The sequence below is a fragment of the Lathyrus oleraceus genome, chromosome 1 (genome assembly GCF_024323335.1).
Source record: "Lathyrus oleraceus cultivar Zhongwan6 chromosome 1, CAAS_Psat_ZW6_1.0, whole genome shotgun sequence".
NCBI lineage: Eukaryota > Viridiplantae > Streptophyta > Magnoliopsida > Fabales > Fabaceae > Lathyrus > Lathyrus oleraceus.
Genome location: NC_066579.1, coordinates 131,257,405 through 131,401,583, shown reverse-complemented (window position 1 = coordinate 131,401,583; position 144,179 = coordinate 131,257,405). Strand labels below are relative to the sequence as shown.

The 144,179-nt window shown below is 39.1% G+C and overlaps 4 protein-coding genes across 4 annotated transcripts; 3 read left to right on the top strand and 1 right to left on the bottom strand.

The window, feature by feature from the left end:
- The first annotated feature begins 3,491 nt into the window (after nt 1-3,491).
- Nucleotides 3,492-4,231, top strand: LOC127115524 (uncharacterized). Its single transcript, XM_051047052.1, has 3 exons — nt 3,492-3,712; nt 3,819-3,927; nt 4,084-4,231. Exons 1-3 carry the CDS (start codon nt 3,501-3,503, stop codon nt 4,096-4,098), a joined length of 336 nt encoding a protein of 111 aa, XP_050903009.1. The 5' UTR covers nt 3,492-3,500; the 3' UTR covers nt 4,099-4,231.
- A 20,809-nt stretch (nt 4,232-25,040) lies between these two features.
- LOC127095581 (uncharacterized) lies at nt 25,041-120,101 on the top strand. Its single transcript, XM_051034254.1, has 5 exons — nt 25,041-27,393; nt 27,475-27,621; nt 27,781-28,291; nt 28,562-29,202; nt 120,007-120,101. Exons 1-5 carry the CDS (start codon nt 25,041-25,043, stop codon nt 120,099-120,101), a joined length of 3,747 nt encoding a protein of 1,248 aa, XP_050890211.1.
- Nucleotides 119,537-124,157, top strand: LOC127121994 (RNA-binding KH domain-containing protein RCF3). The gene is made up of 8 exons (XM_051052416.1): nt 119,537-119,676; nt 120,050-120,682; nt 121,346-121,771; nt 121,979-122,236; nt 122,350-122,616; nt 122,741-122,805; nt 123,562-123,630; nt 123,814-124,157. The coding sequence occupies exons 2-7, from the start codon at nt 120,101-120,103 to the stop codon at nt 123,608-123,610; spliced, it is 1,647 nt and encodes a 548-aa protein (XP_050908373.1). The 5' UTR covers nt 119,537-119,676; nt 120,050-120,100; the 3' UTR covers nt 123,611-123,630; nt 123,814-124,157.
- A 10,875-nt stretch (nt 124,158-135,032) lies between these two features.
- LOC127115523 (uncharacterized) lies at nt 135,033-135,534 on the bottom strand. The gene has a single exon (XM_051047051.1). The coding sequence runs from the start codon at nt 135,378-135,380 to the stop codon at nt 135,219-135,221; it is 162 nt and encodes a 53-aa protein (XP_050903008.1). The 5' UTR covers nt 135,381-135,534; the 3' UTR covers nt 135,033-135,218.
- Nucleotides 135,535-144,179: the final 8,645 nt, after the last annotated feature.

Below are 144,179 nucleotides of genomic sequence, written 5' to 3'. Positions count from 1 at the left end.
AATTCTCACCGCCAGGTGGTCCACGAAATGGTCAATATTTGGGAAGAGGACTATCCCATATATCAACACGGCTAACACAGCATAGAAGGATTCCCAATCTCCTTCTTTTTCCACCTTCTTGGCCTGATCTTCCAAGAACTTCCTAGAAAAACCACTGAAAGATCCTTTCACATCCCAATTGTCCACGACTTCGGCAACTTTCAGACCCAAAGCTGAAGCTATTCTCTTGGGGGGAATATCTTCATCGAGCTTAGGAAATGGGTTATGGTCCTTCAAGTTCCGGCCTACGATCCTCTCAACCTCCTCCAAGGTAGGAGCCAACTGGAAGTCAGAAAACGTGAAACAACGTAGAGGTGGATCATAGAACTGAGCAATAGTCACTGCGGTCATCATGTCCATCTTCTCATTCAGGATGTCCAAAATTCTTCCATAGTTTTGTACGAAGCTGTTGAGTTTGAGTGGTGTTATTTTGGCACTCAACTTCTGCAGGCTGGTAAGGTCCACGTTCTTGTATTTGAACTGAAAAGTGACTCTTCTCTCAGGATTCATCTTGCTAACAAGTCTTGGACTCCTGAAATAATGCGAAACAACTAAGAGTTTTGCTTTTTATGCATATGCAATGAATGAATGGATGCAATGCCTTTTTCTTTTTTTTTTGGATAGGTTCAACGGTTCGAGGTATGGATAAATTTGATTGCTTTCCAAAACGGGGTTCTCACCGGGTATGATCTAGGGCTTTGTTACAAAGGATCCCCAGAGTCATTGATTCACAAGACTGTTTGACGCTTACGGGAAATACTCCCCGGTCGTCAACTCCATCAAGGGAATCTATTCTGGGTGAGGTTCTCGTACCGACTCTTACGAAGTATACACCTCGCGAGTCCGTACTACGCAACCATCGACTGGGTTCTAGACAGGGTACTCAGAGTCATGGATTCGAAAGACTGTTTGACGCTTACGGAAAATACTTTCCGGTCATCAACTCCATCTAGGGAATCTATTCTGAGCGAGGTTCTCGTATCGATTCTTACGAAGCATACACCTCGGGAATCCATACTACGCAACCATCATTTCTAGTTGGCCAAAGGTTTAATGTTCTAAAAGGTCCTTAGAGTCATGGACCCCTTTGAAACATCGGCGCTTACGAGGTATACACCTCGGGCGACAATATTTGCAAAAGGATCTACTCTAAGTGAGGTTCTCGTACCGACTCTTACGAAGTATACACCTCGGGAGTCTGTACTACTCAACCATCGTCCTATCTTATGTTTTTTCACTCTAGACTCGGGTGTAGAGTCTTTCCCACATAGTTTGCAATCAAATACCCAAGTACCAACAATCGCAATAGAACCAATATACAACATATATCAATATAACAATAAAGATATTAAAAGCAATAAATAAGGGAAAAGCCATAAAATTAAACAAACAAAGGCACACAAACGTCCTGACTAGGCTTGACTCGCTTAGGGATTTGGATTTCCCCAGCAGAGTCGCCATCTGTCGCACCTCGAAAAATGGGGATACGACTTTAAAGCGAAGCGCGATCGCACGCTCGCAATGACGGACTGAACAGAGTCGCCACCGAACTTTATTTATTCCTAAAAAGGAAAGGGGAAATATCGATAAAACCTGAGACAAATGAAAGGATAAGATATGGTCATCGCAACCAATATCAGGGTTCGGGAGTCGATTACGCAAGGGGAAGGTATTAGCACCCCTCACGTCGGTTGTACTCAACGGGAACCATTAGGTCAGTTGTGTGCGTTAATGTTAGTTAAAATATTAGGCTTTTCAAATTATTAGGTGGGAATGAAAGAATAGAAGATAGGAAAATGTTTTTGGATTTTGACTGGGAAAGGGTTTGAAGAAACCGCATTGACAGTTTTAGAAGATGGCGAGAGTTAAGATTGGCGAGGCATACGTCTCAAATCTTAACCTCAGGAGTGCATGGTATACACCATGTTCCATTTCCACCTTTATTGAAAAAGTGTTAAATAAGATTTAGGTATCTTAGATTTGATTGAGAAAGGGTTTGACGAAACCGCATTGACAATTTTAGGCGATGGCGAGAGTTAAGATTGGCGAGGCATACGTCTCAAATCTTAACCTCAGGAGTGCATGGTATACACCATGTTCCATTTCCACCTTTATTGAAAAAGTGTTTAAGTAAGAATTAGGTGTTTTGAGTTTTGTTGTGAAAATGACTTGACCTAGATCAAGTATTGATGGACGTTTTAAGAGAAATTTGAATGAGTGTTTGAGGAAAACAAAGTGGATAAATTTGGATGATGGCGAGAGCTAGGATTGGCGAGATATACATCTCGAATCCTAGTCTCAGGAGTGCGTGGTATACACCACGTTCCACTTCCATCTTTATTGAAAAGGTCTTAATTATGAATTAATATTTTTGTGAGTTTTTGATTATGAAAAATGGCTTGACGTTGGATCAAGCATTTGATGAAGTTTTTTGAAATGGGATGGAATAGAAAGGAGAAATGAATTGGTTTGTTTATTGAGAAAATACTCGACGTTGGATCGAGTCATATTTTTTATATTTTTGAAATTGTTGATTTTTATTTTTGTGTTAGTATTAACTAAACAACCAAGCAATAAAGAAATAAAATAGTACAAAATTATTACACATCGGGGGAGTGGGGTACATTTTGTCAAATGGGGATTCAAAATCATGAAATAATTAAATCGGGCCCAAACAACAAATAATGCATGAGTGTAAGTGCAAGAAAACCGGCTCATTGTAAGAAAGCCCAAGAGTAAGCTATGTGAGGTTGATGGCGATGCTTAAAAAAGCAATCGACTTACAAGGGTGTGGAAAATGGGCTCGATATTAAATCGAGAAAATATGATTTTTATAAGTTAAAAAAATGGTTTCGAATGCATGATGCAATTAAAAGAAAAAACAAGTCTATATTATTAAACAATAATAAAAAAAAGAAATATAAATAATAAAGCATAAATATGAAAGAAAATATTAAAAGAAAGAAAAACTACACCTAGGAGTATCGAACCCACTAAACTAAAGATCTAGAAGCCACTCCCCTCCACCAGACCACTTACTAACTAACTGATATTTTAATCCTAACTTAAATATGTAAACTAAGATAAACTAAAAAAAGAATTAAAATAAAAAACTAATTAAAACTAACATGAAAGAAATTTGTTGCACTTCCAAATAAATGGTGGAGGAACCAAAAAACAAAACCCAGCCGCCTGGCTGTTGGGTTTTCAAACGAGAGATTTAATGAGTGAGAACCAACACAGCATACTAACAGACCCTATCAATGAAAAGGTTTTGGAAAACTAAATAATATTAAGTTTTAACTGCTTTGGATTCTTTTTAAAAAAAGACAACATAATCAGAAAATGTGAGAGAATACCTAGTCAAAAACTAAAAGCGTATTCATCTTCCTCACAAAGAAACTCTCTCTCCCTCACTCGTACTCGTCACCTCTCCATCTCTCTCAACCTAAAATTTTCGCATGCTCGCAATCGCTTGCAATGCTAACCTCACTCACCCATCGCTACCCATCGCTCTTCTCTCGTCTCCCTCTCTCAACCTAAACACAGAAAAAAGATTTCCGGTAGAGAAACGAATAGGACGTTTTACCTTTGGTGGTGATGGTGAGCTTAAACCTCTTCACTCCGCTAGGTTCCTCCTGCAGTCAACAAAATCAAGCTCCGCTTCCAAAAGGTTGGTTTTTTGTTTGGCCGGTTTTAGGGTTTTTTCGCTTTGCAATTTTCGCCGTTAATTTTTTCGTCCTCCGATTGATTTCTCTTTCTCTCCTTTTATGCTCCAGATTAGGGTTTTCGGATGTGGCCTCTAGAGCTCAAAGAAGAAAATTTCCAGAAGTCTTTTTGATGCTCAGAAGTGCTTTTATCTTGTTTCACGCTACACTTCCGGAAACGGTACCTTGAACTCAAACTTTCTCTTAGATTTTTGTCTCTTCCCTGATTTGGGAATTTTTTGGAATTTAACTCTTTGCTGTTAATCTTTGTTACTGCAGTGAAAAGGTTGCAATGGTGAAAACGTGATTTGGTTTAATTAATAATTTTTTTTTGCAGGTTATGGTTGGTTGATTTGTGGTTTCGTCCAATGCATCAATATCCATTGATTCTAAAATATTCTGATTTTGATGATTGTGTGTCGCACTGGGAAGTTGGGACTGCCAAAATGTTGACTGTTGAATAGCTGTGGAATCGCTTGCACGAGTATTGCTTTTCTTAACCTTCTTCAACTTCCTCAAGAAATACCAGAATTTGGATTTGGCACGAACTTCATTGGTTGCCCAAAGCTTCATGCGGTAAATCTTCGGGTGCTCATCGGTTTCCGTTGGAAGACCCCTTCCGACGACCCGGTACTGGTGAAACTTTGCCTTAACCATTTTTACGATGAGCAGCGGTTCCGATTGCGACTCGCCGCCGATTCAATTTTTGTTGTTTTGTGAATTATTGTTTGTTGCAGGTGAACAAATGGTGTTATTGCAGAAGTTGGTATGCTGTTTTCCACCATTTATTTTGTTAATTTTCTCTTCTATTTCCAAGTCAAACTCAGGCTCATGACTCTGAAACTCGGTTTTATAGCGGAACTCAGGATGTAGATCCGCCCAATTGGTGCTGTAACTGGCAGGAGTTTTATCTTAATGAACAAAAGCAACTGTTGTTGCTGTTGCTATTGTTATTATGTCTTGCACTTTCAAAACTCTTATGCGCATTTTTTTGGATCTTTTTGCAGATGCAGGTTTTAATGCTTCCATTTGATACCTAGTGGGATTCCGGCTAGGTGTACATTACTCGGAACAGGGTAATTTGCAATATCCCAAAGGATAGAAACTGAGCCATCTAAAGAGCTACGGTGTTGCTAGCTTAAAAGACACTGAATTATGCTTGCATTTGATTCAGTAATATTTTATCCCTCCTGCTCCAAGGAGTCCCCTGACCTGTCGGTGTAAATCTGCTACATTGTTGACGAAACCTTTGCTCAATTCCAATCACCATGACTACAACAGTTTTGGAGTGAACCTCACAAACTTTGTGCCTTTCGAGAGCTTTCGTTCTTCTTGATGGTAATGTGTCCCTTTCTTTTGTAGTCTTCGCAATCTTTTTATTCCAGCCTTTTTTATGCACATTTTCGGACCTTTTGCAGACGTGGACACGATCACAGCAGCAGCAGTTAATTCTAACAAAAATGCATCAGCTATATTGCTTAAGAGGGAGCCTTGATTCGGAAGCTGGTATAACGGGATTTGCAAGTGAGAGGTGACCAAACAATCATCCACAGTAGCCTTTGAACTTAACACAGTACTCAAATCTAGTATGCAGTTTATATTTTCTTCAGGAAAGTCGAATGATCTTATCACAACTTCGGTATTAACACGATATTCTATTTTGCTTCTAGGCTCAAAAGGGGCGGTCGGACGGACTTGAAGCCAAAGTAACAACAATCATGCCTCGTAGTTCACATCATGCCGATATTTACTTACGGTAGACTTCTTCTTTGCCCATGCCAATCCAATGCATCGAAACTTGGTAAATTTGGGTAAATTTATGCAGAAACTCATTGTGTTTTGATGTTGCAGGAGGACATACTGAGTTTGGTTTGTGAGCATAAAGGTTGGAAGCACCTGCTGGCATGTCCTTTTGCTATGAGAAGTATCACCATCATATATACCAATATTTAAGTCGGCATCAAATTCTTTTGTCACGTGTAACAAAGACCTTAGTTGATCTTGAGCTAATGCCTTTTGTTGGAAATATGTACAATGCACACGAGGATGAATTCTTAAGCAACTCTTCTAGAACAAGCAGGTCGTAGCAAACAGATTTGCCACTTGACGTAATTGTAGCCACAACAACATTGTTTCATCAAAATTTTCTCTACCAACCGCAGCATCTCTCTCTGCAGTATTTTTGCAAGCTGTTTCTGTAATCATAATAGTAATAATAATCTTCACATTCCATCATTATCCATTGGAAGGTCCATCAATTTTTCTCCTTTTAGTATTTGGACTATGTCATGTAGCATAAAAGCTAGTGTAGGATTGGGACCTTTTTGTAAGAACAACATGTAATGTCACATTTTAGTATCAATGCTTATTCTCATGGATAAATACTAGCAATGTATTGATATGGAAATGGAATTGTTTGTCCTTTGGAAGATGACTTTGTAATTCATGATAATGTTGTAATGCCATTCTGATTTTGAAATGTACTATGGATATAAAATGGATTTTTTGGATTTTGATTATAAAAATGGATGTGGATTTCTTTGTAATAATCCAATATTAGTTTGAATATCAATTTAATTACTAATAACAAATCAGCAAAAAACCGAATTAAAAACAAATTAATCTATAATTCATTTAAAATTACTTGGATATCAACTCTAACATTCATTTGGAAATAAAAATCGATTAGAGTTTTAATCATTAGTAAAAATAAACAATTAAGATTAAATTGACAATTGGAATTAAACTTAATTTGAAATTAAAATCAAATTAAAAATAAAAAAGTCAAGATATTAAAATCCGTTTTATACTGATGAATGTATGCAAATGCAAAAATAAAAGAAAAAATGGAAAAATTTCAGGATCAAAATCGGGGTATGACAAATACAAAAAATAAAAAGTAAAAGAAAAGCCCGCTGAGTCGAAACTTGAAAACAAGTGACTTAGGCAAAAAAAATTAGGGCATCCCGGTGGAGTGCAAATTCAAAAAAAATAAGTCCAGGAAAAATAAGGGAAAGCAAAACATAAAAATAGAGGAATCAAAAATAAAATTCCTCAGCAACAACAAATTTATGTGGTGGCAAACAAAAGCAAAAGGTGGGTGACTGTCACTCCAAAAAACCTCGTTGGTTCCATAACCATCACTGTCACCATTCAAAATCCTTTTTGAAAAGTGAACGCTTGTGTCGAATTAACTAAACGTAGGGCTGGAGAACATCAAGGAGAATAATTGGGTTAGAATAGGTTTTGAGCCAAAATCCTTTTCTTTCTGAAACTGTGAACCAAACCATGTTACAACCCTTAGAATACCTAATTGAAGCAAGGTTTATTTCTAAAGCATACTGCGGTAAGATCATGTCATAGCTGACTCCTAAAGATTTGCTAATCATTTGTATTGGTACAAATATAGCATTCTAACTAGTAATTTATTCACTATATGTCATAATCTTAGTGAACATACTTGAATTTCAAAACTGACATGAGCATGAAATTACAATCATCATTTTCAAAATGAGCATTTTTACTTGTGAACAAGCATTTGACATCAAGAAAGCTTACACAATTGGAAGATTGATCAAACCAAGGGGCAAAACACCTGAACACTCCTTTGAGTATAAGGGCAAGCCGCTTCAAGATTCAGTCAATCTGGATCAATCACGTCAAGATTCGACAAATCTCTCTGAGATCAGCCATGCAGGGGCAAAATTACTTCAAGGCTCATCTAGGGAAGACCACCTTAAGAGCACGAGAAGTCAACCACTCCAGGAGACAATTAAATCAGGGGGATATAATTTCAAGATATTGGGGAAAGTCATATTGAGATCTTTGGATGATAAGGTTGTTACATAACTTGTGACCGGGGCAATTCAGACAGATACTCAATAGACTGGGGTAGAGATAGGCTACGGAGGTACAAGCCCTCTCCATGTTTCTAATCAATCACAGAGGTGTAACAACAACTGTTGAGCCTGAAGTAGGTTTCAAAGAATCACGTCTTTATGACTTTTATCCTAGCCTTAAAGCTCCCACCTCTCACTACAGGATCATCTGATTAACCATTGCATAAATCATCATCATGCATTAATCACGTCGATTCACTCACATATATCATTCATATAGCATATCATGAAGCCTTGTCAACAAACCATAAAAGCCAAAGCCTAGTATTCATTGGCACTTCCAAACCCCAAATTTGCTTGGTACCTTTTAAAGCCTAGTCTTGTTTGGCACCTCTACTAAAACCCAACCTGTTTTGCATCTTTTAAAGCCCAGATTGCTAGGTATCCTTGTTTCCAACCTCCATAGTTGATAATCTTTTTGTTTCTAACCTCCATGGTTGATGGCTTTTGTTTCCAACCTCTATGGTTGATGGTTTTTGTTTCTAACCTCCATGATTGTTGATCCTTTTTCCAACTGTCATGGTTGATGACCCATTTGTTTCCAACCTTTGTGATGATGATTTATTTCCAACAATTTGACATCTCTGTCAGAAAGGATTCAATTGAAACCTTTAGCTGCAAGGGCATTCGAAACTTTCTTGTTTAACTTATGGGTTCCTCAATTCAATTCACTACTATACCAGAGCCAAAGTCTATCTCTAACCACATTGCTACATAGCATACATGGCTTCATGCCTCATGAAAAAATCAATCATACGTTGCATATATCATTTCAGTCAATCCCTAGTAGACAAACCTATAAAAAAGTTTACCTGCCATTCCATATTCCCCATTACACTTACCCTCCTCGCATTAAGATCATTCTCAACAGGATTTTTTTTGGACATTTCTGTATTTAATCCTCTTCCACCTTGAATACCCGAAAAGATATTGCAATTTGCACACTCAGGTACAAGATGATTAAATATGGGCAGCTATCATACCCCAAAATTTGCTCTCCCCTTTTCACTTTTCATCTAACCTTTGGCTTGAGATTCATCTGCCCACATTCATACCAAATACACGTGTATCACTCATTCATGCTAGCACTTTCAAATAATCATCGTAAATTCAAATTTTGTGATTATTTATACCTAACAAAATCTAGGGTTTGCTTGAGGATCAAGTCCTAGGGAATGTGGAAAGCCCATAATATGGAATCAAGGGATGAAACCCTAATTCTTGTTGCTTGGCACCTTGATTCATGAAGATTGTAATTATGGTATTCACCTATGCACAAAAACCTAATTCTTGATCTTTGATACTCATGGATCATGTCGTTTTCCTCTTGAGTTGGGGTTTGATTAAGAAAACCTAATCTTGGGGACCATGTGATTGGGATTTGATCTATTTGTGCATAACCGGTTTGGACAACTTACTCATGTAAGGATTTTGAAACCTATGAAAAGAATATTTATACCCATTTGATAAATATTATGGTTATTTGAGTATATCTTTATTTTTTATCTTTAAAAAGCTTGCTTATAAATAAATATTATCAAAGACTGATGCTGATCAAAAGTAGCCTCATCAAAAACTGAAATAGTCCCTGATGACATGTAACTTTTGAAAAATATCAAACTCTAAGACTCTGTAAAGGAATAAGAAATCTCAAACAGCACTTAAGTGAAAAATCTTTTTGACATCTGTCTCACTTAAAAACTCACGGGTTTGAAAATTTATCATGCATGCTTTGTAGTTGTACATACAGAATTTGTGGAGTAATGATACGTATCTCTTCAAATCGTTTGCAACCTCTCCTTTGTCAAATCATGTCCTTTTATTCTTGGAACTCATAACTCTCTTTAGTTGCTTGTTGTTCTTTGTAAAAGATCTTTAGCTTTTGCCTTTTCAAAAGATTTTTTTTTATTTTTTTTCTTTTATCCTTTGGTTATTATCTCTTGGATTTTGTTGGTCTTTTTCTATTTAAAATGGCATTCTTCTTCTCATTTTGTATCTCATCTCAAAAACTCTTATGTCTGAGTTTTTCAAAACTTTCCTTCTTAATCCTTTGTCTCAACCTGAGATGACTTCTAGATCTAACCTTGGCCTGAGAAACCAACTGATTATCATCAATGAAAGGGTTGTCAACCTTGAAGATATGAGTGTCTCAGGAAATGGTCTTCAAAGTTATGTTTCTAAACAAGTTTGGGATGGTTATTTCAAAATAATCTTTGGTTATATATGCTCAAGTTTGATCGAAGAATTTTGGATTAAGGCTTCTGATGATAAGCTTTCCACCCTCTCTAGAGTTTCTGATGTACATTTCATCATCACCTTAGCCACTTCTGCTTATGCAACTGAGTGTAAAGTTGATGGAGTTACTTTAGATGTTCATGTTTCGAAACAAATTCACTGTACTCTTAAGGATATCTCTGATCTATCGAAGATATCTAATCTTTGTTCTCGAAAAAGGGTAGTTTGGAATCATCTTCTGATGTCAAACCACTTGAGAACTTAGATTTAATGGAATCTGATGAAATATATCTCATGCTTCTTCTCAATGCAGATATTGAAGATTTTTCCTCTTCATGTTTTAAATGTGAATGAAATTTCATTCAATATCTGGGGAAAGAAGTCGATAGCTGACATCAGGATAATGCAAATTCTTCTAAATGTCCAGCTTTAGGATCTGCCTTCTGTTTAACTTTGGCACGCAACGTGTCCTTAAGTTTCTCTTTTGTGTTTTCCTTTTCTTTCTGGTTGGATTATTTATATGTAATATTTATGATATTATTCTGGATTTTGGTTTTTATGACTTTTAAAGCATCTCCAATCAATGAATGTATATTGTAACACACTATATCAAAAGAATTCATGTATGTCATTCCTTTGTAATTTTATTTTGCTTATGACTTATATGTTATGATTCTTAGTTTAATTTGATGTATTATTTCTTAGCCTCTGATTGTATAACCAAAGCAATTTCCATGGTTAATTGGATGTATCAAATGAACCGAACAAAAATGAAATTTCAAGTTAAAAGTGTTGTGTTTTTCCTTCTGAATTATGAACTTCTTAATCATTTTACATTTAAGGAAATAATTATGATTAAAAGGATGGTATGCAGAAATTGAAAAGGGAGAAGAACTTATTGTATTAAAGGAATGATTACAAAAAAGATGTTTATAACATTAATCCTAATCATTCCTATATTTCCAAGCGTGGAAAAAGTTTCCCCGATCTAAATCTAATTCGTCTTGTTCATCTGAATCGAAATGAATCACTTCTCTTAATCTTCTTCTTCTCCTGGAGTTCTTCTTCTTCTGTGGCTTCAGTGCTTGAGGAAGAAAGGTTGAAGGAATTTCTTCAGAAGGTATGACCTACTGATCATAAGTTGCCTCATAGACTATAGGAGCCTTTAAAACAATAGGAGTGGTAGATTCCTCGTAAGTTGCATTCATCTTGAACCAGATGTATATTGAGTGAATGTAGATGTGTGGTTTGTCTTGAACAAGTTGTGTGCTTTTATAACCAAAATTTTGAAAGATCAAACACTATGTGTGATTCAGTTTCTGATCTTCGAAATTCTCAAAGTCAATCACTAATTAAGCATGTCATACTAGATCATAATTACTTCTTGAAAACTGAAACAATAGTGATTTACCATAAGAAGTAAAGAATTTATTTGGTTAACTATATTTTCATTCAATTTCTTAAAAAGCCTTTAGATTTGTTTCGAATTGTCTTCTTCTTTTGAAACGTTTTTTATTTGTTTCAAAAATTTCAGTGTTTTAAACTCTTTCAAAATTCTGTGCATTTATAATATTTTAAATTTCATTTTATTTTTCTCATTTTATTGTTTTTCTCTTTCTTTTTAAATATTTTTGATAATGACAAGAGGGGAGAAAATGCATGAAGTATTTAAGAAGAGATTGAAGCATCAGAACCTGAACAAAGTAGTTCCTGCCAAAACAACTTCTGAGTTATAAGCTCTAAGTTATTTATATTTTTAAGTAACTTATCTTACTGGGCTTAAATAATTAATTTAATTCTCAAAGACATGACTTAGGGAAAGCTTATAAACCTTACCTTAATGAACTGCTAGACTAAAGAATGAGCTTACAAACTTCACCCTAAGGTTTGTCAAAATCAGGGGGAGCTTACAAACCTCAGACCTTGATGTTAGAATTTGTTTATTATAACTATAAGATTCAATTAACATATATAAGGAGTTAAGGGGAGCTTACAAACCTCATCTTAATGAACTATCTAACTTAGGGGGAGCTTAAAAACCTCCCCTTAATAGACTATCTAACTTAGGGGGAGCTTACAAACCTCAAACTATGATATTAGACTGTGTTAATTAAATCATCAACCATTTTTCTTAAATACATTTGTTTATCATCATCAAAGAGGCGGAGGTTGTTGGAACAATATTTGTTCATATCCTTAAAAGGTTTTGATGATAACAAAGTATTTAAAGAACAATAGGGTCTACTAATAGTTATTTAAATGTGCAGCATAAAAAGACATTAACCTTGATATAAATCAAGTTAATCACTTAGAAAAATCATTAAAGACAAGCAAAATTGTTCTGAATCTGAAGGATCAAAATCAAGCTTCCAGACTCTGAAGAATCAACTCGAGTCTTTCAAATGATCAACCTAAGATTGCTTGAAATTCAAAGATCAACAAGGTTCTAAAGATTGGAGTCGTTTGAGGCAAGCAGACTATGTCATAAGGAATGACTCTACAACTTCTTAACAAGCTTCATCAATAATTCTGAAGATCCTGCTTCAAAGGAATTTTGCCTATATCAAGTCGACAACTCTAAAAGTGTTCATCCAGATTAGTTTTGATCAAGACTCTGATAAAGCCAAGATTCAGAACCTGCAAACTCGAGACTCAGAAGTCTCATTCCAACCAGGTTCTGAAGACATAATTTAACATCTGGTCATGCTTTAACTAATTCTATAAAAAGCCTCTAAATCAGGAAGTTAAGTATTAAGATAATAATGACTAAAATCAAGCTTCAACAAACGTCTACAAGAAGTCTCCAGTCATAAGTTATCTAAAGAAGATCATGTAACAGCGGTACACTACTTTATGTCTAATCAACCAAAAAGTAAAATTACCAGGATCTTATCTCTCCAACTGTTCTGAACTATACTCTGTGAAATTCTAGTTATCAGACTTTCGATGTCACACGGGTTGTTATGACATCCAATTCTGCACAGACAAGAATTATGCAGAACTTAAAAGTAAGTGCAGTAAATAACACAAGTAATTGTTTACCCAGTTCAGTCCAACATGACCTACGTCTGGGGGCTACCAAGCCAGGGAGGAAATCCACTATTAGTAGTATTAATTCAGACCTTAAACCAATTGTTTAACCCTATCACTTAATACCTACCCAATGCAATTTCAGTCTTACACTAAGATCAGAGTTCCTACTCACTCCCCCTCAATCACCGCAGTGATTACTACCTTTAATCAATATTAAAGACAATTATGAAGTCACACTTCAAACAACTCTTGATTGTGCTTAACAACTTTAATCAAGACACACAGCACTCACGCTTAAAAGCTTAGAGTGACACAACACTTACAACTCAATGAACACCCTATACCAATGCAATCATCTATGTGATAATAGCTTGGCTTACAAGATATGTCTAATACAAGACACACAAAAATACAGCAGTGAAGTATGATGAACACACTAAATCTTCACGCCTCAAAATCCCCAGTTCTGAATGAAGGAATGACTTCCTTTTATATTGCAGCACTTGGGCCTTGTACTTGTATTCTCCTGAATTTAAGGTCACGCGAGTTCCCCTAAATTCCACATCTAGGTTACTAACAAATAGGCTATTTGTTAGGTTCATTAAATGTAGCTTGGTTGTTGGTTTCCTAGATTTTCTCTCAGCTGTTGAATCCCTGAAGAATAGCCTGAGAAAAATGCTGAAACAGAAAAACTAAACAACCTACAATTTAGCATATGCTGTCAGGAATGAATGTCACAACATTCAGCTTGACATCAAGGACCATATGCTAAGTCTGTTTTTCCTGAAAATAGACTGTACAAATCTGCTGACTTGTACAAGACCAATTTGTCCATTCTACAGTAACAGCTCACATTAATAAATGTCAAGGCATCCAATTTGACATTTACACAATTAGCCTTATGTCAGGTATGTTTTCCTCCTGAAGAATAAACTGAGATACATACTGAAGTGTAGCAAAAACACTCTGCCTATTGTTTAGTATATGCTGTCAATGATGAATGTCATAACATCCAGTTTGACATTCAGACAGTAGGCCTTATGCCAGGTCTGGTATTTCCTTGATGACCAGACTGAAAATAAATATTGAGTTCTAACAGAACACAACCTGTTCTATTCCTCAGTATCTGCTAACAGGGATGAATGTCATAACATCCAGTTTGACATTCAATAAATCCTGTATTAGCTAATCCTGCAGTATACTACTCAAGTATGTAATGACATCAGCCAAGACATCAGAGTACAGCTAGATATTCTAACATACAATGCAGTCAAATAAACACCTCCACAGCATGTCATGGCATCAGTCAAGACATTAGAATCCAGCTAGTGTTTTACCATACAATGCATCTAATTAAACACCTACAAACTCCCCCTTTGGCAAATTTTTGGCTAAAACACTTTGGTCTCACAATAGAGTCCATAGCAGCGGAAAACACACATCTAGCAGGAAATTAACCTAGCTAATACACTTAGAGTAGCAGCACACTCACACAAATGGAAGTTAAATAAAAACTTCTAATTGCAGCACACATCAGCACACATACAGAAGTTAAATAAAAACTTCTAATTACAGCACACATACACTTACTCACTCTCATAGAAGTGGAACATCAGCTGCATAGTAGGGGATCTTGAATCTGTCATGAATATTTGTTTTAACAAAACAATCTGTTGTCCTGGGGTATCACCTGTTACTCCCCCTTTTTGTCAAAAATGTTGCCAAAGCAACACTTCAAATTACAGATCCACATAAAATAAACAGAATTACACACAAATGATAGAATTACATACTTGGTTTTACTTCACAGTTTCAACCAAGTCAACACCCACTTAATCTTGCTTCACAGCTTTGATCAAGTAGTCACACACTCTTGCTTTACAGTAGGTACCACCATATCAGATGCCATGAATTTGTGTCTAACATCCAGAACCACTCCTGCATGAACATTGTCCTTGAACTCCTGCAGGTGCATAGGCTGCCTCAAGTTAGGAAATCTCCTTAACCTCTTGTTGCCACACTTGTTGCGAGTGACAAAGCTATGATCTGTTGACCAATCAGAGCACACTTCCAATTGTTTAATAGGCAGAGATATTAAACAATACATCCCAAACATCATTGGTTGCTATAAGTCCTCAGAAAGGCATATTCCCAGTTTGCCCCTTAAATTTTCAAACTGAGTAGCATCCAGAGCCTTTGTAAATATGTTAGCCAGTTGTAGTTAAGTGGCTACATGTTCCAAGGTAATCACTTTGTCTTCCACCAGATCTCTGATGAAGTGATGTCTAATGTCAATATGTTTGGTCCTGCTGTGTTGGATGGGATTCTTGGAAATATTGATGGCACTGAGATTATCACAGAACAATGTCATGACATTTTGAGAGACATTGTACTCAGTAAGCATCTGTTTCATCCACACCAGTTGGGAACAACTGCTTCCAGCCGCTATGTATTCAGCCTCTGCAGTGGACAGAGATACACAGTTCTGCTTCTTGTTGAACCATGATATGAGATTATTTCCCAAGAAGAAACATCCTCCTGATGTGCTTTTTCTGTCATCAGCACTCCCATCCCAATCAGCATCACAATACCCAGATAGGACAGGCTCAGAGCCCTGAGAGTACAGCATACCATAGTCACAAGTCCCATTGATATACTTGAGAATCCTCTTGACTTGATTCAAGTGGCTCACTTTGGGCTCTGCTTGGTATCTAGCACACACTCCAACTGCATAGGAAATATCAGGTCTACTTGTAGTTAGGTATAGTAAACTGCCTATCATGCTTCTATACAAGCATTGATCAACACTGGGACCTCCATCATCTTTGGTTAACTTTAAATGAGTAGGTGCAGGAGTTCTCTTGTGCCTAGCATTATCCATACCAAACTTCTTAACTATGTTTTTGGCAAACTTTCTTTGGGAGAGAAACATAGAATCCTCCATTTGGTTGACTTGCATTCCAAGAAAATAAGTCAGTTCCCCAACCAGACTCATTTCAAACTCAGATTGCATCTGGTGAACAAAATGTTTCACCATTTGCTCTGACATTCCACCAAAAACAATATCATCCACATAGATTTGGGCAATCATGATTTTGCCATCTGTATCCTTCACAAATAAGGTCTTATCTATCCCACCCTTTCTGTACCCATGAGAGGTCAGAAATTCAGTCAACCTTTCATACTAAGCTCTAGGTGCTTGCTTCAACCCATACAAGGCTTTCCTCAACTTGTACACATGTTTAGGTTGGTTAGGATCACAGAACCCTTTAGGTTGTTCCACATAGACTTCTTCATTTAAGTAGCCATTTAAAAATGCACTCTTCACATCCATTTGGAACAATTTGAATTTCAGAATGCAGGCTACACCTAACTGCAATCTGATTGACTCAAGTCTAGCAACGGGTGCAAACGTCTCATCAAAATCAACCCCTTCAACTTGAGTATATCCTTGAGCCACTAGTCTTGCTTTATTCCTAGTGATTACTCCTTTCTCATCAGACTTGTTCTTGTAAATCCACTTGGTACCAATGATGTTAGTCCCTTTAGGTCGTGGAACTAGCTCCCATACTTCATTCCTTTTAAACTGCTCCAGTTCATCTTGCATGGAATTGATCCAATATTCATCAGTCAGGGCTTCTTTCACATTTTTTGGTTCAACCTTGGATACAAAACAGGAATTTGAGCTAATTTCCCGTGATCTGGTAGTCACACCACTATTGGGATCCCCTATGATAAGATCCTTAGGATGGTCTTTCTGAATTCTGATAGATAGCATTTTGGTGGGTGCATCTACCTCACATTCAGGAGGGGTCTCCTGTACTTCTTCAGACTTGACTGGTATGTCTGTTGAAGTATCAAGAATGTTCCAACATCCTCTATGACATCGATTCCTTCCTCTTTATCATCCACAATAATATTTATGGATTCCATCAGGACATTGGTCCTGTAGTTGAACACTCTGTAAGCTCTGCTGTTAGTTGAGTATCCTAGGAATATACCCTCATCATTTTTGGGATCCATTTTCCTTCTCTGCTCACGATCTGTGAGAATGTAACATTTACTTCCAAAGATATGAAAGTACTTCACAGTGGGCTTTCTGCCTTTCCATATTTCATACAGAGTGGAGGAGGTTCCTTTTCTCAAGGTGACTCTATTGTGAACATAGCAAGCTGTATTCATAGCTTCAGCCCAAAAGTGCATAGGGAGCTTCTTTGCATGAATCATAGCTCTGGCAGATTCTTGAATAGTTCTGTTTTTCCTTTCAACTATCCCATTCTGCTGAGGAGTTATAGGGGAGGAGAACTCATGACTTATTCCTTCAGACGAGCAAAACTCATCAAACTTGGAATTTTTGAACTCCGTACCATGATCACTCCTAATTCGGACAACACAACTGTCCTTTTCCCTTTGAAGTCTGATGCACAGTTCTTTGAAGACATCAAATGCATCTGACTTTTCTCTGATGAAGCTTATCCAAGTGTATCTGGAATGGTCATCAACCACCACATATGCATACCTCTTTCCACCCAGACTTTCAACCTGCATAGGTCCCATTAAGTCCATGTGCAACAGTTCCAGAATTCTGGAAGTTGTAGGATGTCCCAGCTTAGGGTGTGACATCTTGGTTTGCTTGCCAACCTGGCATTCTCCACAGACTCTTCCTTCATCAATAAGCAGCTTTGGGATTCCTCTAACTGCTTCCTTGGATATGATCTTTTTCATTCCCCTTAAGTGGAGATGACCAAGGCGTCTATGCCACAGCTTCACCTCCTGTTCTTCCTTGGCTGAGGAGCACGTTGTGGAAAAGTTTGAGAGCTTAGGTTCCCACAGATAACAGTTATCTTTGGATCTGTGTTAGATACCCAAAAGTGCTTATTTAAGCTATCAAATATGGGTATCTTTCACTCCATTTCCTTGCTAAAGTGTTCGAAACCACCTTTGTTTTAGATGAATTGCAATACAATGATAAACGATCTTGGTACCTTTGATTTGTGTGTTATTGTGCAGGAATAGGGCATGAAATAATAGAAAATGGAGCCACAAGAAAGTTGGCAAAGGGACCAAAAAGGGATGCATTCATCAGCTTGCTCGCTAGGCGAGGGATGTGGCGAAGAGCTCGCTAGGCAAGCACCCAGCGAAGAGCTCCAGTATTTTATAGTAGCAAACATCAGCAAACTCGCTAGGTGAGCAGCCAGCGAAGGGTGTAGCGAACACGTCCAGACTTGGCCAAAAGCGCAGCCAACACTCACTCGCTAGGAGAGCCATTAGCGAGCTCCCAGCGAGCAATTACAGTAGCAAAACCTCCTAAGCTCGCTGGAGCGAAGGGTGAAGCGTGGGCTTTGCCTAGCGAAGGTTTTGTTCGCCTAGCGAACATGCCAATCTGGCAGAGGTTATTTCTTTGGGCGCAGGTGCCTCAGGTGCCTCATTTTGGGGCTCGCTAGGCGAGCCATTCTGCTCGCCTAGCGAGCATGACAGCTCAGTAGCAGCTCTATAAGTAGCAAGGGCTACTTTTTGGAGCCATACTTTTACACCTCCATACTTTTGTACTTTTTAGATATTTTTCCAGCATTGCTCTAGAGATACTTTGTGACCTAGAAATCATTTATCTTCATCTCTTAACAATCTTTCACAAAAAGAAGGTGGATTCCCATCCAATCTCGATTATTCGACTCGGATGTTGATCAACCTTCTTCCGAAACTTGTTGACCAAGCTACCATGAAAATGAGTAGCTAAGTTCTTCATTTTTCAAGGTTAGATGTAGATGATCATTAGCTTTGTGTGTAAATGGGATGATCTTCATTTGTAAACTCTTTAATGGTGAATATATGGTGAAAACTTTGTTCTTATTGAAAACTCTTTGTGTTGGTTTATGATCGAGAGATGTTTACCAACTCTTTACCTAGGTTTTCATCCAATCTTGTTTGTTAGCTAGAGATAGTAATGAATGATTTTATTCACCATAAGGTTGAACCAAAAAGTTGTCATTTTGATAGATTGTGTTAGAGATAAACAATGGATTAAAATGGGAAAACTCACAATGTGTGTTAGAGATAAACACATTGGGAGGACTTTGTGAAATAGTTTATCATCTAAAGGAGTTTATAAGTTTTGTTGATCGAACATATATGTCATACCCCGAAATTCACCCTACTCCGATACAACTTTCATCTGATTCATGGCCCTACTGCACATGCATGTTTTCATTATCTCCTCATCATAATTATATTAACTTTCATAACCAAATACATATTGCATGGGATCAAGGCATGATTTAAAAAAAAAAAAAAAAAAAAAAAAAAAAAAAAAGAGGAAAAGGGGGGAAACCGGATTTTGCCTCCCACACTCCAAAAAAAAGAGTTTTTTTTGCACAAAGGGTATTTGGTTCCCCCCATTTTCCCACTAACTTTCCCTATAAATAGATGCACCATTTCCCTTCATTTTTCATGCTTTCTAGCCCCCAAAATTGATGAAAAAATATCATTCAACCCCTCTTCTCCAAACCTAAATCAAAACCCAAAAAAATTTTCTCTCCCAAAAGTCACCACTACCAACTTTTTTCCATTTCACATTTTTTTTCCTCAAAGTTTTTCACTCTCTAACACTCATAACCCAACCCTTTTACTAAGCTTTCACCACAAATATTTTTATCCCAAACCCCTTACTTCACATTCAAGCTCAACACCATTTCTACCTAGCTTTTTTTCACATTTTGTGGGTAATGATTTTAACTTAAACTTTTTAACTTTTAGTTTCTTTTTTTATTAAAAATGATTGCTTGTTCTTGGTTGGTCTTTTGAGATGGTTTAGATTAAAGCTTGCAAAAAAGATTGACTTTGGTTTACTCACCCTTTTTAAAGATTTTTTACTCTTACTATCCTTTTTCACCTTTTTGTGGTTGCTTTGTGTATGTTATCATTTTCTTTTATTATGGACTTGTTGTTGTGTTTGTTTGGTTGATGAGGTCTATTAGATCTTGACAATGGTTGTTTAGAGTTGATTAAATCTTCAATGTTTCAAACCTATCTATGGTTGATCAATAGATCATTCATGATACTTTGAGGCATTGATAGATTGCCTCTATTTTAACCATATTTGGGTCATTTGATGCATAGATGAAACCATGTCTTTACATTAACTTGCTAATCCATTTGCTTATTGTTACTAACTACTAATTATTAACTCCTAACATTTATATTATTGCACTTTATTTTTTTGCAATTTATTTTATTGTTTACTTTATTTCAAGTATTTTATGTTTATGTTTATTGTTATCTAACTATATCATTTACATTATGCTAATTTATTTACTACCTTATTATCTTGTTAAATAAAAGAGGAATAAAAATAAAAGAAAGAGAACAAATCACTTTTTTTTATTTATTTTTTTATACTAATAAATGGACTTAAGGTTGCATAACTTTCTTTGTTACAAATCTATTGTTAGTTGATTTTTTTTCATCTTCAATACTTTGCATCAATGATAAGCTATCCCTTAATGTATCATATTTTAAGTCTTTTTGGTCTAAAAAAAAATAATCAAAAAAATATATTCATTTTTGTACATGTTACTAACCACTAATTATACTTCATTAATTTTGTTCATCATTAACCTTTGTTATTGACTTATATTTGTTTTATATCATTTATACTCACTAACCGTTACTATTGTGATATTGTTTCTTTTTTTTGTAATTTACTTTTATGTCATTACATTGTAATTTACATTAAAGTACTCATCATCATCATCATTGTACAAATTCATCATGCATGTTTATTTACTTGTTATTTATTTTATTATCATCAAACATTAAAAACAACAAAAACATGATAAAATGATAAGACAAAAATATTCATTCCACTCTTAATCAACTTGGACTTAGAGGATTTCATTTTAGGACCCTTGCTTGGAGGTCTTTCCCTTATCTTTGTGATACTTTTGTAAATGTTGGATTTTATTTGTAACTTACATTCATGTTGTAAGAATGGCATCATGGCACCACCTTAGAGGGACATGTTTGTAAGACCATTATCCTTTGTTTAGCTTAGGTCACTTTTGCACACAAAAGGCTTTCTCTTGGGCTACCTTACAATGAGACTTTTTAATTTCTTGTTGGTTACTTTGCATTCATGTTGCATAAGCCAAATTTCATAATCAAAATAAAATAAACCCTTGATTCAACGTCAAGTGGCATTTTCTTAGCCAAATTCAAAAATACTTAATAATTACGATTATTATTGTGCGCCATGAGCCTTAAGTGGTGGAGAATGAGTGAGAATGGAGCATTCCTACCCTTACTCTGATTATTTTGGACGCAAGACGCTTGACTTGTTGTCTAGAATAATCACCTCCGTCCATAGACTTTAGTACAATATAATCACAAACATTCTTTCATAAAACCCTTATTCAAGGTAAAAACAATATAACTCATCAAACTCTTTTTTTGTGCCTTAGGGCATCATTCCAAAAACCCTTTTCTCAAAGGTAAAATCAACCAACACACAAATATTTTCTACTCCGAACTACGGAGCTCTGATTCCTCATCCTCGAATGAGTGATACGTAGGCACAAGGGCCACAATCCTTGGCGAGCATTATAATAACAAAAAAACACCCCCCTTCTTTTCACATATTCTTTTTAAAACAATAATAGATAAATCCCATGTATGTAAAACAACCCAAATGGTTCCCATGGAGTACCATGGGCGTAAGGGGTGCTAACACCTTCCCCTTACGCAACCGACTTCCGAACCCAAATCTCGGTTGCGAGACCGATTCCTTATTCTCCTTTTAGCGCTTCCCGTGCGCGTCTCTTTTCCGAGGGTTTTATCGACTATTTCCCCTCTCCTCTCCGATAGAGGTGAACTAAATAAAATTCGGTGGCGACTCTTCTGACTTTGCCTCTCTTTGGCATCTCTTTAGTCTCGGTTTCGTTATCATGAAATCCCGGTAGCGACAGCTGGCGACTCTGCTGGGGACCAAAAAATCCCTAAGCAAGTCTAGCCTAGTTTGGGTTGTTTCCTCTTTTACGTACGTGGAGATTTATCTGTTATCTATTTTCCTGTATACATTGCTTTCTTTGCTAAGTCGTGCATATTTTGTTTGTTTACCTGTTGGTCCGAAACTCTGACTCTGTGACGAAGAATTTTTGGAAGCAATAATGATTGCAAAGAAAAAACCTTGTGTGAAGGACTCCCCACCCGAGTCTGAGAGTTTGCTTGAGATAGAAGAGGTTGAGTAGTATTGATCCGCGAGGTTCCTTCCTCGTTAGGGTCGTATGAGAACCTCACTTAGTGGTAGATTCTCTTAAGGGGATTGATGACCGTCGTGCTTTCGACGTAAGCATCTTTTCTTTTACTAGAGTCAATGACCCTAAGACCCCTTTTAGAACCTTTAAAAACTATGGCTAGCCTAGACCGATGGTCGCGTAGTATAGGCCACCGAGGTGCCTTCCTCGTAAGGGTCGATACGAAGATCTCACTTAGATTAGATGACTTTGATGGAGCAGTCGCCTGGCAAGTAAATTGACATAAGCGGCTGACAGTCAAGGAAGTCCATGACTCTAGGGGCAGTGTCTTAAACCCAATTTTCCAAAAGCCTTAGATCACACAAAGCGAGAACCTTGGTTTACTAAGCAGTCATTATTAACTCCATGCTTCGTCACGATGGTCCAAAACCACGAACCCATGCCTAAAAACCTGTGGAAATAATAAACCAATCATTCATTCATACATTCATCATCAAAATAATAAGCAAAGATCTTAAAATCTTTCGTTTGTTCAAACGCAGAATTACAAGACTATTTTCCGACACAATCATGGATACTTCAACAAAGAAAAGCACGTCTTCTTTCCGCTTCAAAAGTCCCGACATCAGGTCATTAAAGGTCCTTGGTTCAAAGGTCATAGCTCTCAAAGACAACAAGTTTAGAGCCAATTTTGGGAACATCGTAGATCTTCTAACCGAGAAGGTTGACTATTGTGTTATCACTACAATGTCCCAATACTATGACGTTCCTTTAAGATGCTTCACTTTCCCCGACTTCCAAATCTCTCCAACCTTGGAAGACCTCGAGAGACTCCTTAATCGACCAATCAAGAAATACAACCCCTTCCCGAAATTGGAAAAAGGATTATGTTTGACCGAGCTCTCACTCATCTTGGGTATCGACACCAACAAGTTAGTGGACAATTGGGGCGTTAAAGGATCCCTCAAAGGTTTAACTCAAAAGTTCCTAGAAGCCCATGCTTAGGAAATGATTAAAGAAGGAAGACCCGACTTTTGCAGTGCAACTTTGGCACTTTTGATTCATGGAATTGTCCTCTTCCCAAATCTGGACAAGTTCGTGGATCAATTAGCAGTTGAAGTCTTTTTAACAAAAAATCCGGTGCCTTTTTTACTTGCCGATTTCTACCATGCCTTACATACAAGACATGAGAAGAAAAGAGGCACCTTCCTTTGTTGCGCTCCTATGCTACATCTTTGGATGAGGGCCCGCATGCCTCAAAGTGGACCCTTCGCCGAAAACAAATTGACATGGCCGCAAAGGTTCGCATCTCTCTCTGCCAACTCAATCCTATGGTACAAGAGGGAATGGGATATAAAGGATGTCATCGCAAGATGTGGAGAGTTCTCTAACGTACCCTTGATAGGAACACAAGGTTGCATCAACTACAACCCTGCTATACTCAAGAGACAACTAGGGTACGCCATGACAAGTCCCCCCGAGGAAAGAGATTTCATTCCATTTGTCATCAATACTGTGGATCCGCTTGATTCGAACGTGAAAAGAGTGAGAAAAGCTTGGACAAGCATAGTCCGTATTAGCCATGAATGGGGTAAGAAAAATATCCTAGCCAAGGAACCCTACTATGTGTGGGTAAAAGAGAGGGCTAGGGTGGTTAAAATGTCGTTTCTGTTTGATCCTTCTTCATTCCCTTTGATGCCTGAGCCCGAGCCTATCCTACAAGAGGACATGGACAAACTTACCAGCCAAATCAAAGAGCTCGAGTTGGAAAACACTCAACTACGAGTCGAACTCAATCGCGCCAAGGAACGTAACCACGTCTTGGAGGATAAGGGTAAGCAAGTCTGCGAAAAATTTGAGGATAGCAAGAAAAGGCTCCGATTAGCCGAGGGACAAAGAGTTTGGGTTGGTGGAGCTTTACAAGGAGCTAATTCTGAGCTAGATTTCCGCAACGAGGAGTTGGATCGAGCATCCCGAATCATCAAGGACCTTGAAAATACTGTCGAGAGGTCTAATGCCATGAAGAAAGAAGCAAGGGAAGATTACGAGGCCCAGATTCTCGAACTAAGGACCACTCTAAAAGAGCATAAGGATTTGCTAGCCAAGGAGCAACTAGAGAAAGAAAAGATTCATCGAAGCTTCATGCGTGAGCAGTTCAACCTTGGACGAGCTTGCGAGCAAATCAAGAACTTGAAGAGGGGAATCTATGACCAAGCCTATGTAGAATTGCAAAACAACTGCAGACATTGGGAAGAGCGTTGCTATGAATTCGAAGCTGCCATTGTTCAAAGGGACGAAATCATCCATAATCTCCAAGTCCTTTACGAAGAATGGAGGGACAAGTACACCAACATGACCGTGTTAACCAACTATGCCCTTCAAGACTTTCCTGACAAGTTGAAAGAGGCAGATCTGATCATGTGCCCAGATAATACCCCTAAAGAGGTCTACCACTTCGTCAAGTTCTGCAAAAGAACAATGGCCGAACTCATCACCGACATTGAGGCTCTCCGCAAGTCTCAAGGGGTCACTTTTAGGGTGGATATCTAGTTGGTTTATTTACTTCCATTACTTGTATTTTGCAACTTCTATGTATTGTTGTCTATTTTCCCTTCAAAGGATGAATGAAAGTTGCGATTTTTCTCTATTGTGTTTTCCAATTTCATGATTGTGAACGAGAATCGTCAAGTAGTTGTTGCAATGAATAAACATGAATAACTAAAAAGAGCTTTGCTTTAACAAGAAAAATCCGTGCATCATATGCATCTTTCAAAACACAAAAACATAAAAAACTCATCCATCCACCCTTTTTTTCCTTCCAGAACCACTCTCCAAAGCTGACTTTTCGGTACGATACACGAGGACGTCGACAAGCTGTCATGGAGCAACTTCAAGAGAACCAAGTTGTCCTTCAAGAAGAAGTATCCCAAATGCGGTCCCAAATGCGGCAATTGATGGAGACTATTCAAGCAGTCGCAAGAGGTCAGGAGATTATGGAAAAAATGCAAGAAGAAATGAACCAACGTGCCAGTACTACCAATCCTCCTACTCCTCGAACGGTCGAGAATCCGACTCCAGTTCCTCAACTTGATCCTCCAATCAACATTAATGCACCCGGCGGTGTTCCAAACGATAATCCTCGTCCTCATGCTCTTGAGACAGACGACCAACTTGATGCATTCTTCATCCCAAGGGACGCTTCTCAAGATGACGCCTTCGGTTCTGCAACCAACAAGGTGGAAAGGAAGGTAAAGGCTATCGAGGAAAAGCTCAAGGCAATGGGGAGCACCGACATTTTAGGCCTCGATGCGGCAGAAATGTGCTTAGTACCTGGGGTCATCATTCCGGCCAAGTTCAAAGTTCCGGACTTTGAAAAATATAAGGGAAATAGCGACTCTAGGACACACATTAGGGCATACTGCCGAAAGATGGCTGCCTATTCCAGCGATGATCAACTTCTAATGCATTTTTTCCAGGATTTCCTCAGTGGGGCATCTTTGGATTGGTACATGCAACTCGAGGGCAACCATATTCACACCTGGAGGGAAATGGCTGAGGCATTCCTCAAGCACTATCAGTACAACACTGATATGGCACCTAATCGCACGCAGTTGCAAAATTTGACTCAGAGGTCTGAGGAGTCCTTCAAAGAGTATGCCCAGCGGTGGAGGGAATTAGCTGCTAGGGTACAACCCCCATTGCTAGAAAGAGAACTGGTAGACATGTTTATGGGAAACTTGCAAGGTCCATACCTTGATAGAATGGTAGGGAGCACCTCTTCAGGCTTTTCCGACCTGGTCTTAGCCGGTGAAAGGATAGAAAATATGATTAAAATGGGAAAGATCCAGAACTCTGCCAGTACTTCTAGTGCATCAAAGAAACCTTTTGTTCCCTATGGTAAAAAACGAGAAGGCGAGACCAATGTTGCCTCCATCATTCGAACAAGAAATCCCACTTATCCACAAGTGGCTGCCATAGCTCCCGTCCAACCAAGTCAACAACAACCATTGGCAATTCCTGTTCAAACTCAACAACAACAACGGTATCAACAACAACCGCAACATCAGCAGCCACAATATCAACAACAACAAAGGATGCGAAGGCCCGAGAGAAGATTTGACCCAGTTCCCATGCCTTATAGCCACATTCTACCATATTTATTGAGGGGATCACTTGTGCAACTAAGAGAGTTAGGACCCCCTCCAGCGGTTCTTCCTCCCGGTTATGATGCAAATGCCCGCTGTGAATTTCATTCTGGCGCTCCCGGGCATTCGATCGAGAATTGTAAAGCATTAAAATACAAGGTTCAAGATCTTATTGACTCTAAGGCAATCACGTTCGCCCCCAAGAGGCCGAATGTGAATAATAACCCGATGCCCCCTCACAATAATGCATCGGTGAATATGATGGAAGCTGACAATGGAAGGAAATTGATGGCCTGTGTGGACGAGTTAAAAACACCACTCATCGAGATCAAGAATGATTTAATGAAGAATAATGTATTTCCCATCTGTGGTAATTCCTGTGAACACTGTCTGATTAACCCGCAACAATGTGGAACATTGAAGTCTGTCATACAACAATTAATGAACCAAGGGATCTTGGTGGTAGACTGTCCGTCCACAAAGGAAGATGTGTCTACCCTCGAGATACCATACGATGAAGTCCCTCCTCTGCAAATTCCATATGACTTCTCTCAGTTAACTCTATCGACAAATCCTGTTACTCCAATCGTAATAACAGTTCCCACACCATTCCCATATGTTGACACCAAGGCAGTCCCATGGATGTATGACACCTCAGTCTACATTCAGGGTCAGATGGTGCAAGAAGAACCGTTGAAGTCTAGTGACCCAATGATCAATATCAATGGCACTAGCGGAGTCACGAGAAGTGGAAGGATATTTGCACCGACACCCACTCCAATTGGAACTATCAATCCTTCAACTTCAGACAAAGGCAAACAAATTGATGGCGCTCAGCAAAGACAAGACCCCACACCTTCAGGTGAAGTAGACGAGTTCTTACGCATCATCAAGAAGAGCGATTATCGAGTAATTGATCAACTTAACCAGACACCCTCGAAGATCTCAATGTTGTCTCTATTGATGTGCTCGGAGGCCCATAGGGAGGCTTTGGTAAAGTTTCTGAGGACAGATCATGTACCACAAGAGATATCTGTTTGTCAGTTTGAAGGAGTAGTTAACAATATCGCTACTAGCTTAAGCTTAGGTTTCAGTGATGAAGAGCTTCCCGCCGAGGGGAGGAATCATAACAAGGCTCTCCATATTTCCATTGAGTGTGTGGACACAGTCCTATCAAGAGTTTTGGTAGACACTGGGTCTTCCCTCAATGTGATGCCTAAGAGTTCCTTTGCTAAACTAACTATTGAAGGACTCGTAATGAAGCCGAGTGAGCTTATAGTAAGAGCATTTGATGGGACTAGAAGGACTGTAATCGGTGAGGTGAATTTGCCTATGAAGATTGGTCCCCATATTTTCCTTATCACTTTCTTCGTAATGGATATCTATCCAGCCTACAGTTGTCTGCTTGGGAGGCCTTGGATCCATTCAGCTGGTGCAGTCACTTCAACACTCCACCAAAAATTGAAATTCTTAGCTGATGATAAGCTAGTTGTTGTCGAGGGTGAGGAGGACATTATGGTAAGTCACCTCGCATCTTTCCGATACGTTGAAGGAGAAGGGGAGATAAGAGAAGTCCCATTCCAATCATTCGAAGTTATCAATGTTGAAATGGTTTGCCCAGCAAGGGATGAATCAAAAGATGTCGAATCTCCCATGGCATCTCTTAAAGACGCCCTGACAATTATAAAGGATGGACACCCCCAAGGATGGGGAAGATTGCTTGAACTCCCTGCCAACAAGGACCGCACCGGTTTGGGATACAACTCCCAAAATTTGAAGAAGCCCGCGCCGATAGCTACAAGGGGATCAGTGCTCCCGCTGTCCGACAACTTCTCAAGTGTTGGTTACCTGGATGACAATCGTATTTGTGCCGTGGAAGAAGAAGAAGAAGAAGAAGATGATGGCTTGATCTTCACAAAGACTGATGGAAATGGTGCCACCAAATGGACCGAGTTTGAAATACCTAAAGTGACCTTGATTAAAATGTAATTCCCAATGTTGTTTTCCTTCCTTTTTTATCAAAAGAACCCATGTCAAGCCCAAGGCATGAGGGAATCATTTGTAGGGCCTCATCAAATTTCCTTATTAATCATTAATGAAAAAGGATTCATGTTCACAGTCAATTTTGAGATCCCTGCCTTTCATTTATTTATTTCACTTTTTTTTGTGGCATTTTTCTTTTTTTCTTAAAAAAAAATCTTTTCAAATCATCCTTTCTTTCATACCAATAAAAGCGTGAACCTTAAATCATGCAGATCATCCTCGACAACCACCAATGACAATTCTGCTACAGTCTCATACAGCTTTGACAACCCGATTAATCAAGCTGATGAAGAGTGTGAGGAAGAGGCCGAACTCCCAGAAGAATTGGCAAGGCTTCTCAAGCGAGAGGAAAAAGTCATTCAGCCGCACGAAGAATCAGTGGAAGTGATTAACCTTAGGACAGATGAGGAAGCGAAAGAAGTCCGAGTCGGCTCTGCTCTACAAGACGAGGTGAAGACAAAATTGATTGAGCTCTTGAAGGAATACAAAGATGTGTTTGCATGGTCATACCAAGATATGCCCGGCCTCGATACTGACATTGTGGTCCATCATCTATCCCTTAAAGAAGAATGTTCTCCAGTAAAGCAAAAACTACGAAGAACCCGTCCCGACATGGCTATGAAAATCAAGGAGGAGGTACAAAAGCAGCTCAACGCCGGCTTCCTAGCGGTCTCCAATTATCCTCAATGGATAGCTAACATTGTGCCTGTACCTAAGAAGGATGGCAAAGTAAGGATGTGCATAGATTACAGAAATCTAAATAGAGCAAGTCCCAAAGATGACTTTCCACTTCCACACATTGACGTGCTAGTAGATAATACCGCCCAGTTCTCTGTTTTCTCTTTTATGGATGGTTTCTCCGGTTATAATCAGATCCGCATGGCTCAAGAAGATATGGAGAAAACCACTTTCATAACACCATGGGGCACCTTCTGCTACAAGGTGATGCCTTTTGGATTGAAGAACGCCGACGCCACATACCAACGAGCCATGGTCACTCTCTTTCACGATATGATTCATAAAGAGATTGAGGTCTACGTCGACGACATGATAGCCAAGTCTCAAACCGAAGAAGAACACCTTGTCAATCTAGAAAAGCTGTTTGAGAGGCTGAGGAAGTTCAAATTGAGGCTTAATCCCAACAAATGCACATTTGGAGTAAGATCCGGAAAATTGTTAGGTTTTATCGTCAGTCAACGTGGCATAGAAGTAGATCCCGAGAAAGTAAAAGCCATACAAGCTATGCCTGCACCCAAAACCGAGAAGGAAGTCCGAGGATTCCTAGGTAGATTGAACTACATTGCTAGGTTCATATCTCACCTCACTGCCACTTGTGATCCAATCTTCAAACTTCTTCGAAAGGATCAAGCCATCATTTGGAACGATGACTGCCAAGACGCATTTGAGAAAATAAAGGAATATTTGCAAGAGCCTCCCGTGTTGATGCCTCTTGTACCTGGTAGACCATTAATCATGTATCTCACCGTTCTTGAAGGATCAATGGGTTGTGTCCTCGGCCAACATGACGAGACTGGTAGAAAAGAGCATGTAATATACTATTTGAGCAAGAAGTTCACTTATTGCGAGAATAGGTATTCGATGCTTGAAAAGACTTGTTGCGCACTAGCATGGGCTGCCAAACGTTTAAGACAATACATGCTCACTCATACGACATTGTTGATCTCTAAGATGGATCCTGTCAAATACATCTTCGAGAAGCCGACTCTAACTGGTAGAGTAGCCCGATGGCAAATGGCTCTGACCGAGTACGATATCCAACATGTCACTCAAAAGGCCATCAAAGGGAGTGTATTGTCTGATTATCTTGCACAACAACCCTTGGAGGACTATCAGTCTATGCGTTTCGAATTCCCCGACGAGGATATCATGTTGATTAGGGATTGCAACATCCCCGGTCCCGAGGAAGGACCCGAGCCTGGATCCCGATGGACCATGGTTTTTGATGGAGCTTCTAACGCTCATGGTAATGGCATTGGGGCAGTAATCACTTCTCCAACTAATTTCCACCTCCCCTTCACTGCCCGATTATGTTTTGAATGTACAAACAATATGGCCGAATACGAGGCTTGTATCTTTGGTATTGAAGCTGCTATCGATCTTAGAATCAAAATCCTGGAAGTTTATGGGGACTCAGCCTTGGTAATCAGCCAAGTCAAAGGAGATTGGGATACTAGAGACCATAAGCTCATTCCTTACAAAGAGCATGTCTTGAAACTAGTCCCCTATTTCGATGAAATTACATTCCACCATATCCCTCGAGAAGAGAATCAGCTAGCTGACGCTTTGGCGACTTTGGCATCCATGTTTAAAGTTAAGTGGAAGAACGAAGCGCCATCCTTTCACCTGAACTACTTGGACGAACCTGCTTACTGTCTGGCAGCGGAAGACGAAGCTGACGGTCATCCTTGGTTCCATGACATCATGAAATTCTTAGAGAACCAAGAGTATCCTGCGGACGCGTCTATCACCGACAAGAAGTATCTTCGAAAACTGTCATCCAAATTTTTCTTAAGTGGAGGGGTATTATACAAGAGAAATTATGATTCTGTTTTGCTTAGATGTGTGAACAAGCAAGAAGCAAACTAGATTATAATGGAAATTCATGAAGGATCCTTTGGGACGCATGCCAGTGGGAGTACTATGGTGAAGAAAATCTTAAGGGCCGGATATTACTGGATGACTATGGAGATTGACTGTCATTGCCACGTCCAAACCTGCCATAAGTGCCAGATCTATGCTGATAAGATCCATGTGTCGCCAACGCCTCTCAACGTCCTAACATCACCTTGGCCTTTCGCCATGTGGGGCATTGACGTGATCGGACGCATAGAGCCAACTGCCTCGAACGGACACCGCTTCATCCTTGTAGCCATTGACTATTTCACAAAGTGGGTAGAAGCAGCCTCGTACGCCAACGTTACCAGACAAGTGGTGGCCCGATTCCTCAGGAAAGAAATCATCTGCCGTTATGGGGTCCCCAACAAGATCATTACTGATAATAGATCTAACCTCAATAATAAAATGATGAAAGAGCTATGCCAAAATTTCAGGATCGACCACCACAACTCGTCGCCTTATAGGCCTAAGATGAATGGCGTTGTTGAGGCAGCTAACAAAAATATCAAGAAGATCGTGCAAAAGATGGTGGAAACCTACAAAGATTGGCACGAAATGCTCCCATTCGCATTACACGGCTATCGTACTTCCGTACGCACTTCCACTAGGGCAACACCCTTCTCCCTTGTGTACGGCATGGATGTGGTCTTACCAGTCGAAGTAGAGATTCCTTCCTTAAGGATTTTGACAGATGTTAAGCTTGATGAGTCTGAGTGGGTACAAGCTCGATTTGACCAACTAAATCTCATTGATGAGAAGCGCTTAGCAGCCATCTGCCATGGCCAACTTTATCAAAAGCGCATCAAGAGGGCACATGACAAAAAGGTTTTCCCCCGCAGCCTAAAAGTTGGAGACCTCGTATTGAAGAAGATTCTTCCAATCCATACTGACCCAAGGGGAAAATGGACGCCAAACTATGAAGGTCTGTATGTTGTAAGAAAGGTCTTCTCCGGAGGAGCCTTGATCCTCGCAACTATGGATGGTGAAGATGTTCCATCCCCGATGAATGCGGATGCAGTCAAAAAATACTATGCTTAAAAAAATATATATATAGCCCGATATGTTGAAAACCCGAAAGGGCAACTTATGCAAAAATGGGTATCCCGGTAGACTGAAAACCCGAAAGGGCGGTCTAGGCAAAAATTAGGGATTTAATAGGAGCAAGAGGCTGCATCCCGTAAGGAATCCTTCTTCATTCCTTGGCAGGTCAATTATGTGGGTCCCAAGCAAGCCAATCCTATCACCCTCCTTCAAAAAAAGCAAGATCAAAGGACGACCAAAGGCATGAAGACTACAGCAGAGTTAGAATCTGGTGGAAACTCGAGATGTTTCATTGCCATTACAATTATCATTTTCTTTTCGCAATCACCTCTTTTAGGAATTGCTTTCCTTTGTACAAAAATTCCCTATTTATGGAATCACTTGTCAATAAAAATCAAGTTCCCTCACATATGTTCCATATTTTTACTTTTCCTACTTTGTCTGCGAAATATGACCTTTCTCTAAATAAAATTACATGGGAAATTTTCGATTAAAAGACCTTTTTTCAAAAAAAAACTATAAGGAAGACAATATCGAATTATATTCTTTCTAGAATTTTGCTAAAGGTAGTCAAAACACATTTCCAACTCAAGGGTGCCACATAGTTCTTTGGACTAAGCCGATCATTTCTCCCCCCAATGGGAATTCTCAAACATTACATTCAGCGTCTGCTTAGACGTCGAACTTCAATTTCTCGAGTATCGGAAAGTCAGTACGATTCACCCAATCACCCTTTTTAAGCCCAATCACCATCGGCATTCCCTAAACACACTCCTCCGCAAAGCCCAAACATGCTTGGCATAACTTGCAGACCATGCATTTCATATATTCCCCATGAAAGCCCAAACATGCATTGGCATACATAACATCACATCATGAGTATCTCCTTAACTTACTCAAATTAACTCGTCAAAGTTCGGAATTTCCCAACCGTTGTTAGGAATTTTCCCCAATAAACTCTTTTCCGTCAATCCTTTGACGAAGACAAATTACCCTTCCGTCAACCCTTGGACGATGACAAACTCTTTTCCGTCAACCCTTTGACGAAGACAAATTACTCTTTTCCGTCAACCATTTAACGAAGACAAATTACCTTTCCGTCAACCCTTTGACGAAGACAAATTACTCTTTTCCGTCAACCCTTTGACGAAGACAAATTACTCTTTTCCGTCAACCCTTTGACGAAGACGAATTACCTTTCCGTCAACCCTTTGACGAAGACAAATTACCTTTCCGTCAACCCTTTGACGATGACAAAAATTTTCCATCAGCCCTCTGATGACGACATTTTACAACAGTTTCTTTCTGTCAACCCTTTGACGAAGACAAATTACTCTTTTCCGTCAACCCTTTGACGAAGACAAATTACCTTTCCGTCAACCCTTTGACGAAGACAAATTACCTTTCCGTCAACCCTTTGACGATGACAAAAAATTTCCATCAGCCCTCTGATGACGACATTTTACAACAGTTTCTTTCCGTCAACCCTTTGACGAAGACAAATTACCTTCCTGTCAACCCTTTGACAATGACAAACTCTTTTCCGTCAACCTTTTGACGAAGACAAATTACCTTTCCATCAACCCTTTAATGATGACACCCTTTTCCATCAACCATTTGATGATGATCCCTCATTGGAAACAAAAATCCCTATAAAAATCCAAATACCCAGTTGCAGTCCCACATGCATTGCATGCATCACTTCATGCATGATTTTTCCCTCCGAAACGAAAAGTTATTTGGCACAATCTATAGACCGTGCATTTGCATACCCCAGCAGCCCGAGCATACTTCGGTATTCTGCATACACCATAACATACATTGCATATCATACACATCATGACATAACCATCATACATCTGACCCATGTCCTCCCCACATGATACCATAAACTATCCTCAACAGATGATTTCATATCAAATTTATTTTCCACCACATGAACAATCTTCACAAATACCCATCACTTCATATCACATTCATTTCATTGCCAGCAGGTTGAATTTCTAGATATTTTTATTTATTTAATCCTCTCTTAACTTGGATGTGTGGAAGCCGTTGCTATCTAAACATTCAGGTTCGAGAAGATTAAATAGGGGCAGCTGTCATACCCCGAAATTCACCCTACTCCGATACAACTTTCATCTGATCCATGGCCCTACTGCACATGCATGCTTTCATTATCTCCTCATCATAATTATATTAACTTTCATAACCAAATACATATTGCATGGGATCAAGGCATGATTTAAAAAAAAAATTAAAAAAATAAATAAATAAATAAATAAATAAATAAAAAAAAAAAAGAGGAAAAGGGGGGAAACCGGATTTTGCCTCCCACACTCCAAAAAAAAGAGCTTTTTTTTGCACAAAGGGTATTTGGTTCCCCCCATTTTCCCACTAACTTTCCCTATAAATAGATGCACCATTTCCCTTCATTTTTCATACTTTCTAGCCCCCAAAATTGATGAAAAAATATCATTCAACCCCTCTTCTCCAAACCTAAATCAAAACCCAAAAAAAATTTCTCTCCCAAAAGTCACCACTACCAACTTTTTTCCATTTCACATTTTTTTTCCTCAAAGTTTTTCACTCTCTAACACTCATAACCCAACCCTTTTACTAAGCTTTCACCACAAATATTTTTATCCCAAACCCCTTACTTCACATTCAAGCTCAACACTATTTCTACCTAGTTTTTTTTTCACATTTTGTGGATAATGATTTTAACTTAAACTTTTTAACTTTTAGTTTCTTTTTTTATTAAAAATGATTGCTTGTTCTTGGTTGGTCTTTTGAGATGGTTTAGATTAAAGCTTGCAAAAAAGATTGACTTTGGTTTACTCACCCTTTTTAAAGATTTTTTACTCTTACTATCCTTTTTCACCTTTTTGTGGTTGCTTTGTGTATGTTATCATTTTCTTTTATTATGGACTTGTTGTTGTGTTTGTTTGGTTGATGAGGTGTATTAGATCTTGACCATGGTTGTTTAGAGTTGATTAAATCTTCAATGTTTCAAACCTATCTATGGTTGATCAATAGATCATTCATGATACTTTGAGGCATTGATAGATTGCCTCTATTTTAACCATATTTGGGTCATTTGATGCATAGATGAAACCATGTCTTTACATTAACTTGCTAATCCATTTGCTTATTGTTACTAACTACTAATTATTAACTCCTAACATTTATATTATTGCACTTTATTTTTTTGCAATTTATTTTATTGTTCACTTTATTTCAAGTATTTTATGTTTATGTTTATTGTTATCTAACTATATCATTTACATTATGCTAATTTATTTACTACCTTATTATCTTGTTAAATAAAAGAGGAATAAAGATAAAAGAAAGAGAAAAAATCACTTTTTTTTATTTATTTTTTTATACTAATAAATGGACTTAAGGTTGCATAACTTTCTTTGTTACAAATCTATTGTTAGTTGATTTTTTTTCATCTTCAATACTTTGCATCAATGATAAGCTATCCCTTAATGTATCATATTTTAAGTCTTTTTGGTCTAAAAAAAAATAATCAAAAAAATATATTCATTTTTGTACATGTTACTAACCACTAATTATACTTCATTAATTTTGTTCATCATTAACCTTTGTTATTGACTTATATTTGTTTTATATCATTTATACTCACTAACCGTTACTATTGTGATATTGTTTCTTTTTTTTGTAATTTACTTTTATGTCATTACATTGTAATTTACATTAAAGTACTCATCATCATCATCATTGTACAAATTCATCATGCATGTTTATTTACTTGTTATTTATTTTATTATCATCAAACATTAAAAACAACAAAAACATGATAAAATGATAAGACAAAAATATTCATTCCACTCTTAATCAACTTGGACTTAGAGGATTTCATTTTAGGACCCTTGCTTGGAGGTCTTTCCCTTATCTTTGTGATACTTTTGTAAATGTTGGATTTTATTTGTAACTTACATTCATGTTGTAAGAATGGCATCATGGCACCACCTTAGAGGGACATGTTTGTAAGACCATTATCCTTTGTTTAGCTTAGGTCACTTTTGCACACAAAAGGCTTTCTCTTTGGCTACCTTACAATGAGACTTTTTAATTTCTTGTTGGTTACTTTGCATTCATGTTGCATAAGCCAAATTTCATAATCAAAATAAAATAAACCCTTGATTCAACGTCAAGTGGCATTTTCTTAGCCAAATTCAAAAATACTTAATAATTACGATTATTATTGTGCGCCATGAGCCTTAAGTGGTGGAGAATGAGTGAGAATGGAGCATTCCTACCCTTACTCTGATTATTTTGGACGCAAGACGCTTGACTTGTTATCTAGAATAATCACCTCCGCCCATAGACTTTAGTACAATATAATCACAAACATTCTTTCATAAAACCCTTATTCAAGGTAAAAACAATATAACTCATCAAACTCTTTTTTTGTGCCTTAGGGCATCATTCCAAAAACCCTTTTCTCAAAGGTAAAATCAACCAACACACAAATATTTTCTACTCCGAACTACGGAGCTCTGATTCCTCATCCCCGAATGAGTGATACGTAGGCACAAGGGCCACAATCCTTGGCGAGCATTATAATAACAAAAAAACACCCCCCTTCTTTTCACACATTCTTTTTAAAACAATAATAGATAAATCCCATGTATGTAAAACAACCCAAATGGTTCCCATGGAGTACCATGGGCGTAAGGGGTGCTAACACCTTCCCCTTACGCAACCGACTTCCGAACCCAAATCTCGGTTGCGAGACCGATTCCTTATTCTCCTTTTAGTGCTTCCCGTGCGCGTCTCTTTTCCGAGGGTTTTATCGACTATTTCCCCTCTCCTCTCCGATAGAGGTGAACTAAATAAAATTCGGTGGCGACTCTTCTGACTTTGCCTCTCTTTGGCATCTCTTTAGTCTCGGTTTCGTTATCGTGAAATCCCGGTAGCGACAATATACATGCAAAGTGATCGTCGAACCCTAACTTTGGCAATATTTCTCAAATATTAAAACCAAATCTTTTACCGCATTTTATTACACTTTTATGCAAGATACCGTGACTAAACCCAAAAACCCCCTTGTTACTACGAGTTAAGAATTAAAACAACTGTCGAAAGGCGGCGATATCTCACAATCCCTGTGGAGACGATAACAAAAACCCGACACTTAAAATTACACTCAGCAAAATGGCGCCGTTGCCGGGGATTGTGAATTGATATTGCGAGCATCGCAATAGTTGCTTAATTTTTAGCTTTCGAATTTTTGACTTGTGCTTGTAATTTGTTTGGTTTAGTGTGCAGCTTTCGTTTTAAGCGAGGGCAGATTCCTGTGGACGAACTTCTTTTTGATCCCGAGATCGAAAGAACCGCAAGGAGGCTGAATAGCAAAACGATACGAAGGAGGCAACAGGCTAGACAACGACAAGAACAAGGAAAAAGTTCTTCTACCACACATCCACCACCGTTCATACCTATCATGGAACCACCACCACCGCCCATTTCCACTCCATGTGTAAACAGTCCAAGGAATACTGCTCAGTTTGCCAACCACACGGGAAGGCAAGCCGAGATGAAAATGGGAACTCTTAATTTACTATATGGAAGTCCATTCACCGGAATGGACCATGAAGATCCCTTTGCTTTTCTCACCAAATTTTATGAGATAGCATTGGCGGGCAGAGTTGATCAAGCTCAAGAGCTCCCGTTGTTCAAAAGATTATTTCCCCACGCTTTGCTCGGCAAAGCAAAAGATTGGTACTTAGATCAAACACCAGCCGTCATGACAGACTGGAACGTGTTGGAAGAGAAGTTCATCGAAAGATTTTTCTCCCACAACCGATTCATGGAATCCAAGACGGCCATCTCAGTGTTTTCACAAGGAACCAATGAATCATTAAATGAGGCGTGGGAAAGATTCAAATCCATGCTTCGGAAGTGTAAAGGGCATGGATTTGATGAATTGACTCAAATCTATATTTTCAAAAATGGACTTCAACCAAATGGCAAGACTTTGTTGGATGCTACCTCGGGTGGTTCTTTATTGTCTAAAAGCGCCGAAGAAGCTACAAATATCATAAATCGAATGGCTCTAAATGATCTTCAAAGTCAAAGTAGAGGCAACTCTTTGAAGAAGCCGGGAGTGCTTGAACTTGGGACGAACGATGCCATTCTTGCCCAAAACAAACTGATTTCACAACAAGTGGAACTCTTAACGCAGCAAATAAAAGAGTTGAGAGAACCTTCAAAAGCTAAACAAATAGCTTGTTGTGAGCTTTGCAAAGGTGAGCATGACACCGAATTTTGTCCACCTCCCGGGTTCGAAGAAGTAAACTACATGGCGAACCAACGAGACTACCAACCGAGACAACAACAACAACAACAACAACCTTATCAACCACATCCTCAAAATCAACAACAACAACACTTCCAAGGGAATCAAGGGTTCCAACCTAGGAGTAACTATTACCATAACCAAGGTTATGGGGGTGGTTCTTCTAGCCGTCAAAACCCTCCCCAAAATCCTTATCAACCTCAACAACCGCCGGTCATAACTTTAAAATTAGAAGAGACATTGACACAATTTATGCAAATGCCAATGGCTAATCAAAAGAGCAACGATGCGGCAATTAAAAATCTCGAGACTCAAGTTGGACAACTTGCTAAGCAACTAGCGGAACAACAACCCGGTCCTTCTTTTTCGGCGAACACGCAAACAAATCCTAAGGAGCATTGTAAAGCGATCACGACAAGAAGTGGGAGGGAGTTGATTAGTGAGAATAAAAAAAGAGATGAGAGTGAACAAAGAGAGGAAAAAGAAAAAAATGAGGAGGAAATATTGGAGGATAATATTGATGGTGAAGTGGGGGAGTGGAGTGAGGAGGAAGTTGAAAAGAACGAAAAGAATGGTGAAGTTGAAAAGAAAGAAAGTGTGGAAATTGAGAAAAATAAAAGTGATGAAGTAATGGTGGAGGAAGTGAAAAAGAAAAGAGAAAGAAGTTCTAGAGTTGCTAAAGGAAAGGAGGTAGTGAGCGCTACTCCAATTCAAAACCTTCCTTATCCACATGCTCCATCCAAAAGGGAGAATGAACGGCATTACGCCCGGTTCATGGATATTTTTAAACAACTGCAAATCAACATTCCGTTTGCCGAAGCCTTGGAGCAAATACCCAAGTATGCCAAATTCATGAAGGACATACTTACAAAAAAGCGGAGGTATACGGAACCGGAGACCATTGTCCTAGATGCGAGCTGTAGTGCAATTATTCAAAGGACGCTTCCGAAGAAAGAGGTTGATCTGGGACGAGTTACTTTGCCGGTTAAAATTGGTGATATCTATGTCGGAAAAGGACTAATCGATTTGGGGTCAAGCATTAATCTTATACCATTGTCTATTGTAAAGAGGCTTGGCAACATTGAAATTAAGTCCATCCGGATGACGTTGCAATTGGCCGATAAGTCGACTACCCATCCTCATGGCGTAGCCCAAAATGTTTTGGTCAAAGTCGACAAATTCTTTTTCCCGGTCGATTTTATTGTTATTGATATGGAAGACGATGATGATGCTCTGCTCATTCTGGGCCGACCGTTCATGAAAATCGCGCGCATGATGATAGACATTGATGACGGTTTGATGAAGGTGAGAGTCCAAAATGAAGAAGTTACATTCGATCTATTCGAAGCAATGAAGCATTCAAAAGATAGAAGTGATAGCTTTCGCATCGATGTGATCGAAGAGGCAATTTTGGAGGTTTCTAAGCATATTCATGAGATATCTCCTATGGAGTTAGCTCTTGACGACTCATTTGAAGTTTTCACAACTGAAGAAGAGAAAGCTCTTGATGAATGCTTAAGGGAACTTGATGGTTTAAACGAACTACAACCGTGGGAAGTTGAGGAGGAAGACTTGAAGAAGGAGGTTAATGACGAAAAAGCGCCTATTGAATTGAAAATGTTACCTTCTACTTTGAAGTATGTATTCCTAGATGAGACCGAAGCAAAGCCGGTCATCATAAGCAACCTTTTGTCAAATGATGAAGAAGCCCGTTTGATCAATGTGCTAAAAAAAATCAAGAAGCCATGGGTTGGACTATTTCCGATCTAAAAGGAATTAGTCCTTCCTATTGCATGCACAAGATCTTAATGGAAGAGGATTTTAAGCCGGTAGCTCAACCACAACGCCGCTTAAATCCTACTATGAAGGAGGTTGTTAGAAAGGAAGTTGTCAAGTTGTTGGATGCGGGAATGATTTACCCGATTTCGGATAGTCCATGGGTTAGTCCTGTGCATGTGGTTCCGAAGAAAGGTGGAATTACCGTGATCCGAAATGACAAGGATGAGTTGATCCCTACTAAAGTTGCAACGGGGTGGCGAATGTGCATTGATTATAGGCGGTTGAATACCGCAACTCGAAAAGATCATTTTCCACTCCCGTTCATGGATCAAATGCTCGAAAGACTCTCGGGGCAACAATACTATTGTTTCTTGGATGGCTATTCCGGGTATAACCAAATTGCGGTTGACCCGGCCGATCATGAAAAGACGGCTTTCACATGTCCGTTTGGAGTTTTCGCATACCGAAAAATGCCCTTTGGGTTGTGCAATGCACCGGCGACTTTCCAAAGATGTGTGCAAGCCATTTTTGCCGATCTTATTGAGAAAACAATAAAAGTCTTCATGGATGACTTCTCGGTATTTGGTGGTTCCTTTAGTCTATGCTTGGCAAACTTGAAAATGGTGCTTGAAAGATGTGTGAAGACCAATCTTGTGCTTAATTGGGAGAAGTGTCACTTCATGGTGACCGAGGGGATAGTGTTTGGCCATAAAGTCTCTTCAAGAGGGCTTGAAGTTGATCGTGCTAAGGTTGAAATGATTGAAAAGTTACCTCCTCCGGTGAATGTGAAGGGAATCCGAAGCTTTTTGGGGCACGTCGGGTTCTATCGGCGCTTTATCAAAGACTTCTCAAAGGTAGCTAAGCCTTTAAGTAATTTGCTAGCTAAGGACCAGGTATTTCTCTTAACCGATGAATGTTTGCAAGCTTTTGAAACTTTGAAAAAAAAATTGGTTACCGCTCCGATTATAGTCGCTCCAAATTGGAATTTAAATTTTAAGCTAATGTGTGATGCGAGCGACTATGCAATCGGAGCGGTATTAGGCCAAAGAAAAGAGAAAAAATTTCATGCGATACATTACGCAAGTAAAGTTCTTAATGAGGCTCAAATTAACTATGCCACCACTGAAAAAGAATTACTTGCGATAGTGTATGCGCTTGAAAAGTTTAGGTCTTATCTTATAGGGTCTAAAGTCGTAGTGTATACCGACCACTCGGCGATTAAATATTTGCTCACCAAACCGGATTCGAAGCAAAGGCTCATCCGTTGGATCCTCTTGTTACAAGAATTTGATGTTGAAATCAAAGACAAGAAAGGATCGGAAAATTTGGTGGCGGGTCATTTATCTCGCTTAGTTAATGTGGAGGTTACCGATTCAGAGAAGGAAATCCGGGAAGAGTTTCCTGATGAAAAACTTTTCAAAATTCAAGTTAGGTCGTGGTTTGCAGACTTTGCGAACCACAAGGCTAGTGGTTTTGTGCCTCCCGACCTAACTTCGAACCAAAAAAGGAAGTTTCTTTCGGATGCCAAGTATTACGTATGGGATGACCCGTACTTGTTTAAGTTGGGTAGTGATAACCTTTTAAGGAGATGCGTTACTGGCGATGAAGCGCAGAGCATCCTTTGGCATTGTCACAACTCGCCTTACGGCGGACACTACAATGGGGTGAGAACGGCCACTAAAATCCTTCAGTCAGGATTTTATTGGCCCACTATTTTCAAAGACGCACATACCCATGCGCAAAGTTGTGATAGTTGCCAGAGAAGTGGTGGGATTGGTAAGAGAGACGAGATGCCTCTCCAAAACATCCAAGAGGTCGAAGTATTTGATTGTTGAGGCATCGATTTTGTAGGACCATTCCCACCCTCTTATGGTAACGAGTATATGCTTGTCGCAGTTGATTACGTTTCTAAGTGGGTTGAGGCGATTGCCCCACCTCGGGCGGATGCGAAAACGGTAATAAATTTTTTGAAGAAAAACATATTTTCCCGTTTCGGAACCCCCCGAGTGTTGATAAGTGACGGAGGGTCACACTTTTGTAATGCACCGTTGGAAAGCATTTTAAAACATTACGGTGTATCACACAGAGTGGCAACTCCGTATCACCCACAGGCTAATGGGCAAGCCGAGGTCTCTAATCGTGAGATTAAGAGAATTCTCGAAAAAACTGTGTCAAATTCGAAAAAAGAGTGGTCACAAAAATTGGATGAAGCGTTATGGGCATACCGTACCGCCTTTAAAGCTCCAATTGGGCTCACTCCTTTTCAATTGGTGTTTGGTAAAACTTGCCATTTGCCGGTCGAATTGGAGCACAAAGCCTTGTGGGCTCTGAAATTTTTAAATTTTGAAAAGGATTTGGCCGGTGAGAAAAGGAAGGTGCAACTGCTTGAGTTGGAAGAGATGCGCAATGCCGCATATCACTCAAGTTGGTTGTACAAAGAGAAGGTAAAAAAATATCATGACAAAAAGCTTCGAAAGAAAGAATTTGTGCCCGGACAGTTGGTCCTATTGTTCAATTCCAGGTTGAAGTTATTCCCCGGAAAGTTAAAATCAAAATGGTCCGGGCCATTTCGGGTCAAAGAAGTGAAGGAGTACGGAGCTATTGTCATTGAGGACATGGAAAAGAAGGAGAGTTGGACCGTTAATGGCCAACGTTTGAAGGTTTATCTCGGCGGTCATGTGGATCGCGAGAGCTGTGCTATTTCTTTGGATGCTCCTCTGTGAGCATCGCACCGTCGAGCTTATCCAACGTTAAACAAACGCTTATTGGGAGGCACCCCAACATTATAAGTATTTACAGTTTTTCTGTGGTGTCGTATTGGGATTCCAATTGTTAAAACCTTGCTGAATGTACCAGGAATGTTGTTGTTGAAAAGGCAAATGCTGTCATGCTCGCTAGATGCTCGCTAAGCGAAGCAGTAGCGAGCGGATTCGCTAGCTGCTCGCTAGGCGAAGCAGCAGCGAGCGCTGCGTGGCAGCACTCATTTAATTATCAGCAGGCCACTCTTTTGGGCCCAAATGCAACTTTTTTTTTATAACTCTGAACTGAAGCACTAACACAACTCTCACAAACACTCTCTCACTTTTCATCTCACTCACAAACAACTCTCACAAACACTCTCTCACTTTTCATCTCACTCACAAACAACTCTCACAAACACTCAAACCCTAAACTGAAGCATTGCAAACCTCACTGCACTTCAAATTCAATCAATCTCTTTCACTAAGGTTTGCCCTAACTCCATTTCTTTATGTTTTAACTTTGTAAATTTCTGATGCATATGAATTTAGGGTGAATTTGGGGGAATGGGTGTATTAGGTTTTGCATGTGGGTGTAGATTTGCATGTACATTATAACGATGCTTTTCTTGATAGATCATTTTGTTCTGAAATAGATACCATGAGAACTTGGGTTTTGCCAAAATTTCACTGTAAACATTGCAGAACCCAAAAACCCGTAAGATTCGCTAGCAACTCGCTAGGCGAATCAGTGGCGAGCTTTCGCTGCCACTTCGCTAGGCGAACCTGTAGTGAAGCTTCGCTAGGTTCTCGCTAGGCGAAGCAGCAGCGACCATAACAGTAGTTGGAATTCTGGTTTTGCTTTCTAATTTGTTTTGTGTTTGTGTTGTTTCCTCTCTATGTCTGTGCAGATGGAATCCAGATCCGGAGCTTCGAAAAAGAGAAAGGGCGGGAACACTTCTCGTCCCGTACCAATACAATTCGACACCGACAAATTTGTCGGGCCAAAGCAAGCAGCAAGATATGTTGCTTTGGAAAAGCGAAAGATTTTGCCGGAAAAGAGATTTTTAATCAACCCTGAAGGCACGAACCGAACATTCGTCGGGTTGATTAACAGCAAAAAGTAGGATCGGTTAATATCCCCCCTGGAGCATTATGATATCGCAACAGTGCATGAGTTCTACGCGAACGCACTGCCGAACGACGACGAGCCATTCACATGGACGTCTAGAGTGTCCGGCCATCCTGTTGCGTTCGATCGGGATGCAATTAACCGTGTCCTGGGTGAACCGCTCCATCTGGGAGCCGAGGAGAGAGACACCTACCACCAAGATTTAAGGCTTCACCGGGATACTTATGTGATTTCTGCTGCCCTGCTTTTGAAAGGGAAATCAGTTGAGCTGAACCCATCTGGGGTTCCCATGAGATACCATAGGGAGGACATGATTCCCTTGGCTCAACTGATTCTTTTGTTGGTTCTGACAAACATCAAGCCCAAGTCTCATACTTCTACCATGCCGATCCCAGTGGCACACTTGGTACACAGCATCCTCACGAACATCCAGATTGATGTGGCGGGGATTATTGCTTTGGAGCTGAAGTCTGTGATTGAAAGCGGGCTAAAGTCGGGGGCCCGAGTGAATTGTCCCCTGGCTTTCCCTTGCCTAATCATGGCTTTGTGCCAGCAAGCGAGGGTGAGGCTACCCTCTAAGGGTCAAGTAAGGATCCCGCCGGCCATTGATGACCGATACGTGGCCAAGTATTGCAAACCGAAGAATGTAAGAAGTAGTTCAGCTGCTGAGGTTACCAGGGCTTCTGATGGTCCTGGTACTTCTACTCTAGGATCCGATCCTTTCCAGCAGGCTGTCTGCAACTACAACTGGGACTGGATGGCGGTAACTCAGCGCGCCATGCTCGATATGCACGATTCTATGCAGCTGCTACAGTTGCAGATACGCGACCTCTCCGGTGAGCATTCTATGATGACACGTGAGCAGTTTCTGCAGCACGCTAGCTGGCCTGTGGACAGGCCTGTGTTTGGAGAAGGGGCGGGTGCTGGTGCTTCTTCTGGTGCTGCTAATGATGCTGAAGATGATGATGATGATGATGATGATGATGATGATGATGATGAGGCTACCGATTATGAAGCCGGTACTGATGAGGGTTATGAGTCCGTGGAGGGCTAAGTTATTTTATTTTTCATATTATGTTTATTTCTATTGTATTTTCAGATTTGTGTATTTTGATGTTAGTTATGTACTTTTGGGGTGTTTTGTCCCCCATGAACAATTTTAAATTTTGAAGTAATATTATTTATGTTTTAAATTTCATTTGTTTTAATAAATTTTTGGTTGGTTGAGTGTCAAACCTTCTAGATTGGTTGCTCCTCAAAGAAGTATCCAATGAAGGTGCATCCGAGCTTGGATGGCAATGATAAAAATAAACAAGTGAATAATGCTAAGGTACATGGTTACCTCCGGCTAGAATTTTAGAACGCATTAAGAACTTTACTCTATTTTGTAATTGAATATTGTCTTTTTGCAACATAATTGAATGAATGTTTCATCGAGGACTTAAAACCACAAATTGTGAGGAAACCTCCATTGTACACTTAAATGTTGGATTCTAATAAGCTTTGTTGATTCATTTGATTCATGCTTTGTCTTTTATTATTGTGAATATGTGGAAGCAATTAGAAATGATCAAGGCACTTGTTTTCTATCGAGCACAACCAGTTCCAAATACAACTCACCTGTGAGCAGAGAGAGTATTCGTCAACCCCTTTGAGCTTAAACAGTTGAATCTCAGCTTGAAATAAAGCGAGATTTCAAAAATCTTTTTTCTTGAAACCCGAAAATTTTTTATAATTGTTCTTTTGCCGTAAAAAGTCAAGAGCATTCACTTAGGGTGAGTAAGAAATAAGTTGGGGAGAACGAAAATGAGAATCGGTAAGTGCCACAACTCTTGAAAAATCAAGCAAGCATAAGAAAAAAAAAATATATAATATATAAAAGAGAAACATCTGTTTTGTAAATATGATGTGAAAGAAAAAAAAATATATAGAGAAAATGAAAATGAATGCTTGCTTGAAAGAAAAATAGTGAAAAACAAAAATTGAGTTGTGAAATAAGAGTTGTGAAGGTTTCAAATGAGAAACAAATGGAACGAAGTTGAGATGTGTGAATAATGTACAGTGAATGTCTCTTTTGCATCGGCAATTTCGTTTTCAATGGCCTTAGAAATGACTCTTGTTTGTTAACCTAACCAAGATTCAACCGAAAAGTCCTTAGTGATCTTCGTGCTTCCACATTACCATTTATAATTGTTAGACATTGTATGAATTGAATTGATTTCTTCATTGTTTGTTGGAGAGTGAGATTATTCCCGCGGTTGCAAACGCGTAATTTCTTCAATCCTTATTCGAATAGGAGAGATAGGATGATTCATTCAAGATAATATTGTTGTGGATAGATACATATTTCGCATTGCTACTAAGTTTTAGTTCTTGTGTATTATTTTAATCTAATCGTTGGAAATTTGTATCTGCTGATTCGCTTGTGTTTGAGCCGTTTTATCCGATTTCGGAGAAACCTTTTTCTTAATGCAAATCCTCTTGTCCTTCAAGAGGCATACTTTGCTTGAGGACAAGCAAGAATCTAGTTGGGGAGAGTTGTTAGATACCCAAAAGTGCTTATTTAAGCTATCAAATATGGGTATCTTTCACTTCATTTCCTTGCTAAAGTGTTTGAAACCACCTTTGTTTTAGATGAATTGCAATACAATGATAAACGATCTTGGTACCTTTGATTTGTGTGTTATTGTGCAGGAATAGGGCATGAAATAATAAAAAATGAAGCCACAAGAAAGTTGGCAAAGGGACCAAAAAGGGATGCATTCATCAACTTGCTCGCTAGGCGAGGGTTGTGGCGAAGAGCTTGCTAGGCGAGCACCCAGCGAGAGCCCAGCGAAGAGCTCCAGTATTTTACAGTAGCAAACATCAGCAAACTCGCTAGGCGAGCAGCCAGCGAAGGGTGTAGCGAACACGTCCAGACTTGGCCAAAAGCGCAGCCAGCACTCACTCGCTAGGCGAGCCATTAGCGAGCTCCCAGCGAGCAATTACAGTAGCAAAACCTCCTAAGCTCGCTGGAGCGAAGGGTGAAGCGTGGGCTTCGCCTAGCGAAGGTTTTGTTCGCCTAGCGAACATGCCAATCTGGCAGAGGTTATTTCTTTGGGCGCATGTGCCTCAGGTGCCTCATTTTGGGGCTCGCTAGGCGAGCCATTCTGCTCGCCTAGCGAGCATGACAGCTCAGTAGCAGCTCTATAAGTAGCAAGGGCTACTTTTTGGAGCCATACTTTTACACCTCCATACTTTTGTACTTTTTAGATATTTTTCCAGCATTGCTCTAGAGATACTTTGTGACCTAGAAATCATTTCTCTTCATCTCTTAACAATCTTTCACAAAAAGAAGGTGGATTCCCATCCAATCTCGATTATTCGACTCGGATGTTGATCAACCTTCTTCCGAAACTTGTTGACCAAGCTACCATGAAAATGAGTAGCTAAGTTCTTCATTTTGTCAAGGTTAGATGTAGATGATCATTAGCTTTGTGTGTAAATGGGATGATCTTCATTTGTAAACTCTTTAATGGTGAATATATGGTGAAAACTTTGTTCTTATTGAAAACTCTTTGTGTTTGTTTATGATCGAGAGATGTTTACCAACTCTTTACCTAGGTTTTCATCCAATCTTGTTTGTTAGCTAGAGATAGTAATGAATGATTTTGTTCACCATAAGGTTGAACCAAAAAGTTGTCATTTTGATAGATTGTGTTAGAGATAAACAATGGATTAAAATGGGAAAACTCACAATGTGTGTTAGAGATAAACACATTGGGAGGACTTTGTGAAATAGTTTATCATCTAAAGGAGTTTATAAGTTTTGTTGATCGAACATATATGTCATACCCCGAAGTGTCCATAGCCTTCGCATCCATGACATTGGACTCCCTTGCCTTGGTTGAACTTTTCTTCAGAAGTTGATCTTTTCCTGATGTCAGACGAGGTGTTCTTGACATTTGGTCTACCTCTTTGATCAATCTTCTTCACGAACTTGTTGAACTGTCTCCCAAGCATGGCTATGGCTTCTGATATGCTTTCATCACTTCCAGTATATCCTGCTTCTGACTCCTCTTCAGTATTTGATACAAAAGCTACGCTTTTGTTCTTCTTTTCAACATTCTCACACATGCCCATTTCAAAGGTTTGGAGAGAACCAATGAGCTCATCCACCTTCATGATGCAGATATCTTGAGCCTCTTCTATTGCAGTGACCTTCATGGCAAATCTCTTAGGTAATGACCTGAGAATCTTTCTTACAAGTTTCTCTTCAGCCATTTTCTCACCTAAGCCATCAAAGGTGTTTGCAATCTCAAGAATATTCATGTGAAAGTCATGAATAATCTCATCCTCTTTCATTCCCAGATTTTCAAACTTGGTGGTCAGCATCTGAAGTTTGGACATCTTCACCTTGGAGGTACCTTCATGAGTTATCTTGAGGGTATCCCAAACTTCCTTAGCCAGCTCACAATAGTGCACTAGTTTGAAGATGTTCTTACTGATTCCATTGAATAATGCATTCAAGGCCTTAGAATTTCCAAGGGCTAATGCCTCTTGCTCCTTGTCCCACTCTTCTTCAAGAATCTGCACACTGCCTCCATCTTCACCTGTCTTCGTTGGATGTTCCCATCCTTTGTTGATAGCTCTCCAGACTTTGCTATCTAGAGACCTTAAGAAGGCTATCATACGAGGCTTCCAGTCATCATAGTTAGAACCATCCAGCATGGGTGGTCTATTTGAGTGTCCTATATCCTTGTCCATGGTACTAGAAAGTAACTTCCCTAGATCTCACCCAGAAATTAATAGGCAGGGTGCCTGCTCTGATGCCAATTGAAATTCTAGTTATCAGACTTTCGATGTCACACGGGTTGTTATGACATCCAATTCTGCACAGACAAGAATTATGTAGAACTTAAAAGTAAGTGCAGTAAATAACACAAGTAATTGTTTACCCAGTTCAGTCCAACATGACCTACGTATGGGGGCTACCAAGCCAGGGAGGAAATCCACTATTAGTAGTATTAATTCAGACCTTAAACCAACTGTTTAACCCTATCACTTAATACCTACCCAATGCAATTTCAATCTTACACTAAGATCAGAGTTCCTACTCACTCCCCCTCAATCACCGCAGTGATTACTACCTTTAGTCAATATTAAAGACAATTATGAAGTCACACTTCAAACAACTCTTGATTGTGCTTAACAGCTTTAATCAAGATACACAGCACTCACGCTTAAAAGCTTAGAGTGACACAATACTTACAACTCAATGAACACCCTATACCAATGCAATCATCTATGTGATAATAGCTTGGCTTACAAGATATGTCTAATACAAGACACACAAAAATACAACAGTGAAGTATGATGAACACACTAAATCTTCACGCCTCAAAATCCCCAGTTCTGAATGAAGGAATGACTTCCTTTTATATTGCAGCACTTGGGCCTTGTACTTGTATTCTCCTGAATTTAAGGTCACGCGAGTTCCCCTAAATTCCACATCTAGGTTACTAACAAATAGGTTATTTGTTAGGTTCATTAAATGTAGCTTGGTTGTTGGTTTCCTGGATTTTCTCTCAGCTGTTGAATCCCTGAAGAATAGCCTGAGAAAAATGCTGAAACAGAAAAACTAAACAACCTACAATTTAGCATATGCTGTCAGGAATGAATGTCACAACATTCAGCTTGACATCAAGGACCATATGCTAAGTCTGTTTTTCCTGAAAACAGACTGTACAAATCTGTTGAACTGTACAGGACCAATTTGTCCATTCTACAGTAACAGCTCACATTAATAAATGTCAAGGCATCCAATTTGACATTTACACAATTAGCCTTATGTCAGGTCTGTTTTCCTCCTGAAGAACAGACTAAGATACATACTGAAGTGTAGCAAAAACACTCTGCCTATTGTTCAGTATATGCTGTCAATGATGAATGTCATAACATCCAGTTTGACATTCAGACAGTAGGCCTTATGCCAGGTCTGGTATTTCCTTGATGACCAGACTGAAAATAAATATTGAGTTCTAACAGAACACAACCTGTTCTATTCCTCAGTATTTGCTGACAGGGATGAATGTCATAACATCCAGTTTGACATTCAATAAATCATGTATTAGCTAATCCTGCAGTATACTACTCAAGTATGTAATGACATCAGCCAAGACATCAGAGTACAGCTAGATATTCTAACATACAATGCAGTCAAACAAACACCTCCACAGCATGTCATGACATCAGTCAAGACATTAGAATCCAGCTAGTGTTTTACCATACAATGCAGCCAATTAAACACCTACACTCTGCTCCTCTCAATGTCTTTTTTTCTAGCTAGGTTTATAGTTCACTTTATGTACTATAGCTAAAGACCTTCAACGGCTACTTATACCATGGGTAGTTTCAATCTTGAACGGATTTATTCTCAACATCTATATAAGAAGAAGATTAAATACATTCAAAATTCATGGAAATTATAGAATGAACTGGGGTTGAAGAATACATGATTGTTTTGACAAAGTTGTGATACTAGTTCACAAAATGGGGTGAGAGAGACCGTGTTACACAGAAAACACAGGTAAAAGAAACACAAACAAAAAGGGAAATGTAACCAGAAGGGTTAAGTGTGTGAGAGTAGAGTGAAACATATTCACATATAACTTGAAGAAAGAATATGTGAATATGATCAAGAAAATCAACATAACAGAAAGGCACAACAAAGAAGAAAATCCGTGCAAGAAGAAAATCCGTGCAAGAAGAAAATAAGATTGGAAACTTCATTCATCTACACTTAGGAGCAATCAACTTGTATTCTACTCAAGAGTGTAAAACCTCTGTGTATCTGCTTAACCAAGAAGCACACATATAAACGCAAGGTTAATACCAAACTCTTTTGTTAAGAGAATCTAAAGACTCTAGCATTTATTCTCATAGTAAGTCTCTTTCTGATGATTGAACAAGCAAAGTCTCTTGCTGAGTGGTTCAGAAAAGAAGCATTGAAGTAAGGCTTTAAGCAGGATGCCTCTTTCTGTTTAGATTGAGCATTAAAGTATCATGCTTGAGGGCAGAGAAATAAGTCTCTTTCAGGGTCTGATTGAGCAATAAGTCTCTTTCCATGGGATTGAGCAGGAAGTCCTAAACAGCTTGTTCAGGTAATGAATTCTCTTGCTTAAGGGCTTGAGTAGAAGTCTCTTTCTAGTTTAATTGAGCAAAATGTAATCTATTAATAATAGTGAAAAATTATTGTGTTGAAATGGGACTGGACTATAAGACCCCAATTTTGACCCTAAGATCCCTCATGTCATCTCATCATATGCATTAGCATTGGGATCATACCTTGGCATCCTCCTTGCCCCTTTTTCATTGGGTTTGTTTTGGGAGAGATCACCAAGAACCATGTGATTGTATCATACTTTTTATTTTGTCCTTTACTAAGCAAAATACCAAAAATATGTCTTTGTATTTGTCTAACTCTCTTATAGGTATGGCGTGATCACCATTGGTCTATCAAGTTCACATCTAGGGTTTAAGACCCTTATTGCTAAAAGCTCAACCAATAAATGATCCACAATGGTTCTAGGCATCATATATGAGTCTCATTGATCTCTACATGTTATTTTGATCAAGCATTCTTCAAGAGTTGGGAGTTGATTTGCCTTGGAAACCCTAGTTCATCTAGGTATCTTAAGTAACTTCTTTAACAAGCTTCTTCACCAATTGATCAAATATTTCAAGGGAAACTTAAAATTTCATCATATTATGCATATATAATCTCCCATGAGTCTAAAAAGTCAAGAGAATTGCAAGTTAGCAAGTTGGTTGATGGTGGTTGGCCAGATGAATTCATCTGATCAAAACTAGGTCTCCCTAGACCCTATCTCCTACAATTATAATAATATGAAAATGATTCCAAGATAAAAGTTACTCTAAATTACATTCCAAACAACTTTAATGTTGAGGTCTAGATCTAGTTTTGCTTGTAAAGTTATTTTTTATGTTGAAAGATTATAGGTCATTTTGTCTAAACCCTAATTTGAAAGTCAACTTCCCAAGGCCATAACTTTCTCAACTTTTATGATATGAGATATTTCCAATTTTCATAATAAAATTAAAGGTGTATACTTCAACTTTGATGTTTGGAGTAAGATCTAAATCAAGTTTTATGAGTATGTGATATGAGGATACATTATAGGTCATTTTGGACCAATACCATTGAACAAGTGATTTTCCTCAACTTCAAAAATGCATAACTCATTCATACCAAATCTAAATAAGGTCAAATTGGTGACCATTTTTAAGGTTTTTGAAAGGTATACAACTTTGATGAAAACATTTTTCTCATTTGGATCTCACATGAAAAGTTAGCCAAGGTGGAATAATTGAACATATGGGTTGACACTTAGAAAATATTTTGACATGTTGAAATTTCCAAACTTCCACCTCAAACATCACCATGATACAAGCTCCAAATGGAAAAGTGTTCAACATAAGATTTGTTCCTCTTGGTCTAACCTTTCCAGAGTCCAAATGCATTTATTTTGGACAAAGTTTAAGGGGTCTGCTCATGGCTTGAACAGGGTTGTATCAGTTGGCAAGAATCATGTTTCAAACATCAATACATCTTTGCCTTTGGACCTAATTTAGTTGCTTCATGGGCCTGTACATGCCCATGTAAGCGTGCACTTCACATTGCCAATTTTGGAAGCATTTTCAAGTGTACAAATATCACTTACATTTTGCTATAAATAGCAGCATCAGTTTGAAGGACTTTGGGCACCAGCTTTGCCTCCAACCATTGAAACTCTCACAATTCAAAGGAAAACCTAATAAATTTCACTTAAAATTTGAGTTTGAATCTCACTATTTTGAGATTCAAGAACTCCAGGATCTAAAGCCTTGTACCATTCCTAATCTACTTTTGCAAGTTGCATAAGCAAGATCAAGCACGAATTGAAGCAAAATAGATCCAGTTTTGCACAACATTAAAGGTATTTTTTCCAGATTTTTCTTTTCTTTGATTCTCCCTCAATTCTCTTGGATCCTTGGTTTTCTGAAGTCCTACCAATGTAAGTAAGAAGATTGAGTTGCTTTGAGGTCAAATCGAAGCAACTCAGTTCATACACCTCAAAATTCAACTTCATGTATCTCTTAATATACTTGGAGTTAGGTTAAATTGAGATGATATTCGTGATCTACGCCATTTTTTCTTTAAGATCATGTCCTCTTTTTTCGAGTATGTGATGATGATGAAGGAACCAGTCCGACCAGGGTCATCGGAGAAGATGATCGGCACTTTGCTCTGGGATGCGTTGGATGTGTCCTGAACCATTGGATCAATTCAAATCGTTTTAATCGTGAACGTTGCTTTTGAATACCAGACGTGTGGCGCGCTGACTCAAGCGCAACATGGAACGCGCGTTTTCCACCACTTGATCTTCCACCTCAATTAATGAGGGAGATCAAGTGGTCCACATTTTTCTGATTTAATTAATTTTCATTTTATTCCTTTTATTTTCATTAATTCATATTAAATTTAATATTGATCCAAAAAATATGAGAGTTTCACCAAAAATCTTTAAATAAAATCCTCTTTTATTTTCTGAATTAAATCTAATTGTTGTCGCATTCGCAAAAAACAACCGGCGGAAAAAGACACAGAGCCACCACCGTGCGTTATTTATCCCAAAGGAGGGAAAGGAAACGCTCAAAGTAAACCTGAAAGGGAAAGGAATGGTCTTACGACCAGAGATTGCAAGGATCGGGAGTCGGTTACGCGAAGGGAAGGTATTAGCACCCCTACGCATTCGTCGTACTCGACGGGATCCACGCTTAAAAGAATAATATAAGATTGCTAATAAAACTGCTCAAAACACTACACAAGCTGGAATGAAACACAGATGAAAGACGGAAGAAGGGGACTCGGTAGGATGTCGCATCCTGGGCCTACGTAGTTTGTCAGACACAAACATCAGAGTCGACGTAGTTCGGGGGAATGGGACACGTGCTCGCTAGGACATCGCATCCTATGCATACGTATCTTCTCTAACCAGAGTAAGAATCAGAGCACTCGTAGCTCGGCTAACGCACGCCGAAACAAAACGCTAAACAGAGACGCTGAGACGTCAGAGCAAACACACAACTGGAAACAGACTGCCAATAAATGGGCTTACATCCAACTCCAAACAAGCAAACGCAAACTGGAAACCGAATGCCAATCGCTGGACTTACATCAGACTCCAAACAAACAACAAACGCAAACGAGGAAACGGAATGCCAATCGCTGGGCTTACATCCGACTCCGAACAAAGAAGCACGAACAGGAAACCGAATGCCAATGGCTGGACTTACATCAGACTCCAAACAAACGCACACGAAAAGAAGCAGGGTCTCGATTGCAACTAGGGCAAGAGAAAGGGAAGGTCTCAATCGCAACGAGGGCGAGAGAAAAGGATCAAAGTTAGTTGTCAGTCAAACTCGACAAGACATCGAATCTCGTGCCTACGTATCTCATCTGGACATGAGAATTAGAGTTGCCGTAGTTCGGCTAAACTATTTCTATTTGTTTTGTGTTTTTTAGATGGATGACGTCACTACGCAATCTACCGGATGCTCGGCCTTGGGAGACTTACTCACCTGAAGTAGAAGGAGTCAACATGTCCTTAAGAGGGGATAAAGTTGGTTTGCGTTTTAGGAAGGCTCGCGCAAGAAAGGAAGTCCTAGACGAAGGAATCGTGCTACCTTAATTGACATGCAAGCGAGACTATGCGAAGTCTAGCAATCCTATGGGGATACAATCACACCACACACAAACACATACATCATGAAGTAAACACACCAACAAGGGGGCTCAAACATCAAGGGTGAGGCTTCAGTCAAGGGGTCATATCAACCTCGACAAACAAGCCGGCACTAGAGGGGTATCTAAGGGCTCTTAACCACTGACATTGACCGTCAGGGTGAGCAGATGAAAAGGTAATGAGGGTAAGACCTCATAGCTCTTAACCCGGACCTGGGTGAGCTTCAATCAATGAAAAATGGGGATCCAGAATGTGGGACCCTACTCCACTTGACTGACTCTATATACAAGATCTTGGGTGTTTAATCAAAATGCATCAGCACGTAGTGCGAGCATAATGAACGACTCGACGATTAACAAGGGATTGATTGCTAATCCCTTCTATCTGTCAATTGCCTCTTCACTTAGGAGGACTTGAAGTACATGGCACAAATATAAACAATCATAGTCATTGCCTCTTAAGGAGGACTTCAGCCAAATGCCTGCCAAACAGAAACGACAGGGCTTCCAGACTACATGGAGTTAGAGAGGTTACCTAAGTGGTATGCCAACCACAAGCAAAGCAAAGTTCAAGTAATGAACTAAAGTGGCTAAGGTACTTGTATGAAAAGCTAAACAATCAGTATTATGTTCAGAAAAACAACCAACAGATAACAACAGTCAGACATTCCCAATATGTACAACATGTAAGCCACAAAAGGCAAACACTCAAGTGATTCACTACCAAGGGACCTACAAAATAATCAAAGGTTAGCAAACAAAAGCAAAATAGCAAAGCTCAAATGATGAGGCAACATCAACCATGGGGCTAAATGCTTGAACCTGAAATACAAAGCTCAAATTGTGAGTACAAACCACTAGCACCAAGGCTAGGTGTAGCACCTCAAATTTGCACCTATCATTGTACATACATTTTCATATTTGGTCATAACATAACATGGTCCACTGCATAACATTGCATTGTCCCCTTTGCCTCAAGTGCAAGTCATCAGAAGAATTAGGTCAAACTGGTCAGGAGATCAGTCAATCAAGCAAGCAAGTGCAATTCTCATTGAGCCAAGGCCCTAGGGTTGGTCCAACTTGTTCACATGACCTAGGGGTCCTTTTGGAGTGTTTTGGTCAAGGATTGGATGTTCAGAAGTCATCAGTCATGGCTCAGTTCACCAGAAACCCTAAAAAGTCAACTGTTGGTCAACTGTCCATTTAATTAGTGATTTGATGGTGGAAATTGGTTTGAGAGGTCTCATTCATGTCCATATAGTCTTCATATAACATGTCAAACATCATCATGGAAGAATTTGAAGTCAGACAAGAAGTTTCCAAAAATAGAAAGTTGACCTGTAATTGGAATTTGCCAAAAATGGAAAGTCTTGATCCTCAAACTTACATCATGATACAAGCTTCAAATGAATTTTTGCCCAACATGAAAGTTGAAGATCTTGTTCTCCCATTTCCAAAAAGTCCAAGAACACTCAATTCCCATGTATGGTTGGCAAGATATGATCAATTCAATCTCAAAAATTTTTGAACTTCAAAAGGCCATATCTCTCAAACCATTTGGCCAAATTGGGTGGGGTTTTTTGCTACAAGTCACATTTGATCCCCTCTTTCCAAATATGCAACCATCATTCACCAAAACATCATAGATCAAAATGACATTTTTGAACTTACATGAATTAATTTCAAGTGAGGTTGAAATTTGACTTTTTAAAATAACCATTTTTAATCATTTTGGCCAATTGAGAATGACTAGAAATCATATTTTGGACATGTTCAAGGCCCATTTTCGCAGCTACAGCTCATGCACCATGCCACTTGAGTGAAATTAGCAAAAGGACACTTTTTACCAACTCCAATTCCACTTTTTCATTAACCTTGATTAGTACCATTAAACAGAGTATATATACATCATTTTCTCTCTGAAAGAAACCCTAGCAGCCACAGAAAGAACAGAAAAAACTCACTCTCTCAAAATCTCATCTCTTGCCATTTTCAAAATCTGTCAACAATTGTCAAAGAACTCAACATTGCCTTGCTTAATACAACATCTAACCACCATCTTGAGCTTGTTTCCACCTTCATTTCACAACTGGAAGGCCATTTCCACGACTGTTTTTGCTAAGCTCCATCAATGGCAGTTCAAGGTTAAAGCCATTTCAAGCTATCTCGAGCCAAGCCAACTTCATCATTCAACTTTGGGGAGCTGGAGGAGCATTTGTTTCACTTCAACTTGGCCAAACAACAACTGTATTGCAACTGCCTTTCCAAATTGGTAAATTTTCGACCTCCTTGTTTCATCAAATTATCACATGCTTTAGAGAGGTCTCTTCATGTTGAGCTTCATGATAGTCTTGCTTTTGAAAATGATTGAGTATTTGTGAAGTAATCTGGATTTTAAATTTGATGTTGCATATTGTTTGTGCTCGATTCATGATTTGTGGTGTGTTTTAATGAAAATGAATGATGGATTCATGTTGCTCGTTGTTTGCTGATCATTTTTGTATAGCCAATTGTAATTTCTGGAAAAAAAAATTATTTGAGTCGATTGGAAGGGATGAAGATAGCTTGCTGCGTTTTGAAACCCTAGGTTGTTCTTGAATTTCCCAGATTTTCTTTCATTCACGTTGCATGGCCACTGTAGCCCATACTGGCCAATAGAAACATTTCCAGCCTTGGCCCTAAACGACCGTGTTTCAATTAGTGACGCTGGGAATTACAAAATTGCCACTGGCGTGGCATGTGACATATTGAAATATGTTGTTTTTTCATTTTCATTTCACTTTTGATCACAAACTTTGAAAAATCATAACTCTTTTGTTTTTAGTCCAATTTCCATGGGATTTTTTGCATTCTTTTCATCATGATCTCTACTTAATTGTCATATTTTTTCCAGATTTTTGTGATGAATGGATTTTATTTGGCATATTGGTTTGTAACATGTATCCCCATTTTGCACATTCCACCAAATCATTTGTGAAATAGTCATGCTTTATCCTTTGACCTTGAAACTTTTTGTGCACAAACTAGACACATCCATGGTGATTTTGGTATAAGGTTCATGAATTTATCTTATCTGGATTGTGAGTTGTGATTTTCTGAATTAGGGTGTGACAATTTGTGTCACACCATTGATGTCCAACTTCATGATCTTCATTACCATGCTTCTTGAACTCAAATTGGTTTGAATTTTTGCATGAATGTACTCTTGGATGTCTAGTTTACATGTGAATTTTCTTGGAATTATTTGTGGCATTTCCTAATTGTTTGGGATTTTCTCTCCTGTTTGGTCATATGTTGACCTTTTGTGACACATGTTCCCATTTCGTTTGTGAAATTCTCATACTTTATTGGATGGACATGAAATTTGATATGTGACTAATAGACATCTTAAGGTTTATCATGGTGTTAGTCCCATTCATTTATCATTTGCTATCACTGATTTATGATTTATTCAAGTTGGTACATGTTTGGTTGACTTCTTTGAGCATGTCTAAAATTGCCTTGCCTTTCTGATTTTCATTGACCACCTTCTACTTGTCCAAATGAGTTGAAATTTAACATGCTTACCATGTTGTGGGTTGTGATTGATCATGATTTATTTGATGATTTTTGGAATTGTTTATGATTGGTTTTGAACTGAGTCTTGCTGTTGACTTCTATGAGCTTCCACATGCCATGCTTTGACCTATTTTGTTTGTGAAATGATAATGATGAATGATGTGAATGTGAAACCACTTGGGTTTGCTTCTTGATTGATTTGTCTTGACTTTGGGCACTTGTCCCTTGCTGTTTTAAACTTTTTGTCTCCTTTTGACCCTAGGCTTGTCCTAGTGGTCTTGTTACTCATATTTAAGCTTGTTTTTTCAGGTTAAGTAACAAATGCTTCAAAGAGATCAATACAAGTTGATTAAGTTTGATTGTTTATCATGAACTAACTTGTGTGTTTTGTAGGTTGCTTGGCTCACATGCCTTGAGTTTTGTGCATTGCACATTTATCTGCTTGTGTTGACTGTTGACTCTTGTTTCATTTTGATTTAACTTTGACTTGTGTACTAATGTTGTCTGACTGGTTTCAGGTATCTTTAGTTGCTTTTAGTTCCTTGTGAACTTTGCTTTGCTTTGCTTGAGTAGCAATTTGCATTGAGGTATATTTCCTTACTCCATGTAGTCTGGAAGACCTGGCCGGTTACTTGGCCAGGCACCTGTCTGAAGTCCTCCTTAAGAGGCAATGTTTGTGACTGTTTACATTTGTCCTTGTATAGAGTCAAAGACCTCCTAAGTGAAGAGGCAATTGGCAGACACAAGGGATGTGCAATCCATCCCCTGCTATTCTGTGTGTCATCTGCTTTGCTCACACCACTGTGTTGATGCATTGCAGATACAAACCCAAGATCTTGTACAGTTGTATAGTTGAGTCAGTTTCAAATGTGTAGAAGGGTTCCTACTTTCTGAACCCACACATTCTTGTCTTAAGCTCTCCCAGGCCAGGGATAAGAGCTGTGAAGTCCTATCTTCACTCACTTTTCATCTGCTTCACCTTAGCCCCTCAATGGCAAGGTTAAGAGCTAACACTACCCAGTTCCAGTGGTTTGTTTGTTGAGGTTGATATGACCCCTCGACTAAAACCTGACCTTGTTTGAGCCCATTGCTTGCATATAGTGTGTGCTACTTGTGCTTGTGTGTTTGCTTTAGCTTGCTTCCTGTGCAAGTTAGGTTTAGTTTGACTTGCTTCCTGTGCAAGTTAGGTGTGGCTTGCTTCCTGTGCAAGTCATGATTAGGATAGGCTTGCTTCCTGTGCAAGTTAGCTAGAAACCTTAACTTAGGGATGATTTTGCATGATAACATCTAGGCTCGAGTCGTAGTCTCCCTAGTTGTGTCTCCCTCTGTTATCTGGTTAGGCTAATCCTTTATCCCTCCGTAGGGGAACTACGTCGCCCTGATCCTCATACCAGATGAGGTACGTAGGCAGGAGATGAGCTGATCTCTCCGGGCGCCTGTGTCTTTGTTTTGTCTTGTTGTGTGCTTGGAAGCTGATGTAAGTCCATCGAGTGGCATTTGGGTTCCAGTGTGGGTTTGTTGGTTCGGATGCTGATGTAAGTCCAGTGATTGGCATTCAGGCTCCACGTTTGCCTCTTTGTGTGTGTTGGTTCGGATGCTGATGTAAGTCCAGTGATTGGCATTCAGGCTCCACGTTTGCCTCTTTGTGTGTGTTTTGGTTCGGATGCTGATGTAAGTCCAGTGATTGGCATACAGGCTCCACGTTTGCCTTTGCCAGTGTTTGTTTGTGTGTGTGTCAGCCGAGCTACGAATGCTCTGATTCTTCTCTCGTCCGAGGAGATACGTATGCATAGGATGCGATATCCTAGCGAGCATGTGTCGTTTCCCCAGTCCGAACTACTTTGACTCTGATGTCTATGCCTGATAGACTAAGTAGGCCCAGGATGCGATATTCTGCCGAGTCAGTCTCTTTTGTTTTCTTGTGTCTCTTTCATCCAGTTGTGTGTGTGTGAGCAGTGTTTTTAGCAACCATTTTTCCTTCCTTTTGTGCGTGGATCCCGTCGAGTACGACGGATGCGTAGGGGTGCTAATACCTTCCCTTCGCATAACCGACTCCCGAACTCATTCTCTTTGGTCGCGAGACCATGTTCTTTCCAGGTTTACTCTGAGCGTTTCCTTTCCCTCTTTTGGGATAAATAACGCACGGTGGCGGCTCTGTTGTTCTTGTTTTCCCGCCGGTTTTTCGCGTAATGCGACAGCTGGCGACTCTGCTGGGGACATAGAGAAGTTGACCTCTTGCTGGTCCATCTTCCCTAAGCGAGTCTCTCCTAGCGCTCTCTAGGATAGGGTTTGGTTGCTATTGGCTGTTATTTATTGCATTCATTTGTATATATATGCATTTATCGTTTGCATTTATTGTTTGCATTAATGTTTGCATTCATTCATTATTTACCTGGCTGGCTGGTTGTCTGTTTCTCTCTGTTGGGGTGGGAGTTACATGAGGTAAAAGGCCCAATACCCAGGCCATGAGTGAAATCTAGGATGCTTAGGAATAGAGTGATTCATGGGAAGCGGGTGGTATTGCGCCACTTAGCGGAACATTGATATCACGAGCAGTTCAGACCCTGGTGGGATATTATCGTTACATACTTCGGGTGTGTATATGATGATATTCTGCGAAAGGTTATTTATGCTGCGTTTCTCTCGACCTTACCCTGGCCTAGATGACACCCGTGAGTGGGGAGGGAATGATCATTATTACAGGTACAGTTGGTGACTTGTTGGTGACTTGTTGGTGACTTGTGATCCTGTTGGTGACTATTGGTTCAGAAGTTTGGGGTCTCAGATGACTTTGGGTTTCAGATGAATTTGTGGTTCCGAGTTCAAGCCGAAGCTTTGATCCTGTGTTCCGAGAGACACAGCCAACCAGTCTTGTCTGCATCATTTGCATCATAACATGTTTATTTTCAAAAAAATACGCAATAAAAAAAAAAGAGAAGAAAAAAAGAAAAAAGAAAAAAAAAACTAATCCCTGCATGCATATCATTTCTCAGGTACATTCCAGAGCTTGTTCACTAATAGAGATGGCAACAGTCCCAGGGTTGAAGCGGAAGACTTGTTCCTACAGCTTTCACCGTGAACCTTTGACGTCTCTGATTGAGTTGACTAACCTTATGACCAGTGGTAACCAGAAGGGGTTTGTTGACCAGTATGGAGATATTCTGACACTGTTGAAGATGGTAGTCGATCCGGTGCCGTTGCAGACTCTTCTACAGTTCTACGACCCAGAGCTTCATTGTTTCACCTTTCAAGATTATCAGTTGGCGCCTACTCTTGAGGAGTACTCCATTCTGCTGAGTGTCCCGGTCCGGTATCAGGTTCCTTTCTTGGATGTGCCCAAGGAGGTTGATTTCGGAGTTGTTGCCAGAGCTCTCCATTTGGGTATCAAGGAAGTCAGTGATAGTTGGAAGTCCAGTGGGGATGTTGTAGGATTGCCTTTGAAGTTTCTGTTGAGGGTAGCTAGAGAAGAAGCAGAGAAGGGAAGTTGGGAAGCCTTTCATGCTCAGTTGGCCGTCATGATCTATGGGATCGTCCTGTTTCCGAGTATGCCCAATTTTGTTGACTATGCTGCAGTCAGTATGTTCATTGGAGGAAATCCAGTTCCTACTCTGTTAGCTGACACTTACTATGCTGTTCACAGTAGGCATGGTAAGGGTGGGGCTATCAGGTGTTGTCTCCCGCTTTTGCTCAGATGGTTCTTGTCTCTCCTGCCAGTCAGTGGACCTTTTGTGGATGCTCAGAGCACGCATAAGTGGACTCAGAGGGTTATGTCTCTTACTTCCTATGATATCAGATGGCAATCTTACCGGATGGATGTGCGTAACGTCATTATGAGCTGTGGAGGATTCCGTAATGTGTCACTCGTAGGGACTAGGGGTTGCATCAATTACAACCCGGTTCTTTCTCTTCGCCAGTTGGGGTTTGTGATGAAGGGAAGACCACTTGAGGCTGAGGTAGCTGAAAGTGTGTATTTTGAGAAGCAGAGTGACCCGGATAGATTGGAGCAGATAGGAAGAGCTTGGAAGTCTATTGGTATGAAGGATGGATCTGTCTTAGGGAAGAAGTTTGTCGTTGCTATGCCCGATTACACTGATTGGGTCAAGGAGAGAGTAGAAACTTTGTTGTTACCCTACGATAGGATAGAGCCATTGCAGGAGCAACCACCTTTGATCCTTGCTGAGAGTGTGCCTGCGGAGCACTACAAGCAAGCCCTGATGGAGAATCGCCGTTTGAGAGGGAAGGAGCAAGATACCCAGATGGAGCTGTACAAAGCCAAAGCTGATAGTTTGAACTTGGCTCATCAACTCAGAGGAGTGCGAGAAGAAGATGCTAGCAGACTGAGAAGCAAGAAGAGATCCTACGAGGAGATGGAGAGCATGTTAGATGCAGAACACCGGGAGTGCTTGAGGTTGCAGAGAGTTGAGGCCAGCTATCAGAAGAAGATCAGAGACTTGGAGAAGCAACTCAGAGATAAAGACATCCAGTTGAAGAAGGAAGTAGACTTGAGACAGGCATCAGAGAACCACCTTGGAGGAGAAGTGGTAGAGCTTAGACGACAACTGAAGGAGAAGATCACTCTTTTGCCAGAATGTTCAGAATGTGACCTGTTGATAGACCAGTGTCAGTACTTGAAGACTCTCATTCCGGGAGGCCGTTTGTCTTAGCTTGTATCTTTGATATGTATGTTGAGAATCACCTCCAGGCTTGTTGGATGGGATTCATTGTTGTACTCCGATTGTTTGGATTTTCTTTATCGACTTTGTTGTATGATCTTGTTACTCATATAGATGAGGTTGTTGGTTTCACCTTGTACTCATCACTCTTGTGTATGTTGTTTCTGTGCTTCTGTATTGTTCTTGCTGCAGGTTGCCATCTTTTGAGGATGACTCAGGCTCTTTGAATGCCTGAGAAATGAACATATCATGTGCATCATACGCATCATTAGCATCATACTCATATCATTTTGCATAACAGGTGTACTTGGTCGTGACTTCTCACTCTGGTTCCTGTTTTAGGCAGGATAGCTGATCAACGTCCGCACCGCTACTCAACAAGACTGAATCAACAGAGAGGTATGGATCAAGTTCAAGCTGAGTTGGCTGAGATGAAGGCTAACATGGCCCAGTTTATGAATATGATGCAAGGGGTTGCACAAGGTCAAGAAGAACTTCGAGCCATGGTTCAGAGACAAGAGGCTGCAATTCCACCGGTCAACCATGCTCCGCCAGAGGGAGGCCCGGTCAATGATAATAATGTTGCTGCTGCTGTACCCATCAACAACTATGCTGTAGGTGATGAGTTGGGGGGTATTCGAATCAACGGTCAACCTATTGCTCCAGATGCCGTTAATGCCAGAGCGGTCCGTGCCCCGGCCCGTAATCCTGCTCCGATTGTTGACAGACAAGAGGATATGTTCACTTTGCTCAGTGAAGACGAAGACGTTCTGGGAAGGGTTGATGAGAGGGATCGTAAAGTTGATGCCCTTGCTGAGAAGATCCGGGCTATGGAATGTCAAAATTCTCTCGGTTTTGATGTTACCAATATGGGGTTGGTGGAAGGTTTGAGAATCCCTTACAAGTTCAAAGCACCGTCCTTCGATAAATACAACGGTACTTCTTGCCCTCGCACCCATGTGCAGGCTTATTATCGAAAAATCTCTGCGTATACAGATGATGAAAAGATGTGGATGTATTTTTTCCAAGATAGTCTATCTGGGGCTTCTTTAGACTGGTACATGGAATTAAAGAGAGATTCGATCCGATGCTGGAGGGATCTGGGTGAGGCCTTCTTGAGGCAATATAAACATAACATGGACATGGCGCCTAGCCGGACTCAGCTGCAGAGTCTATGTCAGAAATCCGGAGAGAGCTTCAAGGAGTACGCCCAGAGGTGGCGTGAACTGGCTGCTAGAGTTCAACCTCCTATGCTGGAGAGGGAGTTGACAGACATGTTTATCGGTACTCTTCAGGGTGTGTTTATGGACCGGATGGGGAGCTGCCCATTCGGTAGTTTTTCTGATGTTGTCATTTGTGGAGAGAGGACTGAGAGCTTGATTAAAACTGGGAAGATCCAAGATGCTGGTTCCTTTTCTTCTAAGAAGCCATTTGCTGGGGCACCTCGTCGAAGAGAGGGTGAAACTAATGTTGTTCAACATCGCGGAGATCAGAACAGAAGTCAATACCGTCAGGTTGCTGCAGTGACCATTCCGGCACCTCAACCTCGTCAACAACAACAACAAAGAGTTCAACAACCGCAACAACAACAACAGCAACGTCCGTATCAGCCCAGACAAAGGATGTCTGATCGACGTTTTGATTCGCTACCCATGTCGTACGCCGAACTGCTGCCCGAACTACTCAGGTTGGGGTTGGTTGAGTTGCGTACAATGGCTCCGCCTACAGTATTGCCTCCTGGGTACGACGCCAACGTCCGTTGTGACTTTCACTCTGGGGCACCAGGACATCATACTGAGAAGTGTCGGGCTCTCCAGCACAAGGTCCAAGATTTGATCGATGCCAAGGCGATCAACTTCGCTCCAGTGCCTAACGTCGTAAACAACCCTATGCCTCAGCATGGTGGGCATAGAGTGAACAATATTGAGGGGAAAGAAGCTGAAGATCTGGTTGTTAATGTTGATGATGTTCAGACTTCTCTGCTAGTCGTGAAGGGCCGTCTGCTGAATGGGGGTGTCTACTCGGGCTGTGATGAGGATTGTTTGGGCTGTGCAGAATCTGAGAATGGTTGCGACCAGTTAAGGGCCGGTATCCAGGGTATGATGGATGAGGGTTGTTTGCAATTCGGAAGGGCTGTAAAAGATCGTGGGACGGTGTCAACTATCACCATTTACTTTAAACCGTCTGAAGGACGTGGACAAAGGGTCGTTAGTGCACCTGCAACAAATGGTACCCCAGTTACCATTTCCGTGCCTGTAACCATCAGTGCTCCAACTACTATCGTGGCGTCTGGAAGAAGGGCTGTTGAGAATAGTAGAGCCGTGCCGTGGAAGTATGATAATGCTTATCGCAGTAACAGAAGGGCTGAAAGTCAGACGAGACCAGTGAATCAAACTCCAGTGACAATTGGTTTACCGAATAGAGTTCCTGCAACTGTTGGTCCGGCTGTGGATAATGTAGGGGGTCCAGGAGGTTTTACCAGAAGCGGTCGTCTGTTCGTACCGCAGCCTTTGAGGGACAATAATGCTGAGGCTCTCGCCAAAGCAAAGGGTAAGCAAGCTGTGGTTGAGGAAGAACTTGTCCAGAAGGAAGCGCCCGAGGGGTCATTTGAGAAGGACGTGGAGGAGTTTATGAAGATAATCAAGAAGAGTGACTACAAGATTGTAGATCAGTTGAATCAAACTCCGTCCAAGATTTCTATACTTTCACTGTTGTTGTGCTCTGAGGCACACCGTAATGCCTTGCTGAAGATGTTGAATCTGGCTTACGTGCCTCAGGAGATTTCTGTCAATCAACTGGAGGGTGTGATGGCCAATGTGAGCACCAGGCATGGTGTAGGATTCACCAACCTGGACTTAACGCCTGAAGGGCGAAACCATAACAAAGCCTTGCACATCACCATGGAGTGCAAGGGGGCAGTGTTGTCTCACGTATTGGTAGACACCGGGTCGTCGCTGAATGTGTTGCCTAAGCAGATTCTGAAGAAGATTGATGTGGAAGGGTTTGTGCTTACTCCCAGTGACCTGATTGTTCGTGCTTTCGACGGCTCCAAACGTTCTGTGTGTGGGGAAGTTACCTTGCCTGTGAAGATAGGTCCTGAGGTATTCGATATCATCTTCTATGTTATGGACATCCAGCCCGCCTATAGTTGTTTATTGGGGCGTCCATGGATTCATGCAGCAGGGGGAGTCTCGTCGACTCTCCATCAAAAGCTCAAGTATGTCTGGAACGGTCAGATTGTGACCATGTGCGGTGAAGAAGAGATTCTGGTGAGTCATCTATCCTCGTTCAAATATGTTGAGGTGGATGGCGAGATCCACGAAACCTTATGCCAGGCGTTTGAGACTGTGGCTCTTGAGAAAGTGGCGTACGCTGAGCAGAGGAAGCCGGGTGTTTCAATTACTTCTTACAAGCAGGCTAAGGAGGTTGTTGATTCTGGCAAAGCTGAGGGCTGGGGCAAGATGGTGGACTTGCCTGTCAAAGAAGACAAATTTGGCGTTGGTTATGAGCCTCTCCGAGCAGAGCAGAATGGTCAAGCGGGTCCGAGTACCTTTACCAGCGCTGGGCTGATGAATCATGGCGACGTCTTTGCAACCGGTAGTGAAGACTGTGACAGTGATTGTGATTTGGACAACTGGGTTCGCCCGTGTGCACCAGGGGAGTCTGTCAACAACTGGACGGCTGAAGAAGTGGTTCAAGTTACTCTTCTGACAGAGTAATTTTCTGTTGTTTTTTCATTTTGCATGAAAATCCTACGATCTGCCCAAGGCGTAGTGATTCATTGTAGGGCCTCATCATGTTTTAATGATTATCATTAATGAAGGACATTTTTGCAATCAAACTTTGTGATCCCTGTCTTTCTATTTTTTGTTTTCATCTTTTTTCAAAAACAATAAAAATGGCAATGTTTTTGTTTTTTGTGACTTTATTGAACTCTTTTTCTAAAACAAAGCATTAAACATGCAGAAGCGATCTTATGGCATTCACTATGAACAGTTCTGTTATGGCTCAGTATGATTTCGACAATCCCATCTACCAAGCTGAAGAGGAGAGTGAGGAAGACTGTGAACTCCCTGCAGAATTGGTCAGACTGCTGAGGCAGGAGGAAAGGGTCATCCAACCTCATCAGGAGGAGTTGGAGGTTGTTAATTTGGGTACTGAGGACGCCAAAAAAGAAATCAAGATTGGGGCTGCTTTAGAGGACTCTGTCAAGAGGAGGCTGATTGAGATGCTGAGAGCATATGTGGAGATATTTGCCTGGTCATATCAAGATATGCCTGGGTTGGATACAAACATTGTGGTGCATCGATTACCTCTTAGAGAAGGATGTCCTTCGGTCAAGCAGAAGCTTCGTAGAACGAGTCCTGATATGGCAACTAAGATCAAGGAAGAGGTTCAGAAGCAGTGGGATGCGGGTTTTTTGGCTATTACAAGTTATCCCCCATGGGTGGCCAACATCGTTCCTGTGCCAAAGAAGGATGGCAAAGTCAGAATGTGTGTCGATTACCGGGATTTGAATAGAGCGAGTCCGAAAGATGATTTCCCATTACCTCACATTGATGTATTGGTTGATAATACGGCTCAATCCTCGGTATTCTCTTTCATGGATGGTTTCTCTGGATATAATCAGATCAAGATGGCGCCAGAGGACATGGAAAAGACGACATTCATTACACCTTGGGGCACGTTCTGCTATAAGGTGATGCCATTTGGGCTAAAGAATGCTGGTGCTACCTATCAGAGGGCAATGACGACTCTTTTTCATGACATGATGCACAAAGAAATTGAAGTGTACGTAGATGATATGATTGCGAAGTCGCAGACAGAAGAGGAGCACCTGGTTAATTTGCAGAAGCTGTTTGACCGGTTGAGAAAGTTCAAGCTGAGGTTGAATCCGAACAAGTGTACGTTTGGGGTGAGATCAGGGAAGCTTTTAGGCTTCATTGTCAGTGAGAAAGGGATTGAGGTTGATCCAGCAAAAGTCAAAGCTATTCAAGAGATGCCTGAACCGAAAACGGAGAAGCAAGTCCGTGGGTTTTTAGGGAGATTGAACTACATTGCAAGGTTCATATCTCACCTAACTGCCACGTGTGAACCAATTTTCAAATTGCTAAGAAAGAATCAAGCAATCAGGTGGAATGATGACTGTCAGAAAGCTTTTGACAAGATAAAGGAGTATTTACAGAAACCTCCAATCCTTATACCTCCAGTTCCAGGGAGACCTCTGATAATGTACCTGTCAGTGACTGAGAACTCGATGGGGTGTGTATTGGGACAGCATGACGAGTCTGGTCGAAAAGAGCATGCCATATACTACCTTAGCAAAAAGTTTACCGACTGTGAAACAAGATATTCACTGCTCGAGAAAACTTGTTGTGCTTTGGCCTGGGCTGCTCGCCGACTGAGGCAGTATATGTTGAACCATACTACCTTGTTGATTTCTAAGATGGATCCAGTGAAGTACATCTTTGAGAAACCGGCTCTCACCGGACGCGTTGCTCGTTGGCAGATGATTCTAACAGAATATGATATTCAGTACACGTCACAAAAGGCCATCAAAGGTAGTGTTCTGTCAGACTACCTCGCCGAGCAACCGATTGAAGATTATCAGCCTATGATGTTTGAATTCCCTGATGAAGACATCATGTATCTTAAGATGAAAGATTGCGAAGAGCCTCTTGTTGAGGAAGGACCGGATCCGGATGACAAATGGACACTGATGTTTGATGGGGCTGTGAATATGAACGGTAACGGTGTGGGTGCAGTATTGATTAATCCCAAAGGTGCTCATATACCTTTTTCTGCCAGATTGACGTTTGACGTCACCAACAACGAAGCTGAGTATGAGGCTTGTATCATGGGGATAGAAGAAGCCATTGATTTGAGGATCAAAACTCTTGATATATTTGGAGATTCAGCTCTAGTGATCAATCAAGTCAACGGAGATTGGAATACGAACCAACCGCATTTGATTCCGTATAGAGATTACACCAGAAGAATACTGACGTTCTTCAAGAAGGTGAAGTTGTATCATGTCCCCCGGGATGAGAATCAAATGGCTGATGCCTTGGCTACTTTGTCGTCTATGATCAAAGTTCATTGGTGGAATCATGTGCCACATGTTGCGGTGAATCGACTCGAGAGGCCTGCGTATGTGTTTGCAGCCGAGTCTGTTGTGATTGATGAGAAGCCGTGGTATTATGACATCAAGAACTTCCTCAAGACTCAGGAGTATCCTGAAGGTGCGTCGAAGAATGACAAGAAAACCCTGAGAAGGCTAGCTGGAAGCTTCTATTTAAATCAGGATGATGTGTTGTATAAGAGAAACTTTGACATGGTCTTGCTCAGATGCGTGGACAGACCCGAGGCAGACATGTTAATGCAAGAAGTTCATGAAGGTTCCTTCGGTACTCATGCCGGCGGACATGCAATGGCTAAGAAATTGTTGAGAGCGGGTTATTACTGGATGACTATGGAATCCGATTGTTTCAAGTATGCTCGGAAGTGCCATAAGTGTCAAATTTATGCTGATAAGGTGCATGTACCACCAAGCCCTCTGAATGTCATGAATTCGCCTTGGCCGTTTGCCATGTGGGGCATTGATATGATTGGGAAGATTGAGCCTACTGCTTCGAATGGACATCGCTTCATTTTGGTTGCGATTGACTATTTCACCAAATGGGTGGAAGCAGCTTCCTATGCTAACGTTACCAAACAAGTGGTTACCCGGTTCATCAAGAAAGAAATCATATGTCGTTATGGAGTTCCTGAGAGAATCATCACTGACAATGGTCCGAATCTCAATAACAAGATGATGAAGGAGCTGTGTAAAGATTTCAAGATTGAACATCACAATTCTTCTCCTTACAGACCGAAGATGAATGGTGCTGTAGAAGCGGCGAACAAGAATATCAAGAAGATTGTGCAGAAGATGGTCGTTACGTACAAGGATTGGCATGAGATGCTGCCTTTCGCTTTGCATGGGTACCGTACCTCAGTACGTACGTCGACCGGGGCAACCCCTTACTCCCTTGTGTATGGTATGGAAGTTGTCCTACCTGTTGAAGTGGAGATTCCTTCTCTGAGAGTTTTATTGGATGTCAAGCTGGACGAAGCCGAGTGGATTCGAACAAGGTTTAACGAGTTGAGCCTTATCGAAGAGAGACGGCTAGCAGCTGTATGCCATGGACAGTTGTATCAGCGAAGGATGAAGCGAGCCTTTGATCAGAAAGTGCGTCCTCGAAGCTATCAGATCGGTGATCTAGTTTTGAAGAGGATCCTCCCTCCCGGTGCAGATAACAGGGGCAAGTGGACTCCTAATTATGAAGGTCCATATGTTGTGAAAAAGGTATTCTCCGGTGGAGCCTTGATGCTTACAACTATGGATGGTGAAGACTTTCCGTCTCCTGTTAACTCAGATGTAGTCAAAAAATACTTCGCATAAATTGACCCGCTGGACAAAAAGAAAAAAAAGTCCAGGCAAAAACGGGCATCCCGGCGAACCAAAAAACAGAAAGGAAAGGTTCGGGCAAAAATTAGGGATAAAATGAAAAGAATTTGTACACCCGGTAAGTCGAAAACCCGCAAGGGCGGCTTAGGCAAAAATGGGTATCCCGGTGGATTGAAAACCCGAAAGGGCGATCCAGCCAAAAGAGGGATTAAAGCGAAGACTACAGTCTGAGTTGTCTGTACTTCATCGAGCTTTGTCGTCTGCCATCTCGAGAGATGTGATCCGTCCAGTCATTCTTCTCAGAAAGCAAGGAGTTGGGAGGAAAACTGATGATCTGTGAGTTATAACAGAATTGGGAAATAGTGGATGCCGTGTTCACATTGCCATTAGGATAGATTTTTCTTTTTGTGCGCAATTACCTCTTTCTAGGAATTGCCTCCCAATGTATTCGCCTTTTCAGGCACATTTTCAATCAATAAAAGTCGTTATTCAGATAAATGGCTCTTTTGTTTTTATTTTTACTGTTTTGTTTGCAAAAATGTCCGAATTTTTGATAAGCATTGCATATAAGAACATGAAGGCTACACAATAACGTGCAAAAAGATAAAACATTTGAAAATCATTTTGAATGTTGAGGACACTTGAGCGTATCTTGTCCATGTATCCCCTGGGGGCATTTTGTTGTGCTGTTTTTCAGGTTGGCATCTGTGAGGACGTTTCCTCAGCAGCATATTTTCCCCAAGCAAGTTTGGAAGCTATCAGAGCTATGTTCCCCTGCGGAGACGTTTGTGGATAGTGCCTTCTATTCCCCAACAGATCTAAGGATTGCCTATCCCCAGCAGGCCTGTATTTGCCGATTTCCTCCCCGAGTGAGGCAGGTTCATTGAAATTTATCTCCAACATTTATCCTATCTGTGGACTGAAGGATATCCCCAGCGGAGTTTACCTTTCCCCAGCAGCAGTGTTATTCTCCAACATGAGTGAGAAGTCGTTGCTCTCCCTGCAGAGTCTCCCCGCAGAGTTGGAGTACCCGATCAGTTTTGGCTCCCCAGCCGGAGTTTTTCATCATTTTTGCATTTTTGCATTTTAGTGACCATTGCATCCTCAAACTGCGTAGCATTCCCATTCAATATGGAGCATTACGCCATAGAAAAATTCAAACATATGCATTCATGTGTTAACCTCACCAGACCGTATCCCCGGCAGAGGCGGATCATTTCATTCAACATCAGCACAGCAAGTCTGCAACAGTTGCTCTTGACAGCATTCAGGATTGATATCCCCACAGAAGTTTATTTCCTCACCCGTTGGCGACAGAGAGTTTGTTTCTCCCCAGTGAGACCCCCAGCAAGTGGTCAACCTTGCCTTGACATATCTAAGATGTCGTTCTTGTGATACCGGTAAGTGTCATGCCAGCACCCGCGTGTGTTTCTTTGTTTGGTGTCGGTAAACACCATTGTTTCGGTGTCTGTAAACATCGGGTATTCTCCCCAGTCATCGGTAAATGTCTGGTCATCATTTTTGGTGTCGGTAAACACCATTGTTTCGGTGTCTGTAAACATCGGGTTTTCTCCCTAGTCATCGGTAAATGTCTGGTCATTTTTTGATGTCGGTAAACATCATCTTTCGATGTCGGTAAACATCGAGTCTTTTCTGCAGTCATCGGTAAATGTCTGATAATCCCCAGCTAGAGATCCCCAGTAGAGTCATCGGTAAATGTCCTATCTGGTTTCCAGTTGCAAATATTTGTTTTTTCCCTTAGTGAAGTGTTCCTCAGTCATCGGTAAATGTCTGGTCGTTTTTGGATGTCGGTAAACATCATCTTTCGATGTCGGTAAACGTCGAGTCTCATCCCAGTCATCGGTAAATGTCTGGTCATGCTTTGTTTCCTTGTTGATAAAATCAAGATCCCCAGAAGTCGTCGGTAAACGTCTTGTCTGATTACACCACAAAGATTTTGTTCCTCCCCAAGTGGAGACGCCATCGGTAAATGGCCCTGTATGCTTCGATATCGGTAAATATTGAATGCCCAGTTTTATCCGCCATCGGTAAATGGCCCCGTTTTCTTCGATATCGGTAAATATCGGATTCCCAGTTGCAGTAGCCATCGGTAAATGGTCGAGTTGAAGTTGATATCGGTAAATGTCAAGTTTCTTTGCAGCAGCCATCGGTAAATGGTCTTGCTGAAGTTGATATCGGTAAATATCAAGTTACCAGTTTTCTAACCATCAGTAAATGGTTTCGCTTTTCTGAAGTTGTCAATGGCAGGCGTCATCGGTAAATGACGTGGTTCTTCCTGTATCATATCCGGCAGAGTGCAAATTTCTACGGTTCTTGGTATTCAATCCCTGTTTACCCTGAAAGTCTGACAGCCGTTGCTATCATCCGTTCGGGTTCCCAACTGATTGAATAGGGGCAGCTGTAGCACCTCAAATTTGCACCTATCATTGTACATACATTTTCATATTTGGTCATAACATAACATGGTCCACTGCATAACATTGCATTGTCCCCTTTGCCTCAAGTGCAAGTCATCAGAAGAATTAGGTCAAACTGGTCAGGAGATCAGTCAATCAAGCAAGCAAGTGCAATTCTCATTGAGCCAAGGCCCTAGGGTTGGTCCAACTTGTTCACATGACCTAGGGGTCCTTTTGGAGTGTTTTGGTCAAGGATTGGATGTTCAGAAGTCATCAGTCATGGCTCAGTTCACCAGAAACCCTAAAAAGTCAACTGTTGGTCAACTGTCCATTTAATTAGTGATTTGATGGTGGAAATTGGTTTGAGAGGTCTCATTCATGTCCATATAGTCTTCATATAACATGTCAAACATCATCATGGAAGAATTTGAAGTCAGACAAGAAGTTTCCAAAAATAGAAAGTTGACCTGTAATTGGAATTTGCCAAAAATGGAAAGTCTTGATCCTCAAACTTACATCATGATACAAGCTTCAAATGAATTTTTGCCCAACATGAAAGTTGAAGATCTTGTTCTCTCCATTTCCAAAAAGTCCAAGAACACTCAATTCCCATGTATGGTTGGCAAGATATGATCAATTCAATCTCAAAAATTTTTGAACTTCAAAAGGCCATATCTCTCAAACCATTTGGCCAAATTGGGTGGGGTTTTTTTGCTACAAGTCACATTTGATCCCCTCTTTCCAAATATGCAACCATCATTCACCAAAACATCATAGATCAAAATGACATTTTTGAACTTACATGAATTAATTTCAAGTGAGGTTGAAATTTGACTTTTTAAAATAACCATTTTTAATCATTTTGGCCAATTGAGAATGACTAGAAATCATATTTTGGACATGTTCAAGGCCCATTTTCGCAGCTACAGCTCATGCACCATGCCACTTGAGTGAAATTAGCAAAAGGACACTTTTTACCAACTCCAATTCCACTTTTTCATTAACCTTGATTAGTACCATTAAACAGAGTATATATACATCATTTTCTCTCTGAAAGAAACCCTAGCAGCCACAGAAAGAACAAAAAAACTCACTCTCTCAAAATCTCATCTCTTGCCATTTTCAAAATCTGTCAACAATTGTCAAAGAACTCAACATTGCCTTGCTTAATACAACATCTAACCACCATCTTGAGCTTGTTTCCACCTTCATTTCACAACTGGAAGGCCATTTCCACGACTGTTTTTGCTAAGCTCCATCAATGGCAGTTCAAGGTTAAAGCCATTTCAAGCTATCTCGAGCCAAGCCAACTTCATCATTCAACTTTGGGAGCTGGAGGAGCATTTGTTTCACTTCAACTTGGCCAAACAACAACTGTATTGCAACTGCCTTTCCAAATTGGTAAATTTTCGACCTCCTTGTTTCATCAAATTATCACATGCTTTAGAGAGGTCTCTTCATGCTGAGCTTCATGATAGTCTTGCTTTTGAAAATGATTGAGTATTTGTGAAGTAATCTGGATTTTAAATTTGATGTTGCATATTGTTTGTGCTCGATTCATGATTTGTGGTGTGTTTTAATGAAAATGAATGATGGATTCATGTTGCTCGTTGTTTGCTGATCATTTTTGTATACCCAATTGTAATTTCTGGAAAAAAAATTATTTGAGTCGATTGGAAGGGATGAAGATAGCTTGCTGCGTTTTGAAACCCTAGGTTGTTCTTGAATTTCCCAGATTTTCTTTCATTCACGTTGCATGGCCACTGTAGCCCATACTGGCCAATAGAAACATTTCCAGCCTTGGCCCTAAACGACCGTGTTTCAATTAGTGACCCTGGGAATTACAAAATTGCCACTGGCGTGGCATGTGACATATTGAAATATGTGTTTTTTCATTTTAATTTCACTTTTGATCACAAACTTTGAAAAATCATAACTCTTTTGTTTTTAGTCCAATTTCCATGGGATTTTTTGCATTCTTTTCATCATGATCTCTACTTAATTGTCATATTTTTTCCAGATTTTTGTGATGAATGGATTTTATTTGGCATATTGGTTTGTAACATGTATCCCCATTTTGCACATTCCACCAAATCATTTGTGAAATAGTCATGCTTTATCCTTTGACCTTGAAACTTTTTGTGCACAAACTAGACACATCCATGGTGATTTTGGTATAAGGTTCATGAATTTATCTTATCTGGATTGTGAGTTGTGATTTTCTGAATTAGGGTGTGACAATTTGTGTCACACCATTGATGTCCAACTTCATGATCTTCATTACCATGCTTCTTGAACTCAAATTGGTTTGAATTTTTGCATGAATGTACTCTTGGATGTCTAGTTTACATGTGAATTTTCTTGGAATTATTTGTGGCATTTCCTAATTGTTTGGGATTTTCTCTCCTGTTTGGTCATATGTTGACCTTTTGTGACACATGTTCCCATTTCGTTTGTGAAATTCTCATACTTTATTGGATGGACATGAAATTTGATATGTGACTAATAGACATCTTAAGGTTTATCATGGTGTTAGTCCCATTCATTTATCATTTGCTATCACTGATTTATGATTTATTCAAGTTGGTACATGTTTGGTTGACTTCTTTGAGCATGTCTAAAATTGCCTTGCCTTTCTGATTTTCATTGACCACCTTCTACTTGTCCAAATGAGTTGAAATTTAACATGCTTACCATGCTGTGGGTTGTGATTGATCATGATTTATTTGATGATTTTTGGAATTGTTTATGATTGGTTTTGAATTGAGTCTTGCTGTTGACTTCTATGAGCTTCCACATGCCATGCTTTGACCTATTTTGTTTGTGAAATGATAATGATGAATGATGTGAATGTGAAACCACTTGGGTTTGCTTCTTGATTGATTTGTCTTGACTTTGGGCACTTGTCCCTTGCTGTTTTAAACTTTTTGTCTCCTTTTGACCCTAGGCTTGTCCTAGTGGTCTTGTTACTCATATTAAGCTTGTTTTTTCAGGTTAAGTAACAAATGCTTCAAAGAGATCAATACAAGTTGATTAAGTTTGATTGTTTATCATGAACTAACTTGTGTGTTTTGTAGGTTGCTTGGCTCACATGCCTTGAGTTTTGTGCATTGCACATTTATCTGCTTGTGTTGACTGTTGACTCTTGTTTCATTTTGATTTAACTTTGACTTGTGTACTAATGTTGTCTGACTGGTTTCAGGTATCTTTAGTTGCTTTTAGTTCCTTGTGAACTTTGCTTTGCTTTGCTTGAGTAGCAATTTGCATTGAGGTATATTTCCTTACTCCATGTAGTCTGGAAGACCTGGCCGGTTACTTGGCCAGGCACCTGTCTGAAGTCCTCCTTAAGAGGCAATGTTTGTGACTGTTTACATTTGTCCTTGTATAGAGTCAAAGACCTCCTAAGTGAAGAGGCAATTGGCAGACACAAGGGATGTGCAATCCATCCCCTGCTATTCTGTGTGTCATCTGCTTTGCTCACACCACTGTGTTGATGCATTGCAGATACAAACCCAAGATCTTGTACAGTTGTATAGTTGAGTCAGTTTCAAATGTGTAGAAGGGTTCCTACTTTCTGAACCCACACATTCTTGTCTTAAGCTCTCCCAGGCCAGGGATAAGAGCTGTGAAGTCCTATCTTCACTCACTTTTCATCTACTTCACCTTAGCCCCTCAATGGCAAGGTTAAGAGCTAACACTACCCAGTTCCAGTGGTTTGTTTGTTGAGGTTGATATGACCCCTCGACTAAAACCTGACCTTGTTTGAGCCCATTGCTTGCATATAGTGTGTGCTACTTGTGCTTGTGTGTTTGCTTTAGCTTGCTTCCTGTGCAAGTTAGGTTTAGTTTGACTTGCTTCCTGTGCAAGTTAGGTGTGGGTTGCTTCCTGTGCAAGTCATGATTAGGATAGGCTTGCTTCCTGTGCAAGTTAGCTAGAAACCTTAACTTAGGGATGATTTTGCATGATAACATCTAGGCTCGAGTCGTAGTCTCCCTAGTTGTGTCTCCCTCTGTTATCTGGTTAGGCTAATCCTTTATCCCTCCGTAGGGGAACTACGTCGCCCTGATCCTCATACCAGATGAGGTACGTAGGCAGGAGATGAGCTGATCTCTCCGGGCGCCTGTGTCTTTGTTTTGTCTTGTTGTGTGCTTGGAAGCTGATGTAAGTCCATCGAGTGGCATTTGGGTTCCAGTGTGGGTTTGTTGGTTCGGATGCTGATGTAAGTCCAGTGATTGGCATTCAGGCTCCACGTTTGCCTCTTTGTGTGTGTTGGTTCGGATGCTGATGTAAGTCCAGTGATTGGCATTCAGGCTCCACGTTTGCCTCTTTGTGTGTGTTTTGGTTCGGATGCTGATGTAAGTCCAGTGATTGGCATACAGGCTCCACGTTTGCCTTTGCCAGTGTTTGTTTGTGTGTGTGTCAGCCGAGCTACGAATGCTCTGATTCTTCTCTCGTCCGAGGAGATACGTATGCATAGGATGCGATATCCTAGCGAGCATGTGTCGTTTCCCTAGTCCGAACTACTTTGACTCTGATGTCTATGCCTGATAGACTAAGTAGGCCCAGGATGCGATATTCTGCCGAGTCAGTCTCTTTTGTTTTCTTGTGTCTCTTTCAGCCAGTTGTGTGTGTGTGAGCAGTGTTTTTAGCAACCATTTTTCCTTCCTTTTGTGCGTGGATCCCGTCGAGTACGACGGATGCGTAGGGGTGCTAATACCTTCCCTTCGCATAACCGACTCCCGAACTCATTCTCTTTGGTCGCGAGACCATGTTCTTTCCAGGTTTACTCTGAGCGTTTCCTTTCCCTCTTTTGGGATAAATAACGCACGGTGGCGGCTCTGTTGTTCTTGTTTTCCCGCCGGTTTTTCGCGTAATGCGACACTAGGGTCAAAGGCAAAGCGAAAAGTCAAAACAGCAACCAATATTCAACATGAAGCATATTTAATCAATCATGAACATGTCATAAAAAGGACCAAGTCAAAACCATTAAGCAAAGTCATTACATGAGCAAGACATGGCAAAGGCAATTACAAAGCACACAATTGGTCATCAAGAATGAAAATTCCATATTAAAACATAAATGAATCAAACAATCCTGGAAATTTTTATGTAAGCTCAACATGTCAAACACAATCATCATGCCAAAAATTGGAAACAGAAAAGCTCAATTGACCTAGAAATGAAAATGCACAAGTATGACATCAAATTGTGTGACACACATTGTCACACCATACAATCATGTGTCTAAAACAGAGATGAAAAATGATAAAAATACACAACCAAGCCTCAAACATTATGCAACATGTTGGGAATCACCATACCAAATTTCAAATCAATTGGCCAATGTATGAGCATTTCACAATAGAATGAATGAAGCATGTCACATTTGCATACATGTCCAAAGAAGCCAACACAATTAAAATCCCAGAAGTGGTAAAATCATGAAATCACACCACAAAAATACTAGACATCTCAAGGATCATGTAGAAAAAAATTGGAATTAATTGGATTAGTTTTCAATTTTTTATGGATTTTAGAAGTTGGATGAAATAAAATGGAAAAAATGGAAAACATTGAAAATAATATGAAATGAATAATGGAATTGGAAGACAGCATCAGGCAGATTCGAACCAGGGACATGAGGCTCAAGGAGCGCCTCTCAAAATAACGTCGTTTTATTAATGAGGATTTAAAATGAAAAATGAAGGAGCGCTTCAGGGAGGGATCGAACACAGTATGCATGGGATAATAGCGTCCAAACAATGTTATGGAAGACCTGAACCAGAGGAAACCCTAAGCTATGCAGGCGCGGCGAGGTATGGTGGTTTCCACCGTCTTCTTCATGAAGACGGTGGTACTACAGTAATCATCATCAATTTTTTTCCAGATCCATGCAAATTTCATACCAAACGAAAGCTCATCATATGTACATTACGAATCCAGCATCATCTTAGTCTAAAACATCATATACATTGCAAATCGAACAAAAACTTTTTTGACATTCAAACTTTAATTTCACATAACTCGGTCAATTCTCCACCAAATTCAAAAGTATGCATATCAGCGTGATCAGCATTCAAGGATCTACCTAAACATGTACATAAAAAGAAGAATTAAGAGGATCAAATTCTAACCTTCTTGAAGAGCAATCAATGGCAGCAGTGGATCCAAGCTTCTACAATGTCCAGATTCACTCCTGAGATGATGACTTGAAGTTTGATGCAATAATTGAGGCTTGGCACGACCTAGATCTAGCTCAAATGGCAATTTCCATCTTCATGTTCTTGAGCTTGCACCCCTTGATTCTGGCTCGAATTCTTCAATCAAGAGCTTGATCTATACTCAATGATGATCAGAGAACAATAATATGCAATAAAATCAATGGCTTATGTGAAGAAAATTGAAGTTTCAATTTGGAGAAAATTTGGAGGGAAAAGAAAATTTGGATCTAGAATCTTCAAAAACTGAAAAATTCTGTTATGATTAGCCTTTTATACCATGTCTTAATCACATTGCTAATGATGCTTAGGCTTGGCTAATGAAAGATTAGTGAGAAATAAGGTGTTATTCACAATAGGAAAATTCACCCTATGCATGGCCATTATGAATGTGAACAGTAGCATGCATGGTGTATTCTCACTTAAAATGATCTCATGAACATGATGGAATGGCTAGAAAACTCATATGATCAACCAAATTTAAATTCATGATTTTCCCTCCAAAAATCACATGCATGGCCAAATGATCATGTGATTAAATTTCATACATTTCAATGAGGGTTTTGGAAAATATAGGTCATGACATGCAATTTACAAAAAGAGGCACTCAATTTGGAGTTTTAGATCAAAAGTTATGGCTCTTGGAAGTTCCATGCACACTTGGTGATCATTTACTCATATCTCCTCAACCATTCATCAGATGCTCATAATCTTGGACTTTTTGGAAATGGGAGAGAAAGATCTTCAATGTTCATGTTGGACAAAATTTCATTTGAATCTTCTTTAATGTTGGAAAGTCAAGTTGAACTTGGTCCAAAAACTTGCCATTTTTGGAAACTTGAAATTACAGGTCACTTTCCATTTTGGGAAACTTTTGATCTGGCTTCAAAATCTTCAAGGTAGATGTTTGACATGATGAATAAACCTCTTTTGGACATGAATGAAGTGTCTCAAACCATTTCATCACCTCCTAGCCCTCAGTTGACTTTCAGTTGACTTTTATGGCCCCCAGATGACCTGGACATGTACTGATGACTTTTGAGCCTCTAGCACTTGGTACAATAGCTTCAAAATGAACCTTGATTCATACAAGCTTTCTAGAACAATCATATGGCCTACATCTCAAGGAAAACTTGGTCTCTTGCACTGATGAATCCTCTTGATGCCAATTCTTGTTGATATGATGCAATGCACTATGTAATGTTAATGACCTAAAAAATGAAAATGTACGCATGAATGGGGGGTGCAAATTTGAGGTGCTACACCTGCCCCTATTCAATCAACTGGGAACCTGAACGGATGAGAGAAACGGCTGTCAGATCTTCAAGGTAAACAGGGATTGAATACCAAAGAACCGTAGAATTTGCACTCTGCGGGGGATGAACTTCAAAACAGTCGACTTGATATACACTGATATCAAGGAAAGCTGGGCCATTTACCGATGGCGGCTGGTGGAACAGTCGACTTGATATACACTGATATCAAGGAAAGTGGGCCATTTACCGATGGCGGCTGGTGGAACAGTCGACTTGATATACACTGATATCAAGGAAAGCGGGCCATTTACCGATGGCGGTTGGTGGAACAGTCGACTTGATATACACTGATATCAAGGAAAGCGGGCCATTTACCGATGGCGGCTGGTGGAACAGTCGACTTGATATACACTGATATCAAGGAAAACGAGGCCATTTACCGATGGCGGCTTCGACTGGGGAGGAAGAATATGTTTACAACTGGAACCAGACAAGACGTTTACCGACGACTCTATTGGGGATTTTGATATTTATCAAAGAAAGGATACATAACCAGACATTTACCGATGACTGGAAAAAACTCGACGTTTACCGACATCGAAAGACGATGTTTACCGACACCAAAGAAGAACGACCAGACATTTACCGATGACTGGGAAGAAAAGATATACAAACAGACGTCAACGGACGAATGGGAAAAACTCGACGTTTACCGACATCGAAAGATGATGTTTACCGACACCAACGAAAGGATGACCAGACATTTACCGATGAATGGAAAAAGATACAACCAGACGTCAACGGACGAATGGGAAAAACTCGACGTTTACCGACATCGAAAGATGATGTTTACCGACACCAACGAAAGGATGACCAGACATTTATCGATGACTGGAAAAAGATACAACCAGACGTCAACGGACAAATGGGAAAAACTCGACGTTTATCGATATCGAAAGATGATGTTTACCGACACCAACGAAAGGATGACCAGACATTTACCGATGACTGGAAAAAGATACACAACCAGACGTCAATGGACGAATGGGAAAAACTCGACGTTTACCGACATTGAAAGATGATGTTTACCGACATCAAAAAGGACGACTAGACATTTACCGATGACTGGGAAGGAACTCGACCAGACATCAACGGATGAAAGGGAGAAAGAAACCACGACCAGACGCCAACGGACGAATGGGAAGAGAAACCACGACCAGACGCCAACAGACGAATGGGAAGGAACTCGACCAGACATCAACGGATGAATGGGAGAAAGAAACCACCACCATACGCCAACGGACGAATGGGAAGCAAGCTCGATGTTACGGACATCGAAAGATGATGTCTACAGACACCAAAAAACAGGACCCACACGGGGATCAACACGACACCCACTGGTATCACAAGGATGACATCTACATATGTCAAGACAAGGCCAGACACTTGTCGGGGACTACTCTGGGGGAGTCAAGCTTTCCTTTCACTGACGAGTGAGGAAATAAACCTCACTGGGGCTTATCCATCCTGAACGCTGCCAAGAGCAACCGTTGCATATGCGCCATACGGATGTTGAAAAATGATCCACCTCTGCTGGGGAACTGATCCAAGCTTGCAAGATGCAAAGGGAGGAAAACTCCGGCTGGGAAAGCAAGCGACCACGTTGCTGAGCACATTATTCTGATTCGATCTTCCAACGCTGTGGGGAAGACTGCTGGGGATGCTTGCTGATCGGACATTCTCAGAACGACAAAGAAACCAACTCAACTAGGGAGTCAACTGTTGGGAAAACACCAACCTCTCTACCTTGCTGGGGAACCCAATTCTGAAATTGACCCAATGTCGCGATGCTAAACTCTTCCGATAAACCCATTCTCGGATGGTAACCACGGCTTAGGGCCAGTCTATGCTTGTAATGCTGATGCATGAGGGTTTTTTTTCAGCGTAATGCTCTCTAACCATGGAAACGCTACGCAATTAACGATGCAATATGCTATGCTTTTCTACATGATGAATGTATAAAAAAATGTCCCCCTCCGGGGACAACACTGGGGAGCTCAAGGAACTCTGTTGAGGAACGCAATGTCATTCCAATCTCCACTCTGCTGGGGAACAGCGCTGCTGCTGGGGAATTCAATATCATTCCAATCTCCACCCTGCTGGGGAATAGCACTGCTGCTGGGGAAAGGATAATCCTTGCTGGGGAAGACCTCCGCTGAACCTGATTCGCTTGGGGATATCGCTGGGGAATCACTACCAACGCACACCTCTGCTGGGGAAACAACAACCTTCAGGCTAGCTGGGGAAGAAAATTCTCCACCCTGCTGGGGGAAACCATACTCAGGCCTGGCCGCTGAGGAACAAACTCTCTCAACCCTGCTAAGGGAAATGACCAACCCTGTTGGGGATTACAGCACTTCAGACCTGGCTGCTGAGGAATAAACTACCCACTAACGCCTTCGTTGGGGGAATAGCCACCTTCAGACTCGTAGAGGAACTTGCTGGGGAAATACTCTTCTCGACCCTGCTGGGGAAGATAACCAATCTCAGGCCTGATTGCCGAGGAAACCCCGCTCTCGAGTCCGCTGGGGAAATAACACTCTCAAACCCGCTAGGGAGATACGGCCTATTTGACATGGAACGCCCGTCGATTCGCCGAACACTGGCATTCACCATCCAACCACAGTGTCAACTTTCCACTTTTGAGAGTTCCCAGATCCGACCTTTTCTGATTCATCACCTTGTATTCTCGGCTTTGCTTTACCCTGAGACGATCGATATCCTCAGATTCGGGGCCAACTCTCTAATCTTCAGACTTTGAAGAGTCTTCTTGATTACCCTACAGGATCGTCGTCGCAATTCTTTCACCGTCTTTTCAATCTCTTGCCCCTGATCGGACTCTGCGGGGATCTCTTGTTAAAGCGCTTTACATCGCAACCTGCAAGTGAGTGAAAATATCTAACAGCACCTACAAAATAGATCGTCAGATAAAAACGTGCCCCAGGCGTGCCAAGACTTCAACACCTAGGTCACTCAAACTTCCGAATAAGATTTCCAGATTTCAATCTTATAAGCATGCATCGGAATGGACCCCTATGTTTCAAAATGCAAGTATTCTTTATCAAAATAAACGGATGTTTTTGCAATCAAAGCGGTTATGAAAACAAAAACAAAATTACTTGACTGAATGTGCATTTATTGACTGAAAAAGGTGGCTCGTAACAGAGCACACAGGAAGCAATTCCTGAAAAGAGGTAATTGTGCACAAAAGGAAAAATCCATCCTAATGGCAATGTGAAACCGTGACCTCATCGAGTTCCAACTCGGTTACACCCCATATGTCCTCAAGACTTTCCGCACTTTCTGCCTTCTGAACAAGACGCTGTCGACCGATCTTTGCCAGGGATTATCCAGGTGTCATAACCAAAGTACAAATGATCATGCTGGACGCAGTTGTTCGTTTCATTCCCTCTTTTGCCTGAATCGCCTTTTCAGGTTTTCAATCCACCGGGATACCCTTTTTTTCCCAAGCCGCCCTTGTGGGGTTTTCGACTTGCCGGGTGTACAATTTTTCTTTTTATCCCTAATTTTTGCCCGAACCTTTTCATTTTTTTTTCTGGTTCGCCGGGATGCCCTTTTTTGCCTGGACTCTTTTATTCTTCTCGTCCAGCGGGTCTCTTTTTACGAAGTATCTTTTAACTGCGTCCGCATTTACAGGGGATGGAAAATCCTCGTCATCCATGGTCGTCAACAACAAGGCTCTACCAGAGAAAACCTTCTTGACCACGAATGGGCGTTCATAACTGTGTGTCCACTTGCCCCTGCGATAGTTCTGAGGAGGAAGGATCCTTTTCAACACCACCTCTCCTACGTGGTACGCACGAGGTCACACTTTTCGGTCAACAACATGCTTCATCCGCTGCTGGTATAACTGTCCCATGTCGAATGGTTACCAGCCTTTTTTTTCTCAATTAGGCCCAACTCTTCATACCGAATCTCTATCCACTCAGCCTCTTTCACTCTCACATCCCTCAAGACTCTCCACGATGGGATCTGGACCTCAATAGGTAATACCACTTCTATCCCATACACGAGCGAGAATGGCGTTGCCCCAGTAGACGTACGCACCGAAGATCGATACCACAGGATACAAGCTTCATACTCAGCCACCATTGTTGGTGCATTCAAATGTTATCCGGGCAACAAAAGGAATGTGGGATCCCTTCGGCATAACCAAAACAGCACCAACTCCACCACCATTCACGTAACCGGCCCCATCAGACATTAGAATCCGTTCGGATTCAGTGTCAGGCCCCTCCTCCGGGATTGGTTCCTCACAATCTTTCAATTTGAGAACCAGGATGTCCTCAACTCCTCATCAGGGAACTCAAACTTCATCGGTTGATGATCCTCAATGGGTTGCTGGGCGAGGTACTCAGACAATACACTCCCCTTGATTGTCTTCTGAGAGGTATACTGTATATCAAAATCAGTCAAAATTCTTTTACCATCTCGCAACCCGTCCGATTAATGCTGGCTTCTCAAACATATACTGGATCGGATCCATCTTGGAAATCCACAAAGTGGTATGAACCAGCATATACTGTCTCAGTCGGCAAACAACCTATGCCAAAGTACAACAAGTTTTCTCGAGCAGTGAATATATTGTTTCACAGTCGGTAAACTTTTGCTAAGGCAAATTGCATGCTCTTTTCGACCAGACTCGTCATGCTGCCCTAGTACACACCTCATAGACCCCTCGAGGACTGTCAAGTACAAAATCACTGGTTGTCCCTCCACAGGGAGGCATCAGAATCAGAGGCTCCTACGAATATTCTTCTATTTTTCAATGCCCCTTGGCAATCATTATCCACCTGATCGTTTGATCTTTTTTTCCAAGACGTGGCTGTTAGATGAGATATGAACCGTGAAATGCAGTTCAATATACCTAAGAGACCATGAACCTCTCTTTCTGTTCTCGGTTCAGGCATTTCTTGTATTGCTTTTTTCCCTTTTTTTTGTTTTTTGTTTTTTTTAGCAGGATCGACCTCGATTCCTCTTTCGCTCACAATAAGCCCCAGCAACTTACCGACCGCACTACGAACGTGCACTTACTTGGATTCAACCTTAGTTCGAACTGTCTCAACCGGTCGAACAACTTGCCCCGGTCTACCGGATGCCCCACTTCTGTTTGGGACTTTGCTATCATGTCATCAACATAGCATTCAATTTCATGATGAATCATATCATGAAACAAAGTCACCGCAACTCTTTGATACGTGGCACCAGCATCCCTGGGACCAAATAGCATCACCTTATAACCAAAAGTGCCCCTTGGTGTGATGAACATTGTTTTCTCCATGTCATCTGGCGACATTCGATTTGATTATAGCCAGCAAGGCCATCCATGAAGGAAAACACCGAAACTGAGTTGTATTATCAACCAATACGTCAACGTGAAGTACCGGGAATTCATCTTTCGGACTAGCTCTGCTCCAATCTCGGTAGTCCACACACGTTCTCACCTTTTCATCCTTTTTCAGCATCGGCTTCTGCTTCACTGGAGGACAGTCTTCTCTCAATGGTAACTTGTGCACGACGATATCGGTATCCAACCCTGGCATATCTTGATAAGACCAGGCGAAGATATCGACATACTTTTTCAACAGTGCTACCACTCTGTTCTTTGACACTCGCCTCCAAGGCGGCTCCAACTTTCACTTTTTGACCTCCTCGGTGCCTGGATTAACAATCTTGACCTGTTCCTCACGCGGTTGAATCACCTTCTCCTCTTGTTTCAACAACCTGGCTAATCTTCTAGCAGATCACAATCTTCTTCGCCTTCTTCTTCGGCATGATAGATCGGATTGTCGAAGTCATACAGGGTGTAACAGAATTGTTATCAATGAGATCAGGAGAATGATTGCATCTACATGAATACTGATTCATGCATTGCTTTTGAGGTCGGAACGAGACAAATCAAAAGGAAGAAAAATGAAAATAAACATTGCCATTTTTTTTATTTTTTAAACTGCGAAAATAAATGAAAAACAGGGAACACCGCTTTTACTACAAAAACATCCATTTATTAATGATGCAAAATGTTGCAAAATGAAACACATGAGGTGGCCCTTACAATGGACCAATACGTTTCAGGCAAAACGTATGGCTTTCATGCAAACAGAATTGAAAAACAGAAATATTACTCTTCATGATGAGTGACAGTGATGATCTTTGAGGCCTTCCAGTTCCCTGGTACGCACGATTTTATCCACGAGTCAAGCTCGCAATCACTGTCAATCTCTTCACCCACCGCGCAGGCGTGACCTGGATCCAGCATTCCAGCACTGATGAACGGGAACGGTTGACGACGTCCTCTATTTTTCCCAGACGAGTCTTGGCCTTCCTGATAGCCAACCCCGAACCTATCAGCTTTTACCATAATGTCTACTATTCTTCCCCAGCCTTGGGCGTCTCCGTTCTTCACCACTTCCATGGCCTGTTTGTAAGAAGAAATGGACAGCTTCTTTTCTTTCTCAGCAAGAATGGCATTCTCCACCTTGACGGTTTCAACTGCCTGACATGGTGTTTCACATATTACACCGTCCATTCCCACCTCCGTCATTCTCTGAATTGTTTCCCTCACCATTACACACCCATTTGTGGCGACAGCCGCACAACAATTATCACCACCAGGGAAAGTTCCACTCTTCATCAGATGCCTCTGGACCATAGACATTGGAGTTTTTAGCTGATCCGCATCCGTCTCCTCCATTTTTCTCTTGTCCTTTGACATCACGTTTACTCCCATAGGACCATGCATTGGCACGGGGTTAGCATTAACATCCGGTATCGGTGCAAAATTGATGGCTTCAGAATCCACCAAATCTTGGACGACATGCTTAAAAGCTCTACAACCCTCAATGTTATGTCCGGGTGCCCCAGAATGGAACTCGCACCTGGCGTTCTCATCGTAATTTGCAGGCCTCCGATGTAATTCTACAGGAACCAATATCCTCGGCTGAACTAACCCAAGATCCCTCAACCTCTTAAACAGAAGGGTATAAGTCACGGGTGGCTTATCAAACTGACGATCCGTCGTCCCCTTCTTCACTGGGCACCCAGTTTTCTGTGCTCTCTGTTGAGGTGGCTGCTATTGCTGTTGTACAGATGAACTACCAGCAGGGATCGTCACTGCAGCAGCATAAGGGTGGTAACGATCCTTACCATGTTCCTTTCTGGCATGCACCTTACTTGATTCAACCTCCTTCTTGTGCTGACTATTGCGAGAGGGCTTCTTTACTCCAGGCGACGGAGCGTTTCCCTGAATTTTCTCCATTCCCAACCGGCTTTCAATCCTCCCTAACCTCTCAGCAATTGCTTTTTGCCCCAAGGCGAGCCCTTGCACGACATTGAACAACTCCCTCATCATCTCTTTCAATTCGAGAATGTCGGCGCTGGGTAGATCCATCAGTCTGGGTTGTTCAGTCTGATAGGATCTCTGAGTGGAGGAATGATTCGGTGTGCGCGAGCAGTGATTCTTCTGTCAACCCAACATGTTAGATACTGACACCTACAAAATAGAAAATAGGTTAATATGACTCACACATGCATGCAATGTCTATCCGTATGACGAAGATTCTGTCCTTTGACTCTGGCTTCATCGAGACGGATAATAATTTGACAATAACATTCTGACATCAGGATGTCTCTCAACCAGAATCTCAATCAAAAATGGACCCTGAGTACGGATAGACATGGGTTGGATGCAGATGAATGCGAAATGGGAATGATGCAAATGCATGAAGGCAAGTCATTGTGCATCCTCCAAGCCATCTGAGGATCAACTGTACTGGACCGGTCTCTGAACTGATTACAATCATCTGAGGGACCGAGTAACCATAAATCCAACTTGGGGAGTTCCGAAATAAACGGAACCGAGGGATATATCATTATCATCACAGGAAATCCACTGAATGGATGACAACAAGATTCTCTAAACAGGTCCATCCGAATTCAACCCGGGGATCCAAAATAAGCGAAACCCACTGATAAGTACCACAGACAGAATTCCGGCGTCTCAGAGATAACTATCCACAAATCCATCTGAACCATAGTCACCATCAGTACCTGCAAATGATTCACTCCCGCCCCACTCACGGGTGTCATCTAGGCCAGGGTAAGGTCAAGAGAAACGCAGGATAAACAACCCTTTCAAGAATATCATCATATACACACCAGATGTATGCAACGATAATACCCCATCAGGATCTGAACTGCTCGTGATATCATGTTCCGCTAAGTGGCGCCATACCACCCGCTTCCCATTAATCACTCTACTCCTAGGTGTCCTAGAGTTCTCTCATAGCCTGGGTATTGGGCCTTTTACCTCTTGTGACTCCCAACCAACAGAGAAACAGATACACAGCCAGCACAATGATAATATGATGCATGCAAACGTATATGCACATATATATACAATCACAGCATAATAATGAATGCAATAAATAAAGCAGTAAAAGCAACCACAATTATCCTAAAGAGCGCTAGGATTGACTCGCTTAGGGAAGATGGACCAGCAAGAGGTCAACTTCCGTATCTCCCCAGCAGAGTCGCCAGCTGTCGCATTCGCGAAAAACAACCGACGGGAAAAGACACAGAGCCGCCACCGTGCGTTATTTATCCCAAAGGAGGGAAAGGAAACGCTCGAAGTAAACCTGAAAGGGAAAGGAATGGTCTTACGACCAGATATTGCAAGGATCGGGAGTCGGTTACGCGAAGGGAAGGTATTAGCACCCCTACGCATCTGTCGTACTCTACGGGATCCATGCTCAAAAGAATAGAATAAGGTTGCTAATAAAACTGCTCAAAACACTGCACAAGCTGGAATGAAACACAGATGAAAGACGGAAGAAGGGGACTCGGCAGGATGTCGCATCCTGGGCCTACGTAGTTTGTCAAACACAAACATCAGAGTCGACGTAGTTCGAGGGAACGGGACACGTGCTCGCTAGGACATCGCATCCTATGCATACGTATCTTCTCTAACCAGAGTAAGAATCAGAGCACTCGTAGCTCGGTTAACACACGCCGAAACAAAACGCTAAACGGAGACGCTGAGACGTCAGAGCAAACACACAACTGGAAACAGACTGCCAATAAATGGGCTTACATCCAACTCCAAACAAGCAAACGCAAACTGGAAACTGAATGCCAATCGCTGGACTTACATCAGACTCCAAACAAACAAACGCAAATGAGGAAACGGAATGCCAATCGCTGGGCTTACATCCGACTCCGAACAAAGAAGCACGAACAGGAAACCGAATGTCAATGGCTGGACTTACATCAGACTTCAAACAAACGCACACGAAAAGAAGCAGGGTCTCGATTGCAACTAGGGCAAGAGAAAGGGAAGGTCTCAATCGCAACGAGGGCGAGAGAAAAGGATCAAAGTTAGTTGTCAGTCAAACTCGACAATACATCGCATCTCGTGCCTACGTATCTCATCTGGACATGAGAATCAGAGTTGTCGTAGTTCGGCTAAACTATTTCTATTTGTTTTGTGTTTTTTAGATGGATGACGTCACTACACAATCTACCGGATGCTCGACCTTGGGAGACTTACTCACCTGAAGTAGAAGGAGTCAACATGTCCTTAAGAGGGGATAAAGTTGGTTTGCGTTTTAGGAAGGCTCACGCAAGAAAGGAAGTCCTAGACGAAGGAACCGTGCTACCTTAATTGACATGCAAGCGAGACTATGCGAAGTCTAGCAATCCTATGGGGATACAATCACACCACACACAAACACATACAACATGAAGTAAACACACCAACAAGGGGCTCAAACATCAAGGGTGAGGCTTTGGTCAAGGGGTCATATCAACCTCGACAAACAAGCCGGCACTGGAGGGGTATCTGAGGGCTCTTAACCACTAACATTGACCGTCAGGGTGAGCAGATGAAAAGGTAATGAGGGTAAGACCTCATAGCTCTTAACCCGGACTTGGGTGAGCTTCAATCAATGAAAACGTGGGGATCCAGAATGTGGGACCCTACTCCACTTGACTGACTCTATATACAAGATCTTGGGTGTTTATTCAAAATGCATCAGCACATAGTGCGAGCATAATGAACGACTCGACGATTAACAGGGGATTGATTGCTAATCCCTTCTATCTGTCAATTGCCTCTTCACTTAGGAGGACTTGAAGTACATGGCACAAATATAAACAATCACAGTCATTGCCTCTTAAGGAGGACTTCAGCCAAATGCCTGCCAAACAGAAACGACAGGGCTTCCAGACTACATGGAGTTAGAGAGGTTACCTAAGTGGTATGTCAACCACAAGCAAAGCAAAGTTCAAGTAATGAACTAAAGCGGCTAAGGTACTTGTATGAAAAGCTAAACAATCAGTATTATGTTCAGACAAACAACCAACAGATAACAACAGTCAGACATTCCCAATATGTACAACATGTAAGCCACAAAAGGCAAACACTCAAGTGATTCACTACCAAGGGACCTACAAAATAATCAAAGGTTAGCAAACAAAATCAAAATAGCAAAGCTCAAATGATGAGGCAACATCAACCATGGGGCTAAATGCTTGAACCTGAAATACAAAGCTCAAATTGTGAGTACAAACCACTAGCACCAAGGCTAGGATCAAAGGCAAAGCGAAAAGTCAAAACAGCAACCAATATTCAACATGAAGCATATTTAATCAATCATGAACATGTCCTAAAAAGGACCAAGTCAAAACCATTAAGCAAAGTCATTACATGAGCAAGACATGGCAAAGGCAATTACAAAGCACACAATTGGTCATCAAGAATGAAAATTCCATATTAAAACATAAATGAATCAAACAATCCTGGAAATTTTTATGTAAGCTCAACATGTCAAACACAATCATCATGCCAAAAATTGGAAACAGAAAAGCTCAATTGACCTAGAAATGAAAATGCACAAGTATGTCATCAAATTGTGTGACACACATTGTCACACCATACAATCATGTGTCTAAAACAGAGATGAAAAATGATAAAAATACACAACCAAACCTCAAACATCATGCAACATGTTGGGAATCACCATACCAAATTTCAAATCAATTGGCCAATGTATGAGCATTTCACAATAGAATGAATGAAGCATGTCACATTTGCATACATGTCCAAAGAAGCCAACACAATTAAAATCCCAAAAGAGGTAAAATCATGAAATCATACCACAAAAATAGTAGACATCTCAAGGATCATGTAGAAAAAAAATTGGAAATAATTGGATTAGTTTTCAATTTTTTATGGATTTTAGAAGTTGGATGAAATAAAATGGAAAAAATGGAAAACATTGAAAATAATATGAAATGAATAATGGAATTGGAAGACGGCATCAGGCCGATTCGAACCAGGGACATGAGGCTCAAGGAGCGCCTCTCGAAACGACGTTGTTTTACTAATGAGGATTTAAAATAAAAATGAAGGAGCGCTTCAGGGAGGGATCGAACACAGTATGCATGGGATAATAGCGTCCAAACAGTGTTATGGAAGACCTGAACCAGAGGAAACCCTAAGCTATGCAGGCGCGGCGAGGTATGGTGGTTTCCACCGTCTTCTTCATGAAGACGGTGGTGCTACAGTAATCATCATCAAATTTTTTTCCAGATCCATGCAAATTTCATACCAAACGAAAGCTCATCATATGTACATTACGAATCCAGCATCATCTTAGTCTAAAACATCATATACATTGCAAATCGAACAAAAACTTTTTTGACATTCAAACTTTAATTTCACATAACTCGGTCAATTCTCCACCAAATTCAAAAGTATGCATATCAGCGTGATCAGCATTCAAGGATCTACCTAAACATGTACATAAAAAGAAGAATTAAGAGGATCAAATTCTAACCTTCTTGAAGAGCAATCAATGGCAGCAGTGGATCCAAGCTTCTACAATGTCCAGATTCACTCCTGAGATGATGACTTGAAGTTTGATGCAATAATTGAGGCTTGGCACGACCTAGATCTAGCTCAAATGGCAATTTCCATCTTCATGTTCTTGAGCTTGCACCCCTTGATTCTGGCTCGAATTCTTCAATCAAGAGCTTGATCTATACTCAATGATGATCAGAGAACAACAATATGCAATAAAATCAATGGCTTATGTGAAGAAAATTGAAGTTTCAATTTGGAGAAAATTTGGAGGGAAAAGAAAATTTGGATCTAGAATCTTCAAAAACTGAAAAATTCTGTTATGATTAGCCTTTTATACCATGTCTTAATCACATTGCTAATGATGCTTAGGCTTGGCTAATGAAAGATTAGTGAGAAATAAGGTGTTATGCACAATAGGAAAATTCACCCTATGCATGGCCATTATGAATGTGAACAGTAGCATGCATGGTGTATTCTCACTTAAAATGATCTCATGAACATGATGGAATGGCTAGAAAACTCATATGATCAACCAAATTTAAATTCATGATTTTCCCTCCAAAAATCACATGCATGGCCAAATGATCATGTGATTAAATTTCATGCAATGCAATGAGGGTTTTGGAAAATATAGGTCATGACATGCAATTTGCAAAAAGAGGCACTCAATTTGGAGTTTTAGATCAAAAGTTATGGCTCTTGGAAGTTCCATGCACACTTGGTGATCATTTACTCATATCTCCTTAACCATTCATCAGATGCTCATGATCTTGGACTTTTTAGAAATGGGAGAGAAAGATCTTCAACGTTCATGTTGGACAAAATTTCATTTGAAGCTTCTTTGATGTTGGAAAGTCAAGTTGAACTTGGTCCAAAAACTTGCCATTTTTGGAAACTTGAAATTACAGGTCACTTTCCATTTTGGGAAACTTTTGATCTGTCTTCAAAATCTTCAAGGTAGATGTTTGACATGATGAATAAACCTCTTTTGGACATGAATGAAGTGTCTCAAACCATTTCATCACCTCCTAGCCCTCAATTGACTTTCAGTTGACTTTTATGGGGCCTAGATGACCTGGACATGTACTGATGACTTTTGAGCCTCTAGCACTTGGTACAATAGCTTCAAAATGAACCTTGATTCATACAAGATTTCTAGAACAATCATGTGGCCTACATCTCAAGGAAAACTTGGTCTCTTGCACTGATGAATCCTCTTGATGCCAATTCTTGTTGATATGATGCAATGCACTATGTAATGTTAATGACCTAAAAAATAAAAATGTACGCATGAATGGAGGGTGCAAATTTGAGGTGCTACAATTGTTGGATCATTATTAATATTTTTCATGATTTAATTGATTTTGTGAATATTTTTAATTGTTTAAAAATGCTTTTAGGTTTCCAAAAAATCTGAAAAAAATTCTCCAATATCCTTTGATCTTGCTTGACCTATGATAAATCTCATGGTCATTTCTTTGTTGTTTTGATGAGGTTTTAGGAATTTGACAAACCATATTTAATTTAATGCATTTATTTTATTGTTTTTAATTGATTAAATGCCAAATAAATTGTGTAGAGCTATTTTAATTGACTTTGTGAGTTTAACTTGTGTTGTTGCGCCTTGGTCAAGGTTAATTTGACTTTGTTAGGTTAAGATCATTGGATTTAGGGGATTGATGGAATGTACATTCCATCTCCCAAAATGAATGAATGATCTTAACTTGGTAAAAGTTCTCCTTTGTCCAATTTGTGTTTGATCCATACCCCCCCTCTTCATCTTATTCCCATTCTTTATGCATTCATGTCATGGACCGATAATGTCTCTGTATCATAAGGCTAGTTGATTGCAAAATCAACATAAGTATGGATGAGATTAGGTCCCCCACTTTGCATATTCTTTTTGTGTGTGGTATGTTTCATGAGCATAGTTCATCATACTATGTCTCTAACATGCATTAACACCAAAATTCTATTGCCCGGCCTCAGATAGTGGTGACTTCTACATAAGTCCAATTACGATTGCTTAACATAGCGCTAAATTTGTGACACAAAAAGGCATAGCATTCTAGTTTGTGAGATTGTAAGTCTCCCCTCTTTCATGGTATTGTGTGGAAACTTGGCCTTTTTTCCTTCCTTTGGAAGATGTCTTGGTTCAAGGATCCATGCTTGTGATAAGTGGGTTGAGTGTTCTCCAAAGAATGACTAAAACAAAAGCAAAGCAAAAGCAATATTAACTTCTAATTCATTAACAACTAACATTTAATTTCAAGTCATTTAATTTTAATACACTTTAATATTTAAGCCTTGTTCATTTGCCATTATTCATACCATTCAAGTTGTTTATGTTAATGTCATTTTCACTTTGTCCCCTTGGATCATATTTTGCAAAATTGTGATTGTGTATATTGTGATTTGTTTGTGTGGTCTTTTGACCTTAATGTACATAATAAGAAAAAAAACCCTAAAAAAATATGTTGTATGAACTGTTGGTTTGATCTGAGACTATTGGACTTAGAATTTAGGCAATACTCCCTATGCAAAAGGACTTGGCCAATGCCAACTTTCATGAGGTCAAATGCTTGTGAATTGAAACTTCATCTGATACATCATTGAAGATCCATTTGAGCTCATATGCAACATGATCATTGTGAAGCTGTTATTTTGAACCTGTGACTTATGCCATCTTGGAAGTCATCTGATACATGGGAAATTTTGAAGAAGATCATGGAGCTGCTAAGCTTGGATGTGGCTATCTTTATTTGATGCCTTGCTCTTCAACTTGCTATTTGTACATTGATTTTTGTGTGATTCTAAAGTCCAAGGGAAATTTGGGTTGCTATATGACATTCTTGTCTATTGGATTGCAGTTCATTAGTCAGATCTTTTTAACTCTCAACTTTTAATTTTGTGCTTAGGATTAGTCTCTTCATCTCCTCCCCACTTCTTTAATTTCAAAATCTCTCCCCCCTTTCAAAAAAAATCTTTGCTTGTGCTTGTTTTCTAAACTTAGACCATTTTTGCAAATTAGAAACTTTGGCCTTATGTCATTGCATTTTTAAACTCCTTTTCTTAATCAAATTTGTAAATAAACTTAACTATACCTGACTTAAAATTTCAAAAGCCAAAAGAACTAACACTCATTCAAACCATTTTAGGCCCTTGTGCCTTTCAAACTTAAATTTTGTTAAAAGCAATGTATCCACTTTGAAATTAATACCACAAACTACGAGGTTTTGATCCCTCATTTTTATGTTGGTACATAGGCACAAGTTTGAAGGTCTTGTCAAACACAAAAGTATAATTAATGAATTCTTTTCTCATCCCCCCATTTTATTTTATTGCAAACATCATTTTATACAAAAACACATATGCACACAAGAAAGTGCTCCCTAGGAGTATCTAGGACACTTTGGATGCTAACACCTTCCCTCTGTGTAACCAACCCCCCTTACCTGTAATCTCTGACATTTTATTAGTTTTGATTTGAAAACTTATTATTTTTGCGTTTTGTTCGTACTTTTCCCTTTTCCCTTGGAAACAATAAAAGCACGGTGACGACTCTGGTTTAATTGACGTTTAGCTTATTCATAGCCTGATGGTCATGAATTTACCGCTATAGAAATTAAGTGGCAACTCTGTTGGGGACTAGTCTCCAGTGGGCTTAGCCTACTTTTTGTGTGTATATAATTATATATATTTGATGTATGTATATTTGTTTGTATGATATAATCTGCTTGGTATGCTTGGTGATCTCTGAGTGGTGAGATAAGTTCTAACCCGAACTTGAGTGCAATTAAGATAAGAGGATGGTATAGTCATGTTCGACTTGTGTGGAGTAGTCCTTAACAAGTTGGCTTGAGACCCATCCACTCAGTGCAGACCCTCTTGGAGTTAGGAATGTCACACAAGTATTTGGGGTCCGAGAAACTAAGGACCGTAGAACATTTAACCCCTCTTGGCCTATTTAGGACGTAGTGCGAAAACTGTTCAAGTGTAGACTTGATCACAATTGTTACGCGATACTACACTCATACGAATTTCTCTTGAGAATATTATGGATTCATGAGTTAGTCATCCTAACCTATAATATCCGATAGATGGAATTAAGACTCTGGAAACTTTTTAGAACATGATCTATAAGTTTTTATCCTTAGTTCACTCCTTTAGGATGGTTCTTACCCATACTCCATGCTCGTGACTCACAATAAACCCTTGATTCTTGGTTGATCCAATCAAGTTTTGTCAATATCAATGGAACTTAGGTGTTGATAAGGTGTAAACCATAATCCACCAAAATGGATGATTGATATTGACAATGACTTGATTCATCCCTTGACCTTTATTTGTTTACCTTGTGTGTGATCCCTTATTTGTGATTGTTGCATTCATGCATTCATGCGCATCATGACATTCATCACACGAAAAATAATTCCAAGGAACTGAGGTGTTATTTGCAAATATTTTCAGACCATGGATTATGGACGAAGGAACACTAAGAAGTACAGTTTCAGATGTCCCGACTTGAAATAGTTAAGGAAGCTAAAATCTTTTGTATTAGATCCCTTGGACTTCAAACAACGTCATAGGAAGCTTCTGTCTATGTTGTCTGCTGATGTAGTTGAAGGACTTCTAAGTGTGTTGGTTCAGTTCTATGACCCTCTCTACCGTTGCTTCACTTTTCCGGATTATCAGTTTGTGCCTACATTGGAGGAGTATGCCCGTCTCTTGGGAATACCTGTTTCTAACAAAGTGCCCTTTAGTGGATTGGAAGAGATTCCCAAATCTCATATTATAGCTGAAGCTCTTCACTTGAAGAAGTCTGAGATAGAGGCTCATTGGGTGAAGAAAGGAGGATTATTTGGTTTGACTTCTGATTTCCTTATCAAGGAAGCTACTGCCTTTGCTCAAGCCGGTAGTGTAGATGCTTTCGAAGCCATCTTTGTGTTGCCCGTCTATGGTTTGGCTTTGTTCCCTAACATTGACGGTTTTGGCGATGTTAACGCCATTAGAATCTTCTTGATTGGGAATCTTGTGCCTACTCTGTTAGGATATATGTATTTCTCTTTGCATCTAAGGAATTCTAAGGGTGGTGGAACGATTGTATGATGTGTTCCTTTTCTGTACAAGTGGATTATTTTGCACTTGCCTCAGACGCCTACTTTTGTGGAGAACAAACAATGTCTAAGGTGGTCTTAGAGACTTATGTCTCTCACTAATGATGATATAGTTTGGTATGATTCTTCATTGGGTAACTTGGAAATTATTGACAGTTGTGGTGAGTTCTCTAATGTGCCTCTCATTGGTACACAAGGAGGAATCAACTACAACCCTGCTTTGGCTCGTCATCAACTTGGGTTCCCCTCGAGAGACAAACCTAATAACACTTTGTTAGAAGGTCTTTTCTATCAAGAGGATAAAGATCCCCAATGTTTGAAGCAGAAGATTATGCATGCTTGGCATAATATGCATAAGAAAGGAAGATTTGAGCTTGGTCCGCGCAATTGTGTAGCTTTGGAAGCTTACACTCTTTGGGTAAAGAAGAGAGCTTTGGAGTTGAATATGCCTTATGCTTGTGAGAGACCTATGTCTATGGTTGTTGCTAAGCCATTAACTCTCCCTAACCAATATGTAGAGGAGTTGGAAGACGCACTCGCCAAGATAAAGCAAGAGAAGGATATGTGGGAAGAGCTTTTCCATGCTTTGAGCAGAAAGCATGAAGAGTTACAGCTTGAGTCTAAGGAAAAAGATGCACTTATTGAGCTACTTGAAGACCGAGTGACAAAGAGACAGAGAGAGTTGGAGGTTTCATCTTCCTCTAGTATGCCTCATCATTCCGTTGCTTGGAAGAATATTGTTGATCAGCTTGTCCTCGAGAAGACTCAGATGAAGGCTTCTTTTGAGACCGAGATCTGACGTATTCGAAGGAAGTACGCTCTTGTCGCCAGATCTTCTGATGTTATTGTTAGGGATCCTTAGGATGACTAGTCTCCTTCTCTCTTGTATTTTGTATTTTTGGTTTCTGAAATTGTACTCAGTGTAATCCTTCCAATTATATAAATAAAAGAGATTTTATGGTCATATCAAATTGTTGTAATTATTGATATATATATATATATATATATATATATATATATATATATATATATATATATATATATATATATATATATATATATATATATATATATATATATATATATATATATATATATATATATATATATATATATATATATATATATATATATATATATATATATATATATATATATATGCAAATAAAATAGTAAGTTCCTTGAAAATAAAAACAATCAAGCATTGCATTTCATGCATCGTTTGCATAAGTAGGTTTCTCTTTCGCCAGATGTCTCATTGGTGTTTCTTTTGTGCTTCAGCCAAGATGACTCATTGATACAATACCCGTGCCAATCATCTGAAGATTATGGAGCATCTTGAACAAGAGAACAGAGACCTGAAGGATGAGATTGCTCGTCTGATTTCCATGATGGAGTCATTCCTAGCTGCTCAGATCCAGTCTTCTCAAACACCCACAACTTCTCCTCCTCAGAGGACTGTCATTTCTGAGGTGGCTACCTCTACCATTCCTGCAACTGCTACTCATTTTGCACCCAACATGCTTTCCGAATTCCCGTGGGAAATGTCGCCGAACTTTGTGCCTACCTTTGCTTCTATGCCGGCATCTAGCCCGGTCATGCATGTGTCGCCACCTGTTGTGCATACCCTGCCTCGTGTAGAAGACACCATCTATCATTCTGAGCCACCTGAGGGACCTAATGTGTATGAAAAGATGGATGAGATGAAAGACCAATTCCTTGAGCTACGTAAGGAATTGAAAACTTTGAGGGGAAAAGACTTGTTCGGGAAGCGTGTTGCGGAACTGTGTTTGGTTCCAAATGTGAAGATTCCGGTGAAATTCAAGTGCCTGACTTTGAAAAATACAAAGGGAATACCTGTCCTCTCAGTCATTTGGTGATGTACGCTAGAAAGATGTCTACTCAAACTGATAATTATCAGTTGTTGATCCATTATTTTCAAGACAGTTTGACCGGTGCCGCTCTTAGGTGGTACATGGGATCGGATAGTGCGAGCATCCGCACGTTCAAAGATTTGGGCGAAGCATTTGTGAAGCAGTATAAGTACAATGTTGATATGGCTCCCGATAGAGACCAGTTGAGGTCATTGTCTGAGAAAGATAAGGAGATATTCAAGGATTATGCCCAACGATGGAGAGAGCTTGCTGCTCAGATTACCCCTCCTTTAGAGGAAAAGGAGATGACTAAGATTTTTCTTAAGACTCTGAGCATATTTACTATGACCGAATGATTGCCAGTGCCCCCAGTGACTTTACCGAAATGGTAAACATAGGGATGAGGCTCGAAGAAGGTGTCTGAGAAGGACGATTGTCTAGAGAGGAGGCGTCATCCAGCAAGAGGTATGGCAACAATTTCAGCAAGAAGAAGGAGAGTGAGGCTAATGCAATATTTGTTGGGAGGAAAATGAGGCCTTAGGTAAGAAGAAATCAACCACCCCGTCAATATCATCATCAAGTATCATCAGTCATTTCGGTATTTTCAGCTAATCAATCAGCACCAACTCAACAACAACAACGTCAACAACAACAACCACAACAACGAACAAACACCTACAACAACAACAATACCAACAATCATCAACAACAAAATTTTGAGAGGAATAAGGTCTCTTTTGACCCAATTCCAATGACATATGCAGAATTATATCCCCCTTTGGTTCTCAAGAACCTGTTACAACCAAGAAATCCTCCGCAAATTCCTGAACCACTTCCTTGGTCGTATAAACCAAAACTCCACTGTGCTTTTCATCAAGGAGCCCGCGGGCACGATATTGAGAATCGCTACCCCCTCAAGTATGAAGTTCAGAAGCTGGTAAAAAGTGGAATGTGTCCTTTGAGGACCGTGCGCCAAATGTTAAAGCTAACCCACTACCTACCCATGGGAACTCATCTGTTAATATGGTGGACGGTTGTCTAGGGGAGTTCAAGGTATTCAATGTAGGCTTCATTAGAAGGTCCTTGGTGACGATGCACGAGGATATTTGCTTGGTTAGCGATTGTGAGCATGACCATGATGGTTGTACTATGTGCAGTGTTAATCCTAGAGGTTGTATGGTTGTGAAGAGAGACATCCAACGATTGATGGATGAAGGCCTGATTCAGATTATTCAATCCTGTCACATAGATGATAATGTCAATGTAATAGTGCCAGTATTCAACACACTAGAGAGAGTGATGATTTCATTTGATACCAGCGACAGTAACAGCGTCAACAATAGATCAGTATCTCCGTTGGTAATACGGTTAGTGGGTGTTGTCTCGTATGCGTCCAATAAAGTTGTCTCGTATCAGTACAATGCTACTATGTTGAAAGATGGTCAAGAGGTTCCTTTGCCTACAACCAGTTCTGTTGTAAGCATTGCTGATGTTACTAAGGTAACCCACAGTGGTCGTGTGTTTGGGCCGGTGTTCCCAAAGAATGTGGAGGATATATCTGTTAACAAGAAGGTGGAAGTGCCTGTAGTAGAATCAATTAATGCTTCAAGGTGTCAGTCTGGTGAATCCAGCGGCTTGAAGCCTAATGATGATGATGAGGTACTCAGGCTGATCAAGAAGAGTGAATTCAACATGGTGGAGCAGTTGCTCCAAACCCCCTCGAAGATCTCAGTATTATCTTTGTTGATGAATTCAGAAGCGCACAGAGAAGCACTACAGAAAGTTCTTGAACAATCGTATGTGGAACATAATGTTACGGTGGATCAGTTTGATCATATTGTGGCTAACATCACTTCCTGTAACAATTTTAGTTTTTGTGACGAAGAACTCCTTGAGGAGGGTAGAAATCATAATTTGGCACTGCCTATTTCAATGAACTGTAAGGAGGATGCTTTGTCAAATGTGTTGATAGATACCAGATCTTCTTTGAATGTATTGCCAAAGTTAACTCTTTCCAAGTTGTCATACCAAGGAGTGCCTATGAGATATAGTGGTGTGATCGTCAAAGCTTTTGACGGCTCAAGCAAGACTGTGATTGGAGAGGTGGACCTTCCGGTGAAGATAAGTCCGAGTGACTTCCAAATTACTTTTCAAGTAATGGATATCCACCCGGCCTATAGTTGTTTATTAGGAAGGCCATGGATTCACGAAGTAGGAGTCGTTACTTCAACATTGCACCAAAAGCTCAAGTTTGTCAAGAATGGGAAGCTTATTATTGTTGGCGGGGAGAAGGCATTGTTGATCAGCCACCTGTCATCTTTCTCTTATGTTGAAGTTGAGGATGAGGTTGGAACTCCGTTCCAAGCCTTATCTGTTGATGAGGAAAAGAGAGTTGGGGCACCCATGTCCTCATTCAAAGATGCAAGGAAGATTGTTGAAGGTGGTCAGTCTGATCAGTGGGGGCAAATGGTAGAGGTCTCCGACAACAAGAGTAGAGTTGTTTTGGGTTTCCAACGAGATTCACCAGTGGTTAGATCTGGAGATGTACAACTCAGTTTCCATAGCGGAGGGTTCATTCATGGTAATGAACAACACTTAGCTGTCGTGATCGAGGGGGGTGAAGAGGAAGAATACACCAATTTTGTGACGCATGGAAAAGCTTGCAACAATTGGATTGCCGTTGATATTCCTGTTATTATGCATCGATCTAAGTAATTGCTTTTATTTGTTTTTGAAAATCCTTCTCCTATGCCTAAGGGAGAAGTGAACATTGTTTGGGCATTTCAATTTGATCATCAATAAAATATAATTATATTCATCCACATCTATGATGTTTTGTTTTTTGCTTTATTCTGAAAATGCTAATCACAAAAAACATAAATAAATAATAATAATTGTCCATCTGCATAATATTTGGTCACAAATTCACTTCTCTAAAATCAAAATATCAAATCATTATGCAGGTTGGTTTCTAACCCCATTAAATACAATGATCCTTCTCCTTCTCTAAATTTTGAATTCCCTGTGTTTGAGGCTGAGGAGGAAAGTGATGAAGAAGTGAGTGATGAATTATCCCGTCTTCTTGAGCATGAAGGAAAAGCTATTCAGTCGTTCGAAGAGCAGATTGAGCTAGTCAACTTGGGTTCCGAGGATAATGTGAAGGAAGTAAAGATTGGGTCTCAATTGTGTCCTGATGTTAAGAATGGGTTGATTGATCTTCCCCGAGAGTATTCAAATGTGTTTGCTTGGTCCTATCAAGACATGCCTGGTTTGGATTCTGAGATTGTGGAGCATAAATTGTCGTTGAAGCCAGAATGTCCACCAGTCAAGTAGAAGTTGAGAAGAACTCATCCTGATATGGCAGTGAAGATTAAAGAAGAAGTGCAAAAGCAGATTGATGCTAGTTTCCTTATAACTGCTGAGTATCCGCAGTGGGTGGCTAATATTGTATATGTGCCAAAGAAGGATGGAAAAGTCCGTATGTGCGTTGATTATAGAGATTTGAATAAAGTCATTCCGAGAGATGATTTCCCCCTTCCACGCATTGATATGTTGGTAGACAATAAATCTAAATTCAAAGTCTTGTCGTTTATGGACGGATTTTCCAGATATAATCAGATCAAGATGGCACCCGAAGATATGGAGAAGACCATATTCATTACACCTTGGGGAACATTCTGTTATAGAGTGATGCCTTTCGGTTTGAAGAATGATGGTGCAACATACCAAAGAGCAACGACTACTCTTTTCATGATATGATGCATAAAGAGATTGAGGTTTATGTTGATGATATGATTTCTAAATCCATTGATGAAGAGGAACATGTTGAGCATTTGTTGAAGTTATTCCAGCATTTGAGAAAGTATAAACTCCGCTTGAATCCCAATAAATGTACGTTTGGTGTTCGTTCTGGTAAGTTGTTGGGCTTTATTGTCAACGAGAAGGGTATTGAAGTTGATCCTGCCAAGGTCAAAGCAATACAAGAGATGTCTGCGCCCAAAACTAAGAAGCAAGTCAGAGGTTTTCTCGACCGCTTGAATTATATCTCAAGATTCATTTCACACATGACTGCCACGTATGCGCCTATATTCAAGCTTCTTCGAAAAGATCAATCTTGTGATTAGACCGAGGATTGCCATAAAGCTTTTGACAGTATCAAAGAATATTTGCTTGAACCTCCGATTTTGTCTCCACCTGTTGAAGGAAGACCTATGATCATGTATTTGATTGTGCTTGAAGAAAGTATGGGTTGTGTTCTAGGTCAGTAAGATGAGACTGGAAAGAAAGAATTTGCTATATACTACCTCAGTAAGAAATTCACCGACTATGAGACTCGGTATTCTATGCTAGAGAAGACTTATTACGCATTGGCTTGGGTTGCTAAGCGTCTGCGTCAGTATATATTGAATCATACCACTTGGTTGATATCCAAAATGGATCCAATCAAGTATATATTTGAGAAACTTGCTTTAACTGGGAGGATTTCCTATTGGCATATGTTGTTATTAAAGTATGATATTGAATACTGGTCTCAGAAAGCTATCAAAGGTATTATCTTGGCTGACCAACCAATCGAAGATTACAGTCAGTGCAGTATGATTTTCCTGATGAAGAAATCTTGTACTTGAAAATGAAAGATTGTGATGAACCATTGCTTGAAGAAGGGCCAGAACCTGGTTCCTATTGGGGCATGGTATTTGATGGAGCTGTTAATCAATATGGAAATGGTATTGGGGCAGTGATTATTACTCCTCAAGGCACGCATTTTTCGTTTACAGCTAGATTAACTTTCAAGTGTACAAACAATATGGCAGAATATGAAGCTTGCATTATGGGGCTTGAAGAGGCCATTGATCTCAGAATCAAGTATTTAGATGTCTATGGGGATTCAACTTTGGTCGTGAATCAGATCAAAGGTGAATGGGAGACGAACCAACTCAGTTTGATACCATATAGAGATTATGTGAGGAGGATTTCAACTTTCTTTATAAAGGTTGAATTGCATCATATCCCTCGAGATGAAAACCGGATGGCAGATGCTCTTGCAACGTTGGCTTCAATGATCATGGTAAAGTATTGGAATGAGGTTCCCAATTTGACTGTGATGCGTCTTGATATGCTAGCTCATATGTTTGCTGTTGAAGAAGTCAAGGATGAGAAGCCTTGGTATTATGACATCAAGTGTTTCCTCCAAAGTCAGATTTTCCCGTCTGGGGAATCTTTGAAAGATAAGAAGACTTTGAGAAGATTAGCCGATAATTTCTACCTGAATGGAGATGTGTTATACAAGAGAAACTTCGATATGGTTCTACTCAGATGCGTGGATAGACACGAAGTAGACCTATTGATGATTGAAGTCCATGAAGGTTCTTTTGGTACTCATTCCAATGGACATGCAATGGCGAAGAAAATGTTGCGAGCAGGTTACTATTGGCTGACAATGGAATCTGACTATTGCAAGTTTATGAAGAAATGCCACAAGTGTCAGATATATGCTGATAAGATTCATGTTCCTCCGACACTATTGAACGTCATTTCCTCTCCATGGCCCTTCTCCATGTGGGGAATTGATATGATTGAGCCTAGAGCGTCGAATGGACATTGTTTCATTTTGGTGGCTATTGACTACTTCATAAAATGGGTTGAAGCGGCATCGTATGTGAATATGACCAAGCAAGTTGTTGTAAGGTTTATCAAGAATCAAATTATATGTCGTTATGGTTTTCCAAGTAAGATCATTACTGATAATGATCTAACTTGAACAACAATATGGTGGAAGCTCTTTACAAAGACTTCAAGATTACACACCATAATTCTTATCCCTATAGACCCAAGATGAATGGGGTTGTTGAAGCTGCAAACAAGAACATCAAAAAGATTATTCAGAAAATGGTTGTAACGTATAAAGATTGGCATGAGATGCTCCCATTTGCTTTGCACGGATATCGTACATCTATCTGTACTTCAACAAGGGCAACCCCTTTCTCTCTTGTATATGGTATGGAAGTTGTGCTCCCCGTAGAGGTTGAGATCCCATCATTGCGTGTGTTGATGGAAGCCAAGTTGACTGAGGTTAAATGGTGTCAGACCAGGTACAAGCAATTGAATTTGATTGAAGAGAAGAGATTAACTGCCATGTGTCATGGTTAGTTATATCAACAGAGGATGAAGAAGACATTTGATAAGAAGGTCAGACCTCATGCGTTTAGAGAAGGTGACCTTGTGCTCAAGAAGATTTTATCTTTCAAACCAGATTCTAGGGGAAAATAGACTCCTAATTATGAAGGCTCCTACGTTGTTAAGAGAGCCTTTTCAGACGGTGCTTTGATCCTTACAACTATGAATGGTGAAGAGCTCACTCGTCCTGTGAATGTCGATGCAGTCAAGAAATACTTCGCATAAAAAGAAAAGAACAACTCGCTAAGTTGAAAACCCGAAAGGGCGGCTTAGGCAAAAATGAACGTCTCGGTGGATTGAAAACCTGAAAGGGCGATCCAGGCAAAACTTAGAGACATAAAATAGAAAGATTTATCCCGATAAATTAAGTACCCCGCCTTGGGGCAATTTATGCAAAAATTAGGGAATATGGCAAGTAACTGCATCCTGCTGATCTTCAGACTTGAAGACATTCTTGAGCATAATGGTCAGTTTTGATTCACCTTCCCCAGTAGCAGTCAGGAGCACAGTGGATATCAAGAGTTGGTAGAAGGATTAGAGATCATTGTATTCAATGTGACCATTTTCCATGTAAATTACCATTTTCAACTTTGTAAAGATCTATGGAGTTTTGTCATTTACAAACTACCATTCCATTAAATAAAGTTGAGCTTTTATCCAATTGTTTCTACTCTTATTTAATTCAGCCAAATAGTTTTAAATTTTATTATGATCATTTTTGAAAAATTAATTTTTTTAATCAAAACCATGTTTTCTTAAACATATAAAAGCATTTAATTTTAAGTAATCGATTTCATTTAAAAGGAGCATCAACAACGGTTCGAAAGCAGTAAGCCTTAAGTGTGGAGCATTATTGGTTCTCCCCAAGCAGTAGGCTTGATTTCTCTTTCGTCCCCGACATCATGGATCAGCACTCGATGTTTGTTGATTTCGTCAGACGGTTATTTCTCCGTCATCCCTAGCTAAGTTGGTTGATTATTCTCCAGCCAAATTTATATTTGGTCTCCAGCAGAGTTAGAACATTTCATGGTTCCAACAGGACTTTGGTTTCCTCACCAGTCCCCATCAGATTCGTTCCCAATTAGAGTTTCCTCCTGGTTTCTGAGCTGTTATTTGTGGTTATCCCCTGCGTGGTTGTCTCCCATTTGATATGGTGTTGACCTAAAATTCCTCGCAGAGTTGATAACATTTTCCTCAGCAAATCTCCTCCTTCCCTAGCTAGGGTTGAGCCTTCGGGATGTTGATCTTTCTTTTCTCTAGCAGTTGTTTCCCTCTTTTGTGGATTGGCCGAGAATTGTATCAATGATTCAAAATTGCGACATTTTGTATCCTTTGTGATTGTTTTGTCAGCATAATCATCATATATACATATACACTCATATAATTTCATTGTTGCATCATTGCGCTTCGAAACTTATTCCTGTAATTCTTATTCTCTGTTATGATGGTACTTTATCGCCGTATAAGTTTGGTGTATGTCCTCCTTCAATTGTAGAGTGTCAGCCCCTTAAGCAGAAAGACTTTAACCTTTCTCCTTTCCCTACTGAGTTATTTCCTCGTGGATAATGATCGTTTCAGCTTCCTCCCTAGTTGATTATCTGGATGGAACCACTCCCCTTGAGTTATAGCCTCATTGGGTTGAGTCTTGATTGACCGTTTCTTTCTAGATCTTGCCTAGGTAGATACTTTTGGTCCCATGAGAGTTTATTACCCAATAACTGGTAGTATTCTCCTTAGTGGGCAGTTTGTTATTTCTTGCCCAAATACCTCGGCAAAAGTAACCTTGTTTCTCCCCAGCTGATTCATTTTCACGTTTCCCCAAGGAGTATATCCTTGATATGTTCATCCTAACCGGTGACAGATATTTTCTTCCCTTGCTTTGAGTTTATCATTGATATGTTCATCCTAACCGATGACGGATATTCTCACCTTTGGTATTCTACCCAGTAAAAAGGTAGTTGTAATCCCTATTTTTGTTTCCAGAGAGTTAATCCTTGATATGTTCATCCTAATCAATGACAGGTTTCCTCCTCTTCTCGGTCTTCTGCCTAGTAACCGGTAGTTGTAAATCCTGTTTTTCCCCCCTTACAGAGTTTATCCTTGATATGTTCACCTTAACCAGTGACAGATATTTCTCTTTGTGGTCTTCTATCCAGTAACTGATAGATGTAATTCATATTCTTCCCCTCATAGTCTATCCTTGATATGTTCATCTTAATCGGTGACAGATATTTCTCTTTGATGGTATTCTATCCAGCATTCGATAGATATAATTCCTACTTTTTGTTCAGGTGGTTTATCCTTGATATGTTTATCTTAACCGATGACAGGTATCCTCCTTAACATCCCCAGGCAAGTATATCCTTGATATGTTTATCCTAACCGGTGGCGAATTTTCTTTCCTTTGAGTCTATCCTTAATATGTTCACTTTAATCAGTGACGAATATTGTCTCCTTTGTGGTCTTCTGCCTAGTAACAGGTAGTTGTAAATCCTATTTTCAGCTTTTCCCCCAGCAAGTCTATTCTTACTTAATAACCGGCAATGAATATGTCTCTTGGAGGCCCTCAGTGAGTGATCCTTGATATGTTTACCCTAACCGGTGACGGATGTCCTCTATGTCAGATTTTTATTAACCCCATACCCAATAACCGATAGTGGATAATAGATTTCTTTTCCTCCTGTGTTGAAGTTTATTTATTCCCCAATTGAGTTGAGGGCGTATTTCCGTAGTGAAATCGCTTTTCCTTCATGAGTCGAGTATTTCAGTTTTATGCTAATCTACCTATTTCCCCTGCAGGCGTCCTTTGTTTTCCCGACTAAGTCTTTCCATTTTCATGGAATTCCTCTAGTCCCCCAGTTGTTCTAAGTTGTAGCCTGGCCTACGCATAACCCTTTTCCCCCAGAGTCTCGGTCTCCCCAGTGAGTTTTCCTTAGGGAAATGCATCATACTCCTGTGGACTTTCAGTCTCTCCGAATTCTTTTCCTTTGTGGCAACATTTCCCCCACAAAGATTTATTTTAACATTCATATCATATGCATCATGAGGTCTTTTAGGGACCAAAATTTGTTTCTATATATTGTTATTTAAGCCCATTCTACTAAGTCGATACAAAGATTCTAACCTTCACCTCCTCAGTAAGAATATCCTTAAATAGAGGCAGCTGTAAGACCCTAATTTTGACCCTAAGATCCCTCATGTCATCTCATCATATGCATTAGCATTGGGATCATACATTGGCATCCTCCTTACCCCTCTTTCATTGGGTTTGTTTTGGGAGAGATCACCAAGCACCACGTGATTGTATCGTATTTGTTATTTTGTCTTTTACTAACCAAAATACCAAAAATATGTCTTTGTATTTGTCTAACTCTTTTGTAGGTAGGGCATGATCACCATTGATATATCAAGTTCACATCTAGGGTTTAAGACCCTCATTGCTAAAATCTCAACCAATAAATGATCCACAATGGTTATAGGCATCATATATGAGTCTCATTGATCTCTACAAATTATTTTGATCAAGCATTCTTCAAGAGTTTGGAGTTGGTTTGCCTTGGAAACCCTAGCTCATCTGGGTATCTTGAGTAACTTCTTCAACAAGCTTCTTCACCAATTGATCAAATATTTCAAAGGATACTTCAGATTTCATCATCTTATGCATATATGATCTCTCATGAGTCTAAAAAGTCAAGAGAATTGCAAGTTAGCAAGTTGGTTGATGGTGGTTGGCCAGATGAATTCATCTGATCAAAACTGGAAATTAGCCAAGGTGGAATAATTGAACATATGGCTTGACACTTAGAAAATATTTTGAGATGTCGAAATTTCCAAACTTCCACCTAAAAAATCACCAAGATACAAGTTTTAAATGGAAACGTGTTCAACATAAGAGTTCTTCCTCTTGATCTGACCTTCCCAAAGAGTCCAAATTCATTCATTTTGGACAAAGTTTGAGGGGTCTGCGCATGGCTTGAACAAGGCTGTATCAGTTGGCAAGAATCATGTTTTAAACATCAATACATCTTTGCCTTGCATCACAATTCTCATTTAGACTTTATTTCACTTTCATTTGGACCTAATTGAGTTGCTTCATGGGCCTGTACATGCCCATGCAAGCGTGCACTTCACATTGCCAATTTTGGAAGCATTTTCAAGTGGGCAAATATCACTTATATTTTGCTATAAATAGAGGTCCATTGCATCAGTTTGAAGGACTTTGGGCGCCAACTTTGCCTCCAACCATTGAAACCCTCACAATTCAAAGGAAAACCTGATAAATTTCACTTGAAATTTGAGTTTGAATCTCACTGTTTGGAGATTCAAGAATTCCAGGATCTAAAGCCTTTTATCATTCCTAATCTACTTCTGCAAGTTCTATAAGCAAGATCAAGCACGAATTGAAGCAAAAGAGATATAGTTCTGCACAACATTGAAGGTATTTTTTCAGATTTTTCTTTTCTTTGATTCTCCCTCAATTCTCATCAATTCTCTGGGATCCTTGGTTGTCTGAAGTCCTACCAATGTAGGCAAGAAGATTGAGTTGCTTTGAGGTCAAATCGAAGCAACTCAGTTCATACACCTCAAAATTCAACTTCATGTATCTCTTAATATACTTGGAGTTAGGTTAAATTGAGGTGATATTCGTGATCTACGCCATTTTTTCTTTAAGATCATGTCCTCTTTTTTCATTTATGTGATGGTGATGAGCGAACCAGTCCGGCTAGGGGCATCGGAGAAGATGACTGACACTTTGCTCTGGCGATGCGTTGGATGTGTTCTAAACCATTGGATCAATTCAAATCATTTTAATCTTGAACGTTGCTTTTGAATACCAGATGTGTGGCGCACTGACTCAAGCGTATCATGGAACGTGCGTTTTCCACCACTTGATCTGCCACTTCAATTAATGAGGGAGATCAAGTGGTCCACGTTTTTCTGATTTAATTAATTTTCATTTTATTCCTTTTATTTTCATTAATTCATATTAAATTTAATATTGATCCAAAAAATATGAGAGTTTCACCAAAAATCTTTGAATAAAATCCTCTTTCATTTTCTGAATTAAAATTATTTTTTGGATCATTATTAATATTTTTCATGATTTAATTGATTTTGTGAATATTTTTAATTGTTTAAAAATGCTTTTAGGTTTCCAAAAATTCTAAAAAAAATTCTCCAAGGTCCTTTGACCTTGTTTGACCTATGATAAATCTCATGGCAATTTCTTTGGTGTTTTGATGAGGTTTTAGGAATTTGACAAACCATATTTAATTTAATGCATTTATTTTATTATTTTTAATTGATTAAATGCCAAATAAACTGTGTAGAGCCATTTTAATTGACTTTGTGAGTGTAACTTGTGTTATTGGGCCTTGGTCAAGGTTGATTTGACTTTGTTAGGTTAAGATCATTGGATTTAGGGGATTGATGGAATGTACATTCCATCTCCCAAAATGAATGAATGATCTTATTTGGTAAAAATTCTCCTTTGTCCAATTTGTGTTTGATCCATCCCCCCCCCCCCCCCCCTCTTCATCTCATTCCCATTCTTTATGCATTTATGTCATGGACCTATAATGTCTTTATATCCTAAGGCTAGTTGATTGCAAAATCAACATAAGTATGGATGAGATTAGGTCCCCCACTTGTCATATTCTTTTTGTGTGGGGTATGTTTCATGAGCATATTTCATCATACTATGTCTCTAACATGCATTAACACCAAAATTATATTGCTTGACCTAAAATAGTTGCGACTCTACATAAGTCCAATTACGATTGCTTAACATAGCGTTAAATTTGTGACACAAAAAGGCATATCATTCTAGTTAGTGAAATTGTAAGTCTCCCATCTTTCATGGTATTGTATAGAATCTTGGTCTTTTTTCCTTCCTTTGGAAGATGTCTTAGTTCAAGGATCCATACTTGTGATAAGTGGGTTGAGTGTTCTCCAAAGAATGACTAAAACAAAAGCAAAGCAACAACAATATTAACTTCTAATTTATTAACAACTAACATTTAATTTTAATGCACTTTAATTTTTAAGCCTTATTCATTTGCCATTATTCATACCATTCAAGTTGTTTATGTTAATGTCGTTTTCACTTTGTCCACTTGGACCATATTTTGTGATATTGTGATTTGTTTGTGTGATCTTTTGACCTTAATGTACATAATAAGAACAAAAACCCTAAAAAATATGTTGTGTGGACTGTTGGTTTGATCTGAGACTATTGGGCTTAGAATTTATGCAATACTCCTTATGCAAAAGGATGTGGCCAATGCCAACTTTCATGAGGCCAAATGCTTGTAAATTGAAACTTCATCTGATACATCATTGAAGACCCATTTGAGTTCATTTGCAACATGATCATTGTGAAGCTGTTATTTTGAACATGTGACTTATGCTATCTTGGAAGTCATCTGATACATGGGAAATTTTGAAGAAGATCATGGAGATGCTAAGCTTGGATGTGGCTATCTTTATTTGATGCCTTACTATTCAACTTGCTATTTGTATATTGATTGTTGTGTGATTCTAAAGTCCAAGGGAAATTTGGGTTTCTATATGACATTTTTGTCTATTGGATTGCAGCTCATTGGTCAGATCTTTTCAACTCTCAACTTTTAATTTTGTGCTTAAGATTAGTCTCTTCATCTCCTCCCCACTTCTTTAATTTCAAAATCTCTCCCCCCTTTCAAAAAAAATCTTTACTTGTGCTTGTTTTCTAAACTTAGACCATTTTTGCAAATTAGAAACTTTGGCCTTATGCCATTGCATTTTTAAACTCCTTTTCTTAATCAAATTTGTAAATAAACTTAACTATACTTAACTTAAAATTTCAAAAGCCAAAAATAACTAACACTCATTCAAACCATTTTAGGCCCTTGTACCTTTCAAACTTAAATTTTGTTAAAAGCAATGCATCCACTTTGAAATTGATACCACGAACTAAGAGGTTTTGATCCCTTATTTTTATGTTAGTATGTAGGCACAAGTCCGAAGGTCTTGTCAAACACAAAAATATAATTAATAAATTCTTTTCTCATCCCCCCATTCTATTTTATTGCAAACATCATTTTATACAAAAACATATATGCTCACAAGAAAGGACTTCCTAGGAGTACCTAGGACACTTTGGGTGCTAACACCTTCCCTCTGTGTAACCAACCCCCTTACCTGTAATCTCTAGCATTTTATTAGTTTTGATTTGAAAATTTCTTATTTTTGGGTTTTGTTCGTACTTTTCCCTTTTCCCTTGGAAATAATAAAAGCGCGGCGGCGACTTTGGTTTAATTAACGTCTAGCTTATCCATAGCTTGATGGTCATGAATTTACCGCTACATGGACTACTCTCATATTCAAAGGAACCAATATATATTGCGTGTCTATTTATTTACTTCTGCATTTACATTCTGATGTACAACAAACTATGAAGTTAGACTCTAATCTAATTCAAACTCTTACTTAGATCGGAATCAAAGCTTGACATCTCAGATTCTGAAACAGGTTTACGAAATAAAAGTAAAATTTCACATACACAATTCAACCCCCCCCCCCCCCCCCTTTTGTGTATTTTTTCTTACCTTCACATGAATATTATAAGTGATGAGGCTTGAGATACCTTCTTGATTGGATGCCATCATTAAAGATTGTTGAACAATCGCCACTAAAGACTTCCTCAAATGCCGTTTAACCTAAGGTGTTGTCATCATTGAGGTGGCTTGACATTTGACCTCACAAAGAATATCTTTATAATTTAAACATCTTGATCGATAAAGAGTTCATTGTATGTTATTTGACATAAGGTGTTGTCATCATCAAAACCAACAAGATCATCTAAAGTTTGTAGACAATTGTACATGTAAGCACATAAACTCACATTCTTCCCATTTTTTATTATGACAACACATCTCTCACAGAGGTTATAAAAAAGAACATATGGATAAAAGACTATATTGGTTAAACTCCTAGTCATAAATAAAGATAGTATAGCCTGCTCGTCTCTAAAAGTATACTTTATCCCCTTGGCGTTATCAAAACGGTGGAAAAAAGATAGATAAAAGCACAAACACAAAGATCACAAAAATCACTTAATAAACAACGTAATATTAAATTTTACACGAAAAGGTTCAAATACAATGAAGCAAAAACTATGGGAAAGTAAACACAATTAAAGCAGAGAAACAAAGCATTGAGCAAGACCACTACTCATTGTCAACATTATCATTAGAATTTGGTATTCCTTTTCCTATCACATGCTTCTTAAGAAAGGATACTTTCTTGGATAACATTTGAAGTACTAAGAAGTTCTCCTGGGAGATTGAAAGAATGGTCGAAATAAACCTTTCAATATGCATATGTTGAGGAGCCTCGACATCATCTGATTCCATGTCCATTCATACATGCTCTAAATCTCCATTAGAAACTCAGATATTAATCTGGCTTAGAGACTTAGATCCAATCATAATGGGACATGGATTTGAATATTCACGTTCCATATTTATTCCAACTTTAATCAAAATATTGGTGACTAAATTTCCATAGGGTAGCCAAGCAAATTTGTCCCTCTTACGATTAAACATGTGATGCATCACTCCATATGCTCAGTTGGTTTAAAAATTCATAGTCAACATCCACATGATCACTAAGTCTTCTTTCAAGAGTTGTCATAATTTTCTCTTTTTAGAAAAAGCGCATGAGTTACTAGGTAATGCACAATGTGGCAATTTGATTTCAACATTTTACTTTGATAGGAAGTTTGTGAATTACTGATGGATTGATAAGGAGAATTAAAATATCAAATAAGTGATCAAAATTATGATAACGGGTAGAAGCATCAATGGTGTAAGCTCTTCCATGGGCCAATAAATTTCACAATTTTACAAAGTCCTCACAGGAGAGAAAAATAATGGTCTTGTGAACTTCTAATACGAGAGTCATATCTATAAATTTAAGATTTGCATAGAATATTTTGATAAGCCTTGGATAGGTAGGTTATCGTTCCTTGACAAAGAAGTATTTCAGCAAGGCCTGAAAAACATTATGATGTGGACCTGAAACCTCTAAATAACTTTGCATCAAGATAGGCGGAATTGAGCACTTTGCAGTTAAGGAAGTGCTTGTTGAAATTTTCTTTTAGAGCTTAGGAGGAGAAATCCCTTGAAGAGTGGATACTTGATGAATAATTTCCAAAAATAATATTTCTTGTTGAAGCCATGATGATGATAGTAGTGACAATAAAGACTAACTCACACACAAACAAGAGAAGAAAGAAATTTTAGAATGAATAAAAGAGAGAAGAATGTATTGTTATATAGTTTTTTCTAAATGTGTTTTGAATATGACTTGGGCAATAATATCATTTTTTATTAAAGTTATTTGATTAAAAATTTTAGAAATTTACCAAAATAAGCCTTTTTATCAATTAAAACCCTACTTTATCGATTAAATATTCATGAAGATTTGATTTCTTCATTAATTATGATTGTGGATTGATTTCATAAAGATTTGTCGAGGAAGTGATGAGGATATATATCCTTAATTGATTTATCTCATCTTTAAAGTGCCATATTTTGAGAAATATTTAGTCTTAATTAATTAGATATAATTAATTAATCGGTTAAGAGGTGATTTTCAACCCCACTTGGTCTGTTTAGGCCTTAAGAGTTTTGGACCTTACTTTGATTTTTGCACCTCCTTTCTTTTGGTGTTGCACCCATTTTATAAAATATTTAATTTCTTAAAACAAATTATTAGGTAAAAATAAATCAAATGAATTAGACAATTAAATAAGAACTTGTTAGAGGATTAATGGGAGTTTCTCAGGTTTATTCTCTATCAAGTGTTTTACCTCGAAAACATAAAATCTTTTGAGATTTTCACCCTTTCAATAACAATGATTATGTTTCGTCCTAGGTTAATAACATTATGGGTACTCCCTAAAATTGGGATCTTGATACCTTTGGGAATGTTCCTAATATGATTAAGTAAACTCATGAGCAATTAAACGAGTTTCTGACTAAAGTTAAAATTAAGGACATAAACAACAATATTAAGGATTTTGAGCATTTGTTACATATGATTCTTTAGGAAGAAGGAAAGTGGCGGAGTCAGAGAGAAAAATCAGGTGGCTTCATAAAGGAGATACAAATAATAGATTTTCACTCACAAGACATCGTAAAGAAACAAGGGATTAAATTGTTAATATAGTGGATGAGAATAACATTTTCACTAATTTAGGATAAGATTAGACCAAGATGCATGTGATGGCCTATGAACTAGCCCACTTAAGATGTGGCTCATCCTAGTTCATTTAATAAAAATCATAGGTTTGAGTTCTTTAAAAAGTATATTTATTTAAATAAGTCAGATTTTAGAGAGAGAGAGAGAGAGAGAGTTAGTTGTATCTCCATACATGTATTTGCTTAGTTGTATATTCTTGAATGTGGGTGATCTCATGTGCCTCATCGAGAAGATCTATAAAGCATTTAAGATTTATTACATTTTCTTGCATAACAAAATGTTCTCGTCGCCACATGGGCATATAAGTTCATACCGACAAGGCGCCAACATTGTATATCATCTTGAAACACGTTTATTTAGTGGAAGAATATGGTGTCGTATGATACGACCATATAATATATGGCTTTTAACAATGAGATTTTTAAACCTAGTTGGGAGATGTGAGTATGATATAGAGATTATAATGCAACAAGATGATAATAATTTAGAAAATATGAATACCTTGCATAGCTGGCCAAACAATAACCTTTTTCTTTGTCAAACTTCTTTTTATATTTTTCATATTTTTCAAGAAAAATCCAAGAAAGAAGAAATTATCGAGAAACTTAACGAGCTAATTCAACTATTAAAACACTAATGAGTTAGTTCAAGAATCATATAAGAATCTTTAGTAACTTCATCAAAGAGATCTTTTGAAGAAGAAGAAGGAGAAGATGACAAGTCAACTACGACAGTTTCATTTGAAAGAACAATTTTGTGGACGAACGACCCTCAAAATATTCTTCGTTTGATGATGGAGGAACTTCGTCAAGAACTTTTGCTTCAATCAATGAAAAATATGAAGAAGCTTCACCCAATGGAATATTTGAAAGAAGAAATAAGCAAGACGTCTCAATAAGAAATTTCCTTAGAGACTCAACGTTGAGAAAAAATCTTGAAGAATCAACCCCTGGTAGAATCTTTGAAGATTCTTCATCCAATGAGGATGAACATGTTTTCTTGAAGGTCTCAGATGAAGAAGATAATTGTGAGGTAAAAACTTTATCCTACAAGCAACTATTTAAATTTAATGCTTAGTTAGTCGATGAACATGATAATATTTAAAATAGTAACATATATCTTAAAGATTATATTGAGTTTCTAGAGAATAACAATGAAAAGTTAATATATGAAATGACTAATATTAGAAACCGAGCTAATAAATATGAGACTTATGTCTCAACAAAAAAGGAAGTGAAAGAGTTGTATTAAACCCTAAGTAAATTCACCATGGGAAAAGTTAACCTATATTTGATTCTATCAAATCGAAGGCATTCCTTGAGTAAAATTGGATTAGGATTTAAATCAAGTAGATCATATAATAAAGGCTTAAATATGAAGAAATTGAATTGTTCTATTTATGTGTGCTTTGTGATAAGCTTGGCCACCTAGAGCCATTTTGTTATTATAAATAATTAGGTCTAAAAGTAATAACCCTAGATCTCTTAGAGCAACTAACACATTAGGACCCAAAAAGATTTGGGTATCAAAGGTGAAAACCTGATTTGTTTTTAGTAATATTTTGCTGCTTTAATGAAGGCTTAGTGCATATTAAATAAAATTGTGCAAATTAAGATGTATACCTTTGAGTTTACAAGTAAAGCTCATGCCTGATGGGATTTGATGAGGCTATTGCTTGTGATCCAAGTGTGTTTGTTCATGGTGTATTTCAATGGACATGATCAAATCTTTTTCGTTGAGGGTGTATCTCAATAATTATGATGATTTGTGATGATCATGTAACCTCTTAGTAGGTAGAGGTGATGAGTCTATGATGAATTTATCAGTATCGTGGTTTAACCCAACTCTCGTATCAAACAATTCATAGGGAAGGATTTGCGACAATTATTTGTCATTTTATCAAAAGGGGGAGTTTTCTCAAGTCTATTTAGGATTTAACCCAATCTCATATTCCATTTCATCTTATGCATGCTATGATCCACTTCTTGTGTTACCACAATATTATCACGAATACTTCTCCCTCGTACAAATCATATTTGAAAAGGAAAGACAATTTGAGGAATACTAATCTCCAACCTATTTACAACCATTTTGCTAATAATCTTATACACATTATTGCAAAGGAAAATGAGACGAAACTGATTAATAAACTCAAGATGCGATACCTTGGAAATAAGCAGATTTATGTTTGATTAATCTTAACAAACGCTTCCAGATTAGTCCATATTTTCTTGATAAAATTACAAGTATCCGATCCAATGACTTCCCAAGTTTTTTTTGATAAAAACCACCAGGATATCCATTTGATCCAGGTGATTTCCAAGGTCCCATATTAAAAACCGTAAGCCTAACCTCCATATCATTCACATAAACACTTAGAATATCTAAAGACTCTTGAGAAACTCTAGGATAAGAAACCGATGTCTGGAACCATGCATCCTCTCTAGCAGTTTCAGTAAAAAGAAGTTGCCATTTGATTGGAGTTGGTGTTCATCTTCCACCCACGTACCATTAGTGTCAAAAAGCATTAAGACTTGATTTTGCCTTCTCCTATTAACAACTTTTAAATGATAGTACTTCGTATTACGATTCTCATCATGAAGCCATTTAGCTTGAGAGCGTTGAAATCACATAAGCTCCTCGTACTGAAGATTTTTTAACCGATCATGCTAAAGCTGAACTCTAATTTATGGAGAAATTTATTCCATCGACCAACTTGCACCATCCTCTGAATTCCATTAATTTGAACCAATATGTTTTACTTTTGACCAACTACTATACTAAGGTTAACATTCTTACAAATCTTGAATTTATCTTTCATTTGTTTCAAATTTTGATTAAAAATAGCAAGATCCCTTGCCTTTTATTCAAATTAATATGCACTTTCAAAACGAAAATACTTGAGTTTTGTTTGATGAACATTACCAAACAACATGGTTATAATGGGATGATGATAAGAGAAATCTACACATACACATCCAAAAAGTTAAGTCTCTGATTATCATTAAAAAAAAACTCAATCAAACTTTTTAAATATCAAATTACCACCTTAGAAAATAGGACATCTTTATATATATATATATATATATATATATATATATATATATATATATATATATATATATATATATATATATATATATATATATGATCCCATATCAATAAAATTACAAATAGTAAATATCTTTACAAATTTACAACACTTGTGAGCACAAGTTCATCCTTTTTTACATTTTAACTTTTATATTTTTTTATTTATTTAAATCCTTGTAAGTATTTTTTATTTTGTTTGTCTTTACTCATTTAGGTAATATTAAAATTGGTATATCTAATATGCAAAAGATTTAATTTTAATTTCCAACATAAATGATGTAAAGATTAAAATCAAATATTTTTACATATCATATGTAAAGAATAATTTTAATATAAACCAATTTAAAAATTAAAAAAAGAAACATAAATCAAATATAACTTTTTTATAAGATTAAATCCAAACAAAATAACCTACAAAGATTAAAGTAAAAATATATGTTCGTTGCAACAAATTATATTTTTTAATTTTTAAAATAAGAAGTTAAATTTGAAAATTCCAATTTAATATTTACTTTATCCCAAAATAAATACTGCTTTACTTTTTTAATAGAAAATGTTAATTAATTTTTTACCTTTATCAATAATAATAAATTGATTACACTGTACTTTTAAACTATTACCATGTTATTATTATACATTTATTACAATATATAATAACAAATATAATTAAAAACATAATTAAATTAATATCTTTAGATATTAATTTTTTATTTATATCATTGATTCTTTGCTATCGTCATTGATATAAGAATCCACTTGTTGAAAAGAAAAACCTAAATTGCGACATTGCTTGGATTCCCCTTTTCTCTTCAATCGACGACTTTGCTTTCTTCTTTCAATTCTCTCTCTCTCTCTAGTGTAAGCATATTCTCAGATCTCATCTTTTTCATTCCATGTTTTTTTGTAGTTGATTCATTATCATAATGTGTTGTTAGTTTTCAAAACCTAACCCTAAACGTCGACGTTTTTGCTTAAATTCTTATACAATGTTCATAATTTGAAACTTTCTTGTAACAATTTTAAGGATGATGATGTATTTCTCACGAGATAGATCTAAGTCTTTTAAATGCAATATTTAATTTTTTTTAACATTGTTTTTGGGATGTGAAAAAAATAATATTTTTTTAAAGGTTATTTGGTTTATAAATTTGGTTTATATAAGTTTTATATGTTTTTAATCTGTTTTAGTTTTTGTTGACTTTTGGGTGTTGTTAATTGTGAACCTTTGCAGTGTTTTGCGGTTTGGATTTGATTTAGAAGCTGATAGTAAGAATTTTCTGTGATGGGTGGTCAAAGAGAAAGAAGTAGTTATGGTAAGCGTCCTCGATCTCAGTCTGATTATGATGGCGGAGTAAATAAAAGGAGGAATGGAGGTGATGATAGGGATCAGTTTGTGATTGACAAGGAAGATACTGTTTTTCGTTATTTGTGCATTGCGAGAAAGATTGGTAGTATAATTGGTAGGGGAGGTGAGATTGTTAAGCAATTGAGGGTAGAAACTAAGGCTAAGATTAGGATTGGCGAGACTGTGCCGGGGTGTGATGAGCGTGTTGTTACTGTGTATAGTTCGAGTGGCGAGACTAATGCTCTTGATGATGGTGGTAAGAATGTGTCACCGGCTGAAGATGCTTTGTTTAAGATTCATGATAGAGTGGTTGCTGAGGATTTACACAGTGATCAGGAGGAAGAGGGCGGTCCTCAAGTGACTGCTAGGCTGTTAGTGCCGGCTGATCAGATAGGCTGTGTTCTTGGAAAAGGCGGGCAGATAGTTCAGACCATACGCAGTGAAACTGGGGCTCAGATTCGTATACTTAAAGATGAACATATGCCTCTATGTGCCTTGCGCTCGGATGAGCTTGTGCAGGTTAATTTTCTTAGAATTACATTATACTTATGATTCTGTTCAGTTATTAATTTTCTTTCCATGAATATAAGTTCTATTTCAAATTACTATACATACATTTTTTATTTTTTTTCCAAACATATCCATAGTAAATAAGTGTCTTGGAGGATGAAAAGTAATAGCCAAACACATTCATATACATTAGGTTATTTTAGGAACATTCATACACATAATGGACAGACAAAATACCTATTTTTCTTAATCTATGTGATAATTGAAAAAGAGGCTTACAATAAGGGGCGGAGGGAAAGAGGGAGTCATTGCTATCTGGGTGATTCGATTTTTTCAGCAATTGTATACCATGCTTTATTAGTTTGAAATATTGAAATTGAGTTTTATGTATCTTACTTTTTTAATTCATGTGTATGCAGTTTTTTTTTGTGCAACATGCTTTATTTTATGTACAACTATCTATATTTTAACCGCATTGTGGTTTCTGATATTTACCTGCCATGCTATCAGCTATTTCTCATATCAGCGGTCGCTATTTCTCATATTGGATTTTTGGCGATCTGTAATATTCTGCGATCCACTATCAATAACAATGTTACTGTTAGATCTCAGTGGAAAAGTTTCCATCTATATTGCTTATAATGAGTTTTCTTTTTGGTTTTGAAACTCCAGATTTCTGGGAATGCCGCAGTTGTAAAAAAGGCCTTGCATCAAATTGCATATCGACTTCACCTTAATCCTTCTCGAACTCAGCATTTGCTTGCTTCTTCTGTTCCTGGCGCATATCAAAGTGGTGGTTCACTCTTGGGTCCAACTGCAGGACCTCCGATTGTGGGGATCGCTCCTCTTGCTGGTTCCTATGGGGGATATAAAGGTGACACTGGTGACTGGCCACGGTCTATGTACTCGGCTCCTAGGGATGAAATGTCACCGATGGAATTTTCAATTCGGTTGGTTTGTCCAACTGGAAACCTTGGGGGCGTAATAGGGAAAGGTGGTGGCATAATAAATCAAATTAGGCAGGAATCTGGGGCAACAATCAAAGTTGATAGTTCTGCCAAAGGAGATGAATGCTTAATAACCATTGCAACAAAAGAGGTAAACCATTAATTAATCACCAGTGGGTCATTTTTATTTTTTATTCTATAAAAATTGTGATGTTTGTACTGGATTTGTGAGGTTTGATAAAATATGCGAACTATAATATCAATCAAAGGGAAATGTTAATTACTAGCTTGCAATTTTTGTTTTTCTCTTAAAATTTATTTATGTTGTATTAATATTTTCTGAGTTATGCTAATGCAGTTCTTTGAAGAAAATTTCTCTCCAACAATAGAAGCAGCTGTGCGTTTGCAACCTCGATGCAGTGAAAAAAATGAAAGAGATTCTGGAATTATCTCTTTCACTACCCGTCTGCTGGTGTCATCATCAAGAATTGGCTGTCTTATTGGTAAAGGAGGATCTATTATAACTGAGATGAGGAGGCTTACAAAATCCAACATTCGCATACTGTCAAAGGAAAATCTTCCTAGAATTGCTTCTGAAGACGACGAAATGGTGCAGGTAAGGGTAGTCCTTTCTCACTTTCTCTGGTAATGTTGCCTTCTTTGTGTGATAAAAGTACTAACATTTTATCCTTTAATGCTGGCTTTGCTCGTGTCTGCTTTCTTGATTAGATTTCAGGAGACCTTGATGTTGCCAAAGATGCTCTTGTGCATGTTCTTACACGATTGAGAGCAAACCTTTTTGATAGAGAGGGTGCTGTCTCTGGATTCCTTCCAGTTCTACCATATATTCCTGCTCCAGCAGATGCCTCAGACGGTTTTGGCTATGACAGTAGGGATGGCAGAAGACATGGACGCGGGCATTCATATTCAAGTGGCTATGGAGGATCAAGTGATTTAGGAGCTGGCGACACTTATGGAAGCTATGGTGGTTCACAGGTACTTCTATATAACCGTTATGTGATTTTAGCAGAATATTTGCATGTAGCCGTTCTCTTCAAGAGTTCAAGTTAATCCATTATTTCTCATCTGATGTTTGTAACGTTGTTCTGTTTTTCTGTAGCTTGCTGGAAGCAGTGCTTATGGGGACTATGAAAGTTATTCTTTGGGACGGGATAGTACTGTTTGGTAACCAATCTTCCTCCAGCTAACTTTTTTTTTCTTCACGTTCTCCATTTTTTCGTTCATATGAATATTTGTTGTTGATGAGTGAGATATCTGCCTTGTTAGATGAACCAAACAAATGATAACTACTTCTAATATAAACCTTTAGATATCTGCTTTGATATTTATTTAAGGACCAAAAGGTTTGGTTTGGTGCTACTACTATTAGCCCTGTTCAAAACATGTTATTCGTTACTTCAGAGATTTGATTTGTAGTATTATTTATGGATGCATTTATATTGCAAAATTTCAATTTTCCAGACTTTTTATTTTCTTGTGTTTGATTCCATATACTGTGTGATCTATTATTATTTGCTATTTTGCTACCCATAAAAAAGTGGAAAAGTATTTTCAACTTTAAATATCCTCTTGGCAAATATCTTTAGGTTGAAATGCATCGTGGGAAGTTAAGGGACCGTTTGGTTTGCTTATTTGTTTTTCCTACAAAAGTCCAACTTGTTTTTTATTTTCTGCAGTTTTTTTTATAGAGAAGTAAACAAATTTTCACTGTTTTCTATATAAATATTTGAAATTTGAAAATGGTGCAAGAACAAGATGACATTTTCTGTAATTACATATGAAAATAGGAAATGTTTTCTTATGCCAAACATGCCCTGATTTCTATAATCAAGTTGTTACGTTCCAAGTTTCTGTATTCTGCCTCTTATATTTTGAGTGTTCTTTCATTCACCTGTTTTTGATGTTCTTATTTGTTTCCAGGTTGCCCAGTCAGAACAATGTTTCTAGGAGGAGAAACCATGCTTACTAGAATTTGGCGGGTCTCAACAGGTAGATTGTGATTTCCATAAACTTCTTTTCGTTAATTTAGTAACTTCCTACGTTTATACTATATATAGGTCATTCATTCATATTATTATATTAGAGACTGATATCTTAACCTGACGAGTGTCCCGTTTAGAATTCTGATGCTCTTGTCTTACCTTTGTTCCCTTTCCCTTACCATCCAAACAGCCGAGATGTGTGAAGCCCGCAGCCTGCCTACTGCCTAAACCAGAAGACCAGATGAACCAGGATTTGACAAATTTATGGCCTACCTTGATGCATCTACTTAAGAGGACCAAACTTATGTGGAGCCTATTAAAACCGCCATGTCCATTTTACCTTAATTCCCCCAAGAACCTATATAGCTGGCTTGCCTATGTTTGTTTATTTTTTTTATCGTTCTTGTTCCTTTGACTTTGAAACTAAAAACACTACATAGCTATGATTTCCAGTTGTGTACTTTAATTGCCGATTGTGTTGACTATTTCCCACATTTCACCGTCCAATCCAATGAAGTACGATCTTTTTGGTTATTTGAATGTGTCACAAATCATGCTAACTAGGCCTAAAACAACCAATTTTGGTTGAGTTTTGGAGTCATCTGTATTGCAGGGTGCCGGTATTTGCTTACGATAGATCATTGTAACCAGGCAAAGGTATATGCATTTTTTGACTAGGATAAATCATACTAATTGTGTGTTGTTTTGAGTACCTCACATGACTACTTTTGGGAAAGATTGTGCTTTCAAAGACATGCATGATCACTGGTGATTCAGAAATCGAATTTCTTGTTCGTCTCCTTTCTCATCTGCCAATGTTATACATGTGTGATTATTTTCAATTATGGATTTGCATGGTTTTTGTTTGTGGTTTATTAGCATTAGGCATTGAGCTGCATTGTATAATTTTTCATTTTCATTTTTCTGATTACTTGGTATCAATTTATCGGAGCACGGCTATTTGAAATGTTGCTTACAAAAGAAGACATCTGCTATGTTATCAAGCCATTGGGTCACCCGGTGCGGCCGACCCAATGGCCCATGTGCACTGGAGTATGCATTTAGTGTTTCTTTTGTAATACTTTTCTCAAGTATTTTATATCTGAAAAAAAAAATTAATTTTCTCTTGAAGGTTTTTGGTGTCTTTCACTTCTCCAGGTAGTTGGATAATGTAAACATACCACTTTGATTATACCTGGAGATATTGTAGCTAGTGTTGTAGGTTGTCTATATTAGTTTGATTGTTTTTTCACTGATTTGTAATTTTAAGCTGAATGCAACTTGATTTATAATTTTGTTCCTAGTATTGTGTTATTATGAGCTATATATTGCATATCCATGGACTCGATATTTCACTGTATTATGAGCGATATGTTTCATCCATCCATATGTTTCATCCATCCATCGACTATTTTGCTGTAGTATATTTAACGGTTTAGCACAAAAAGATGCACAAAAACTTGAAGAATTAATATTCAACCAATTAGAAAAGAAACATGTTGGTGACCTTAGAAAGATGATGATAGCCAATCATAGTGCAACTGGACTTATTTTCATAATGTAAGGAATTGAAATTACATCTAAAGTTAAGATGATATTAATAACTCTAATCCAAAAATGTATGCATTTAATAGGAAACTTTTTCTCCCAATTAGTTTAGTTGAATCTTGAAAATTTTCTATTGAACTCGCCCCCATTTCAAATTGGAAGAGAATCATTTTCATTTGTGGATTTAATGCTAGTAGATGAAGATTAGAAAATAGTACTGCTTAAAATTAATAATTCTGTTAAATGGTGACATACATTGCATCACATGTCTAGCTAATAAAAATTGATACTACATGGTATGATATGCAGAATCATCACAAAAAACAAAAACAAGTACTCTGTATTTTCAGAGGAAAAAAAAATTCAAAATCTGTCATAACATTCAATCCGTTTGTCGTCTTTAGGACCAAATGTAGTAAATAACATTCACCTAACTAAATAAAAAATGTACTTTGTTTTCTTTTCTTTTCAATTTAATCAATAACTTAATAAAAAAATGTACTTTTTTTCTCTTAAATGTTATCAATAGTAGCTTAGTAAGCATAACAAACTCACTTGAGTTGGAATAAATCTTAAAGTTTTAACATTGTTTATAGAAATATTTACTAATTATTTAATATAGAAGTTTTTTTATAAGTGGAAGTTAATCAACAATTTTTTTGTAAAATTCGGTGTATGTTTGATTTTATGATTCAATCTCACCATCCACTTGCCGATATATGGACTTAGTTCAGCACAAGATTCGAACTTAAGATCTTGAGAAACACGCAATCTCATTCCAATCTCTGTGATCCACCACTAGACCAATCTCTGAGATTAAATCATTTTACTTTCAATTCTATTTTATGAGTCAATTTTTTCCCACAAAATCAAATACTCTTAAATACAAGTCATTAGATATGCAAACTTAAAAACCTACTGAGTAGTGGGGATGCATCTAATTAGGTTCTCATTATTTCTTGGATTCTCCACCCATGCAAAGTCACATCTAGCTATAACAATCCTCCACATTACACATTTTCAATCAATTTTCATTATACAAAGGACAACAACTGGACAGTTATAGTACTGTTCCCTCTGCAACAACTTTAATGCAATTTCAGTTGCCAACTTGCCATTACCATGTCAAGTAGTAACAATTTTTTTTTTGCTTATATAAAGTAAGCCTAATGCTTTCTGTGCTTCAAACCTCATTCGGCTATTTTCTGCCAAGAAACTTCTTGGACTCCAATCGGCTTCTCCTTCTCTACCAGTTATCACACATAACCCTATGAGAATCCATGTGTGTTTTTTTTGTCAAAACTGTCTTTTCTTCTCATTCTAATAGAGAATGTTGTCTTTCTCATTTTGGAAAAAGTTCCTACAATTTGATTGGTTGCACTAAATTGTTTTCTGCAAGAATATTTTTTTTTTGTCTTAACCATTTGTTTTCTTCTAGTAAACTTTTTTCGATAATCCGAATTTAGGAGAAAGGTCAATAAAATCCGGTCAAAGATAGTTCGAGCTAGGGTTTGAACTCTGATACTCGTATGCTCGTATGTTTGGCTTATGATAATACGAATGTCATCTAATGTCTTGCATGTAGGAATGAGGTCATATATGCAGCCAAGGATGACTTGCCGGCGAATCTCTAATAAATATGAATAGCAAAGGCCTCTAAACTCAATTGAGTTCAAGGCCTTGCAATGACTTTGATAATATTTTAGGTTTCGATGTAAGAACTTGTCCGGCAAGTCGTCTCGGGCTAAATATAGGCCTCCTTTTTTCATGCTAGATTTTTTATGATGATATAGCCATACACATTTTGGAATGACCAAAACTTATGCAAAAATATTACAACATAATAGTTATATTGATCCTTTGATTTAATTAACATGTTGTATTTTGCAGGTAGGTTTCTACATTTTCTCAATGCTTCAAGTGGTTACTTATTGGTGCTTAAAATTTTATTTTTTCTTTCTTTTTTTTACTTTGGACAAGAACTAATTCATATCATTTGTTAGAAAATTCAAAACATGTAATGGTTATTGTAGTAAAAGATATTTTAGTGATTATAACTTTTGTTTTACAAAACTAAAAGTATTAAATTAATTTCTTAATACATGTAAAGTTAGTTAATTATTCTTATAAATAAAACTAGAGAACAAAATTTCCATAACCTTAACCTTGTTAGTTGTCTTGTCACTTTTATTCATTGAATTAAAACCAAAAAAGATGTTGTCTTTTCAGAACCCCAATAGCTTTTAGAATAGTTTGACCAGATTCAGATTCAGTGGTCATAAATGCTAATAAAAAATAGTTATATTTTTTCCTGAATAAAAAAGCTACTAGTATATAATATGCTAAAATGTAGGCGTATTAAGTTTGTAAATTCTATCTCAATTAACATAAATTAATATTATTAGATTGAAGAAGTTTAAATCTTGATATTCACAGTTATGTCTGAGTTTTTATCTGTTATTATCATGTGGTTTATGGGTAAAATAAATAGACAAATGAAATAAAATATATGAGCTCAAAATATAAATAAATTTTCCTTCAAGCCTTCATATATCAATATTTAATTCAAATTTAAAGTTTTCTGCTTGATTTTTTTAAGTAGTTTTTATCACTTCTTTTATAGATGAATTTAAGGTTTAATATCTTTTTTAAGATTTTTTTTTTAAATAATCATATTTTTCAATTTTTTTTCAAAAATAATCAATAATTCAAAAAAAAAACCAAAATAATCAGGTTTTGAAGAGGATGCGCCAGATGAATTGGCGAACCCCCGATGTATTAAGAGGAGGCGCCAATAACATTGACGCATGAGGAGGCGCCAATGCTATTGGCGCATGCATTGGCCCTCATGAGGAGGCGCCAATGCTCCTGGCGCCTAGGTGCTTTTTGTAGTGTGGGCGCCATTTCATCTGGCGCCTGCATGTTTTTCATGTGGCGTCAATCCCTTAGGTGCCTGCATGTTATGTACGATTGATGTCCCGTCTCTTTAAATACCACGCATTGGAAGCAATATTTTTCACTCAAATTCATCTCCTAGTACCATAATTTGTCTAGTTCAACCATCATCACTTTCAATTTTCTCTGTTTCAACAATGTCTGCATACATTCAGAAACGAAATGCTGATGTAATATTTTTCGCCGTTGCGGCTCCGATACAGATTCGACTTTGGAACACAAATACATTTGAACGTCTTAATCGGACGTTGTACAGTTGGTTAGAGGGAGAAATTGGAGAGGGTGAAAGGATTAGAAGAATACAATGACTTGTGTCAATGTTCAACCAAAACGGAGAAGTGCGCGAATGGGTGGATATTAAGACCGACAAAGACACTCGTAGGATGATGCATTACATGTTCAAAATTGTTTTGATGGTTGTAATCGTATAGTTCTTGTATTGTATTTGTTATAATTATTTGTGTTGCTGTTTATGTAATGGTACTTTCGTCACAGATGTCTAATATGAAATAAATTTAGTTTTTCATATATTGCAATAGAGGTACATGTAAATTTATCTGGTTATGCTCGTTCCAACACTAGGACAGTTATTACGATTGTGACCTGACTGACGACATTAACTACATAGTCTAACCATTTTGTTCGCTGTATCCATTTCGGTTCGAATCCGGGTGCTGTTTGGGCGACCTTTTTTTTTCCTTTGCATAACTTCGTTGTGCCAGACGATGTCCCCTTGATATTCTGGCCAATAATCCTCTTTTGCCACTACGTAAAAATTAATTTTATAAACATTTGAAAGGCTGGAGACTTTGTAAACTTCAGATAGCGAGTAGGATGAATCTCTTTGAACCTTTGAGCATGCCGCAATTACATGGGAGTGGGGGGTACGAAAGACTTGGAACTTTCCGCAGTCGCACCAACCTCTATCTAGTTCGACTCTGTACTGTCCCATCGGCATGCCCTCATTGTGATCCATGGACTCGACAATAATATACCAACCTTTAGTGCGGTCAAAGACCGTAACCACATGTGTGTTTGCTTTGGCAGCTTCATGTCTGATGAATTTCATTGAAGCATCACTGAACAACTGTCCAGATTGCAACACTGAACTCCACTTTGAGCGTCTGGTTTCAAACAGCGCCCCTAGCCTAAAATATGTTGCCTGCACCAAAGTGGTTATAGGTAGGTTAAGGATGTCTTTGAAGACAAAGTTCATTGATTCCACAAGATTTGTTGTCATGTGGCCCCAACGTTGATCGTTGTCGTATGCCCTAGTCCACTTCTCTAATGGAATACTATCGATCCACCGTACTACATCTTTGTTTGACAATCTTATTTCTTCGCGGTAGTGTTTGAAAGAAGGTTCTGATAATGCATAACCTGCATTGACAACCTTCTTCCGCAACGTCTTATCTTTGATTTCCCGCATGAAATCCTGAGCAATATGTCTAATACAGAACACATGCGTTGAAGGAGGATTTTGCCAACCGTTATCAATGTTATTATATGTATTGATGATTGAAGGGTGTCTGTCGGAGATCAAACATAAGTTAGGATGAGGTGCAACGTGCAATCGGAGATTTCTTAGGAAAAAACTCCATCCGTCAGCAGTCTCCCCTTCAACTAGTGCAAAGGCAATTGGAAAAATGTTGTTGTTCCCATCTTGTGCCACTGCCATCAGTAACGTTCCTTTGTATTTTCCGTACAACCATGTACCATCAATTTGTATATTACAGAAAGAAAACCTATGATGCATGGTTGATACACCCAGAAGAGACAGTGAAATATTCCATTTCCAACAGCACACGTACCATCTGGTGTATACGCGAGCAATGTTTCCAACTTGACAATAGTCCTGGGAGCATATTGTTTTAGAGCCAACAGGTATTTTGGAAGTTGTTTGTAAGACTCCTCCCAATTGCCAAACACTTTTTCAACATCCTTTGTCCTAGCTATCCATGCCTTCCTATATGATGGAGTGTACTTGTACTCTGCCCTAATATGCGAGATTGTTATACTCACCTTTAACGAAGAATTGTCGCCAATGACAGGCAATATTTCATCGCATATTAGCTGAGATCTTAATTTACGATGATCCTGCATTGGGTTTGTCAGCATGCATGTGTGATCTGGACCCATTGATCCAATCTCCCAAGACTCACTCCTCTTCCGATACGAAGCTGACAACCTAAAAAGGCAGTGCTCATTCAGACAAGAAACTTTATACCTCGATGCGTCAGTTCTGTCAACTTTGAAATCAACTGATAGTTGCATGTTGAATTTCTTAATTGCTTTTACACATTCCTCTTTTGTGCGAAATGTGTCTCCTTGTTTCAAAGATCCTTGCATCTGCACGTAGGGATTGTACCATACATCTGCTGAAGGTTCATCTGAACCCAAATTCAACCTTGTCATGTGTTGGGGTGGGCAGTATACATGACTTGCTGGTATTGGCTCTTCTTCCTCATCAGCGTTCACCATTGAATCAACCATTATCTCGACTTCTTCTTCTTCGTCATCTGGAACATTCACCTCAACTTGTTCGTCATCAGTCTCACAAAACACTTGTGACTGATCAATGAACTGAGACACCTATTGTTGATGTGGTAATATATACAACTCTATATCATTGTAACCGGATTGTTCGTAACTGACAAACATATGCTGAACATCGTCATCATCTCGAATCTTCTTCTGATAAAATTTTACCTGGTTTTCTGCAAACCAAACCGGATTTTTATAGATGTTTGGCCCACATTAGTGCACTGCAATTTCTTTTCTATTCTTTGTTTCAGATGTGAAAAATTTGATCGTCGATTTATTGTAAACCGAGTTACCTCTGTGTTTCAAAAACAAAAACCGAACAACTGATGATCAAATATTTCACCTTCGACATGGGCACTGATCATGTAATATTGTGTGGAAGACATTTTGTTCAAATATTAAAAATGTAAGTTTCTTTACTGGAATTGAATGCATTGCTAAGTTGTTCATCTGCACATCATAAATAGCGTTGCATTGATCACTTGGTTTGTCTGTACAGGCTTGACCATGCATGCAGTAAAAAGAATCCACATGCAGTGACAAGAGTGACAAGAACACACATGCGCCCAGGGAATCCAGGAATCTCTGAAGCAAGGAATCCTTGAGCCCTAAGATTCCCTAATAGGCGCCCATTCCCTAGGCGCCATAAAGATACCTGGGCGCCAAGAGGAAGGGCGCCCCTTCACATCAACTGCACTAAGGCGCCATAAAGATACTTGGGCGCCAAGAGGAAGGACGCCCCTTCACATCAACTGCACTAAGGCGCCACTAGGAAGGGCGCCCCTTCCCGTTGCCATACACTAAGGCGCCAAAAGGAAGGGCGCCTCTTCCTTGCATGTGAAGAATCACATGCAGGCACCAAGAGGAAGGGCGCCTCTTCCTTTGCATGTGGATTCTTCACATACACCTAGAACAAAGACTTCTTCACATGGTTTCTACATTTTGTCATTCCATTGTCTTCTTTTTCCATTGCATGCAACCAATCCCATTCTTCTTAGGTTACAAACCTACTCACTCATTCATCTATAAATAGCCTTTCATATCAACAATATCAAATCATGTTCATCAATACTCATCTATATTCTTCTTTATCACACTATTTCTCTACCACACTCAAGCTCTGCAAATCATGTCTTTGTTGACTATGGGCGATGAACACAGAGGCACACTCGAGAATATCTCGACATTTGTATGTTATCTATCTCTTTTTACTTATTCCGTTTTTAGTCTTATACCTTTGTTATCTATGTTTTTCTTACTTCTTATAGAGTTGTCTTTGTTGATTATGTATTTCTTCTTCTTATTGCATTTTTTTATTAGGATCTGAAGCGTTTTAGATGTCGTGTACATGAATATGTATCCCACGATCCTTTAATAGAACCATATATTAGAGGATGTGGATTTGGAAATCTACTCATCATTATTTCGTACTCGGTGGACTACAAGTTCATTCTTGCTTTGTTGGAGAGGTGGAGACCCGAGACCCACACATTTCACCTTCCGATTGGTGAGTGTACCGTCACACTTGAGGACGTGTACATGTTGTTGGGTCTCTGTATAGATGGAAAGTCCGTGAATGGTAGAGTTAACCAAGACAACAATATTTGTAATGAATTATTGGGTGCCCCTTTGTTAGACGACAAAACTGAGGGAGAGACATCCGATCAAGCAAGAGGGCAAGGTATAAATTTAAAATACCTTAAACAATATTATGCCAGTATAGTATTCTCCGAAGATTCAACCGAGTACGAGAAAATAATAAAAGCTCGGTGTTATATTATGATTTTATTTGATAATTTTTTGTTTCCAGAAAGTACAGGTAATTCTGTAAATATAATGTATTTACCTTTATTACGCAACATTAATAAGGTAAACACTTATAGTTAGGGTTCAGCTGTGTTGGCCCATCTGTATAGTGCAATGTGTAAAACTGCAAAAAAGAATACCTGTACTTTTTTTTCATGTGCGTATTTGCTTCAAGCTTGGGGTTGGTCAAGAATGCCGTCGCTCGCCCCAAAAAATGAGCGCCCATTCGTATTCCCGTTTGCAACCAAGTAAGTCTAACACTTTACCATTTACCATTTAGTTAATTATATTTTATATTATAATTAAAAGTAAATAATATTTTTCACTTTTTTTATCTAAGGTGGTCAGTAAGGGGGATGAACCACAATAGGTGTCCGAAACACGCTATTGTAGTCTATCACAATCTATTGGACCACATTGGACATGACGATGTAATAATCCTACACAACTATATTTTAACTTAAAAATACCTATCAAATTATTTTCCATCTAATCGTTTCGTATTGTTTTACAGTTTATCTGGAGGCCATATCTGGGTCTGGATCATGATGTGAACCATGACGATGCTGTAGTTTGGACAGCGAAGACACCGATTATCCGATTCACTACGGTGGAAATGCACCAGAGTGACCGGGTCAAACTGCAGTTCGGCATGCTACAACAGATTCCAGAATCTCCCACGTGTTTTGGGAATTGGCATCAAAAAAGGGTTAATGCACAATGGGATTATTCTGACTGGAGAGACTTTGCAAAAGAGATGTGTCGTCAATGGAGGAATCGACGACAACACATCTTAAACGAAATAGCCATCCATGGTGCAAGACCGACTCAACAATATATGACATGGTTTAGGTCGGTAACAACTCAATAATTTGTATCTGAGCTGCGGTATTTGATGAATCCATGCCAGCTTGCTTCGTCATCGTGCGCCCCACAACAATTCCCCACCAACACCAATGTGAACCCATCCAAACCCAACAATCAACCACACAACTTCAACCTACCACATACACACAACAACCAAACACCCAACCTCGCAACCCGTTCATGCCATCAACCCAACAACCAGCCATCCAATGTCGCAACCCATTCATACCACCCACCGAAACACAATACCAAGAATCAAATCCCGCAACCACAACCGTCTATAGCCCAATTGATTCATATGGGTCACTTCATCGTAGCCCCCACCAATGACCACCTAAACATCCCATCAACATAACACTCAACCATTGTTTAACTATAATACGCCCCAGGAACCATTGCTTTGTTTCCAAAACGACTCAATTGCCCAATTTGGGCAACTATACCGTCCCCAATTCACCCAACCCCAACGATCTAACTACGATGACATGGGCACCGAACTCCATTACGGAAGCGCCGTTGGCCAGAGCCCCTCCGGATATTAGGAACAAATGATGACACATTTGTCAAATACCGCTGGAACTTTCGCTAGACCTTCCCACCAGCCATCGCTCGATCAGGTCAGCACACAAAGACCTCAAACACCTCAAGAAAATCGTGGGAGACCTCGGAGACAAACTAACGCACCTGGATGTGAAACAAGGGGACGTTATAATCGGGCCGGTCATTAGTTTATTGTCAGTCCAATGTAACTAATTATTACATCATCAATAAATTTATTTTTTTCCATTACTATTTTCTATTTATTAAATAAACAAAATTAAAAATTAAAAAAATTAAAAAAAATACAAGGGGTGTATGCGCCAAATGAATTGGCGCATACACCATCCATTGCACCTAGGCGCCAGGAGCATTGACGCCTCCTCATGAGGGCCAATGCATGCGCCAATAGCATTGGCGCCTCCTCATGAGGAGCCCAATGCATGCGCCAATGCTATTGGCGCATCCTCTTAGTGCATTGGGGGTGCGCCAATTTATTTGGGACATCCTCTTCAAAACCTGGTAATTTTTTTTTGAATTATTGGTCATTTTTCGATTTTTTTTTTGAAATACATGGTTATTTTAAAAAAAATTTCTTTTTTAATTCCGTATTTTAATTTTAATTTTTTTTATCTCTTAATTTAAAAATGTATAAATTAAATTTTTTAAAACGTCTCATAGTAATATCTTTTGACTTATTAGCAAAAAAAAGTTTTAGACAAAAATGATTAACATCTTACCTATCAAAGAGTTCATATCTTAATATTAATTTTTTTAAAGTTAAGAGATCAAAATAAATTTTAAGATTACGATATATAACTAAAAGATATATTAAATCTAAAATAAAATTGATAAATGAAATAAAACACATGAATTCAAAATATAAATAATTTTTCCATCAACCTTTTATATACCAATACATTCTGTTATTGGAAAAAAAATGCAAATTCAAAGTCGTGTGAATGGTTATTTAGCCATTATTATCATTTCGTCTACCAATAAAATAAAATAGACAAATAAATAAAATATATGAATTAAAAATATAAATAATTTTTCCTTCAATCCATCGTTGACCAATATTTAACTCAAACTCAAAGTTGTATGCGTAGGTTTTAGTGGTTATTACTTATAAATAAAAAGAAAATAGGCAAATGAATCAAAATACATAACCTCAAAATATAAATAATTTTTTCCTTCAATCCTTCATACACCAATATTTAAACAGACTCAAAATATGAAAGAAAAATAAATAAGAATTACAAAAATTAAAAATATCCCATTAAAGACTAATTACACACAAACATGTAAAATAAATTCATGATATAGATGAAGGATGAATTAAAGAGATATGAAACCTTCTCCTACTAGGAACCCCAACATGAGAACAAGAAGTCCAATTGTGATGCTTGTACTTGGTGATATGAAGGTTTGTGAGTATGCAAGTAAAGTAAAAGCTGCACCTATTAATCCAATCACAAGTGCTTTTGTCTTCTGCTTCATTTTCTTTGGATGAGGAGTTTGGTCTTGAAGATGCTAGTTTTTGTTTCAAAGTTTTGATGATTTGCCAATGTTTAGTTTTGCAATCTTTTATATTAGTCTTTTTTAAAGTCAACCCTTTCTTTGAGAGGATGATATAATATAGTTAATAGATTGATTATTGATCCACTTGCTAATACAATCACCACAAAAAAGTTGAATATATAAAGAAGGTGACAATAGTATATACAGGGACATCTAAAAAAACTTGATGACCGATACTAAAGAATTAAAAATGTATATTTTTTTGCAATTGATCAATTTTACTCTTTCTATCTCTAATCTTCAGCTCTTTTAGCTTTTTAGATTTGGTTTTTTAGAAATCAAGATATAATTACATATATATATATATATATATATATATATATATATATATATATATATATATATATATATATATATATATCGGAATTTCTTGAAGTCAAGTTGGTGAAAAAACTGAGTACGAAGAAACAAGTAAGTCAGATAATCACAACCATACCCAAGTCGGAAACCGGTTAGGAGCACTAAAACAAGTATGTCGGAACCGAATTCATACATACAAGTCGAATCCGATGTGAATGCTAGAATGCCATATGAAGAGTCACAAGAAATAGTTACAGAATGCTCCATGATGGCATGAGAGTTACATATATTAATGGGAAAGAAGTTACCTGGAAATTATAGGGGTGACATACGTTATCTGAGGCTGCCTTTATGAGGGATATGAAGGGGTAAACATTGATGGATCATGGATGAGTCAAGTCATATAAATAGGAGATTCCCTGGATAAAGAAATTAAGCAAGAACCACCTGAGAAAATACATAAACAGACACTTAAACCAATCATGTTAGGCTCTCACTGACTGATAACGGGGAAGTCAACCTTTTGGTGTTTTTTAGCAAGAACATTTGGCGCCCATCGTGGGGCCTCAGTAAAACTTGCTCAGGCACACAATCAACAAGATGGGGACGCAGATGAGGAGCCTCTAGATTCCTAACCTTTGTCCGAGGTATTATGGGATGATCAAACTCTAGAGAATTTTAAACCACCGTCGTTGGTAGCTTTTGATGGTAAAACTGATCCTCAGGAGCATATTATTGCAATCAATAATTAGATGGAAATAATAGGGGCTTCCGACTTCCTTAAATGTAAACTCATGGTCGAGACCTTTAAAGAGGGAGCTTTGCGATGATATATGAGTTTACCTAGATTCTCGGTCGTTAGCTACCAGGACTTAACTAAAAAGATGGTACAACACTTTTCAACAAGCAAACATAGAAAAATATCGACTACCAGTTTATTTAACGTCCGACAAGGATACTAAGAATCTCTTAGAGAATATTTGGCAAGGTTTAATGAAGAAACAATTAAAGTGTCTCATCTGAATCAGGAAATGTTCGTGTGAGCATTTCAACATGGTCTCAAAGCCGGGGCAGTTCAATGAATCCCTAGCAGAAAAGCCATCATCCAATACGGATGAGGTTATTATCAGAGCGAAATGCTACATCAAAGGGGAGGAAAGTAACATGGAAAAGAGATCTCGAGATGCTAAAGAAAAAATGTGAGCTAAAGAGGAAGGATCTGGGCACAAGAAGGAGTACCCTAAGTCCGGACTTAGGGACCAGACAACAATGAGGCCATCCCGACGTCTGTTTGACAAAGAGGCTGAGTACGCACCATTGAATTCCATACAAGAGGATATCTTGAGAGAAGTTTATGATCTCAAATTACTTCCCATACCGGGGCGTCTAAAAGGGGTCCATGCTGTGATGGAAAAAGATGAGAGAGTGCATGATGTGCATACAACAGACTTTGTGGACACCACACATAGAATTGTTATCAGCTAAAAAAAGAAATTGAGATCTTAATTCAGAGAGGTCGACTGTTGTCTCATGTTAAAGAAGTCGGAGGACATCCAGGAAAGAGAAGTCCTCCCTGTCGCAACGCGAAAAACAACCGGCGGAAAAATATACAGAGCCGCCACCGACGCTATTCATCCTATGACGGAAAGGGAGCGCAGAACTAACCTAAGAAAGGGAAAGGAACGGTCTTACGACCAGAGATTACAAGGTACGAGAGTCGGTTACGCAAGGGGAAGGTATTAGCACCCCTCACGTCCGCCGTACTCGACGGGATCCACGCTCAAAAGATAGCTCAAAGAATAGGAAAGGGTTGCTGCTAATAAATTGCTCAAAAAACTGCACAAACTGGAATAATAAACAGGTGGGGAAAGAAAGAAAACGGAGGAAGTGGACTTGGCAGGATGTCGCATCCTGGGCCTACGTAGTTTGTCAGAAACAAACATCAGAGTCGACGTAGTTCGGGGAAAGGGAGGCATGCTCGCTAAGACATCGCGTCTTATGCCTACGTATCTTCTCTATCCAGAGGAGAATCAGAGCACTCGTAGCTCGGCTAACGCACACCGAAATAAGACACCAAAAAGGGACGCTGAGACGTCAAAATAAACACTCAACAGGAAACAGAATGCCAATACATGGACTTACATCCAACTCCTAACAATAACAAACAAAGGGAAACAGAATGCCAATACATGGACTTACACCCGACTCCCAACAATGACAAAACAAAAGGAAACAGAATGCCAATACATGGACTTACTCCCGACTCCTAACAATAGCAAACAGGAAACAGAATGCCAATACATGGACTTACATCCGACTCCTAACAATAACAATGCTAACCAGCGAACACCAAAAAAAAGTTATCAGAATGAAACCCCGAAGATGAACCCCGAATGAGTGACAACCGTCACAAATGAACCCCAAATGATATCAGAAGAAATCCCCAAGGTATAAACATACCACACACACACATGCTGAACAAACGGGTACTCACACCCAACGCCAAATAAAGGGTGAACACACAAAGAAAAGAAAAAAGGTGAACACACAAAAAAAAATAAAAGGGTGCCCGGAGAGATTGTCCTCAACCTCCTGCCTACGTATCTCATCTGGTATGAGAATCAGGGCGACGTAGTTCTCCTTAACAGGGGTAAAATGTAACACCCTTCTAAATACCCCAAATTATTATAATTAAAATAACAATATGTTCATCAGAGTAATTATGCCCCGAAGGGTGTCACACAATCATTTCACAAAAATCATTAAAATATCCTGTCATGCTCATTTCTTTAATCAAATAAGATTCTTTGCATAAATCGCAGCGGAATAATTCAACATCAATGTAAAACATGTAACACAATACATGTCAATCATTCAACAACAGAAATCAAATAAATTAAAACATCCCCTCCCGATGTTACATCTATCAGAGCATGACCCATAAGAACTACTCTAGACTCCAAGCAATTGCTTCTACTCAACTCATTTCTCGTTACCTGAAAAATAGGTGTAAGGGTGAGTATCTCAATCAATATAATGAGCATTATAGAACAATATGTAATGCCAAGTAATTAACACATTAATTCACCCTAATCAGACTACGCATTCAGCAACAGCAATATTTGTTCAAACATCATACTCGACAGTAGATTCTCAACCATATTCAACATCAACAATATAACACACAATACACATATAATACTGGAATACATCCATTCATATTATATGCCATACATTTATTATGCAATGAGACCCTATGCATGCGGTACCGACTATTTGTGAACATATAGTTCAACCTCACCGTCCAAATCCAGGCACGGCTACCAAGCTCACTAGTCCCACTCATTTGAGACATAGTGACTCACTCACTAATTCCTCACCATGGGAATTAGCTACCACCCCAAATGGGCCATGAAATGCACGCTAATCACCTAGCATGCAAACATCAACAACAATAATCAAAATGATCTACTCACTAATTCCTCACCATGGGAATTAGCTACCACCCGAAGGCCACAATATGCATGCTAGTCATCTAGCAATGCAACATCAACAACAATCAAGAATAGACACATGCTCACACTCTAAGCCATAATACAGTCTATTCACACATGTATACATTCACATCATCATGTATACCATCACACATTATCAACATAATTAATCACAAAAGCATATCATATCATGCCACAAAGTCAACCACAATATTAGCCCGTTCTACTAATACCTATACCACTCAAAACAACGGGAACTGATCCCTACAACATCATACCTCAGCTAAGTCTCACTACTCAGCCTAAACAGTCAAAAACTGCACAACAGCAGCACAGGAAATCACAATCCTGCCCATACGCGTATTGCCTATGCCCATACGCGTATTGCCCAAATCCGGACCAAGCCATACGCGTATTGCCCACTTCCATACGCGTATGCTACGCGTACCAACTTCTCATACGCGTACCAACAGAGACAATTTTACGTTAAAAACATCATCTTCCTCATCCATACGCGTATTGCCTAGCGCCATACGCGTACCAGCCATCTCATACGCGTATTTCCTAGTGCCATACGCGTATGACCAGAAACCAGCATTCTCAGATCTGCAATGGCTTTTCTGCTACGAGTTCTATTCGATCTCACCTTCCACGATTCAATTCTTACACAAAATCACTCCTATCGTCTTATACACTTCATATCCTGTTCAATCTCACAAAATCCTAACACTATTCCATCTAATTTCTACGGATTTGCTTCGATTTATCATCCAATTCCATTCCTCAATCATTTTCACAAATTCACCATACTCCTCCAATTCAAAGGTAAATTAAAGGTCTATCACTACCCATGACATATTATCATATAATACCCGTTAATCAACGATAAACCCCCCTTACCTGAGTTAATCCGGCGGCTTCCGAGCTCCAAGCTTCTCCTTCCTTCAGCCTTCGTTCTCTGGCTTTTTGCCCTTTCTGCCTCTTTTCCCTTTTCACGTGAAAAATAACCTTTTTACCAAAAATGGGATTTTTCTAAATTCCAACTTATATATTATTCCAATAAATAATTATCCCAATAATTATTATTCCAAAATAATAATAAAATAATAATAATCCAAACTTCCAATTATTCAATTAAATTAATAAATAAAATATTAATTTAAATTAATTAATTAGCTTAGTTTAATTGGGGTGTTACAACTCTCCCCCACTAAAAGAGTTTTCGTCCTCGAAAACATACCTCAAGCGAACAACTCCGGATAAGACTCCTTCATTTGGCTCTCAAGTTCCCAAGTCACATTGCCACCTGCTGGTCCTCCCCAAGCTACCTTCACCAAGGCGATCTCTTTACCCCGCAACTGCTTCAACTCTCGATCCTCGATCCTCATAGGTGATGTTTCAACAGTCAGGTTATCTCTCACCTGTACATCATCTATTTGGACTACATGCGACGGATCATGAATGTACCTCCTCAACTGAGACACATGAAAAACCTCATGCAAATTTGCAAGCGACGGCGGTAAAGCGATACGATAGGCTACCTCTCCTATCCTCTCCAAAATCTGATAAGGACCAATAAATCGAGGTGTCAACTTCTTCGACTTCAAAGCTCGACCAACACCAGTTATCGGAGTAACACGAAGAAACACATGATCTCCCTCTTGGAACTCAAGTGACTTCCTTCTCTTATCATGATAACTCTTCTGACGACTCTGAGCAATTCTCATCTTCTCCTGAATCATTCTAATCTTTTCTGTAGTTTGTTGAACAATCTCCGGTCCGACCACAACACTCTCACCGGACTCATACCAACATAAAGGTGTCCGACATCTCCTACCATACAAAGCTTCAAACGGTGCCATACCAATGCTCGAATGAAAACTATTGTTGTAGGTAAACTCAATCAAAGGTAAATAACAATCCCAAGCACCTCCTTTTTCCAAAACACAAGCTCTCAAAAGATCCTCTAATGACTGAATCGTCCTCTCAGTCTGACCATCAGTCTGCGGATGATATGCAGAACTCAATCTCAACTTAGTTCCCAAAGCCTTCTGCAAACCTTCCCAGAACTTCGATGTAAATCTAGGATCTCTGTCCGAAACAATACTCAACGGAATACCATGCAAACTTACAATCTTCTCAATATACAACTCAGCTAATCGCCCTAACGGATAATCCATTCTGATCGGAATGAAATGAGCCGATTTTGTCAACCTGTCAACAATCACCCAAATGGCTTCAAAATTCTTATTTGTTCTCGGCAAACCAGAAACAAAATCCATACTGATACTATCCCACTTCCACTCTGGAATAGCCAACGGTTGCATTAGCCCAGACGGCTTCTGATGCTCAATCTTTGACTTCTGACAAGTCAAACAGGAATAAACAAAACTCGCAATTTCTCTTTTCATTCCCGGCCACCAAAATAACTTCTTCAAATCATGATACATCTTTGTAGCTCCAGGATGAATACTCAAGCCACTACGATGTCCTTCTTCAAGAATACTCTTCTTAAGCTCGGCAACATCCGGAATACACACCCGGTCACCAAATCTCAAAACATCATTCTCATCAACTCGGAATTCACCACCCTGACCTTGATTCACTAGAGTCAACTTATCAACCAAAAGCATATCGGATTTCTGACCCTCTCTGATCTCATCCAGAATACCACTTGTTAACTTCAACATTCCCAATTTAACACTATTGTGAGTACTCTCACACACCAAACTCAAGTCTCTAAACTGCTCAATTAAATCAAATTCCTTAACCATTAACATAGACATATGTAAGGATTTCCGACTCAACGCATCAGCCACTACATTTGCTTTACCCGGATGATAATTCAAACCAAAATCATAATCCTTCAGAAACTCTAACCATCTCCTCTGTCTCATATTCAGCTCTTTCTGATCAAATAAATACTTTAAACTTTTATGGTCACTGAAAACTTCAAATCTTGATCCATACAAATAATGCCTCCACAACTTCAGAACAAATACCACAGCTGCCAACTCTAAATCATGTGTCGGATAGTTCCTCTCATGAACCCTTAGCTGTCTCGAAGCATAAGCTATAACCTGCTTATTCTGCATCAACACACCACCTAAACCCAACAATGAAGCATCACAATAAACCTCAAATAGTTCTGACGGACTCGGTAATATCAGGATAGGAGCAGTAGTCAACCTTCTCTTTAACTCTTGGAAACCTTCTTCACATTTTGAATCCCAAACAAACGCTTGCCCCTTTCTAGTCAACATCGTCAACGGTAACGCCAACTTAGAAAATCCCTCAATAAACTTCCGATAATAACCTGCAAGTCCAAGAAAACTTCTTATCTCAGAAACTGACTTCGGAGCTTCCCACTTAGATACCGCTTCTATCTTAGAAGGATCAACAGCAACACCACCTCTTGAAATCACATGCCCAAGAAAACTAACTTCTTCTAACCAAAATTCACACTTCGACAGTTTAGCAAATAACTTCTTTTCTCGTAGAACTCCCAAAACCACTCTCAAATGCTCAGCATGCTCTTCTTCAGATTTCGAATACACCAAAATGTCATCAATAAACACCACAACAAACTGATCTAGATACGGATGAAAAATCCTATTCATATACTCCATAAATACTCCAGGCGCATTAGTCACACCAAAAGGCATTACAGAATACTCATAATGTCCATACCTTGTTCTGAAAGCAGTCTTCTGAATATCCTCAGTTTTCACACGTATCTGATGATACCCAGATCTCAAATCTATTTTGCTGAACACACTCGCACCAACCAATTGATCCATCAAATCATCAATCCTCGGCAAAGGATACCGATTCTTGATCGTCACTTTATTCAGTTGCCTGTAGTCCACACACAACCTCATAGTACCTTCTTTCTTCTTAACCAATAACACTGGTGCACCCCACGGTGACACACTCGGACGAATAAATTTCTTATCCAACAAATCTTCCAATTGACTCTTCAATTCAGCTAGCTCAACAGCAGACATACGATAAGGAGCCATCGATATCGGTCTAGTACCAGGTACCAAATCAATCGAGAACTCAACTTCACGCTCTGGCGGCAATTCATTAACCTCTTCCGGAAACACATCAGGAAAATCACACACCACCGCTAGATCCCCAATCACCAGTTTATCTTTAGCTTCCATAGTCGCTAACAGCATAAACAACTCTGCCCCATCTACTACTGCCTCATTCACCTGCCTTGCAGATAGAAACAAATTCTTTCCTTCCTCAACCTCAGGAAAAATCACAGTCTTATCAAAACAGTTGATAGAAACTCGGTTAAACACCAACCAGTTCATACCCAGAATAACATCAATCTGCACTAGTGGAAGACACACAAGGTCTATCCCAAAGTCTCTACCGAAAATACTCAAGGGACAACTTAGACAAACTGAAGTAGTAGTTACTGAACCCTTCGCAGGAGTATCAATCACCATACTTCCAAACATCTTAGATATCTCTAACTTAAGCTTCACAGCACAATCCACAGATATAAAAGAATGAGTAGCACCTGTGTCAATAATAGCTATAAGAGGAAAGCCATTAATATAACACGTACCTCGGATCAAACGATCATCTGCAGAAGTCTCAGAACCTGATAAAGCAAAAACCTTGCCTCCTGACTGATTCTCTTTCTTCGGCTTAGGACACTGTGGACTGATATGACCCAACTCTCCACAGTTGAAACAAGTCACAGTCTTCAACCGGCAATCTGCAGCTAAATGACCACCTTTTCCACATTTGAAACACTTCTTCTCATTACTGGTACACTCATGGATACGATGTCCAGCCTGACCACATCTGTAACACTTAACAGGAGCACTAGAATATCCCCCACTAGTCCTCTTCGTCCCACTCTGCCTCTGAAAACCTTTGCCAGCTGCATACGGTTTTCCAC

What these genes read in the sequence shown, in the direction of transcription:
- LOC127115524 (XM_051047052.1), top strand. Translation starts at nt 3,501, where the DNA reads ATGCTCGCAATCGCTTGCAATGCTAACCTCACTCACCCATCGCTACCC. An exon ending in TCAAGCTCCGCTTCCAAAAG is followed by an intron (nt 3,713 to 3,818) that starts GTTGGTTTTTTG and finishes TTTATGCTCCAG; the next exon opens with ATTAGGGTTTTCGGATGTGG.
- LOC127095581 (XM_051034254.1), top strand. Translation starts at nt 25,041, where the DNA reads ATGGAGCAACTTCAAGAGAACCAAGTTGTCCTTCAAGAAGAAGTATCC. An exon ending in CGCTACTAGCTTAAGCTTAG is followed by an intron (nt 27,394 to 27,474) that starts GTTTCAGTGATG and finishes GTGTGGACACAG; the next exon opens with TCCTATCAAGAGTTTTGGTA. An exon ending in GACTAGAAGGACTGTAATCG is followed by an intron (nt 27,622 to 27,780) that starts GTGAGGTGAATT and finishes TGAAATTCTTAG; the next exon opens with CTGATGATAAGCTAGTTGTT.
- LOC127121994 (XM_051052416.1), top strand. Translation starts at nt 120,101, where the DNA reads ATGGGTGGTCAAAGAGAAAGAAGTAGTTATGGTAAGCGTCCTCGATCT. An exon ending in GAAGCTATGGTGGTTCACAG is followed by an intron (nt 122,617 to 122,740) that starts GTACTTCTATAT and finishes GTTTTTCTGTAG; the next exon opens with CTTGCTGGAAGCAGTGCTTA. An exon ending in GGACGGGATAGTACTGTTTG is followed by an intron (nt 122,806 to 123,561) that starts GTAACCAATCTT and finishes ATTTGTTTCCAG; the next exon opens with GTTGCCCAGTCAGAACAATG.
- LOC127115523 (XM_051047051.1), bottom strand. Translation starts at nt 135,380, where the DNA reads ATGAAGCAGAAGACAAAAGCACTTGTGATTGGATTAATAGGTGCAGCT.